Genomic DNA, 144,179 nt, shown 5'->3' on the forward strand with positions numbered 1-144,179 from the left:
ACTCCAGCGCCCCTCTCTCTCCCCGGCAGCGACGACAAACACGTGGACACCCTCCAGCGACGCAGCTGCTCCTCCCTTCTTCCGCTTGGTAGGTAAACAGACCTGGTTAAACACTGTTCATATGGGACCCTGCTGCCTCAAATGCTGTCTCCTGTTCCTTACCAGCAGGTTAATGAGCGCCACGTCGCTGCCGCCATTTATTCTGATATCGACTGCATTTTTTTATTTATTTTTTGCCAAGGAAAGATCCCCTGCCCTGCTCGGAAGGAGGCTTTTAAATGAAGAGAAATAAGTACTTCCTTCTAGCACTGGGTAAGTAATTACATGTAATCAAAATATCCACGGGTATGCTGCCGGTCTATAGTGTCCAACGGGCACAATATTTCGGCGATCAAACATGTCGCCATCATCAGGTGAACTGACGGACTGAGCTCCTGTGAACGTGCCGGCACGGAGATCCGTACGCTATGGCTCCTCAGAGGGAACTGGGTTTGGTCGCGGCGGCGGCCGATTTAAATACCCTCCGCCCGCGGCGCGCTCCCTCCGCCGTCCGCGCCCCGCGCCACGGTCGCGCGGTGGAACAGATTGCGACGGCGTCTGAGATGACGTCGGTGTGATGGCTCTGTCCGCCGTGGTCGTCACAACTATACGTCTGCTCGATTTACTCTTGATTAACCCGATCGCTGGTTCCCAAGCCTTGCTAAGATTATAGCCACAGTCCCGGTTTATGAGGTCGTCATTGGTGCGAATTTCGATGGCCTCTCTAACAACGCTCTCCCAGTATCTCGACGTCTGTACCAGAATCCTCGTGCGGTCATACTCCATATGATACTGGGACAGCGTTGTTAGAGAGGCCATCGAAATTCGCACCAATGACGACCTCATAAACCGGGACTGTGGCTATAATCTTAGCAAGGCTTGGGAACCAGCGATCGGGTTAATCAAGAGTAAATCGAGCAGACGTATAGTTGTGACGACCACGGCGGACAGAGCCATCACACCGACGTCATCTCAGACGCCGTCGCAATCTGTTCCACCGCGCGACCGTGGCGCGGGGCGCGGGGCGCGGACGGCGGAGGGAGCGCGCCGCGGGCGGAGGGTATTTAAATCGGCCGCCGCCGCGACCAAACCCAGTTCCCTCTGAGCAGCCATAGCGTACGGATCTCCGTGCCGGCACGTTCACAGGAGCTCAGTCCGTCAGTTCACCTGATGATGGCGACATGTTTGATCGCCGAAATATTGTGCCCGTTGGACACTATAGACCGGCAGCATACCCGTGGATATTTTGATTATCAAATACGCCGGGAGAAACTCAAGAATCACAGTAATTACATGTGGCTAACATTTTTTAATATTACTCTCTGCAACGTCAAAGGCTATTATCTACAGATTCCTATTTGGAATGTGGTAACAGGGGGGTATTCTGCTGTTCTTTATCAGCATTTAACGGACGTCTTTTAGTCTACTCTGCCGATGACTGCATTTTATCTGTAAATGGAAGATGCCCTACTCGAACACTCTTTTTGAGAAGTAGGGAACGTGAGTACTTCTTACTTTCATTTTATAACAAATAACATCTGGTTAACGTTTTAAACATTACATTCTGCTGCCTCAAATGTTTTCTACAGAGCCCCACATGAATTGTAGTAATAGCACTGTTCTTTTCCAGCAGGTTATGAATGTGTTCTGGCTGGCACCATTTCCTCTGTCAACAACTGTGTTTTATTTGTAAAGTGGAGATGCCCTGCCCAAAAGCACGCTATGAAACGTACAGAAATCAGTACCTCCTCCTTTCATTTGGTCAGTGATTACATCTGGTTTAGACTTTCAATACTACATTCCACATATTGAAAATGTTACAGTTCTCTTGACGATAATGGAAGAGAAAAACGTTGTTATTTTGTGTCGCGTCACCAAGACCTCAGTGAGTGTCCCTGCAGTTTCTCTGCTTCAGTCTGTCATCAACTGAAGGCCGCGGCAGGCGCCTCTTGCCGACACACTGTGGTGACGTCACAACACCACCGCCCACACACGCTGGCCCCGTAGTCGAGTGAGCCTGGCCTTGCTGCCTCTCACCGGAACAACAAGTCAACACTCTGAAGTCTGGAAACAAACAAACTGAAAGGCATTTACTAAAAAATATCTTAATACACAACTAAATTAAATTACTATTTTTTTACAAATAATTTGTATACGTAATTGGCTTTTGTGTGAAATGGTTCAAAGCATTCTGGCATGCACAGCGCAACATCACACCCTGGACAACAGTATGTTGTTTCTTTCCTTTCCCACACTCCAGTTTATTTTTTAGCTTTGCCACCAGACACTTTACACCAGGCTGTTCCAACCGAGCTCCAGGGAGCCGAAGCGCTCCGGAGCGCTCACGGCGGCAGCTCGGAGCCCGCGTGGAGGGGGAAAGCGAACCCACTGCCCCCTGGCCGCATGCAGCCGCAACTGACGCAATAATCCGTGTTCAATGACAGCTATGATTAGCCGCGGGAGCCCTGTACCTCTATTGGAGGATACCTTTCTATTCATTGAGAGGGATGGTCGTCCGCAGTGTCTTGTATGTCATAAAGTAATTAATTCTGCGAAGAGGTACAATATACAACGACATTATACACGTTTTCACGCAGCGCACTACGATCAGGTAGAAGGCGTTGCACGCAGAGAACTGGTGGCCAGGCTTAAGAACGACATACCAGGGGACGTTAAGTTTAAAAACGGTTTCGTAATACGGAGGGTATCAAAACATGCAACATAGTTCGTGATCTGTAATGCGTTTATGATTTTCAGGTGAATGAGAGCGGAGAAAACACTACTGAATCTGCAATTCGAGCAAGCTACAGGGTCGCTCACATCATTGCGACAAGTGGCAAGCCATTTTCTGTGGGACCACTCGTAAAATAGTGCATGGTAGCCGTTGCAGAATGTTTGTTTCCAATGGAGGTGCAGGCAATTGGAGGGGTTTGCCTGTCGAAGCAACCAATGTCTCGTCGAATCCTGGACATGGCAGCGGATTTAGAGACACAGCTCAGGAAAAAGGCGGAGAGCTTTGTTGCATTTTCGCTAGCGCTTGACGAAAGCACCGACATATCGGACTGTGCTCAGCTTGCAGTCTTTGTGCGTGGTGTCGACATGGAGCTGCAAGTAACTGAAGAACTCTTGGATGTGGTAGCACTCGATTGCACCGCAACAGGACGTGACATTTTTGAAGCTGTTTGTGAATCAGTGGACAATATGAATTTGCCGTGGGATAAGCTCCCTTCTGTAGCGACAGACGGTGCACCACAAACGATCGGGCGACACCAAGGTTTTGCTTCTCGTTTGAAAAATAAGCTCAGGGATGAATTCGGAAAGACATTTTGACTCTTCATTGTTTTATTCACCAAGAGGCACTGTGTGCTGAAACAGTAGAGCTAAGTGGCGTAATGAAAGATGTCGTGAAGTGTGTGAATTCTGTGCGGCGTCACGGTATGAATCATCGCCAAGTCAAAGGATTCCTGAAAGATATGGAAGCGGAGTATGGGGCTATACCTTACCACAGTACAGTTCGTTGGCCGAGTCGGGGAAAAGTTCTTGATGTTTTCTTTGCCATTCGTGGGAAAATATCCCTTTTTCTCGAAATGAAATGGGAAGAAATGCGTTGTCTGAAAGATATAAAATCGATATCAGACCTGGCGTTCATAGCTGACATAACTATGCATCTGAATAATTTAAATCTGTCACTGCAGGGCAAAGGGCAGCTAATCGTTGACATGCACGACCAGATCAAAGCGTTCATGGAGAAGATACGTTTATTTGAGAGGCAGATGAGTAATGGAAATTTAACGTTCTTCAATCGTCTTGCTTCTTTAAAACTACCTGAAGGCACTACTTCCGGCGATTACCAAGCAAAGTTAAAGCAGCTCATCACGTCGTTTGAAACACGATTCCGAGACCTCACTAGTTTCGAAATGGAACTTAAGGTGTTCAGCACTCCTTTTTCAGTTTCCCCCGATGACTTGTCACCGTCACTTCAATTGGAGATTATTGATTTGCAAAATTCAACTTTGTTGAAAGAGAGGTACTAGAATACGTTGGATTTGTCACGATGGTAGTGTTCATTACAGCAAAAAAGTTTCCCAAGCTTGCTACAGTCAGGAACCACGCGACCGCTACGGTCGCAGATTCGAATCCTGCCACGGGCATGGATGTGTGTGATGTCCTTAGGTTAGTTATGTTTAAGTAGTTCTAAGTTCTAGGGGACTGATGACCTCTGAAGTTAAGTCCCATAGTGTTCAGAGCCATTTGAACCATTTCCCAAGCTTCATAACAATGCCGCTCAGATCATGTGCATATTTGGATCTACGTATTGTTGCGAGCAGCTTTTCTCAGCAATGAAAAGAGTAAAAAGTAAGGAACGATCGTTTCTTCAGGATGCAACAATGAAGGCCATCTAATGAAAAGAAAATGTCAAGCTACAGAGGCCCAATAAATTCAGTATGCAATTTCTTGTAAAACAGTTGTTTCTTATTTATTTCCTGAACATCGTATTTCCTGATGTAGCACGTCACCACGTCTTAGCATCTGAGAGTATGCGGTTGTCGATCTTCTAAGACGCAGCTGGCACGTCAAAACGCTCGCCTTGCCGCCTGCCTCAGCCAGCCGTGCCGACGAGCTGGAACAGCCTGCTTTACACCATCTCCACGGCCTCGCTTTGCTGTCAGTTGGAGGAAATTTTCTTCCAAAATGTCGCCCAGTTAGTCTGTCGCCTGCAGTCGAAGGCTTCGCCCCTTCTTGTTCCTTTCCAGCCACCGTGGCCAGTGTTTCTCCAGTTAACACACATGAGTTTATCTGGAGGACGTGGTTGCCTGTGTAGCATTTTATACATAATGTAACTGTTTACCATTCCCCAAATGAAAATTCTGTAGATAAGTAAGTCGTATGTAGGACTTGCCAACATGTTTTGTGTTATTTACAGTCTGATATGTCACGTGAACGAATTATTTTTTTGAGTGATGTAGTGGCAATTACTAATTATTCTTACAACTTTCAAATAATTCAAAATGAAATTCACGCTTTACGTCAATCCTGTAGCAGACATTTGTAAATAATTTCCGACCACCGGGTTTTGCAAGGTTCAGCCGCCACTCACTCGCGTTACGGAAGAAACGTCTGCGGTTAACCCACGATTTGTACCGAGCAATGAAATGTATATTCACCGATGTTATGTGGAGGTGGTTACAATTTAATTTCCATTATCCTCTGCCAATTATTTTGGGACGAGGTAGACCTTTTACTTTCTCACTTACAGTGTCACGGTCAGAGAAGCTGACAGGGGCTGCGTCGTAATCCTGCACACTTACTCACAGCCCGCTGTGGTGTGGAGTCTGTCAGGCCTCGAAGCCGACACTGGCGAGGCGTGCGTGCAGTGAGTGCGTGTGGCGGCGCGCCGCTCAGCTGCGGCTTCCGTGTCCAGACCTGCAGTCAGATTTTGCAGGGCGCCACAGAAGGGTGTCGCGCCTTTTGAGTCGATGGCTGAAAAATCTTTCCCTTAGAGCTCTCTTGTTTGATGCGGAGGGAGTGCAGAGGTTTAGAGAGGTGACCACATTCGCAACGTCTGTCACAATTCCTTCTACCGGCTCTTCTTCTACATCCTTTAGTTACTGTGTTCGTGAAGAGTTACTCACCGCAAAAGGCGCAAAATCTGCATTACGAAACTCTGCACTTGGCCGGTGGCCACCCGAGCGAGAAGCAGAAGGCGTACTTCTGCGCATGCGCGGGCGTACCGAATCCCTCTGCTGACTCTTTGATGCTGGCACCATTTCTGCCTCCAGACGGCTGTCGCGTTGGACCTGCACCATACGTTTTTGACAGTTCCGTCACTATCTTAATAATAACTGGTTACAGAACAGAGGAGCGTTCCGTTCGGACAGCAAATTTCATTACAATCAATGTTCATGTCCACTGTAACGTACAGTGACTGTCACAATGTATCTGTGAAAATATATCATTTTAGATGTTTCAAACAGATAAATGAAGTCTAAACATAAATATTAACAATATTCAGGGCCAACATTTTAATCAGAGTCATTTGTTTTGCAGACAAATGACATATACAAATTACACTGAAATCGGCCTGCTCTCTCGCAGGCGAATTGTTTGACGTACTGACTAGCCTCTAATTCGCATCGTGTAACGTGTGCTTCACATATACATATTTACCAAAAGATGTGGGAAATCCTGATTAAAAAAAATAGTCCGATCGTGCATGTGTAACGTCAGTCCCGGATGGCGCATAAATATTTAAGCGGAATGTCTCAGCGACAGAACATGCAATTGCACGTCTGCTGGGATAAAGTTGGACGTTTTCAGGTGTAAACCCATCCCTTAAAAGAACTGCGGTTGCGCTGTTCATTTCTGCATCGGTAGTAATGGCAGCTTGAAAGCCGGCTGATGTCCCTACAGCTGCCGTTGAGACTTGCTGCAAAAATAATACATCAAACGTGACATCTTGTATTAAATCATCTAGCGCACTAATTGTAACAGAGGTTGTTATCGAAGTAATGTTTAGTGTTAGTACATCGTGGGCTGCCATTAGATAGATGTAGCGTGCTCTGACATAACTGCGAAATTGCTGCGAGAGCGGGAGAAAATATCTTTGTAATACCGGGACATTAAATGGCAACCGGACGCTGGTGTCTGCGATCATCACCGACTTTGAAATTGTTGAGTACAACTGTAGCTGTAATCGCTAAACAGTATTACACATTTGATGTGGAAAGTGATCGTCCTGACTTAGTTTGGGCCCCCCTGTCGTGTGGCCGGTCTTTTCTCCGCCTCCGTGGTCGCAACGCCCCTACCGCCTGCTCCCGCCCCGCCGCTGCTTCTGCGCATGCGCGGCCCTCTGCCGGATTCGCTGCCCGCATTCTGCGTCGCGCCCCCACCTGCGAGTTTCCCTCGGCGACTGCGCGGGCAGTCTGACGCCACTTGTTGCTGTTTGCACGTGAATAAAAGTGTTCCAAGCGTTTTTGCCTAAGAGACAAGACAGAATGTTTACACAGGCTTTCGTTACATAGAGAATAATGCAACATGTTACAGATATGTCGCTCTTTCCAGAAACAACTGTTTCTTTGGCTTCATTTTTATCGATGAAATTCGTATCTCGGAAATTCCTTTGTTATCTCGTGATCTGGCGTGCGGAGACGCGCACTGAAATGAAAACCAGCGCCGTAGACTCATGTCTGTCAAACCAGGACTGAGACGCATTTGGTCGGTACGCACCTGTCTGAAGCGTATTTGACAATGCTCTTCCACTGCTTCCCGCGCTGTTGGTGCTGCAGAGGAAAGGAAAGCTGAAGCCTGTTTCTCGTCGCTCTTGCTAAGCACAATAATATTCCCTACTTATTTTCTATTTCTCTTTACGGTCGTATTCAGTGACACTGTAACGCTCTTGTCATAGCCGATTCCCCGTTCTACCCTAACAGATTCGAAAAGTTCGGGTCTATTTGTCACTTGCAAGCCTAAGATGCTGTCTTCACGACTCGTTTCTCAGATTAATGGCCTGAGGTAGTTTTTGAGTGAAGCACTTGGATCAGTTTCTCACGATTCCCTGGCCCTGCCGTCAGTCTCGGCCACCTATGTCGCCCACTGCAGAGGTGGCAGGTTAAAGGTTCCACCTAAAACTGTAACATGGCGAGGAAATGCACGCCAGATGTTCTCCTGGTTTCTTACTTTCCATTCAGAGCTCTTAATAGACGAGTAGTCCAAAGATATTTCCTGCATAGCGACTGCAACGGCAAAAGGTCGGAACAGCTGTGGTACTCAAACTGTCCTCCGCCACACACCACAATGTATCTATGAAATTATCATTTGAGACTTTGCAAATCCCAAAGTTATTTCAGAAAGGCGTTATCTTGTGAATTTTGGAGCAGTTTTGACACAATGCGGGATGCATTACATTTTATCTTCATTTGCACAATAGACACGACAGCAGATCTGGTGCAGTTATTGTTTACAAGTTTCAAGATAAGGATTTACAGTATTCAGGACCAATATTTTAAATTGAGTTATCTGTTTTGCAGACAAATGGTATGTATAAATTACATTGAAAACGATCTCCTCTCTCGCAGGCGAATTCTTCGATGTACCGGCTAGCCTGGATTTCGCATCGTGTAGCGTGTGCTTCGCATACTTCCGTACAAAATTTAATTTTCACACTTTTCTGTCGCACTTGACTGATATTTCCGTATTTCGTTATCAAAATAAATTTTAGCCATTTCTCAGATACCAACCACACACTTGGAAGCACTAGTTTAAATAAATGCGAACACGTTTCAAAATATATGACGTCCGTTTCGACAGCGGATGTCTGCCGTGAGTGCTATTGTGTTTGACGATGCGAAGAACACAGGTGGAGTTCTGGGCTGTTTTCCGTCTGCTGACGCGTGCCGTACCGTTCCAAAGTGCCGTAATAGCAGAGTGCAACAGGTGAATGGCGTTAGGCGCGATCCGAATTTTGGGGAGTCACCGTTTTTTTAGGACGCTCTAGCGCGGTCACCACTCGTCGTCAGAAAATCACCGCTGATTGCTGCATGTTGTAGAAGAGTTTGTCCAATTTAATTTTGTGTTGGGGTTTCAACTTTGAGAAACACGTAGTCTTTGTGAAATAAATGAAAATCTGAGGAAAGTGGGAAAATTTTGAGGCTTTCGTTGTGAAGCCTACATACTACAGGGCAGGAAGCACGACATTTGGATTTAGGAGCCCAAAACATAAGATTGTGGAATCGCTGAGAAAAGATCTGCCGCAGTTTCTTACCAATTGGTATTTTTTGGTCATTGCACGCAGGGTGGCTCTGGATAGTTACTGCTAGATATTTTACGGTAGGTGACTTACTGTTTCCAGCAATTTGTGATCAGCAGTGTAATTGTACAGTAGTGGATTTCTTTTCCTGTGTATGCACAGTATATTACATTTATTTATGTTGAGGATCAACTGGCAGAGCCTGAAGTATTCATGAATGCCGTGGAGGTCACTCACCAAGTCAATACTGTCTCCTGGCGCCGCTGCTTCCTCACAGAGAATGTTGAGGAGCTTCCGTGTGTAACGCCGCCACATGAGGGCCACAGAAGCTCTTGTTCAGAATGCAGTCTGCCACTTTGGTCACACATGCACGCATGGGTATGCCAAGTCTAATTGTATCACAGCAGACAGGGGAATGAATGTTCGAAGTGTGGTCTGCTTCCAAAGCGTGTACAGAGACGCAAAAGTGTACTTTGGGAAACTGCCGAATAATTCCAGTGATGGCTGCATGTCTCACGCGATTGAGTATAATTCCTTGAGAGATGGTAGTTTGTTCTGTAAGAGCAGCAAGGGAGGTGTTTAGGAGTCTAACAATTTTAGGTGGTTCTTCAATTCTCTTTATTTGAAGGTGAGCTGGCAAGACAGCTGCAGATGGTGTGAGCATGATGTGGTGTGAGCACTGCTACAAATGTGACATTGCAATTAAGCACGAAAACTACTTGTGCGGTACATGCACAGAAGTGAATTCAGTGTGAAATGTGAAGATACATTCTAAGTGAACAGCTTATATGGCAGTAATCTGAGTATGGTGCAATTCTCAGTGATGTGATGTAGCACCATAGACACTGCTAGCAAACAGTTTGCAGTAATTAGGTAATGTAGCGGACTGGTGGGAAGAAGTGACGTTACTGCAGCTGGGCGATGTGTTACACAACAACCGGTATTCTCGCATTTGTGTCTTGGAAGAGATTGGGTGTTTACATTTCGAAATACAGGCGGTTGTGAGAGACGTCTGCTGTATTCTTGTAAGCTGTTTGAATACTGTATATGGGACGAGAAACACAAGACAGAGAGGGAGAGAGAAGTGGAGTTTATGAATGATGGAGTATTTTGCAATTGTTGCTGAGCTTTTGCGGACATTGCTTCTGAAATGTTTTACAGAGTGAATTCTGGAAAGGAAGGTTTGTCACGTTGGTTTACAGATATCTCCTGTTGTTGCAGTAGTTGTGGTGTTACTGGAGTAATTGTGTGGACTGCAAAAGGTAGAAATGAATAGAGAAAGCGATCTTTTTTTCAATTTTTTATTTTAATATCCTGTACAATGAAGTACATGTCATTTCCTCTAGTGGCACGTATTAACGCCGTGTTAGCATCTCGACGAGCTGCTGATGGTGTCGCCGCCTGGCGTAGTCCAGGGGGGTGTTCCCACTATTACTCCTCACCGCCCTGTCGGCTCCGGCCTGCAGCAACGCAGCCGCCGCTTCTGCGTGGCCATACTGTGCCGCCAAGTGCAGCGGCGTCCACCCCCCCAGATCCCTGGCGTTGGGGTCGGACGCCGCAGAGAGCAGCAGCCGCACCACAGCCGCGTCGCCTCTCCCTGCAGCGCAGTGCAGGGCGGTCCGCCCGCCCCCGCCCCTCGCCCCCACGTCCGCCCCAGCCGCCAGCAACGCCCGCACCTCCTCCACCGCCCCCTCCTCAGCCGCCTTTCTCAGCCTCCTGCCTCGCTCCTCCTCAGAAAGGCTCCTGCACAAAACATCGACACACTTACTCTATACTATCGAGACACACACACCAAACGAAACATACTGTAACAGCCACAAAACTGCCAACAATTCGGAATACACTTCTTCCGAGCGACAAATCACAAATCTAGAAATCTCGCTTCTGCGATACGGGTTAACTAGCGTATTACAGACAGATGCACAGCACGAGCCCATAATAAAAAAACTTCAGCCATCTGCCATTAAAAATAGGTGCACTCCATCTTTTAACATATTCATTTGGCACATTTCCTCATAATTCACTCGACAGATCCGCCTCCTTTCACCTCGGCATGCAGTTGCTGCCCAATCCTTCATCTAAATTCAAACACACCCCAAAACTACCTTCTCTGGGTACCAATTCCTTCAGTCACTTAGGAAGAAAACAATATAAACTAAACCCATCTGCAAGTACTGAAATACAATTTCCTCACCAGACAGCTAAGTGATTCAGACTAGTAACATGGAAATTCCTGACATACCGACAAAAGATATAAGAGTCACTGCTTCGTACACAATAAGTCGGTCGACATATTTCAAATACAACAAGGGCACCAGGTCGACTCTCCCTGACAGACACACACACACACACTACCCGCTGCATAATAATCGTCACATGTGCTCATATAATCATGCATGCAACAAGAGACACATCCGCTGGAACATTCATTTCCATCTACTTACAAACTTTGCAACCCACCATATGGTCTGTGGCAGGCGGCATCCTGCACAACTACTATACTCAGTCATGTTAACTTTGTGTAACTTTTTGCAATTTTTGAAAAATCTGGACACAAACCAAGTTACACACCGCTACAGGCAGCGTAACACTTTACATTTATAGTTAAAAAGGTCTTCGGAACTGTAAACGTACACCAACTATGTTGCTCTCGAGTAAAATTTCTGTTTCCGTACTAGTAGAAACACTTAAACCGTAACTTTAGACCAGTCTCAAAAATGTACTGTATTTCCTGTGTCTAATGCTATGCATAAATCAGATCATGCCAGAAAGAAATCAGCTGTTTGTAAGAAACAGAAACACACAGTGTTAATTGATTATTGCATGTTCAGTTACAAATATCAAAATACTTGTATAGATCTGTCATCGCTGAACTTTAACCGATGTCGCGGGAACCTCTCGCCACAGCTGATGCAACTTAAAGGCTAATCCCAAGCGAGAGAGCCAGTAAGAAGCTCCAAAGACAATTGAAATACCAACTAGAAACTACAGACGTAATAAAACTGCTGCATTCAGTACAAAATAATCAATGTAGGTGGAGCAGCAACCATATGAAACAATAGTAGTAACTGGTACACATAAAAAGTTATCCTAACCGACTGCAGTCATTTCCTCTTTCCGTTCTGCTCGCAAATTCAGCGAGGCAGAAACGACTGCCTGTATGCCTCTGTATGAGCGACAATGCCTCTCACCCTATCTTCACACGCCTTGTCTCAAGTGTACATTGCCACAACTAGAACTGTTCTGCAGTCAGCCTCTAAAGACGTTTCTCTAAATTTTCTCAACAATTCCTCGAAAAGAATTTCGCCTCCCCTCCAGTGATTCCGATTCGAGTTCCTGAAGCTTCTGCGCAATACCTCTGCGTCACTAGAAACTGCCGGCAGCAAATCTAGCAGCCCAGCTCTCAGTCCTACAGCTGTCTTCCTTTAATTCTACCTGTTGCCGATACCAAACACTCGAGCAGTACTCGAGAATAGGTCGCACCAGCGGCCTACATGCAGCCTCATCTACAGGCAAACCACACTTTCCTAAAATTCTCCCAACAAACTAAAGTCGACCTCCCGCCTTCCCTACCACAGTCCTCTCACGCTCGTTCCATTTCGTATCACTTTGCGAACTCTCGCTCAGACATTTAAGCGACGCCTCTGTGTCTAGCGGAACACCTCTACTGCTGTTTTGTTTTTCCTACTCACCTGCATCAACTTGCGTTTTTCTACATTTACAGCTGGCTGCCATTCGTCACACCAACTAGAAATTTTGTCCAACTCGCCTTGTGTCCTCCTACACTCACTCAACGACGACATCTTACTGTACACTAGGGGACAGTCAGCAAATAGCTGCAGATACCTGTCCACCAGACCATTTATGTATACAGACAGTAACAGCGGTCCCACCACCCTTTTCTGGAGAACTCCTGCCTCTGGCGAACACTCGCCACTGAGGACAACATACTGGGTTCTGTCACTTAAGAACTGAGGTCCACTCACATACATGGGAACCTATTCCACACGTTTCTATCTCCTTCAACAGTCGACAGTAATCCACCGTCTGAAATACTCTGTGGACATGTACGAATATGTTATTCAGAGGTGATCGATAAGCGCACCACATCACAGGAAAATCTGCACAATGCAAAGAATTCCGATCTTTGATGTAAAAATGGCTCCGTCACCTGTATTGCAATCACGGATTGTATTAAAGAGTCGGCAGAGAAAGAACTGGGGGCTAATGTTGCCCGTCTCAAAAAGAAAGGATTGTAGTTTACACACAAGTCAGCCTTGCCGCTATTGGACCCATCAGAAAGGCGACCGAAAATAAACCACACGGTTTGCCAGAACCGCCAAGAAAGTGCACTACGAAATTTGGAGTATAAATCCATCATTGCAAGCAGCTTCTCAAAAAAGGTAATTTGATCAACCATAGGGACTCTTGTATGGCTAAAAACTAGTGCTGACATTACACAAATTAGTTGTTGCCGTAAAAACAAAAAAATTATTTTCCTTGGAAGAAAGCTGTTTAGCGTAAGACACTGCATGAAATGCGATTTACTTGCAACAGACCTCTAAGTAAAGGAAAGGTCTCTCTCGAGAGAAGTCATTACTGACTGGCGATGCAAATACTTGATACAAGTCAGGAAATTAACAGAACTCTTTTCTATCGACGACATTGGGTGGTGAACCAACGACATTCCTCTTAGAAGACGGTGACAGGGTGGTGACAGTGGCACCAAAATGGACAATATGATAGTGCAAGCAACAGCGGTGAATATTGAAACCAATACTTGGTTTATTTATTGGTCTACATCAATGTCGTCTTCACCAAGATATTTCCCATTACATATTATACATTTATTCCAGTGGTTCTTCCAATGCTTAAAACGATTCTGGAACAATCCTTACAGTAGCGTTTAGTTCTCTCAGAGGTGCAGTTTGAATCTCATCTCATATGTAAAAGACAGCTCTTTAAGGTTTGTCTTTATTTTTGAGAACAAAATGTCACACATGGAGCAAACGTGGGGCCAAGGACATCACTACAGTATTGTTTCTAGCCAAACATGCACAAGCACGCAACGAAGTGTGAGCAGGTGCGTTATCGCAGTGCAGAAGCAATGAACTGTTCCGCCACAAAGCGGGACACCTTTCCGCGTTGCTTCAAGCCATCGGGGTTGAGCTGGTGAGAAGATCTGCCTACTTGGGACAAGGAGTCGTGGTGCACTGTACTGTTAAAACCGAAGATTACTGTCAGACACGTAACATTCACATTTCACTGGTCTCGGCCATCTGTCACCGAGACGATTGAGTTTTAGTTTACGCATCGTGTGGTTTAACTCTCAGTTCGTCTTCTATTATGAACTTCTCGTCATCCTCATCTTCTTCTAAAGGTTTATACCAGTCGTAAACACCTATTTCACTCGTAGTATACTCACCAAAAGCAGTATATAATATTTCTAAAACCACGATGCATTTTAATCCGTTCTCATAGCAAATTTTAATACAAATGCGGTAATCCGTTTTTACAGTAAACAAATAGTCGCTGATACTCTTAAAATACCAGTATCCTTTCTAACACCTGACAACACACTAAGTAACCGATACGCATAACGTTGTACACACAATGACAAAAAGGAAGTAGGAATCTGAGTAATAAAACGCGTGAAATGACGAGTTTCCCGTATAGCAATGATTGCGTTTCAATCCACGCTATGAAGGGGAACTTTTACCTCTTAGAGGAAACACAATGGAAGAACAAGTCTTCAATTTTCCAGTATAATTACACCACATTTTGTTTATAATCGCTTCGGAATATATCCATCCATTTTGGAGGAAATTGTAGACGAAGATGCATTCAGATGAGCAGGCATTCGATTCTGACGTATATTTGTAATAGATGTACCAACCCTGGCTTTTGATTTCTGTTCCTGTGTTGATGTAATTTACTCCACAATGTTGTGCTTCGGGAGATGGCTATCGTCTGCTGTCTCGCAGTGGTGCCAACTCATTTACCCAAAAATGACCGCTGCCCGGATGGGCCTGCACAGTGCGTCGCCACCGATTTGAGGCGCGCGCCGCGGAATCGCCGGCACGGCATTTCGGAACCGAGGCGTATAGGAAAAGCAGGCAGGCCATTCCGGCCCCAAGCGAGTAAAAAAACTCGCAGACGCCCTCGCGCGCCTTGACGTCACGGAGAGGAGGCTGCAGCGCCGAGCATTCAGTTTTGAGACAGCCACGAGCAAGACTCGCTGTTAAGTGTGCCGTGGCACATTGCATTAACAGTGCTCGGACGACGACGGACGTTACTTATCACGTGTTTCCCAAGGATGGGCACTTGCGACGTGAATGGATGGTTCGATGCAAACGCAAGGACAAAGTGAATGTGGAAACTGCACGTGTGTGGTCAGGTCACTATCGGCCAGAAGATTATGAACGGGATTTGAGAAATGAGCTTCTAGGGTTACCTTCAAGGAAGAAGTTATCACCAGCAGCAATCCCCTGCATAAATATTCCGAACTGGCGTGGACAAGAAATTGTGGAAAGCGGTGATGCAAACGAAAGGGTAAGACGTCTGCACATACGTAACACCTTCAATAATTGCAACTGAAAAATTACCGTAATACAAACGAAATCACATAAATGGAATGCTTTTTGACGCATTACTATATTGCTTTACGGGAGTGAATGACTCGCTATATTGCACAGGCAATAAATAATGTTGCTCAAGTGTATTTGCTTTTCCTCCTGGATATAATAGCTACATTTGTCTTAGAAATAGCCGTTTTTTTTAAGTATTCTCGATATGTTGACTATTTTAAAGCTAGTATATAGTTCAAATGACAAAATCAGCATATTTCACGTAATTTGTTTACATTTACTTCTGTAACAATAGCTGATGCTGACCAGTTGACTTCGCAGCGTAGTGGTGTGGTTTCTGACTCCCATCTTGGAGGTTAAGGGTTCGTATACCTGTATTTCCTATTACATTGTATTTTTACATTTTATCAAACTAGGCTATTGTAGCCGCTTATGCCGGTGATATTTAATCGCTTTTATCAATTGATCAGATTTTTAGTGAAAAATTAATGCAATTGCATAGTACTTGGTCAAAAATTTTAGGAAAGTAGGGCTTCTCAGTAAATAATTTTAGCAATAACAAAATTAAAATTAAATTCATTCCTTAGGGATCCGGAAGTCGTGCACAACGCTGTGGAGCAAGAAGTTTGCAAAAGCGAGCTTTGACGGCTTTAGAAACTGTGTCACCGAAAAAAAAGAAAAAGTCGACCGAAGCACATGTACAGATTGCGTTCATGCACCCACTGAACTAGTGAATAAGAATTTGGAAATTAAGGAACTGAGGGCCGAGATTGAATGCACAGAAAGAAGCGGCACCAAAAAATGTGATGCAGCCTTACGAAGTAAAACGAAAGATCTCCAACGTGTTCTTTCGCTGAAGCGGGTAGAGTAGTCATCTGACGTGAAAGAAATAGTAAAATTGCACAAAAGTGTAAATAGTGTATTGTCAAAGTGTTTTACACCGGCGCAAATAAGATGTCTACTAAACGAAAATGAAAGGGTAAAGTGGATTTCAGAGGACATAGCCCATGCATTAACTTTAAGAGCTGTGTCACCTAAAGCATACACTTATTTGCGAAAGCGAAAAATTCCTTTGCCGTGCAGGGCAACCCTTCAGAAATGGACACAAGGAATTTAAATGCAGACTTGGTATTCTTGAAGATATCCTGTGTATTGAAAGCCAAGTCACACACTTTTACTACTCGAGAGAGACTAGCTGTTCTGACATTTCACGGAATCAATGTTGATGGCCGCACATGTTACGATTCGTCTGAAGACGTAGTAGTCGGACCACATTCCAATGTACAAGTTTGCACGATACGTGGCTTGTGCAAGCAGTGGAAACAACCAGTTTACTATGACTTCGACACTGTGATGATCAGTAATTTGCTTCAGAGCATCATTAAGGCAGTTGAGGAATCAGGAATCGATGTTGTTGCTGTGACGTGTGAGATGGGCGGAAAAAATATAAAAGTTTGGAAGGAACTGTCTGTCGATACAGAGAGAACTTATTTCGTAAATCAAGCAGACGACACCACGAATGTACGGGTTTTCTTCGATGTACCACACCTGTTAAAGTTATTACGGAACCGTTTCTTGGATACAGGCGTTACGCTACCCGATGGGTCCAAAATATCTAAGGCAGCTATACAGGAACTTATAAAGCATCAGAAGAGTGACTTAACGATAACACACCACATTACTGAAGCGCACTTAAGCGTAACTCGACAAGCAAGGCACAATGTACAGATGGCAGCGCGACTATTTTCATGACAAACAGCTCAGGCTTTGAATTATATTCTCCATAAAGACGTTGAAAGTAATTTTATTGAACTCGTTAACGACATCTTTGATGCCTTGAACTCTAGAGTTCCAAAATATGAATGCTCATCCTTGTGTAGTGGGTTTGGAATTAATCTCTCAATTTGAGAAAATACTTTGAACAGATTCTTAGATATCTGTCCAGCAATGCGCGTTGGTGACAAAGAAAGAATGTTGCCTTTCCAAAACGGTTTTATAACTACAATGAAATCTCTCTCTTTGGTCTTTTCGAAAGTATAAGAAGTGTGTAAGTTAGCTATTTAAGTAAGGAACAGGGTAAGTCTCCTTATACTGACAGGTAATGCAAGTGATATTTCTCTCTCTGGGAACACGCCAGTTAATAAAGAATTAAACACGGAGTCTTCCCAGTGTGACGTCGACCCGGATCCTGCATCCCCAAGTTTCATTACCAGTGAGCTCTGTGTGTATGTTGTTGAAGAAGAGCTGCTACAAGGAATCCCAGAAACTGTGAATGTGGAAGAAAATTAACTGACAGATGTGGTAGCAATGGGGGACGACTCTGTAATGTGAGATGTTCTTCCAGATGCGGTACAATACAGTACAGGCTATATTGCATTTAAGTGCCACAACATTGATAAATCACTGGGCTTTCCAGGAGCAAAAAGTGAAGGAGATCATGCTGCAGACTGGATATCAATTACATCTCGTGGTGGTCTTTACACTCCAACGCCAGCATGGGAAAACAACAGTGTTGCTGTTTGAAGATGAATTTGCTGCTTTTCACGGAAATGGACTGTGTAAACAAAAAAATGTAAAGTCTCTGTGCTCTATTACAAAACAAAAGTTTCCTGAGGTCCATGAACCAGTTATTACTCTTTATGTAAAAACGAGAACATTTGTAACGATTAGGCATCTCAATCAAGAAGCAAAGTTGGAAGCAATGAAGAAATGTGCCGCAAAGAGGAAGTAGTTATGGATTGCATCGTCGTCTGGTAAACGGCAGTAGAAACAGACTACATTCATATTTGCTTCTTCATCAAATGAGCGAGTTATTTTCCAACTTAATAATCATTTATTTACTGTTAATGTGTACAAAACCTGTCATGCCCCTTGTTTTGACTTGTACAGATGCGTATTGAACGAAAGCGAAAGTAAAATGAACGAGTAACATGGCACCGAGTCTGTGCTGCGGCGCACTTGCCGTGTAAGGATACGGCTGCGCCGCGCCAGGGTCCTCGTCGTGACGTCACGGCGCTCCACCCAATAGCAAGCGTTTTCGCCTGAGTGCCCCCCGTGCCCCCCCCCCCCCCCCATGTTTCGGAACATCCCGTAGAAGCACCTCGTGACGTGGCCGGGTAGGCAGGACGGGCACTCTCTAGCTCGCTCGCTCGCTCGCTCACGAGGTTTCAGACACACGGTACTCCGCTGTAAACAAAACACGGCCAGGCTAGGCTACGCCACTGTACCAGACCCCTCCACTGTTTACTTGTCTGCACTGCAGAACTACCAAGCAACTGTGTCGTCTATATGCAGGTCAGTTCTGGTACAATTTACGTTGCATGCAGACGTGTACACTAATGAGGTGAATTTACACTGCTGCTTTTATATGGCGAATGTCAAAGAAATTCTGTCGAAACAGGAATGTCTGTCCTTTCCGTCGTCGTTCATCGCGCCGGACCCTTGCACGCATTATTAGGTCAGCAGTGCGAAGAGGCAGCTTCGACGTCTCCCAGAGGACGAGGGCGAAGGCTGCAGCCGACAGGGCACTGGAGGAAGCCGCTCTGGCTGCGACGCCTATCCATTGGCACAGTGGCACCAGACGTACAGCCGAGGAATGAGGGGTCAGCAGACTAGAGTCACTCCCACCTCGCATTTACATTGATGCCACCCTTACCATCTGACACTCCACAGGGAACTCCTGAGGACGTGATTTTGAACGTGGCTTAAAATTTTGTCTTTCTGCGCTGCAGTGCATGGCAGACGATTCTGAAAATCGCTTCATCAGGTAGAATACTAACGGTCTTGAATTAACCAATGTATGATTTGGCACGATGCGAAATTACATTGTGGGACCTCACTTCTTCCACGGGGTGATTAAATGGAAATACGTATGCACATATTCTTACTAACATCCAGCCTGTCCTTCTGGAGGTAGTTCTGTGGACAAGCGACAGTGTATGTGGATCGAACACGGCCGCCGCCCAGACCCTCCCCTGCTCCAAAGTGACCAATGAATGGAAAGTTTCCCGGCTGTTGGATGGGACGGAATGCTGCAGTACAAAGGCCAGCCAGGTACTCTGATCTGACTCAACTCTATTTCCTTCTACGGGGAGCACTGAAAGATAGAGTCTGTCATGAACCCCAGGTATGTCAGATGATGCGCGCCACACCACACAACGACGTATCATACAATGTAGCTTGTCCAGTTCATCTCGCTCTCTCAAACACCCATTCCAAATGTGCCTAGCAGTCGATGGTGTGCAATTTGACTATATTCTTAATTAAAATGTAACAACACACTTCACTAAGGAAAGTATTTAGTTTGTGGATGACAAGCCATCAGTTATTTTGAATAAATGTTTAGCTTATTTAAAATCTACTCCATCTACGTACAATTTCGAGTAGTTTCTAATTTCTAACTGACAGCAGGTCTTTTGCGTTGTACAACCACCCGGGTGCTTCCAGGCAGAGACAGGCTGAGCTGACAGTAGGTCATGGGATAGCGATATCTACACATACAGATGGCAGCAGTATTGCGTACGCAAGGTATAATAGGGCAGCGTGTTGGCGGCACTGTCACCTGTACTGAGGTGACTCCTGGCAAAGGGTTTCCGACGTCTTGATGGGCGCACGACGGGTTTTAACTGACGTCGATTGCGGAATGATAGAGCTTGTTTATGACTTGATATTTTTAAAATGTACAGTATCCGATGTATCTAAATTTAATAAAATGCCGTTATCTGCTCCCCATGTATCGAGGAAAGTATGGATATATCAGCGCAAAATCATCAACGTGCCTGCGTGTAAAAATATGGGCTGCACGTTTGAAGTACGCTGCCGGTTTCAGAGCTGTACGTTGGAGTATTGATTTATTATTCGATACTCTGTACATCAACAAGCTATCCCCCTCAGAGCAAGAACTGAAAGGGAAACGACGGATGTTCACGCCTCTCGACAACCACTGTGCTAGCTACACTGAAAGGTATCTCGTGGGTCCATCGTCCGGTATCGTCACGTATCCGATTTGTCCGCAACACTTCACGTCGACTTCCCTGTTTATTCATTTCAGCAAACGCCAGCGACCCTGCAGCTGTAGCGGCAAAACTGCGAGGCGAATCTGAAAGTTTGCCGTTTCTGTTGGCAGCGCTGGGCGCCGATTACGACAGCAGTTCCCTCAGTCCACTGCAGTGACCAGTCTTGTCGTTTAGATTTTTGTTCATTTTCAACGTCTGTTTTTCAAAAATGTCGATGTGAAGAAAGAGCACACTAGTTTCGATAAAAATTGTGTAACGCAACTGGTGTCCTGTTTCTTCTCATTTGAAATCGTCTTATTCCATTCAAACTGCCCCTCCCACGGGGCCATGGGTGTCACATATACTTGCCTCACGTAGTCAAAATTAAACACTGGATCTGATGAAAGTTCAAAAAGCGATAACACTCCTTGACACAGTGAAACTAAAATTATGCCTCAGTACAAATTAAAAAAAGCAACTTCAATATTTTCCGAAAACTATGACAAAATCTAAATTAGAGAGACTGTCTTTGGGAGAAGACGTATTTCTAGTGATGCAGTATGTTGTCTGAATAATACACTACTGGCCATTAAAATTGCTAAACCACGAAGATGAAGTGCTACAGACGCGAAATCTTACCGACAGGAAGAAGATGCTGTGACATCCAAATGATTAGCTTTTCAGACCATTCACACAAGATTGGCGCCGGTGGAGACACCTACAACGTGCTGACATGAGGAAAGTTTCCAACCGATTTCTCATACACAAACAGCGGCTGACTGGCGTTGCCTGGTGAAACGTTGTGGTGCCCCGTATAAGGAGGAGAAATGCGTACCATCACGTTTTCAACTTTGATAAAGGTCGGATTGCAGCCTATCGCGATTGCGTTTTATCGTATCGTGACATTGCTACTCGCGTTGGTCGAGATCCAATGTGTGTTACCGGAATGTGGAATCGGTGGGTTCAAGAGGGTGATACAGAACGACGTGCTGGATCCCAACGGCCTCGTAGCACTAACAGTCGAGATCACAGGCATCTTATCCACATGGCCGTAACGGATCGTGCAGCCACGTCTCGATCCTTGCGTCAACAGATGGGGACGTTTGCAAGACAACGACCATCTGCACGAACAGTTCGACGTCGTTTCCAACAGCACGGACTATCAGCTCTGAGACATGGCTGCTGTTACCCTTGACGCTGCATCACAAAATGGCTCTGAGCACTATGCGACTTAACTTCTGAGGTCATCAGTTGCCTAGAACTTACAACTAAGTATACCTAACTACCGTAAGGACATCACACACATCCATGCCCAAGGCACGATTCGAACCTGCGACCGTAGCAGTCACGCTGTTCCGGGCTGAAGTGCCTAGAACCGCACGGCCACCACGGCCGGCGTGTTTGCATCCCAAACATTTCCCCACTTCCTACCTTTTCAAGTCTTGCATCTCATCCTGGCGTTCAATTTTTTTTCTGCTTTGTTTCACGTTCTCTACGGAGTATACTGATTTTTGATATCACCAAGTGCTGCATAATTAATACTATTATCCTGGATACTAAGTATACAATTCGACACTATCGATGATGTTTTCGGTGTGCATGTAGCACATGTACGTGTGTATCATCTTATATTGAGCGTTTTTAAAATTTTTTTACTTGTAGGTATGTACTTCCTGCGCCAAATTACGCGCTATTACTCGCATGATATGTATGCAAGAAAATTGAAAAATTTCTGTTTGTTGCCTGCTCCTGATATAATTTCAGCACTAATTCTCTGTGTCTTCCATGACTGCCAGTCGAAATGGGTGTGCTTCTGTTGCCTGCCTGAGGTGCAGGAGAGTTTTAAATGTTCAGTGGATTCTGAAGTCTATATCTTGGTCAATCAAAGGAGGAAGTACTTGAATCTCTATACAGGAGGGAATCAACATCTACATCTACATGGTTACTCTGCAATTCACACTGAAGTGCCTGGCAGAGGGTTCAATGAACCATTTTCATACTACTTCTCAACCATTCCACTGGCGAATGGCGCGTGGGAGAAAGAAACACCTCAATCTTTCCATTGGAGCTCTGATTTCTCTTATTTTATTATGATGATTATTTCACCCTACATAGGTGCATGTCAACAAAATATTTTCCATCGGAAGAGAAAGCTGGCAATTGAAATTTCGTAAACAGATCTCGCTGCAAAGAAAACGCCTTTGTTTCATTGACTGCCACACCAACTCGCGTATCATATCAGTGACACTCTCACCCATATTGCGCGATAACACGATACGAACTGCCCTTCTTTGCACTTTTTCGCTGTCCTCCGCCAATCGTACCTGGCAAGGATCCCACACCGCGCAGCAATATTCCAGCAGAGGACGTACAAGTCTAATGTAGGCTCTCTTTGGTAGGTTTGTCGCATCTTCCAAGTTTCTGCCAACAAAGCGCAGTCTTTGTTTCGCCTTTCCCACAACATTATCTATGTGGTCATTCCAATTTAAGTTGCTCGTAATTGTAATCCCTAGGTATTTAGTCGAATTGACAGCCCTTAGATTTGTGCGATTTATCGTATATCCAAAATTTAGCGGATTTCTCTTAGTACGCATGTCGATGACCTCGCACTTTTCTTTGTTTGGCGCCAACTGACACTTCCCGCATCATACAGAAATTCTCTCCAGATCATATTGTAATTGGAATTGATCGTCTGATGATTTCACTAGACGGTAAATTACAGCATCATCTGCAAACAATCTAAGGGGACAGCTCAGATTATCACCTAGACCCTTTATGTAATTCAGGAACAGCAGAGGGCCTATGACAGTACCTTGCGGAACGCCGTATATGACTTCTATTCTACTCGATGATTTGCCGTCTATCAGTATGAACTGTGACATCTCTGCGAGGAAATCAAGAATCCAGTCACACAACAGAGACGATACTTCATACGTATCAAATTTGATTAATACTGGATGTATACGTGGACAAGGAAAAAAATTGCCGGATTTTTCCCGGATTTCCCGCGTGAAAACACTTTTTCCGTCTTAAGTGACAGTATATTTTCCGTCGGAAGTGCAAGAAATTATCAATCCTTTGAATGGTTATGGTTTTGGACATGGGCTTGGATTTCCCGGCACTTTAGAAAACGAAACTCAGGGAAAAAGACACGTTTGGGAAATATCTTTGATGTGCAGCAACATGTACGTTGCGTATTTTCGTATTACGACAGCACACATTGGAATTCCACCAAACACCGCATGTTACTTTCCGAATCACTGAAATCGAGATTGCGATGCGCTTTTGTGAGCCAGTCACAGCTCATGTCACGTGATCTCGCCAGCTCATGACAGCAAGTATTCAGAGCATAGGACGCGTGATGTAGTCAGCCAATAGCAACATCCCTGCTAAGCAGCGGTAACACACAAGTTAAGGGCTTACATTAATATACATAGTGTTGCTACAAGAAAAGCAAAGCTTCCACATATAATATTGGTCACAAAGGTTAATAAGCTGCAAGAGAAGCTAATCTTTCGATATAATGTTGATTTTTTGCGCGTGTTACACTTTAAGATACATCACACAAATGTGGCAGTAAAATTTTTAATGATGACATAAATGTCTGATCTCCAGGGTTTGAAATTCTTCTAAATGGCTTGTCATCAAAGAGTTGATTTTTGAATGGAGTCAAACACACTGTGATTTAAGAATTCCATGGTACACCCTCGCGCATAGTCCAACTTACGTTAAAGGATATTTACTTTGAAAGTAACGCTTTTCAAACCAGCATCCGCAATATTTTTCCACGACCTGCTGGAAACAGGCTCGTTCCAGTAGCTGCCGGAGAGCGCCAGGTAAAAGGCGCCCGCGCTTGAGCAGCTATCATTACGTAGGAAGCCAGTATGTACGTACACGTATAACATTAAAAGATCTTACATTACGTTGTAAAAGCAGTAAGACGTCCCAGGGTACTCCAAGAGATCAGAATTTCGTGAACCATACTAAAATGTGCACATTTAAACTGCAACTTAAAGCGCATATTCGTGTGTCCAGATTCAGATGTAAATTTTCTTGGAGTACCAGTACTGCATAATCTCATGTTTGGTTCATTATTATGGCATAATGCCGTACGTGCTAGAAGATGAAAACTTGCACTTGAAATGCAGCGAACAGTTGAAACTAGCCAGTACTGTGGAATTAAAAATTTCGTTTCAAATACATTGGATGCCTCTGCGGAAAAGATCAATAAAACCCAAATTTCTTTAGCAAACAGACAAAAATAACTTCATTGTTCTGCAAGGCGATTGGTGCTTGACTGTCAGAAAGGTGGAAACAAAATAAAATCTGAAACTAATAACGTATATCAGCCTTCGGTGATTATGTGAATGTATTTTAATTCACTTTATACCTCCCGGCCAAAGATATCCGTTTTGATTTCATTTGACGCGAGAGTAAACGAAGGAGAAACAGCAAAGCCACTGAACGTCAACACGGGTCACGTGGAGACTGCCCACTGTAGCTCGGACTTCTCTGCGCATCAGCCTCGCATCTACGATATTTGCGAACCGGGTCAATACTAAAAAAAACGAATTTTCAAAATTACCCTATGTGCATCTTGTAAAACACATCATTCTGAAAAATTTGAAACAAAAACATACGTGTTAGAGAAAATATAAGACATGTTAATTGGCCGTAAGTGTGCCAAAGTGCAGTGCCACGCCTCTTCGTACAGCGTTCTCCTATCGCACGTCACTGTATTTCACTCTGTGGAATTGAAACGTGTATATTTTGTAAGCGATGACATCAAACTATATTCAGGACTGTGGAAACAGAAATGTCCTGTGCTGCCTCTCCTGCTCCCAGTCAGCCAGTTTGATAGCCTGCCCCTCTTTATTTTTTTAAAAACACTCGCCATTAATAGCGGATGGGATTATTTGTAATCGGGAGAACAAGATCTCTTCAGAAAATTTGGACTCTTTATTGCCTAATAGCTAATAACTTCCTGTTTTGTGTGACAAAAGTAAAGTATAGGATGCATAAAACCAATATAGACAAGAGACAAGCAAGAAAGTACACATTTCAATACTTACCTCCTAGCATTTTTTCTCTCTAATCTTGCTACAGCTTTAAATGGCGTGCTTTTGCTTTCTGCACAAGAATCTATTACCTCACAAAAGTTGGTCAAACTTTTTGCTGCATGAAAATTCGAAATTTCGTTATCTAATACTGAAAAAGCTATTAATACAAATAATACCCAAGACTGGTGTGGTTTCTGGATCTGATTACATCTATTTTGTCGATGTATGCTAAATAAAACAAAACAGGCCTTTCTAATATTGTAGCAAATTTTATAACACACACACACACACACCCCCCAAATTAGCGAGACTGTATTGGCACACATAGTCATTTTTAATACACGATAGAATATAATTCACTAAGTACATATATCAAATGCCTATTAAGCCTACAACAAGCAAAAAGCTTTATGTTAGGAAATAGTTTCACATTTCATTCATACGCACCAGTTTCTCAAGCATGAGATCGGAAAGTAGTATTGCGAAATTCTTATATAAATTTGGTATAGTCTCGTCCTTCCATAATTTGTGTGATGTCCCCGTTTATCCTGCTTCCTCGTTCTAACAATCTTGTCCTCACCAATTCTGTGGACATTCCTACCACTGTCAAAATTTGTTCGACGATTAACTTCAGTAACCCTGCCAGAATCACCGGTTTAGTTACCCCGCGATTGTTCTGCCATTAGGCGTTGTTACAAATTCGTACAAAACGTTTTCTGCGTTACTTCCGAATCACAACTTAAGCGGCTGCTAGCCGGGGACTGTACAACTGGACCTTACTAGTGTAGCAATCTGGGCAGAAAGTTTGTCAAAATTTCATTTTCTTGGATACAACGAGAAGATAATACGTAATCTTACCCACTTGTTATTCCTGCAGTCGTTTATTTCCATTCTGGTAGGCTGAATCTATGGATTTCGCTACGAATTATAAGAAAGCTGAACATTCGAAAACCCAATCAGACAGCGACTGGCATTTATCCGTTCGGCTTTACTCCGCTCGGCTCGTACGGCCCCATCCCCTTTTGTCTGCAGAAAGATTATTTTCTAGATGCGATTAGGATTCTCCTGACAGAGACATCACGTACACTACGCACGCATTCAAAAATCAACTTACGATTCATTCAGAAATAAACTTAAAATGTGTTCAGAAACCAACAAGGATGCGTTTCAAAATCATATGAATGATTGATAGATCAACGTGCGCTGGATGCTAGGCGCTTTGTGAAATAAGTTTTTCCTTGAGAATATGAATTTGGCGCCCCCTTTTCCCGGTACCATCTAGCTGCTTGCTGTGACTGCTTGCACAGCGGAGAGCCACATTCCTGTAGCCAGAAGCGGGAGAATATGCTTCTCAAACGCGACTCAACTGCGCATGCGCATGAGCTCGCTCTTAACTGCTAACACGAATGTAATGTCAACAGTTGTGACTTCACGGTCATCGGAGGGAATTTGTTGTTATGAAGTATTGCACAGTCTTCCTAAAGCCTTCGACACGTTTTGCTGTTGGCAGACGCTTGCATGAGGACTCTGTGTCGTCGTCATATATGGCGCATTTCTTTTGCATTTTAAGTTATTTTGGTTTTTGCTCTAGTTAAGTTTCATTGTTGCAGTATTATTCTGCAGTTGTGGGGTACAGTAATATCATTTGTTAGAGTAACGGTTCTTGCCAGTCAAAATTACAAAAATTTAACTGAAAACTAAAACAATGGAAAATTCCCAGAATTCTAAAAAATTCCCGGGTTTTTCCTGGTTTTCTCCCGGATGAAAAAGTTCCCGGGTTTTTCCTAGATCTCCCGGTTGTCCCGGGTCGTATACACCCTGTAGAAGATGAAAATGTGCCCTTGAAATGCAGTGAACAGTTGAAACTAGCCAATAGTGTGGATTTTAACACTTTGTTTCAAACAAACTGGGTGCCTCACAGCGGAAAGATCAATAAAAGCCGAATTACTTCAGCAAAGCGACAAAAGTAACTTCATTGTTCTGCAAGATAATTAATGCTTGACTGTCAGATAGGTGGAAATTGTATTAAAATCTGGAACTAATGACATATTTTAATCTTCCGTAATTGGGTGAATGTATTTTAATTCACTTGATAGACATGACAGCAGTGAACAAAGAGGAAACAGCAATGTCACTAAATGTGAACACATATCACCCCTCCCCCCCCCCCCCCCCACTACAAGTCAACTTCGAGGAAATTTAAGACGTGTTATTTGGTCTTAAATGTGCCGAAGTGCAGCGGATATTAAAATGTCCTTTGTTTTTGAAACAAAATAACCTCGCAATTAATACTGGATGGAATTATTTGTAACCGGAAGAAGAACTCTTCAGAAAATTTGGATTCTTTATTGCCTAATAGCTAATGACTTTTTGTTCTGTGTGACATAAAATGAAATACAGGATACATAAAACCAGGTAAGACATGAGACAAGCAAGACAGTACATATTTCTTCAATCCTTGCGTTCTTTTCTCACTAATCTTGCTCTAGCTTTACATGCCGTGCTTTCCTTTCTGCGAAAGAATCTGTTACCTCATCAAAATTCGTCAAATGTTTTGCTACATGAAAAATCGATATGTCGTTGTCTAATACTCAAAAAGCTTTTAATACAAATAGTACCAAAGACTGGTGTTGTTTCTCGATCTCATTACGTCTATTTTCACTGTTTGCAGGACGAAAGGAAATAGGCCTTTCTAATATTGCAGCAGCTGTAACACACCAAACAAGCGAGATTGTTTTGGTAATAATGGTCGTTTTTATAATACTGCAGAATATAATTCGCCAAGTACCAATATGAAATGCCGGTATGGCCTACTACAAGCAAGAGGCTTTATGTTAGGAAATAGTTTCATGTTTCATTCATAAGCTCCCGTTTCTTAAGCATGAGATCGAAAAGTAGAAAAGTAGTAGTACGAAATTTTTGTATAAATTTGGAACCGCTCCGTTTCTTCTTCTTCCTCGTTCTAACAAAATCTTCTCATCCCTAATTCTGTAACTATTCCTATCATTGTCATAGCTCATTCTCCAGTTAACTCTACTAACTCTGCCAGAATCACCGGTTTAGTAATTATCCAGCGATTATTCTCCGGTTAGGCGTTACTACGTGTTCGTACAACGCGTTTTCCGCGCTACTCCCAGAATGGAACTTGAGCGGCTGCTAACCAGGAAATGTACAACTTGCCCTCTCTAGTGAAGCGACATGGTCAAAAACTTTCTGTCAAACTTTCATTTTCTTTGATACAGCGACAAGATAATACGTTAATATTTCGTATCTGTTATTGCTGTTGGTCGTTCATTTCTACTCTGGTAGTCTGAATCTATCGACGTAGCTATACGCTAATCATCTGCATACCAGTCAGCTCACTGTAGCCCCATCCCCTTTTGTCTGCAGGAAAGTTCATCCACGAAACTACTTCTATTCTTGGCGTGTCTGACAAGGTGGTACAATGCAGCAGTCTCATCTTCAGTGACTGACTCTGCTTTGGATTTCATTTCAAGTCCCTCCAGTTTCTTACGTTTCAGACTTGATAATTTTGCTTTTATTTGCTTGATGTCCTTTAATCTTGTAGGAATTGCATCTGTCTGATCGTAGAGTTCCCTTAGCACGCTGTAGTAGAATTCTACAGTCTGTTTCCTTTCTCTGGACATATCTATACTGAAAGATATTAAAACTTTCCTTAGCTTCGGTTTCGCTCGTTGGGTCCACCATTCTATCACACTTGGAAAGTTGTTCAGTGAATGGAGACATTTCCCAAGCTCTGGTTAGGGCATCTTCTAAGTCTTCTACTGATAATAACGAAATATTTAGATTCCACTGGCTTCTTACTCTTCTGGTAGGTTGTGGTGTTAAATTTACGCAGGTCAACAACGCACTGTGATCGGAAAAACTAAAACAGTTTCTGTTTTCAGTACTTTAATCTGCTAAATTTTCCGATACGTAAATTCTGTCAATTCTTCTACATGAATTCGCAACAATATGAGTAAAGTTCACGATTGTTGGTTATTTTATTTCCCACGCATCTTTTAAATCAACAACGAGACGTCTCAAGTCAGTTGCGTAATTGAAGTTGGGGATTTGATCCTTTCGACTCAATACACAATTAAAATTTCCCCCTATTAAGTTGGAGGGGGTTTTTCCTCAGTAAAGAAATTACGCTTTCATTAACCCTTTCAGACTTGGTGGTCACAATTGTGTACATAAAGTTTGTTCACTAATATTTCGCTGACAAGAAATTTCTGGTGCATCAAAACTGACTGTGCACATTTGTGTAGGTTTATTTTAGCCATGCTCCAGCATCTGCTGCTCTCTTGTGAGCAGTCAGAGAACTACATAGTAAAATATACTCTCTGGTGTTGTCTCTCTGTGGGAAGCCATTACTCGTTGACTATTGCTGTAATAGTCACATTGTGGGTTTTGTCAATGAATTTTTTGTGTGGTTTCCTTCTTTCGGAAACATTGGACTTTCTTTCATTGGAATTTTCAGCAATTTCATTCAGTTCATATTTGTGTTATGTATCAGGTAAATTTAATGTACACATTTGTGTACAACAGGTCCTTAATGATGTAAAATAGGAAACATAACCTAAAATTTGTCTCAGATATATTTGCATGGTGATGGTAGTTATGTGTGGTATTTTTTTTCAGTAATTTCAGTACCAGCAGCAAGGAGGAGAATAACTGACCAGTACACATTATTTTACTTTATATTTCTGCCTTTTGACTTACAAATATGGGTAATGAATATCTTTCTGTGGAGAAAGATTGGGACTTGTTTATGGACATAATTGAAAATGGTGAAGTTTCTGACATTAGTTTGAGTGGAGATGAGGATGACAGTGTACCACTTATTGAGAGGCAAATTCCTCGAATAGTGAAACGTGTTGGAGCAGATAAAGTGGGCGTGAATGATGTGTGTAGAAACACCACATCTGAAGATGAAGATGACGGAGATGTGATGGATGCTGAAACGAACTTTTTATGCAATGAAAACAACCCATAATTGAATAACCTGTGTGACAACATGGTGACACCTAAAGAATCCATAAAATGGAAACGCAAGCCTCTAAGTACCATTGCAGAAACACACAAAGCTCCAAATTTTGAAGAATCTGTCTTGTGTTCTCCAATACAATACTTCAAAAGGTATATACCAGATGATTTGTTCACTAGCATGGCAGCACATACTAATATTTATGCATTACGACAAGGCAAATCCTCATTCAAGCAGACAACTCAAGAACTGGAGGTGCTATTTGGTTTGCATATACAGACTGCCGCTTTGAAATTTCCCACATTACGAATGTATTGGGATACAAGCCTGAAGGTAAATGTGTTTTGGGAAAACATGTCACGAGAACAAATTTACACTTGAACAATCTGGAGAAGCCACCTGAAAATAAAGATAAATTTTACAAAGTCAGGCCAGTTTACACAGACATTCGAAAACGCTACAGTGAACTTCCTATAGAAGAGAATGTTTGCGTGGACGAAGGAATTATTCCTTTCACTGGGAAGTTTTCTGCAAAGCAGTATGTCAAGGGGAAACCAAGTCCATGGGGAATCAGAGTCTGCATCATTTCCTTTTGTATCAAGGTGCTACAACTGAACTAAATACCACATGCTGTAAAAAATTTGGATTAGGTCCTGCTGTTGTTTTAGGATTTTCTGTTCCACTCTCAAAAGGTAAAGGTCATAAATTATACTTTGACAACTTCTTTTCATCTTATCTGTTTCAAGTTCTGAAATCTCAAGGCAGCGATGCAGCATGTACTGTCTGTCAAAACAGATTTGGAAAGAACTTGCCTTTTTCACATGATAAAACAATAATCAAACAAACCACAGGTTACTGTGAAGAAATCACTAGTGCTGATGACATTACCATGTGTAAGTGGTTAGAAAATAGGCCAGTTGTATTATGTTCAATCTTTGTTGGTAAAGGCTCAGTGGATGAAGTCGAGCGTTGGGACAAAAAGCACCATAAATATCTTAAAGTAGAAGGACCTGAAATAGTGAGAAGATATAATCATGCAATGGGTGGTGTGGATCTATTTAATCAATTGATAACCTACTACAGAGTTTTCATCAGATCTTGAAAATGGCCTTTGCACATGATTTTTCATGCTGTTGACTTTGCCATTGTGAAAAATTGGTTGGAATACAGACGAGATGCACACAACCTGTCTATCCCAAAGAAGAAGCAAATGGAGGTTCTTTCCTTTCGTATCAGGGTAGCAGATGTATTGATACTGTGCCAAAAGAAAGTGACTGGAAAGAAGAGAGGGCGTCCGTATGATGGACTGGCTTCAGACACGAGTCATACCAAGAAAAAAGAGGAGAATTACGACCAGGTACAGAAGGTACAGAGATACAGTTTGAGTTCATTGACCATTTGTCTTTACATGATGTAGGAACTCCAAGTCATTGCAAATTTACAAAATGTACAGGGCGTTCAAGAATTCAGTGCAGAAAATGTAAAGTATATTTGTGTCTCCAAAAGGACATTGTTTTTCGTAGTTTCATACTAAACCTTAAAATCAAGTGTTGACCATGGTTGTTTAAACAAGAATGTAATATGGAATTATTTTTATTGTTTCCTCTGTTTCAAAGTGAAATAAAGTGTGGCATAATTGATCCGTACTGTTAACCTCCTCAATGTATGAAGGAGACTCACCGGAATGTAAAATTGATGTCAGACTTTTTTTTACAAGTAAATAAAAAATCAGGTCTGAAAGGGTTAAAGAATGTGGCTCTTGCAGCTTTATTACTGCTGCCAGAAGGAGCATATAAATTGACTACAGTGACTCCTGCTACGTTTACTCCAATACCTCACCCCAATTCTAATTTATCAACGTTATGTACGGGGATGCCCTCTCTAACTAAAATGGCCGTGCAACACTCGTTTCAGTGGAAATACTGTAAAAATCGACGTAATTGGAGAAATTTAATTGCGCGAATACCACTTCCTGTAGGAGAGAAATATCCGTCGCTGACCCATACAGAAACTGTTTCAGAGCAGCTATTTTAACATCCGACTGTATCCTATTAATGTTTAAAGTGGTAATCGTATATGACTAACATAGGGGAGTGACCTTTTTTCCCCGCTAGTCTATCATTTGATGCCACTCCATGCCGGATACTTCCTGAGAATCTGACTGGAGACCACCATCCCGGTTTGCTTTAGAACCTTTCTTTTTACTTTTCTTGCGATTTGCATTGAGTCTGGCCTTCACCGAATGTCTGCTCCGCCCACCCCCTGAGCAGTTTTCCACTGAGGGCGGTGTCGGTGGATCTGAGGGGCAGTCGTGTGCCACCATCTCGTCTCGTCTGCCAAAGGCGGCGCAGACGCAGTTTGCAAACGTTCTTCCAACGCCCCGTCCTTTCTATGATCACTTTCGTTTGCTGTTTGTGTGTTATTGCTGTAAAACTCCGCTTCTTCGTCTTGGGATTTGGGCTGTGACGTCGCCTGTTGTTGACAATCACTCGCTACCTCGTCACGTTTGGTTTCAGTTGCATCTGCGAGTGAATCCGTCTGCGTTGGTTGACGTACGGGTACTGCAGCACGGGGCTGTGGCGTCACCGAGACGAGCGCATTGCCATCTACTGGCACGTCCAGCGTTACAGAATGGGGCTGTAGTGTCACTTTGACCTGTTCGGGTGATGGTGGCGGATTCGATTTGTTTACTGATGCACTTGACTCAAGAGTTTGAATCTATGCTGACAATATTGTCTGAAACAGTAGTTCCCAGTACTGTTTTCTGAATGTCACCTACAGCTTTCAGCGACAGGCTGATATCTTCTTCATCTGTGCTACTGCCGCTACAAGTTCGACGTCTCTTGTTAGTGGCTATACTACTTTTTCCAGCCGGATTGTCTACAGTGTCTTTCCTGAGTAAAGGTGGAAATGCTTCAAGAGTATTTTGTGGCCCGTCGTCCACATTTCCCGTAATGCTGGAAACTTCACCACCCGTCATTGATTTTCGGTCACAAGATCAGCCAATTGTAAATTATTCTGCAATACAAACACTTTTTTTGGACAGTTTTGCCAGAGATGCCCACTTTCATATGTGAGAAGTCAAAGTCTGTCCATTGTATATAACGTGCGCTTTGTAGCCACAAACCAAAATATGAGATGGAATGTTCTGTTTGACATGCATATCGACAGAACAAATCTATGCTGGCTTGACCATCGTTCATTACAAATTTGCCTGATGTCACCATATTTAGATAATACGTCTTTTAAGTAGCAGTTTTCTACCTCAGGGGGCAAATTAAATTCTCTGACTTGTTTATAATCAACATCAGCATTTGAAATGGTAATTCTCTACTCACCAAATTATCGCGATGGCGGAATTCAGCTATTCCTTCAAATTCCTGCAAAATCCGTTCCAGCGCCAACGAGAAAAGCAGCTTCACAAAAAAGCAGTATTGCTCCAAGTTATAATAAGCAGTGTGCATCTGATCTGAAGTAACGCCAATAACGTCAACGATCCAGTCATGAGATTACGGGCTGCTTTGCCAAATCCAAATCTTGGGGTACGCTTTCTGGGAAACATGGCTGCCATGTCAGCAGTTAACAGCTCGCGAAAACAAGGAAACTAAAATGCTGCATCACCAGATCAATTTTACACAACACTGTAACGCAGAGACAGAACGTAAAGTCATAAAACCCAAACAGAAACGCCACAGCGCGCACGGTCAGGACGGCCGCAAAAGCCGCTATTCTGGTCCCATACAAACGAAACTTTTGTGTAATTGCTTGTCGAAAGGCTATGAACGATAATGGACACCACCCAAAGTACAACTGTCCGTAATACAAATATATTTTTAAATTACACTCCTGGAAATGGAAAAAAGAACACATTGACACCGGTGTGTCAGACCCACCATACTTGCTCCGGACACTGCGAGAGGGCTGTACAAGCAATGATCACACGCACGGCACAGCGGACACACCAGGAACCGTGGTGTTAGCCGTCAAATGGCGCTAGCTGCGCAGCATTTGTGCACCGCCGCCGTCAGTGTCAGCCAGTTTGCCGTGGCATACGGAGCTCCATCGCAGTCTTTAACACTGGTAGCATGCCGCGACAGCGTGGACGTGAACCGTATGTGCAGTTGACTGACTTTGAGCGAGGGCGTATAGTGGGCATGCGGGAGGCCGGGTGGACGTACCGCCGAATTGCCCAACACGTGGGGCGTGAGGTCTCCACAGTACATCGATGTTGTCGCCAGTGGTCGGCGGAAGGTGCACGCGTCCGTCGACCTGAGACCGGACCGCAGCGACACCGGATGCACGCCAAGACCGTAGGATCCTACGCAGTGCCGTAGGGGACCGCACCGCCACTTCCCAGCAAATTAGGGACACTGTTGCTCCTGGGGTATCGGCGAGGACCATTCGCAACCGTCTCTATGAAGCTGGGCTACAGTCCCGCACACCGTTAGGCCGTCTTCCGCTCACGCCCCAACATCGTGCAGCCCGCCTCCAGTGGTGTCGCGACAGGCGTGAATGGAGGGACGAATGGAGACGTGTCGTCTTCAGCGATGAGAGTCGCTTCTGCCTTGGTGCCAATGATGGTCATATGCGTGTTTGGCGCCGTGCAGGTGAGCGCCACAATCAGGACTGCATACGACCGAGGCACAAAGGGCCAACACCCGGCATCATGGTGTGGGGAGCGATCTCCTACACTGGCCGTACACCACTGGTGATCGTCGAGGGGACACTGAATAGTGCACGGTACATCCAAACCGTCATCGAACCCATCGTTCTACCATTCCTAGACCGGCAAGGGAACTTGCTGTTCCAACAGGACAATGCACGTCCGCATGTATCCCGTGCCACCCAACGTGCTCTAGAAGGTGTACATCAACTACCCTGGCCAGCAAGATCTCCGGATCTGTCCCCCATTGAGCATGTTTGGGACTGTATGAAGCATCGTCTCACGTGGTCTTCACGTCCAGCACGAACGCTGGTCCAACTGAGGCGCCAGGTGGAAATGGCATGGCAAGCCGTTCCACAGGACTACATCCAGCATCTCTACGATCGTCTCCATGGGAGAATAGCAGCCTGCATTGCTGCGAAAGGTGGATATACAGTGTACTAGTGCCGACATTGTGCATGCTCTGTTGCCTGTGTCTATGTGCCTGTGGTTCTGTCAGTGTGATCATGTGATGTATCTGACCCCAGGAATGTGTCAATAAAGTTTCCCCTTCCTGGGACAATGAATTCGCGGTGTTCTTATTTCAATTTCCAGGAGTGTATTTAGCAGTGCGAACCAAACTGCGATCTCTGTTTACGTTGCTACGCAGAGATACGATCTACGGTACAGGGGTTCACTGATGTCGCTTTGAGTACTAAAAACTCAACGGAACTGCCCATTGCTCTGCTTCTTTCGATGCGTTTTATTTACATTTGACTTTTTTTCCTGGAAGGGTAATCGGAAGTTTGCGTCAATGACAGAGTTACTGCGACAATCTTATCTTTACGGATACAGACTAACATTGAATTTATTTGCGTTATTGCAGTGCCTGTGGAATTCCGAATTACGGTGCAAAGTTCCTGTGCACCTCCGAAGGAACAGGCAAAGCGGCGACTACAGGTGCTATGAAATACGAGAAACGCTTCCGCAGTCGCGAATACGGACAACCGTCAGATGTACAGTGGAATGACGACAGTGAAAGTTTGTGTCGGACCGGGACTCGAAGCCGTGTTTCCCGCTTATCGCGACCGGTCGCAATATCGTATTTATTCGCAGACAGGTAAAATGTCTCACCTGTACAGATGTACGAGTACACGCTGTAGCCGCCGTAGTGCCTGTTCCATTGGAGACGCATATGCAGCGGAACTTCGCACTGTGATTCGGAATAACACGGGCTCTGCAATGTCGTATTCAGTATATTGTACAACAAGTACGTTTAGATGAAACTTACACCAGTTGTCTTAGTAACGTTACTGGAACCTGAATAACCGTTACTAATCTGTACAAATATAAAAATACCAGTTACTGCTATTATATACGCGTGCCCTAATTGCTTTGTACATTAGCATTTCCAACGACAGAGTCCAATGTTAATTACACTAATGGGAAACGTGTAATTTTTTCTGGAATGAACAATTTTGTGAAGATCACATTAACAGCTATAAATTGTTTGCAGGCACGTATTTGAGATGGGCAGTGTTACGTAGAAATTGTCCCCACAAATCAAAATCTTTGAGTGGAACTGTGTCAAACAGAAGAAAAAATTGTATTTGGTAATGCAAGCTGCCAGTCCTACCTCTTACATTATGTTCGAACTTCGCCCTACGCACTGCTGTGAGTATGTGCTAACTTTACGAGTTTTTTGGTCCTTGCGGGAGAGTTTAAAATTCCAACTTTCCTCGGCGCTAGCGGCAACAATCATTCGCTGAGGTAGCGACAAAGGTCTGTGGGCTGCATTACACGGGGAATTAACGGAAATGTCAACTCGGCTTCTGCATTACTACCACGTGAATTTGTGATTAATGGCTGAATGTGCTCACAATCAGTAATGTGTCACTATTCAAGTATGGTGCTGGTTTCGTGATTTTGTAGATAGTGTGCTGGCATTCTAGTGACATGGGGGAATGAAATGAAATGATCATTTGGCATTGTGGGGCGAGAGGCCCCACGCGTGGGAGTTCGGCCGCCGTATTGCAAATCCTTTTCAGTTGACGCCAATGATGATGACATGATGATGGACACACAACATCGTCTCGAGGCAGAGAAAATCCCTGGCCTCGCCGAAAAATCAAACCCGGGACTCCGAGCGCGGGAGCCGAGAACACTACGGCAAGACCACGAGCTGCTGACGCTTGGCGGAATATAGGCGGACGCCCGGGTTGGCGGTCATTCAGTGATAATGCATAATGTACCTAAGAAATGAATAATTTAAGCAGTGCTGGTGGAGCGAGGTTTGCCATCCAACAACATTATAAAGGGCGCGGGAAAAAAAGTCTAAGTGTAGGGTGGATGGACAGCATGAAACATAAGAATTTGAGTATAGCAACTGCGGGATCGCAACAGCTTATTTTCGGCGCTACCGGAGCATAATCGAAAACTGTCACGTGGACCTCTTTACTCAAAATGAAAGGTAATTCCCAGAAAATGTATACATAAACACAGTCTTTGGACTAACCAGCTTTCACGATGAGAACAAGATAAACTGAAAGCATCACGTTCACATGTATCGTACTTAGGACTTCTTCAGAAATGAAAACAGTCACACGACCATGTGTCATGTATTAAAAAGGTCAAAGTGGAAATGAGTGTGCAGAGATGTGGAAGTGCTGATCATGTGCGCACATGTGCGACAGCAAACGACAGTGACATCTGTTATTAGACATGTGTCCTAAATGAACGGCGGCGGCTCCACTTCCCTGTTTACGTGGTACAAGCAAGACCGCAACACACCCAGTCCCGTTTACCCCTGGTGTCCGAAACCTTGACAGAGAAGTACTGAGAAATGGCAGGTACTGTGAAAAAGCAAAGGACTCACCTCAGGGTGAGTGGCGGACTGCAACGCATTCGCGTCGCTCGAGGCGGAGGGCCAATGTGGAGGCTGGCCAGCTGGCCTCGCCCGTTTGTCCTTTCAGTGGGCAGGTGGCCGCTCCTTCAGCAGGGCCCGAGCAGGCACACGGGGGCAAAGGCTTGCTGGTTATTGGGAGCTCCAACGTTAGGCGGGTGAAGGAGCCCCTTAGGGGAGTAGCGTACAAGGCTGGAAAGAATTCCAACGTGCACTCTGTCTGTCTGCCGGGGAGCATCACCCGAGATGTGGAGGCGGCCTTGCCTGCGGCTAACGAGTGTACGGGGTGCAGTCGTCTGCAAGTAGTTGCTCACTTCAGCACCAATGACGCCTGTCGCTCGGGTTCCGAGACGATCCTCAGTTCGTACGGGCGGCTGGCGGATTTGGTGAAGACCGCTGGCCTCGCGCGCGGGGTGCAAGCAGAGCTCTCTATTTGCAGCATCGTTCCCAGAGTAGATCGGGGTCCTTTGGTTTGGAGCCGAGTGGAGGGTCTCAACCAGAGACTTCGTCCGCTCTGTGACGGTCTCGGCTGCAGATTTCTAGACTTGCGCTACTGGGTGGGAAATTGTGGGACGCCCCTAGATAGGTCAGGGGTACACTACACAAAGGAAGCGGCTACTCGGGTAGCAGAGTACTTGTGGCATGCACATGGGTTTTTTTTAGGCTAGGCAGTAGTGCGAGGTGTCCTGATGAACACTCACCAGTCGACGTGCAGGCAGAGAAATCAGGACGCGCTCAGTGTAAAGACACTTCAGCTATCAAGATATTAGCAGTAAATTTCCAGTGTGTTCGGAATAAAGTTTACTGCCCACCAGGAAGCGTGTGGCGTGCAAATTATTCTCGGAACTGAGACCTGGCTGAACCCTGAGATAGGAAGTTCTGAAATATTTAGTGAGGGTTGGAACGTGTATCAGACAGACAGATAAGACACCGTAGGAGGTGGTGGTGTCTTCATTGCAGTTGACAAAAATATTGTGTCTACTGAGGTCGAAGTAGAGTGTGATTGTGAAGTTATCTGGACACGTGTAACAGGGCTAGGGAAAATAAAGTTAATTGTGGGCTGTTATTACTGGCCACCAGGTTCCACCGTCACAGTTCTACAATCATTCGAAGGGAGTCTACATTCTGTATCGCAGAAGTACCCGGATCATGCAATATTAGTCGGAGGCGACTTCAACCTACGTAGAATAGATTGGGATGTCTGTGGATTCGTTACAGATGGCACAGACAAGCCGTCGTGTGAATTACTTTTGAACACATTATCCGAAAACTGTCTTGAGCAGCTACATCGACAGCCAATGCGTAATGGAAATATTTTAGATCTGGTAGCCACGAACAGACCAGACCTTATCTATGGTGTCAGTGTTGAGACAGGGATTAGTGATCATGATGTTGTCATTACGACTATGGTTACGAAAGTTAAAAACTCGGTGAAGAAGGCTAGCAGAGTATTCTTACTAGAAAGAGCAGATAAGCAGTTGTTAGCATCCCACTTAGTAAATGAATCAACTTCATTGACTTCTGGTGTGATGGACGTGGAAGTATTACGGGCAAATTTTAAACACATTATAAAACACGCATTGGACAAGTATGTGCCAAAAATGTTGGTTACGGACGGAAAAGACCCACCGTGGTTTAACAGCGCAATTTGGAGAATCAGGACAGGCAAAAGTTAGTAGAGATTCATGCTGCTGTAAAAAGAGTGGTGCGCGAAGCATTCAACCACTACCACCGTCATACCTTAGCAAAAGATCTTGCTAAAAACCCAAGGAAATTCTGGTCTTATGTAAAATCGGTAAGTGAGTCGTAGGCTTCCATCCAGTTACTCACTGATCAGTCTGGCCTGACAACTGAAGACAGCAAAACGAAAGCTGAAATTTTAAATTTAGCATTTGAGAAATCTTTCACGCAAGATAATCGTACAAACATACCACCGTTTGAGCCTCATACAGATTCCCATATGGAGGGCATAGTGATAGACATCCCTGGGGTTGTGAAGCAGCTGAATGGGTTGAAAATAAATAAATTGCCAGGTCCTGATGGGATTCCAATTCGGTTCTACAGAGAGTACTCTACTTCATTGGCTCCTTACTTAGCTTGCTTTTATCGCAAATCTCTTGCCCAACAAAGTCCCGGGCGACTGGAAAAAAGCGCAGGTGTCGCCCGTATATAAAAAGGGTAGGACAGATCCTCAAAATTGTAGACCAATATCCTGACCGTCAGTTTATTGCAGGATTCATGAACATATTCTCAGTTCGAATATAATGAAATTCCTTGAGACAGAGAAGTTGCTCTCCATGAATCAGCATGGCTTTAGAAAGCACCGCTCCTGCAAAATGGAACTTGTGCTTTTTTCACATGAAATCTTGCGAACCATGGATGAAGGGTATCAGACGGATGCCATATTCCTTGACTTTGGGAAAGCGTTTGTCTCGGTGCCCCACTGCAGACTCCTAACTAAGGTATGAGGATATGGGATTGGTTCCCAAGTATGTGAGTGGCTTGAAGACTTCTTAAATAATAGAACCCAGTACGTTGCCCTCAATGGTGAGTGTTCATCGGAGGCGAGGGTATCATCTGGAGTGCCCCAGGGAAGTGTGGTGGGTCCACTGTTTTCTGTCTACATAAATGATCTTTTGGATAGGGTAGATAGCAATGTGCGGCTGTTTGCTGATGATGCTGTGGCGTACGGGAAAGTGTCGTCGTTGAGTGACTGTAGGAGGATACAAGATGACTTGGACAGGATTTGTGATTGGTGTAAAGAATGGCAGCTAACTCTAAATATAGATGAATGTAAATTAATGCAGATGAATAGGAAAAAGAATCCTGTAATGTTTGAATACTCCATTAGTAACGTAGCGCTTGAGATAGTCACGTCGATTAAATATTTTGGGGGTAACATTGCAGAGTGATATGAAGTGGGACAAGCATGTAATGGCAGTTGTGGGGAAGGCGGATGGTCGTCTATGGTTGATTGGTAGAATTTTGGGAAGATGTGGTTCATCTGTAAAGTAGACCACTTATAGAACGCTGGTGCGACCTATTCTCGAGTACTGCTCGAGCGTTTGGGATCCCTAACAGGTTGGATTGAGGGAGGACATAGAAGCAATTCAGAGGCGAGCTGCTAGATTTGTTACTGGTAGGTTTGATCATCACGCGAGTGTTACGGAAATGCTTCAGGAACACGGATGGGAGTCTCTAGAGGAAAGGAGGCCTTCTTTTCGTGAATCGCTACTGAGGAAATTTAGAGAACCAGCATTTGAGACTGACTGCAGTACAATTTTACTGCCGCCAACTTATATTTCGCGGAAAGACCACAAAGATAAGAGAGATTAGGGCTCGTACAGAGGCATATAGGCAGTCATTTTTCCCTCGTTCTGTTTGGGAGTGGAACAGGGAGAGCAGATGCTAGTTGTGGTACAAGGTACCCTCCGCCACGCACCGTATGGTAGATTGCGGAGTGTGTATGTAGATGTAGATGTAGATCTATGTTCTCAGTTGTTTAAAAATGACTGGGTACTGCAATTCTTTTTTGTAGTCATTGGTGAAAACTCAAGTGTTTGCTGTGCCACCGAATAATAGGCAGCCAGCGTAAGTTTTCAATTGAAAGACACTACAATACGTATCACAAAGACGAGTGTAGTGTACTCAACAGTGTCCCACAAACGTTAGCAGGTTTCAAGAAATCAGTCTATCCAAACAAACAGTGACAAGACGTATCAGTGCTATGGCCGGCGATCTGCACAGGCAGCTAGTAAATAAGGCAAAAGACTTTGTTGCTTTCTCTGTTGCGCTCGATGAAGCAACAGATCTTACAGATACAGCCCAAGTTGTGATATACATACGAGGTGTCGATAACGCACTTTGTGAAAGAGGACGTTTTGGACTTAGTATCTTTGAAAGGGACTACTACAGGTGCGGACTTACTCCAAGCTGTCAAGCAAGCTATTGATGGTGTCGCTATGGATTGGAATCGGTGAGTCTCAGTGACCACACATGGAGCCAAAAGCTAGGGCGCACAAGTGAGACGTATGGAATTCACTGCATTCTGCATCGAGAGGCGCTTTGTGCAAAATCAGTAACGTTAGCAAACGTCATGCAAATTGTTGGGCATACTGTAAACTACCTGAAGACACATGGGCATAAGCATCACCAGTTTTGACGGTTCTTGGAGGAATTAGGAGCAGAGTACGGCAACATAGCTTACTATACTGAAGTACGCTGGATCAGTTGAGGTAAAATGCTGAAAATATTTTTTGATTTACGTTTGGTCATAGTAACATTCTTACATGAGAAGGGAAAAGTGAACCTACGTTGGAAGACCCTTGTTGGATATCAGACCTTGCACTTCTTGTGGACATTACGTCTCACATGAACAGCCTGAACGTCAGTTTGCAAGGTGAAAATAATTTAATTTCTGACATGTTGGAAAAAGTAAATGCCTTTGAAAGGAAGCTTGCACTTTGGGAGCGCCAGCTAATGACAGAAAACACTGCACATTTCCCGACTCTTGGACTGGTACATTTCAAGAATACATATCAATAATTGTAAAAATTAAGGAACAATTTCGAGCACAATTTGCAGATGATACGAGTTTGCCTCCTGCCATTCGCCTCTTTGCCCGACCGTTCTCGTCGTCAGTTGAAGATGCTCCGAATGTTCTACAGATGGAACTGATCGACCTACACTGCAATACAAGACTAAAGGACAAGTTCCTTGCAGTGCGAAGTTCAAAAGAATTCTATGAAAATTTTTCACAACAAGAATTTCCACGCCTGCACAAAGATACCGCTAGACTTATGTCCATGTTCGGGTTGACATATGTCTGTGAAAGATTTTTCTGGGTGATGAATAAATCAAGGTCTCTATAAAGCATAAGTGATGAAAATCTTCACAACTGCTTACGTTCGTAAACGAGCTGATCTTTTATGCCAGATATTAACTATGTCATTCCTCATGACCAGTGATAAACGTGTTTGGATTTATTCCTTTCATAATTAAAAATTGTTTACTAACTGTGCATAATTGCATCATTCTGCTCCATCGTACATTATCAGAAAAATTGCTCATTAAACCGATTGTTCGAATGTATACTTACATTTAGGGTTTTTTTAATGTGTGAAGGGCTACGCTCAGCTGAAGTCGATAAACAATAACCTTCATCTAATTGTCGGTTATTATGCAGATTTTAGACAGAACTGGTAATAGTATTGAAATAACAGGTGATTGAGACGTCTGCGGTTGTCACTCTGTTCAGAGGTCAGTGAGACAGAAATTATGTGGGTGTAACTGAGGGCACCGAGAATTAGTTGTAGGAAACCTTGCATTAGTTTAATGTTATTTGAAATCATGAATAAGGTTCGCTGGAAGTCACTAACTGCTCTCTTTCTTAAATACTAGATCAAAAATGTTACGCGTGTTTGCGAGCCGTCAGTCAAGCTGCCTTAATAAAAACCCACGGTTGTTAACTGTATTACTTTTCTTACTGGGTTAAACTGGTAACATAAAAGTAGACGTCTCAATGAGTAGATTGTGACAGTATTTTAAATGTTTTAATACACAAAATACCTTCCCATGGTTGGCTTGCAAGCTGTGGAAAGAGCACTAGAATGCGCTGGTACAGAGTACCCCAGCAAGTGGATAAAGCGACATCTGTGCATAGAAACGTGCACTACATGAATGCTGACGGCTGCGGCATGCACGCTGTGACCCGGAAGTTGCACGTGTGCAGGAGCACCGCACGCGTGCAGAATTTCTGGCCAGCCCTGAGGAAGCAGAATTTATTACTATCTTAGAAAGCGACAGTAGATCATTTTCGGTTAACGCGGACTGGCTCAAAATTTTGGATACTGTATTGCAACTCTGGATCATGATCCATTCTTTGTGGAACTTTATTCGGAACCTTTTTCTAAGAAACAGGCCGTGCAGAATGAAACAGATAAGATTATGGAATGAGGAGTGATATAACACAGTAACAGCGAATATATCAGTCCACTTATCATTGTCAACAAGGATGGAGGAGTACATGTGGCCATTGTTGTGCTAACTCTAGACAAAGTAAAAAGAGAGGTGCACAGGCCTGAAAATCTGGACAAAATGTGGCAAAATTTTCATAATGAGGTATTTAACCAGCTTCGACATGACTGCTGGCTATAGGCAAATCCCATTAAGTCTAGAATCACATGAATATAAAGCAATCCTGTTTACCGGGAAATGGTATCGATACAAAGTAGTTCCATTTGGACTGAATACCTCTCTGGCAGTGTTTATTAGAGCTCTGGACTTTGTGTTAGGGGAGGAGTTGAGTTCCAGGTTAACTATTTATGTACATGATTTATTTATCTCCAATGAAAACTGGCAAAAAAGCTCCAAACTGTTGCTCTTCAAGCAGGAGGCATCACTTTAAAATTATAGCAATGTAAACGTGTAAAATTAGAAATTAAATTCTTGAGCCATATAATTACTACTACCGGCATTAATAAGGACCTGGAGAAAGCTACGTGCCTTAGAAAAATTTCCCACACCAAAAAATAGGAAACAGTTGTAAGCCTTTTTAGGTTGGTTTGGTGTGGATTTTACAGAAAATTTGTGAAGGAGAAACCCTTCAACAATCCACACTTGAACAATCTATAAAAAGATTTAGTGCTTTTGTTTGGACAGATGAGTCGGCAGGATTGTGAATCTTTAAAGATTAAACTTTGACATGATAATGTCTTACATCACCCAGTACTGTCAGAGACTTTCAATATGAATACTGACAGTAGCACCTATGGGATTGGTATTGAAATTTTCCAGGAGATAAAAGGTACAGGAAATTTAGCACATAGAACTATAGCTTTTGCCAGCAGGGCATTGACAGGAAACAAAAGGAACCATACCATATCAGAGGAGGTAGCCTTGGCCATATTATGGGACCTAAAGAAATTTATAGATTGGTGGGGTTTTACGGTCATCACACATTGACCACAAAGCTCAAACATTCCTTACAGGTTGTTGCCTTCTAAATGGCAGGCTCACCCAATGGCCTTTATACCTGCAACAATTTAATTATGAAATCTGCTATGTAAAGGGTACAAAAAATTATGTGGTAATGAATTGTCCCAATGGTACTGATGAAGTACCCAAGGAATGCAATGGAAATGGAACTTTCCAAATTAATTACATGAAGTTGGCAAAAATTAATTTGAACAGATTTGCAAAACCATGCGATATCATCAAAATGAGCAACCAAATTGGAAATCTGTATAAGTAAATTTTGAATTTTAAAAGTATCTTGTATAAGAGGAAAGGCTTCATTACTGAAGAATGGATGGTGTGTTGGCCTACCCAATTTGATACAGATGTCAGATTATTTTCACTAGCATTGGGCCAAAGAAGTGTCTAGATAAATTGGCTAGTGTTATAGTGATTGCCAATAGTACGAGTCGAAAGGTAACTGAACGTATTAGGTCTTGTGACACCTGCCAGATAGCTAAGGCAACCAATAGAACTAGTCAAGGCCCAATGCAGAACACATTACCTAAAGATACCATCGATTTACTGTCTGTGGACCTGTATGGACCCCTCCCCACAACTTCTGGTAATTGTAAATGTATTTTAGTGGTTTTGGAAGTATTATCTAAATTTATAAAATTGTATCTCCTGAAAAAGGTGACAGCAATGTCAGTATTCAATAGGATCATTCAGTATTTGAGAACCATTGGAAAACCCAGTGCAGTACTGCCCAATAATGGCCCCAATTTAATTACAAAACCTAGAAAGATGGAATGGAGCAGAATTGTGTAGAAACTAAATATATTTTGGCCTACCATCCAGGCAGCAACCCTGTTGAGCGGTATGCGAGGGAAATAGGATGGTTATGTAGGACCTATTGTCACCATAACCACTTAGCGTAGGGCAGATTTGTATGTGAATTTGAGAGTTTAGTGAAGACCTTGCCTCATGGGTTTACTGAGTTCACACCTGGGGAAATTCTGCTCAATACTAAGAGAAAATGTTTAAATGAGGAAAAACTAGAGTTCCCACCGTTTACAGATTTGGGATTAGCCCAGAAGAAAGAATTGGTAAAAGAAAAAACAAAGCCAAAACGAGATCTAAAAGGCACAATAGCAACCTGAAGTTTGCCATGTTCAAAATTGGAGACTATGTTCTGAAGACCCATGAATAATCAAGTGAACTTAACCACGAAATTTTTAAATTTATGTATATATAATGGGCCATTCACAGTACAAGACACACCTCACAACAATGCCTACTATTTAATCTACCCAGAGTCGAAGAAGCTCCTTGATATCCATATTGTATTGGATCTCAAACTGTATGTACCTAGGAATAAATAAATGAAGAAATCATACCAGACTAAAAATGTATATTATGCTGTAGATGAAATAATGTATCTTATGAAGCTACTATACTGTTTTTAACTGTAATTTATGTTCTTATAAAAATCTTGTTACCTATGTAAAATTGCTGTTACTATCTTAGAAGTTTCAGATTCTAAAAGCTGTTGTAAAATATGTGAAACCCTGTACTGAAAGGGCTACAAGCAAATGTTGCCAAATTGAAAAGAAATGTGGAATGCCTTAAATACAGAATGGGCAGCATAGAAGACTTGCCAAAGTGGGGCAAAAAAACTGACTGTAATAGACTGCCAAAACCCAAAATGGGCAGCCAATTGATTAATGTGATATGTAATTTGTTAATGTTGTGAAATGCAGTGCAAGATGCTATTGCAGGTAGCAAAATTATTTTATTTTCATATCTGTTAGTGTTGTATGTGTTTTGCTACAGTTTTCAAAGAGGGACTGTGTTTCAAATAAAGGCAGTAAGAAAAGAATGGTAGGTTCAGTTTAAATATGTTTGTTTATGTAAATATCAAAGAATGGACTACTATTATTAGAATCAGCATTGATATTTCCTCCTTTGTAAATTCAAAATCATGCTATAGGATGTGTTGCATGTACAATGTCAAATTGCTTGTGATATTTGTAGGGGGTATACTTTTATGTGTATACCTACATTTCTTAATGCTTACAAAATGCTACTCAATATTCTTGGCAATACAGATAAATTTTGCTTACTACTCAACTTACTGTTTCACAAAATGAGAGTCAGATGTGACAGGTGTACATAATTGAATCATGTTGCTTATGTCTTGTTTTGGTAATTACGTGTATAGAGTGTATAGTGTTTTAATGTGTTTTGCAATGTATTCTTTTCATGCTCAGCTCTGGATGAAGTGATTATTATTTTCGACTGCTTGGTACCATTAAGGTGTTATTGATGTTTGCGTAGCAGGAATCTTCAGTGAACCATGGGGCATATGTAACATCCATTTTTGACCTACTTTGTATTGATATTTCTATTTGTAGAGTTGCGTATGTAGAGTGCTGTATCTGTCATATGTAGAGTGTTTTACCTGTCACGGAAATTCTTAGACAATGTATACATATTTCAGTTATGTGAACTTTTTGAACAATGTTCAATTTACGCTTATGAATGTAAATAACTACTGGAATGATTGTTATATAATGTACTGTAAATGACTTGGTCCATTGTTAGGGAATGCAGGGTTGAATGTAAAGGGTGTGGGGAAGCCCTACAGCTACAGAAGTAGCCTGGCGGAATGGAAAAGGAGTGGTTAGCACAAGCTGAAATGTGTCCTTTGCAACGGGTAAGGAATGAGGCCTGACCAATGCTGTGGTTAACATCTCGCTAGCAGTAGCGGAACATTGTAGTTCATACTCTTGCAGTTTTGAGGCAGAGGAGCTAAGAGCGTTATTTATGGACCTCGTATGCTGCATTTGGTGATACCATGTATAATGGCACGGTTTTCGGCCCTGCAAAAATATAATTCAGAAGATCTATAACAGGGCGAGGCCAACAGTACTGCCATAACTACATCGCCGCCATGTTAACAGCCACCAGTGCCACCAGCCTTCCACCAAAATGTTTATATTTGGCACTCTGTAAATGGACCAGGTATTTGTGAAATTTGGTTGATATTAATAACAATCGTGGTGTTGCTAAACGCTCTATATTACACCTGTAATTATCCCAAATCACAAACCTTGAGAATCCTATCCTAGTGAATTTAATTCCGAGTGTGCTAATTTATTATGAAAAGACTATTAAGCAGCCGTAAAAATAGTTGTGATTGCTTTCTAATGTGTGGAGTTATTGTGTTTCAAGTTCAGTTTAATAATTTGAGAAATACACCACTTCCAGTGCATTTTTAAATCGATCTGCATTACTTTTCTTAAATACTTTGCCTTACGTAAAAGCTGTCCAAAAATAGTAAAGTTGTTAGTTAAAAGAATAATAATAATAATAATACTGATTAGAAGTGAAAAAGATTATTAATTGTTGCATTTATGCACTTTGATCAGAATTACAAAGTTTTATTACTGTTCATTCCATGAGAAGGTGTTTGAACTTGAATTTAATGGTGTTGGCATTTGCCCAGCCAACTATATTTTGAGAGGGTTAAAAGACTAATTTTCAAAGCAAATTTGTTATTCGAAGAGTTATAGTTTGTTGTGCTTCACTTAATGAATAATTATTGATGAGAATAGTCACCATTTTCCATACACACTTGTGAAGATTTGTTAATGATCATGGCTCGTCAAACCATGAGACTGAGGCAATCATGTGCTAAACTAGTTAGTTAATGAAGCAAAGCAAAGGTACCTCCACAGCCAGTGTAGTTAGATTTGCATTCTGTTTAATTGCTTCAAACTGTGCCCAATAAAGAAATATTTACTGCATTAGCTACTTTAATACAAGCTGGGTAACGTAGAGGTATAGAGACCATGTACTAGCAATGATGTTATATGGTATGATAATAATAGACCTCCTGATTTAAATCAATCACTTCATGCTCTGCCCTGTTCAGTATTGCTATTAGTATCATGTGTGTTGGTGACTGGTTCTATTAACTGCTGCATGTAGTTCATTCAAGGCAGGGCTTAACTTTTAAACTTTTAGGTGCCGCAAGGCGCCCCCTTCTACCACTCCCCCCACTGGCCACGGAGAGAGACTTGTGATAAGACTTACAATGAGAAATTCTTTCTTAAATACAGTTCTGAAATTCAGGTTTTTAAACCATACTATCTTATAATCAAAAACATAGCACCACAAGGTTCCACCATCTGCCGTACCAGTGTCACTTTGCTCCATAGTTCTGCTTCACACGTATTGGCACCAAGTCATACTCACGACATGTTTTCAAATGCTGCCAGCCACAACGTTCAAACAGTTTCTTTGTAGCTGCTCTACGAACGTGTGTTCAGTATTTATCAATAAGGCATTTAGCAGTTAATGACGATGAAGATATTCCTGCTCGATCTGGGTCTAGTACAATTCAGATTTCCCACGTCTTCATGAAACGTTAATTCCGTGAGCATTTTGTACCATAGCAGCTGATTGTTGCGTCGCATCTGAGTTGATGACAATGCAAGATAAAGTTAAAACGTTCCCCCTCCTCACCCTGAGTCTGCCGTAATCTTCCTTCTCTCCTCTCGTCTCCTCCCCACATGTTACACTGCCATGAGGAAAGACTATACGTAATGTTCTTCAGTCAGATTTTGTCATTTGAAACTTTCATGATAGTGAGTAAAAAAGAAATCAGAAGTTTTATTTATACAGGTAATAAATAAATTCCCTTCTGAATGTAAAATGTAACTAATAGTCTAAAAAATATCTAAGATTACTTTTACTATTGTAAAATAATTAAGTAGTTCCTATGTTACTAGCCAAAGAGAAAGGTCTTTACCATTTAATTAACATGAGACTATGTGTAAAAATTGAACTGAAAACCACAATTGTTCCTAGAATGAGATTTCCGCTCTGCGGCAGAGTGTGCGCTGATATGAAACTTCCTGGCAGATTAAAACTGTGTGCCAGACCGAGACTCGAACTTGGGACCTTTGCTTTCCGTGGGCAATGATAAACTCATCATAGAGATGACAGATTTGTTCATTTTCCATAAGCCCATACTGTATTAACTGAGAGAAACATATTTCATGAGTAGCTGCTGCAAACTGAATATTTATTTATTAAACCACAAACAATCAAAAGGGACCTGTTATTATAAATGTTAAAACATTTGCTGCAATCTGACCGAAAAACGTTTTACATGTAGAATACATCTTGTAGGAAAAGCAATCAATGCATTTGGCATTGGGAGAGAATTACACTCCTGGAAATGGAAAAAAGATCACATTGACACCGTTGTGTCAGACCCACCATACTTGCTCCGGACACAGCGAGAGGGCTGTACAAGCAATGATCACACGCACGGCACAGCGGACACACCAGGAACCGCGGTGTTGGCCGTCGAATGGCGCTAGCTGCGCAGCATTTGTGCACCGCCGCCGTCATTGTCGGCCAGTTTGCCGTGGCATACTAAGCTCCATCGCAGTCTTTAACACTGGTAGCATGCCGCGACAGCGTGGACGTGAACCGTATGTGCAGTTGACGGACTTCGAGCGAGGGCGTATAGTGGGCATGCGGGAGGCCGGGTGGACGTACCGCCGAATTGCTCAATACGTGGGGCGTGAGGTCTCCACAGTACATCGATGTTGTCGCCAGTGGTCGGCGGAAGGTGCACGTGCCCGTCGACCTGGGACCGGACCGCAGCGACGCACTGATGCACGCCAAGACCGTAGGATCCTATGCAGTGCCGCAGGGGACCGCACCGCCACTTCCCAGCAAATTAGGGACACTGTTGCTCCTGGGGTATCGGCGAGGACCATTCGCAACCGTCTCCATGAAGCTGGGCTACGGTCCCGCACACCGTTAGGCCGTCTTCCGCTCACGCCCCAACATCGTGCAGCCCGCCTCCAGTGGTGTCGCGACAGGCGTGAATGGAGGGACCAATGGAGACGTGTCGTCTTCAGCAATGAGAGTCGCTTCTGCCTTGGTGCCAATGATGGTCGTATGCGCGTTTGGCGCCGTGCAGGTGAGCGCCACAATCAGGACTGCATACGACCGAGGCACACAGGGCCAACACCCGGCATCATGGTGTGGGGAGCGATCTCCTACACTGGCCGTACACCACTGGTGATCGTCGAGGGGACACTGAATAGTGCACAGTACATCCAAATCGTCATCGAACCCATCGTTCTACCATTCCTAGACCGGCAAGGGAACTTGCTGTTCCAACAGGACAATGCACATCCGCATGTATCCCGTGCCACCCAACATGCTCTAGAAGGTGTAAGTCAACTACCCTGGCCAGCAAGATCTCCGGATCTGTCCCCCATTGAGCATGTTTGGGACTGGATGAAGCGTCGTCTCACGCGGTCTGCACGTCCAGCACGAATGCTGGTCCAACTGAGGTGCCAGGTGGAAATGGCACGGCAAGCCGTTCCACAGGACTACATCCAGCATCTCTACGATCGTCTCCATGGGAGAATAACAGCCTGCATTGCCGCGAAAGGTGGATATACAGTGTACTAGTGCCGACATTGTGCATGCTCTGTTGCCTGTGTCTATGTGCCTGTGGTTCTGTCAGTGTGATCATGTGATGTATCTGACCCCAGGAATGGGTCAATAAAGTTTCCCCTTCCTGGGACAATGAATTCACGGTGTTCTTATTTCAATTTCCAGGAGTGTATTACTACAATAAACATGCACTTATATTAAAATCAGCTTCACAGTGAAGTCGACCATATCAGTCAAAGTTGCACTTATAACAATCATCCATCTTTGGCGAATATTTTACAAAAATGTCAAAGCTTCTTGAGTTCCACTATAGCTCTGTTAAAATTACTTTTTCATTTCCAATAACATACTGTGTATATAAAAAAATTAGTTTGTACATTAAACCATTATTTAAAGAATTTTACTTCAGCAAGCTGCACGAAGATGTTATACTGTTTCAAGCAGCAGTTCATAACTTCAAGAATCCCACATCTCAGTAGATTTTTAGCTCGATTTGCCGTTCAACAATTAAACCTCTAATGACCAATAAACTGAATCGGTCAGATTGAGTATTGATCTGTTAACTCATTTATGATAAAATTACAAATAATTCCAAATCAAGAATATCACATTAATAATAAATTGTACCGAGCGTTAATTTTGAAATTACAGTTTTGTTCAAATGGCTCTGAGCACTATGGGACTTAACATCTGTGGTCATCAGTCCCCTAGAACTTAGAACTACTTAAACCTAACTAACCTAAGGACATCACACACATCCATGCCTGAGGCAGGATTCGAACCTGTGACCGTAGCAGTCGTGCGGTTTCGGACTGAGCGCCTAGAACCGCTAGACCACCGCGGCCAGCGACAGTTTTGTAGTTGAAATATGAATTTAATTTCCCTTCACTCATAAAATAACAAGTCCTGTCAACATGCAGTATATATCTTTGACCCAAGGGTATACAACTTTGTTTAAATATGTTCCTTTAAATTTTATTACACTTTCAACATAGCGTATTAACTTAAAATGACAAACATCTGTTATCCTGACAAAAGTCAGTGGCATATGAGCAGTCAGTTTATACAGAATATACATTGTGTATTTATTGATAAAAAGTACCTTTTTCGGATGTATTATTAACTGAACTCATAGTTTTAACTAATTCATACTCAGTGGCTCAAATAAAGGAAGAAAAAGTAAGCATTGTGAAATTATTTTAAACACAATCAATGGAGCTGGATTAAGGAAAACATTTCCATAATACAGAATTATCCTCATTATACACTTTATCACTTCGTGCTTTTGACTGTGTAGCAAGTGCAGAATGATATCCCTTCACCATCCTAGATGCCCATTTTCATATCTAGCTACAGGTGGTCCCAGAAGTCTGATGCGTGATGAACTACAAACAGTGCTGATGTAGAGTGACGATCTCAGTGGTGTCATAATTAAGTTCATTGCAGAAATGCCACGTTCACACTTGGCAATCGACACTGCAATGCTGTTTATTATTGATACAAAATTTTTGAACATTGGTGGCTGTACAAGAACAGTTGGCATTTCTCCGCTTAGTACTGGTTTCAGACCCCGTTTGTACTCCCTGAAGTCCTTCATTACTTCAGAGGGCTATTAATCTTAAATCTTTCACACATTCGAAAAATCTCATTTTCTCCGTACGTGATCGATATGTTTTTAGACTAGAATTTCAGGTGAATGGCCTTCATGTAATTCTTAACAGCATCGTAGCTTTCAGATGCATTCACTGTTGATAGCAACCTGGATGACTAATTGTGGACTACAAAGACTGAATTCACAGACAGACATACAGATAGGCAATTGTAATGTGAGAACCACTTATGGGATTTACATGTTTCTTTCTTTAACTCACAGACATATTCATTTACTATCTATTAGTATATATTTCGCTACTTTAGGTAGCACAAGAAATAAGCTGTGGCTATTATTGTAAGTCAAGTCGCAAAAAGTGGGCTGCCTTCGTGCTCTCTTACAGTACGCTACATAAACTATTAGAGAAAATCATTTAATTTTTTAATGAATTGTAGACCTCAAAAAGAACCACGAAAAGTCAGCAAGAGCATATGTTTGTCTTTCACAGTTGAGTCACACTCACACTTTGTGGGTGCTGAAACAGGTAATTTCAAAAGACAAAAATCGTCATTATTCTTCAACCTTAATCTTTTATTTAGGTACATCTTTTTGAGCTCTACAGTTTGGCACTACATAACGTGATGTAATTCTTATGGACTACGTAATGTATTTCAAGAGAGCATGCTGGCGGAAAACATTTTTACTTCATGTAGCTCATGACATTTAAATGGCTGAACAGACTTTCAAAAATATATCTAAGAACCGTCCTGATTAAACCAGCTGTCAAGTAAAAAAACGGCTTTAAAATTGGAACTTTCGTTTGAGAACTATGTTGGGGCAGACAGACAGACAGACAGACTTGTGGGTCAAACATATACATGTCCGTTCTGCATTGGGAGTTCAAATTTGCCCCCTGTGCGAGCTCTTCTCTTCTGTATAGAGTCAACCATGTTCTAACAAGGGTGCGGGCAGATAAAGACAATGGTCAAGAGTGCCGTGGACAAAGGTACGCATCGGATCGAAAGACTGCCCACTTTTAGTCATGTCTGTTCCATACGCACATTTGATTTTTAGCTGTGACATAAATTGCAACATGGAATGAAATGATTTCATGAAAGCAAATTATAAAGACATTCACATTCAAACACGGCTTACATTATTTATTTCTCATTGACACACATGAGACGTTGCCTTGCTACTACATCGCTGAGGTTGTTGGCAGTTGTAAACAAAAGGCGATATGTACCAATCACAACTTTGGAATGATACTACACTTATCTGACACACACACACACACACACACACACACACACAGTACCTCCTGCCCATCACATCACGTTGGCAACCCATTGTCATGTTCACTTGTTCTGGTGCAGCGTTAAATTATAGTTACGTTTTGATTTAATACTATTTCAAATCTCCAGTGCTGTACTGTAAAAAAGGGAAAAAAGGGAGAATTAGAAGAAAGGGAGTTTCTGGGAGGTGCCAGAACGTGTTCTGACCGAAATTAAGCCCTGATTCAAGGTACATGTTGTTGTGGGGATATGCTACTGTTCGCTATCTCATTGGCCATTTGTTTGACTTCCAAATTAGTACTACATTTATCTGCAAGGCTACGTTACTCTGTTGTAATGTGAACAGATATAAAGAAAGAGTTTTGTGTGTGTGTGTCAAGGGAAATTAGGTTAGCCTTAGCACTGCCTTCTGCTTTATTACATTGTTTGACTGGTGACTAATTTTAATACCTAACTAATATTTAATTAATAAGACTTGCTTTTGTGCTGGAGAACATCTGTTCCTCACTCAAATGTTTGGTGTTGGTTATACTCTGCTGGGGTGTTTCGGAAACGAATCCCAGTCTGTTTGTTCTCTTCCCATTAGGTTATCTCACGGTCACAACTTTCTCAAAAATTCCTGAGAGAGGTTTAATGCAATCACTGACTGCCATTTACGGTGGTCGGTGGTACCATTACAAGCACTCCCTTTGGAGGAGCCCTCCTGCACCATTCCACCACATGTGGATGGCTGACTTGCTGCAAGGCTATGCCCTGTGTTCTGTGACATTTGTGCGTTTGCTTCGGTATCTCAGCATTTTCAGCTCTTAAGGAGGGAGGCAGAGCTTTAGCTGGTAAAGACATTTCCAGCTGGAGTACATCACGACCAGACACACACTCTGGAGTCAGGTATTGAATTGTAAGGTGTATCCAGGAACTGATGTGCACTCAGATCACAATTCAGTTATGATAATGACTGAGCCAGATCGCTGGTCGATCATCAGCAATCGGCTTATCTTTGGTGCGTCCCCGGGCATGAGCATCTTTGCGTTTTCGGCTGGGGCGCGCGAGACGGCGAGAGGCAGTCGGTTTGGGGCGGCCGGTGAGACTGGCTGAGTTGTAACTCGGGCGTAAGCACATGTGTGATGTCTGTTACGCTGGGGCTGTTTGTGAATAGTGAAACTCCTGCGGCGGTTACTGGTTGCCTGGAAGGCATTTTGTATAAATTGTGCCGAGCCTCGCAGTGAGAGGGGAGTCCGGAGTTGGCCTAGATGTTTGTACAAATTGAGGTGCTTGTGTGAGAAGCACGGTGTGGAGCTGTTTGTTGCTTCATCCTTCTGGGAGCCACCGCAAGCAGATGTTTGGTCGGAATGTGTACAGTTTGTGGTGAGCATAGTGTGAACAAGTTCTCGTGGGATGTGCTCCAGGCCTGACTTTTGGCCTATGTTATTTGTGGGCGCCGACCCATTGTCTGTTACTGCTTTCGGGTGTCCTGTAAGATTTCACAGCAAAACTGAGATTTTGGGGCATTCTGTGTTTCTGGCTCAGCCTCCGCCTAGTAAGGGGAAAGATTTGGAATTCCTTAATCCTGTAGTTTAAACATATAAAAAAAAGTATTTTATTCCCGTTTGATACCAGACAGATTCAAATTTTGTTTACCTGGTTATTGGCTTAACTCGCACTTCACGCACTAAATCAGCTGATATTGAAATTTTTTTTTTATTATTGCTGTTTAATGTCAGACAGATTCAAATGTAACTTCATTTATGTATTTGAAATAAATGCGTTGGATTGACTTTAATGAATTATGTGCAATCTAAGTAAGAGATCCAGTCCTTCATTAGTGCTTAACAGTGGCGTGTGGTCCGGGTTGTGACCCCCATGCTCGGACCAGTTTGTGAACTAAATTTTAAGAGAATTGTTATGAGAATTCAGTGTGTAAATAATAGGATACTGAAGTACACAGGAATGGAATAGGAATTTTAACTTCTTTGAGGCTCTAGATGATGTGATAATAAATGGCAATCACGTGAGTATTCACATTTGTCTGTGTAATCCATGAGACAGGAGTCATAACAACAGACTGCCAGAGAAACACCATCCAGGCACTACAGCAGCAACCAAGCGCCTGTAAGTGCAGTAGCTAAACAGCTCATGAATAGAACTTATTGAAAAAATAACAACAACATGCAGAAGAATGGAAGACAAAGGTGACAATCTGTTTGAGAAAACAGAATTTGGAGTAAAGGATCGAGGGGTAGTGGAAGGGATGTTCAAGAAAAATCAAGAGATCTTTATTGGATTTGCAGATCTTTACATGACATTTGACAGCATGAAACAGTGAAAGTGCATGAAATTTTTTTAAAAGGTACATATAAGATATATGGAACAGCAGGTAACAGAATATGTACAATAATCAACAAGAATTGGTATTCTGAATTAAAGATGGTTAAAGATAAGGATGCAGGTAATCTCCACAAATGTTCAGATGAACACTGAAGAAACATTGGTGGAACTGAAGAAACTTGTAGCAATTTAATTAAAACTGAAGGTGAAAAGGATATCATTTATAAAATTCACTGGTGATATTTCTGTGTTCACTGAAAGTCAGACTGAATCACCAGAATTGGTGAATGTAATAAACAGTTGAATGAGTGCCAAATCAGGATTAATGAATGGAAGAAAGAGGAAAGTATTGGGGTGTGGCAGAAATAACATTGGTGGCAAAGTTAACAGAATTAAGGACCACACAGTAGACCACTTGTAGGGACTCTGGTACACGTGATGCTAATTTACACTGAGGGTCAAAGCACGGTTGTTGTAAGGAGTAATGTAGCATGGAATAACAGGAGATTCCTCGCAAAACAAAGTTACTAATATCACAGATAGGCCTTAATTTGTGTTAGACATACCTGAATGTATGCTTGGAGCACAGTACTGCATAAAAATTAATCATGGATTATGGAAAAACAAGAGGGGAATCTGAGAATTGTAAATGCGGTGCTATTGATGGATGTTTAAACTAGGTGAACTCGTAACAGAAGAACTATCGAACATCTCTGCAGAATAGGTGAGGATAGTGTGATATGAAGAAAACTGTGACAAGTACAAGGGTCATCAGAGTAAGTTATATTTGAAGGCATCAGGGAATAACCGCTGTGGAACTATAGGTGGTTGCTGAGGTTACAAACTGTAGGGAAAGACAGAGATAGGAATGCATGTAATTGTGGACTCTGGGAGCTCATGGCACTGCAAATCTGCTGCTCAGACAGACACACATTGTCAACATGTCTGTGGTTACCGAGACTGGCTGTTACAGCAGACTACAGTGGGGCAACCAAGGTGGTCCACACCCTGGCAAGCTGAGGCTCTGCTGGCGTTTGCTTCTGTTTGGTGATTGCCGAGTATATTTCTTGCGACTAACAGAAACTTTATAGCAAATTACTGGGTTCTTTCTCCTCTCTCATTCCTGACAAGCACCAAAAATGGTCTCATAAATGTGTGTGCATGAGTGACCTCTACTAGACCATTACAATACATCTAAAGTAATAGACATTTATCTCATCTGACAGTTTATACATTCAGTGCACTCATATTCTCCCCATCACTAAATTTTCTGGGCATGACATTGTCTGAATTATTGAAACTTCCTGGCAGATTAAAACTCTGTGCCGGACCGAGACTCGAACTCGGGACCTTCGTCTTTCGTGGGCAAGTGCTCCACCAACTGAGCTACCCAAGCACGGCTCTCATTCTGGAAACCTCCCCAAGGCTGTCGCTAGGCCGTGTCTCCGCAATATCCTTTCTTTCAGGAGTGCTAGTTCTGCAAGGTTTGCAGGAGAGCTTCTGTAAAGTTTGGAGGGTAGGAGCCAAGGTACTGGCAAAAGTAAAGCTGTGAGGACGGGGCTTGACTCGTGCCCGGGTAGCTCAGTTGGTAGAGCACTTGCCCACGCAAGGCAAAGGTCCCGAGTTCGAGTCTCGGTCTGGCAGACAGTTTTAATCTGCCAGGAAGTTTCATATCGGCGCACATTCCGCTGCAGAGTGAAAATCTGTCTGAAATATTGTTGGCATTGGTTTGCTGGTCTTTGTGAATAAGACACTGAACTGTTGACAATAACTATTTTTCCTACCAACCTATTCTTAACTAACCTCTCTCCCATGATACTATGATCTAGTCGTGGGGATACCACCTCTGATTGTATATTTTGATTTTATTCCCAGTTCACTTTGCTGGCCCTCATTAAATCTAGACTGAGCATTTACACTTTGCTTTTCAGTATTTATATCTTATCTACCATATAATGGTGTGTGTGTGTGTGTGTGTGTGTTTTGAGGGAACTCACCGCATTTGAGAGACAGTGGCCTCATCAGGTGGAGGAGTCGTGGGCCGCGCAGCAGCAGGTGTCTGGCGAGGTGCGCTGGCAGAGGTGGCGGTGGCAGTGGTGGTGGTGGCGGTTCTGGTTGTGGTTGTGGTGCTGGTGGTGGTGGTCCTCGGCTCTGTAACGACTGGTGCACTGCACATACAGAGAGGCAGGGTGTGAGCTGGCTGGGCGTGTCCTCGTGGGGATGTGCAGGTGGCTCACTGTGGCCAGCACTGCTGAGGGACCACCCACACAGGGGATAGGGCTCCAGTTAATACAAATAGCTAGGTTGGATACGCCCACATAAGGCACGCGATCTCCACACGATGTGCTTACTTCATCAATTTCTTAGCTACTGGTGCCCCCAATACTTATCTTTTCACATTAAACACCTATCATCATTCCACAACCGCAATACCAGATCGGATACGTCTAGCATCTTGGCTGTACCTTTACATAATACAAAATCTTTCTCTGTGTCATTCTCCATCTCAGCCATACGACTATGGAACGCGCTCCCCTGTGATCTGCGTCTTATCCAGAACCACTTAACATTCAAGAGAGAACTCAAGACTTACATATTAGGGACGGTATAGCCACCATTGTCATGCCCTCATCTTTTTCTTTCTCCTCTCCATCATAGCTTCGAATTTTACCATTCTATTTCTCTTCCTCTAACCTATCTACCTCTTCTGTATCTCTTTCACCCCATTCTATCGTCTTATGTCTCTGCTTGATGAGAATAACTCACAAGCTGCAAGAATATAACGAGAAAATTCCCAACTAGCAATAGGACTGACATTCATAAAAGAAAAAATATGTTTACTTTCCTATACATAGTCATTACTATTATTATTATTCTTGATTATTATAATTATTTTTTATTGTTATAATTATCATTGTACTACTTTTATAATCTCTAATTTTTTTTCTGTAACATTAATACTGTATAACATGTTATATGTCCTTAATGTTCTGTAGAAACTGAAATTTGTTGAATCTGAGTATGCCTGGTTAGGTGTAAGAGGGCCTGAAGGCCCTAATCTTGCCAGGTAAAATAAATGCATAAATAAAATAAATAAATAATGAATTACCAGTAAGCTAATAACAATCAGTCGTACCATCTGAGTTTTCCACGGCAGTCGCTCAACCCCGTCCAACAGGTAGTTCAAATCTAGGTGCAGCCAGAAGGTACATACAATGCCCAATACTTGCACAAAACATAATTACAGAATTACTGGACATGTTAGCTCAGGTGCTATCGCCATCAAAACTATCCAAACAGCCTGAATTCCACTCCACCTAAATTGTATGATGATGATGAAGTCCCATATTCCTTGACAGAGTGTAGGGGAATGACACATGCACCCACATAATGTTACTGTCTTGCAGTTCGTCTGATCTCTTTTCGATATGGACATTCCACTCTACAAAATGATTACTACAAGACCCCACTTGAAGCAACTGATTTGTAACACTGAGTCCACAATCAGACTAATATCACGATAATGTGAATATCGAAACCTGTTATAATTAGATGGCAGCTTGTAAACTCAAGTTTATTGCAATAAATGACTTTTTGGAAACTAATTTTCAACTTGAAATTAAGTGACGAAAACATTTGTATTAAGACTACCATCCAGGATTCCAATTGAGCACCTATTGTCTCTGTTAACTAAGTACGAAAGATCTTAAATATCATTTCAGCCACAGGTAAGCATGTGTGTGTGGGTGTATGTTGAAATGTTGAAATGACTTGGCATTGTGTTCGATGATTCAAACCTAGCAACTAATAGGATTGTTAACTAAGTGCAATAATACATTACATATCCAAATATAGCAAAATGAGAATCTGAACTGTCGAGAAAAAGTATTTTGTTCCTTTACTGGGATCTGAATCCACCACCTCTCATTGTTTTCTAACCACAAATACATGTTAAACATCAGCTTAGTTTAGCTGTAGCAGGATGTGCCCATATATGAACTGGAAATAACCTAACGGAACATTCTGTGTAGGTTGGGAATCTATACCCCGTGTGCTGCATGCACCATCGTTGTTGACTGCACACAAGATGATGTTGATTATCGAATTCTTTTTCGCCACTTGCTACGAGGTACATGTTTTAACTTTTCAAGCAATCATTTAAAGTTTTGTGTGACAGACTTTAAAGCGACACCAGGTGTCATAGTTGACAAGACATGCAGAGGAGATAAAAATCAAAATTGCTTTTCTCCTCTGGTTTTATGTACACGACACAATGAAAATCTTTGCAGACAACCATGAATACAATGGATGCTAATAACTATGGACATATCCATGGGAAGAATTTCTTAACACAAAAGAGCTTCATTACACCAGATGTGTACTGTTACATTCTGAGGATTCACATTAGCCTTTGATTTTACGTTTTTTGTCAGGACCAAACATTTTTGTTTTTTGAAGGTAAAGCCAAATACACTCCTGGAAATGGAAAAAAGAACACATTGACACCGGTGTGTCAGACCCACCATACTTGCTCCGGACACTGCGAGAGGGCTGTACAAGCAATGATCACACGCACGGCACAGCGGACACACCAGGAACCGCGGTGTTGGCCGTCGAATGGCGCTAGCTGCGCAGCATTTGTGCACCACCGCCGTCAGTGTCAGCCAGTTTGCCGTGGCATACGGAGCTCCATCGCAGTCTTTAACACTGGTCGCATGCCGCGACAGCGTGGATGTGAACCGTATGTGCAGTTGACGGACTTTGAGCGAGGGCGTATAGTGGGCATGCGGGAGGCCGGGTGGACGTACCGCCGTATTGCTCAACACGTGGGGCGTGAGGTCTCCACAGTACATCGATGTTGTCGCCAGTGGTCGGCGGAAGGTGCACGTGCCCGTCGACCTGGGACTGGACCGCAGCGACGCACGGATGCACGCCAAGACCGTAGGATCCTACGCAGTGCCGTAGGGGACCGCACCGCCACTTCCCAGCAAATTAGGGACACTGTTGCTCCTGGGGTATCGGCGACGACCATTCGCAACCGTCTCCATGAAGCTGGGCTACGGTCCCGCACACCGTTAGGCCGTCTTCCGCTCACGCCCCAACATCGTGCAGCCCGCCTCCAGTGGTGTCGCGACAGGCGTGAATGGAGGGACGAATGGAGACGTGTCGTCTTCAGCGATGAGAGTCGCTTCTGCCTTGGTGCCAATGATGGTCGTATGCGTGTTTGGCGCCGTGCAGGTGAGCGCCACAATCAGGACTGCATACGACTGAGGCACACAGGGCCAACACCCGGCATCATGGTGTGGGGAGCGATCTCCTACACTGGCCGTACACCACTGGTGATCGTCGAGGGGACACTGAATAGTGCACGGTACATCCAAACCGTCATCGAACCCATCGTTCTACCATTCCTAGACCGGCAAGGGAACTTGCTGTTCCAACAGGACAATGCACGTCCGCATAAATCCCGTGCCACCCAACGTGCTCTAGAAGGTGTACATCAACTACCCTGGCCAGCAAGATCTCCGGATCTGTCCCCCATTGAGCATGTTTGGGACTGGATGAAGTGTCGTCTCACGCGGTCTGCACGTCCAGCACGAACGCTGGTCAACTGAGGCGCCAGGGGGAAATGGCATGGCAAGCCGTTCCACAGGACTACATCCAGCATCTCTATGATCGTCTCCATGGGAGAATAGCAGCCTGCATTGCTGCGAAAGGTGGATATACACTGTACTAGTGCCGACATTGTGCATGCTCTGTTGCCTGTGTCTATGTGCCTGTGGTTCTGTCAGTGTGATCATGTGATGTATCTGACCCCAGGAATGTGCCAATAAAGTTTCCCCTTCCTGGGACAATGAATTCACGGTGTTCTTATTTCAATTTCCAGGAGTGTAGTTCAAATGTCCATCCAACCATCCTGTTTTAAGTTTTCCTTTATTTTCTTAAACTAAGCAATGCAAATACTGTGACCATTCCTTTGAAATGGCACTATCTATTTCCTTTCTAACATTTGAGAGCTGTAGATTCTACTTTGTCTCTAATGGTCTTGCAGTCGATGGGATGTTTGACACTTAATTACTTCTTTCTTTCTTCCTCAACATTTCCTATTGAATTAAAGTGCCGCATGATGGCTAATTGGTCACATTTCATGACATTTGGCAGTAATCGATTGAGCCATACTGGTAAACCACCACATCAAAACAAACCAACTGCAAATGAAAAAATTATTTCCTGACGTAATTTCTTTGACACACTTACCACATACACGCACAAAATAATAGAACAGAACAAACACATTTCCAGAATACAAAAGGACTCACAAGCTGAAAACTTACAAACACACACTGACAACACCACACAGAAAAGAACCAGATGGTACACCATGACCTACACACATAAGCAGAGCCAAAATAAAAAAAATACCACACCATAACACACACACACACACACACACACACACACACATACACACACACACACACACACAAATGCGTACACAAACAGATCACAGATACCTAAATAATTACACTCTAAAGTTTCGCAATAACATTCGATCTTTGGTAAAAACATTTGACAGTCGGCAACAGAAACCAAAACAATGCATTGAAACAATCTTTCAGTTCATAGTGCTGTGGAGTGTGGGAAAAAACTGCAAATTGGCATTCATAAGAAGAACAACACCAAAAATGCAATGGGAGTGTAATATGTAAGAAATTGTCCACACAACCTGTAAGTACAGTTCAAAACATTACTACTTAATAGGAAATACCAACCACCAGAACTGTTTATAATCTATAGGCACAGTGACAAAAATGTAAATTAAATAGCTAACATATGTACATATTCCAGGCCACTGATAACGCCTTGCAGAAAATAAACTCGAAACGCGTATGGCACTAAAATTGTGTTTTATTCAGTTGCTGTCAGATGGTCCATAAGTAAAAATCATCAATATACTGTGATGAACAAAATACTTCATGCAGCATTTTCGAAGGTTTAAACAACAATTCTTATGACCTTCAAGTGTACAATATTCAATAAGTCACTCCAAGAATATTTTATAGCTACAAATAAAAAAATTATCATTGATAAATATACTTATTCCAACCTGCATGAGAACACGTCAGACAAAAGTCTATGATATTATGCATGAATCTACTTGTTTCAGTTAAATTATGGGTGGTCCTTTCAGGCTACATGCATCAATGTAGTATGCTACATGAGGAAAAATGATGGACTTTCTTACGCACTTGCACGGTACATTTTTAGGCCCCCTTTTTCCACATGGAATTTATATGGAGGGATTATCTGTGCTACATAAGCTACATTTACTGAAGACAAGCCTCATCTTTGCCAAGATTGACGGTGTTAATAATAACATAAGAAATTATAATAATGAATGATCTCTTCAAAAAACTATTATAGTGGATAAACATGGCTGCTTAGTAGCTTAATACCACTTCAAAGTAAAAAATAAATTCCTTCTGAAATTATAATAAAGGGAAGCCACTTCAAGAATAACAATGGATGCATTCTCAAACAACAATCACTGCCTATGGTTGACTACCTTATATATCAAATGCATCTCTTCTTTTAGTAAAATTATAAGCCTGTATCACAATAATAAAGAGCTAGAAATTAATTAACGTTCCTTGACACAATGCCACACTACTGCAGTTATAAATGTGACAATGATCCCTGGAGAACATTCTGGAAGTTTGATTGATACTTGTCGCTGAGTTGATTTTGTACGCTCTAGCGTTGGTGTAACCTAAACTCTTACCAGATCACAGCAGCTCAGGTGGGAGAAAACACTTCCTGCAGAAATTTCTGTAGCCTACAATAATGCCAGTAGTGCAGCTGACAATTATGTGATATTATTTCAGTGATTACTAAAACAACTCTAAAGTACACATTAGGTAGCTGAGGCAACTAATGACCATTGATATGGATTAACAAGGAAAAGAATGTTTTGTAAAGGCTGTAATGAACCTCCAGGGAAACGGAACGCTCATCCAGTGAGGAGCATCCTTCGTTAACGGCAAAACAGTGGCACTGCACTGAAAGTAGTTTGGTGGTCTGTTAAAATTGCTCTAGCTTCATTTGCTTAAGCTCTGTGTTCGTCACTGATCAGCCAAACACTTAACAAGTATTAACAGACCCACTTTGCCTCCGGTGACTTCTGTTGAACAACGTAAGGTTCCACTTTCCTTCCTAATCTACAATAAAGCCGACGCTCCTTCACTACCTGCTGGAGGAGAGTCGGTGTATGTTGGGCCATGACAGAGGCAGACGTCTGGCTAGTGGAAGCTTACCATTAACCTTTCTTGCACCAGAAATTTTATTTAATTCCTGAAACAATTGTCATGTAAAGTCACGGCACACTTATTTGAACTTGCAATGTTGAAAATGTTGGTGCTGAACTGGGAATCTAACTCAGATATCTCTTTCTGCCATTTTGAACACTTTTCGGACAATACAGTTCCATCGATTTGTTGGGTCCCCAACATTCCATAGTTATCCAGGTTTCAATGAAAGGGGAAGGTCTGGTTTTAAATACTGGTTGGGTACAAAAATTTTCACTGTGTGATTTCAAGTTGTAGCATTCGCACTGCAAGTAATATGTGGAAAGCAATAATGATTTTTAGCATTTGTGCATGCAACGTCAACAATAACAATTGGTGCCCATTTTGACTATGAAACAGGCAGAGAATGTTTTATCCTATCATTTCAGATTTATAAATTTCACTCCTTGTGGCTGGTGGATAAGTATTTGATAGGTGTGTAGCCAGTGGTGATAGCATATACAGGGTGAAGAGTCCCAGTCAGCACAGAACTTTTCCTCGCATAATTCCTAGTTCAGACATGAGCATATCTCACTGGTGGTGAAATTAACCGACATTGTGTATCTATATGTGGCTAGAAAACAACATGATATATGCTGGGTTCGAAATGCAGCAGGGGAATACTTTGTTGTATAATCATTTCAGTTTCATCATCCCTCTAGCGGTGAAAAATTTTGATACATAAAATTATAACATTTTATTGTGCTTCATTCACAATCCCTGCCCAAAACAAAACTTTATGCCCCATCATATCAAGTTTGAAAAAGTGCATATGATGTTACATGTGGTTAAATTGATAGTTAAGATCTGTAGTGACCGGATTGGAGTCCTGGATCCCAGTCCATTACAAAAGCATGTAGTTTGAAGCTGAATCTTGCTTTTTGAAATGTCATTTATTGTAGTTAACTTGAGTTTACAAGCACTGAGGACCGCCATCTCTGGTAAAGGGCTTTCTGATATTTACATTACTGTGGTATTGGTTTTCATATGGACGATAATAGACAAAGCACAAGAAAGTTATGTGGCTGCGTACAAACCAGGTGGAATGCAGTTCAGGAAATTTGGCTGCTTCCGAGCATGGTAACACACACATATAAATTTGACAGGCACGACACTCGTCTGATTGTGAAACATTTCGATTGTAATTAATGTGATACTTTGATCATCAGACATCGTTCAAAACCTGTTTTAAAACTGGTCTTTGAAAGGTACAGGTAACTAAATGGTTGACAGCGTGTTTCAAATTGAACTGGAGAAGGAATTCAGTACAGCGGGTAGTAAGGCACGGTGAAACCCGTGATTTGACAACAGAAAGAGGCTGTGGTTGTGCAACAGTTATGTGTCATAACAGTATTACCACATTCATCTAAATTTCATTCATTAAATACGGTTGACAGGAATTTAAGTATTTTTCAAGTGAGCATCCTCACCTTGTAAGCACACATGAAACCATGGGGTAGTTAAAGTAAGCTGTGTCATTCCCCACATTCCCCAGTGATGGAAAAACACACACTAATGTGTGTGTGTGTGTGGGGGGGGGGGGGGGATGAGCAATGTTTGTGATTGATGATGTAAGTTGTGCTGTGAACTTGCTACTGAAATAAAATTAAGTTTGTCCTCCACATACAGTAGGTATGAATGGTAAATTCCGTGAGAATTTGATGTCTATCTAGAAGGGCTGGCATGGATACAAGGGGGGAGTAGGATGAACATGGGATAGTGAGACATCCTCCCCAAAAAATGGGAAAACACTGTATCACTTCACTGTGTGAAGTGGACACTGTATGAAGTAAAAAATAACTCTGCTTACACGTGGTTTTATACATCTTATTTTAATTATTGTTAAAATCATAGGCACCTGTGGTGTATAAAATTTGAGTGTGACACTATGTATAATTTTGAGAGGTTGGGGGGGGGGGGGTCGAGTGGAATCAGTGAAAGACAGAGGCAGTTCCAGAACCAAACATTGTGTATCTGTCTGTAACTGACACCCAATAGTGTGGGAAGTATGAGGCAGTGAACTAGGTGAGGATCACGACAAGAATCTATTATACATCATGAAGATAATTTTTAAAATGTACACAAAGATTACTGCTAGTAAAAAGATTCCCGTTAACAAAAATTTTTTCAAACATAAGAGCTTGAGTCATTTCCCACAGCGTGCATAACGAGTTTGGAATAATATAATGTTTTAAATTTTTTTCAAGAATGTAAACAATTGTAATATGTTTGTTGTTTAAACAAGGAATTTTGATGTTAATCTTTATTGAATAAAAGAGAAAGACACTGAATGATTTACAACACTGGCTCTATGTTCATTATAATTGGTTCAGGGAATGCACAGTGTCATCTCAAACACAAGATTCCTGATATGTCAAATAGCACATAAAATACTACATCATCATCATCATCATCATCATCATCATCATCATCATCATCATCATCATCATCATCATCATCATCATCATCATCTAAGACTGATTATGCCTTTCAGTGTTCAGTCTGCAGCTTGGCCCCCCTTATACAGTTCCTCCATGATCCCCTATTCAGTGCTAACATTGGTGCCTCTTCTGATGTTAAACCTATTACTTCAAAATCATTCTTAACCGAATCCAGGTACCTTCTCCTCGGTCTGCCCCAACTCCTCCTACCCTCTACTGCAGAACCCACGAGTCTCTTGGGTAACCTTGCTTCTCCCATGCGTGTAACATGACCCCACCATCTAAGCCTGTTCGCCCTGACTGCTACATCTATAGACTTCATTCCCAGTTTTTCTTTGATTTCCTCATTGTGGACACCCTCCTGCCATTGTTCCCATCTACTAGTACCTGCAATCATCCTAGCTACTTTCATATCCGTAACCTCAACCTTGTTGATAAGGTAAATTGAATCCACCCAGCTTTCGCTCCCATACAACAAAGTTGGTCGAAAGATTGAATGGTGCACAGATAACTTAGTCAACTAATACTCGCACTTTCCTTTCAACAATACCTGAGAAGATTTTACCCACAACGCTGATTAAAGAGATACCTCTGTAGTTGTTACAATCTTTTCTGTTTCCATGTTTAAAGATTGGTGTGATTACTGCTTTTGTCCAGTCTGATGGAACCTGTCCCGACTCCCAGGCCATTTCAATTATCCTGTGTAGCCATTTAAGACCTGACATTCCACTGTATTTGATGATTTCCGACTTAATTTCATCCACCCCAGCCGCTTTATTGCACTGCAATCTATTGACCATTTTCTCCACTTCCTCAAATGTGATCCTATTTCCATCATCATTCCTATCCCATTCTACCTCGAAATCTGAAACATTACTGATCGCATTTTCACCTACATTGAGCAACTCTTCAAAATATTCCCTCCATCTGCCCAAGGCATCCACAGGATTCACCAGCAGTTTTCCTGACCTGTCCAAAATACTTGTCATTTCCTTCTTACCTCCCTTTCGAAGACTGCTAATTACACTCCAGAATGGTTTTCCAGCAGCTTGACCCATAGTCTCCAACCTGTTTCCAAAGTCTTCCCAAGATTTCTTGTTGGATGCTGCAATTATCTCTTTGGCTTTGTTTCTTTCTTCAACATAACATTCTCTGTCTACCAGGGTTGTAGTATGTAGCCATTTTTGATACGCCTTCTTTTTGCTTTTACAGGTTGCCTTGACTGTATCATTCCACCAAGCTGTTTGCTTCATCCTACTTTTACACACTACTGTTCCAAGGCATTCTTTAGCCACTTCTAGTACTGTGTCCCTGTACCTCGTCCATTCCTTATCCAATGACTGTAATTGACTACATTCAACTAACTGGTACCTTTCTGAGATCACTGTTATGTACTTGTGCCCGATTTCCTTATCCTGAAGTATCTCCACTCTTATCCTCCTACATATGGACCTGACCTCCTGCACTTTTGGCTTCACAATCCCAACTTCACTGCAGATTAAATAATGATCAGTGTCATCAAAGAATCCCCTGAATACACGTGTGTCCCTCACAGCCTTCCTGAATTCCTGATCTGTTATTATATAGTCAATGACAGATCTGGTTCCCCTGCCTTCCCAAGTATACCGGTGAATGTTCTTATGTTTAAAAAAGGAGTTTGTGATTACTAAGCCCATACTGGCACAGAAATCCAAGAGTTGTTTCCCATTCCTGTTGGCCTCCATATCCTCTCCAAATTTACCCATTACCTTTTCATACCCTCCTGTTCGATTTCAATCCTGGCGTTAGAATCACCCATGAGCAGAACACTGAAATACTACATAAGTATTAAAATCTAAATGAAAAATAAATGATCATTCATCAGTGTTAGTGGCTATTAGACTTGAATGAACATATGTAACTGTAAGATGGTGCAGAAAAATGGTAACTCTGGTCGCACAGCCACTTTAAGCGTCACAGACTATCAGAGGTGGAACAGCAACAATGGATGGGATAGATAATGTCCTAAGGTGTGCCACAGGAGAATGGAGGCCTGTAGTGTTCACTGGGTGGCTATAGGAAAGCCATAGATCCACTGAAACACACACACACACACACACACACACACACACACACACACACACAGGGGTAGACACCTGTTCGTCGAATACACAGTAAGGCACGGTATTCTGTGTGTCACAAAAGGGAACGTATCCAAGCACTGCGTGAGCTTTATGTAATACTGAGTACAGAGGCGAACAAAATGAGGTGGGAAGACCCAATTTTATGGGACCAGCTGGAACTGCTGCTAGGTCTGGCCTGTGATCCTGCGAGGTGGTCTCAGGCTGCAAGAGGTGTGAGCAGTCAGCCACTGGGGCACCGATGCTTACTTCACCTGGTTTTCTGAACATCTTCCATACAAGCCCTCACAGCAGAGCATTCTTTTATATTATGTGCCTTTAGAGCAATTAACATCTTCCGTGTACTGTCAGGATTTGGAGAGAACTAAGAATTATCTTGGAATAGTTACTGGCATATGGCTTGCACGTGGAAAGAAAGTGACAGACAACTACGTAACAGCCAAAGCTGTAATACTAAGGTGTGAATAGTGATTACTCTGATAGTCTCCTTTACTACATGAAGAAAATTCCACAGGTCAACATCAGCAACATAAATTGTAGATAAGTTGCCGCCCTCCTCTAATCATTCTGCAGTACACTACCTTTCTCGAGGTGTCGGCTGTAAGTGACTTACTCGGTCATCATCTTTATGCAGTGTGGCACTATTCAAAGGTGTCTCATTGTCATCAGCCACAGAGGCAATGGACAACTGTAGAGAGTACTTTATGGGAACAGGCCTACAGCAACCAGTACAGGCTGCCGGTTGCAAACTACACCCGTCACTGCGCCTGAGCCTGTGCTGGGCAATACAGCTTTGTGTCCACAGCAGTCTGGCTCATGCTCTATTCACACAGTGAGTGTACCCTCTGTCATGACAGTTGATGCTAAAACCTAAGCAACCACTTTCTGTATACATGTAGTTTAATATAATGTCTACAAACTGGCTCTTTGATGATTTTTGTTAGCTAACATACCTGGTAATGAACACTGTTCAGTTTAGGGGATCACTGAAACTGCTACACAAAGGTAATGATAGCATTGTGAGCTATCGTGAAATGACTGTCTATGATGGTGTATTTTACAGCAGACACACATCTACGAAAATTCAGTGGGAAAAATTATACAGTTGGAAATACACACACCTAGAACCGAGAGACACGAATCAGTGGGTTGTCTCACACTTACCTGGTTTGTGGTGGTGGATCGTACAGCAACCGGCTCACTTCAATCAAGTCTTCCGGCTGCTTCCGCATCGCATCTGCCCACCCCTGAGTGGCCATCACCTCGAAGGGACAGGTCTTAATAAATTCGATGGCTGCTCGCCTGAGGTCACTGCAGGAGTGGCGGACTGCGAGGGTGGCTGCGGCCGCCGCGGTCTCCACGGTCAGCTGAGCGGCCACCTGCCGCTCACACTCCGCCTTCAGCCCCGACGCCCCGTACTTATCCGCTGCAGTCAGCAGCTGGGGGGCCATGCCGGGCAGCTGGGGGGGCCGCAGGGTGTACAGGTAGGAGACCAGCTCCCTCAGCACCGGGCCACCGATGTCGGCAATCCTCACCACGCCAGTGCAGGCCTCGAGGGTGTCGTGGGCGAACATGGCCGCGAATACGGGGCTCCTGTCCGCCAGGACGGCCCTGTGCACCACCAGCCGAGTGTCACCTGCCTCGAGTATCACCATGGCGTCGTCCCCGGCGTCCAGGAGGGCACCCAGGTTGACAGCCACCGTCTCTGTGATGTCCTTAACTGCTTCCATTGCGGACGATTCTGAAACACAGAGCAGCCGTTTCAGCATACAGGTGACTGACGATACTCCTACGAGTGACAGCCACACCTGTCTCCAGCGACAGTTGATAAATACAGGGTGAGTCACCTAACGTTACCGCTGGATATATTTCGTAAACCACATCAAGTACTGACGAATCGATTCCACAGATCGAACGTGAGGAGAGGGGCTAGTGTAATTGGTTACTACAAACCATAAAAAAATGCACAGAAGTATGTTTTTTAACATAAACCTACATTTTTTTAAAATGGAACCCCGTTAGTTTTGTTAGCACATCTGAACATATAAAGAAATACGTAATCAGTGCCGTCTGTTGCATTCTAAAATGTTCATTACATCCGGAGATATTGTAACCTAAACTTGACGCTTTAGTACCACTCCTATGCTGTTCGATCGTGTGTATCGGAGAGCACCGAATTACGTAGGGATCCAAAGGGAACGGTGATGGGCCTTAGGTACAGAAGAGATTGGAACAGCACATTACGTCCACATGCTAACAACTTTTTATTAGTCTTTTTCACTGACGCACATGTACATTACAATGAGGGGTGAGGTACACGTACACACGTGGTTTCCGTTTTCAATTACGGAGTGGAATAGAGTGTGTCCCGACATGTCAGGCCAATAGATGTTCAATGTGGTGGCCATCATTTGCTGCACACAATTGCAATCTCTCGCGTAATGAATGTCGTACACGCCGCAGTACATCTGGTGTAATGTCGCCGCAGGCTGCCACAATACGTTGTTTCATATCCTCTGGGGTTGTAGGCACATCACGGTACACATTCATCTTTAACGTACCCTACAGAAATAAGTCCAGAGGTGTAAGAACAGGACAATGGGCTGGCCAACTTATGCGTCCTCCACGTCCTATGAAACGCCCGTCGAACATCCCGTCAAGGGTCAGCCTAGCGTTAATTGCAGAATGAGCAGGTGCACCATCATGCTGATACCACATACGTCGACGCATTTCCAGTGGCACATTTTGAGGAACGTTGGCAGATCATTCTGTAGAAAAGCGATGTATGTTACTGCTATTTGGGCCCCTGCAATGAAGTGGGGACAATGTTTCAAGCGTCAACTTTAGGTTACAATATCTCCGGATGTAATTAACATTTTACAATGCAACAAACAGCACTGCATACTTCCGTGCATTTTTGTATGGTTTGTATTAAACAATTACACTAGCCCCTCTCCTCACGTTCGGTCTGTGGAATCGGTTCGTCAGTATTTGATGTGGTTTACGAAATATATCCAGCGGTAACGTTAGGTGACGCACCCTGTACAGTCCATCCTTAGTCAAAAAAAAATGGCTCTGAGCACTATGGGACTCAACATCTTAGGTCATGAGTCCCCTAGAACTTAGAACTACTTAAACTTAACTAACCTAAGGACATCACACACACCCATGCCCGAGGCAGGATTCAAACCTGCGACCATAGCAGTCCCGCGGTTCCGGACTGCAGCGCCAGAACCGCTAGACCACCGCGGCCGGCCCATCCTTAGTCGGTTCCAGCAGTATCACACCCTTTCTGTCTCACTGATGCCATTGGTGAATAACAGCAAATCTTTAATAATACCATTTTCAAGCTTTACCTTTTCTTTCAGCATATTTCATTTGGAGAACAAGCTCCAGAAGTGGCAATGACATAATTTCCATAATTTTTTCTACAGTGCAATGTTATTTGGTATGGAAATGGTTTGAAACAGACGTCTACCAAAATACTAAATAGGCTGTACAGGACTATAGTATTACTTTATTCAACGAGATGTTCTCTTTACTTCTCCTGTTATTCAAGAAAACAACACTGTTTTATGACCTGAATCTGTATTATTTGTCATTTAACAAGCAGTCATGCATGAACCCTTGCAGGAGTTGCTTCACACAGGGGATGAAGCCCGTGTGTCGGGAGACTGACTCGTGCGTTCACAGTGAAAGATCGTGAAGTGGGTTCAGCCGAGTACGTAGTTCAAATTGTCATCCATCAGAGTACAGTAGCGGACAGACACATTCAAGAAACAGTCAAGAGAATGTTTTGTGAATTGTAATGTTTATTTCTTGAAGGATTTTTCTTTTATGGTTGTACAGTTTTGTGTATGTTTTTAGTAGTGTGGATGATGCGTGAATGTGGTGTAAAGTAAATATGTAGATCACTGTTACAGTGACAAACGCCGTACGAAGTAACGTGAGAAATTTTTAATACACTGTGAATGAAGACGGGGAATTTTGTATTATAGTGTGTCAAGTAAGTTTATGGTAAAGGGAAGCTAATTTCAGTGTAAATGAAAACAGTTAATAATGTAAAGTATAAATAAAGTACCAGAATGTTAAATATTTTGGAAAAAAGTACAGTTCGAGTGTGTTGTTTATTGATTTGTTAGTCGTGAAAAAAGCGCGCAAACATAGGAGAATAATATTTTTGTATTGGCCTTAATGTAGCAATCAGAACAGAGTATTCTTCACGCATCTCTTCTCTTGCAAATGGAGAATGCTTACACCAATCTAAGAAGTCAGAGCCCAGCCTTTCAATGGTACGGTCGTGTGTAGTATGAACTCCGTAGGAAGTTATTGTTTGCCAGTTTCAGTTGTGCTACATGCCTCAAAAGTGCTTTACAGTGAAGGCAAACAAATTCATTCCTTTTTGTTTTGTTTTAGAAAGTACGGATTTTTTTAGTTGTTTTGTGTATGAGAAAAGACAAATTCAGCGTGGCATATTGAGCAGATCGGTGACCAAAAATTTTAGTATATTAGACATCGATAAACTTAATAGTGTGGCCAGCATTTTCGTTTAAGAACAATCCTTGCTTAGTAACTGTTCATATTTCAGGAAATACGTTACCATAGACTTGCTAACGTGATTGAAAGGGGTCTGCGCATGACTGTTAGGATTAGCAAGGGCTTGGCAGCTAACTTTTAATTCTAAACCTCAGAATACAGTTAAGATCCTTCCCAGACTCTCAGAATATTACGCTGTATGCTGCCTGGTGAGAGTCTCTAGGGGTCTCGGTGTTTGTTCGGCCACCATCATTGCCGGTCGGTTTCACTGCCGCGCAAACCGACAAATTCGAGTGAAACAGGAGGTCTTTCTCCTACCGGCCGAGCAACCCTCAAATGGGATCATCTCCCGGCCAATTCACTTCATTTTTAGGGTTCCAGGCTAGGCGCAAATTGAGAAGCGTATAGCGCGTGTGGCGCGTCGCAGCGCATCGCGCGTTTTCCTAACTTCAGGTTCAAATGGGAGCGCGCAAACTGCGACGCGACGCGACTGGGACGCGACGCGCGCCTGCGCCAGGTCGCGCGGCGTTGTGGTTGCGGCACAGTTTCTGGCGACGCGCGTCACGCGAGCACCGTGGGAGGCGTTGGGTGGGGGGGGGGGGTGAGGGGGGGGAGGAAGGCAGTCCTGCCGTGTGCTCACCCCGGCATGGCGCGTATGGGCAGTGGAAGTATTGCTCGTCCGAAAAATACAGCCTTATAGTATACTGAATTTTATTAACACCGAGTAGTGCTTCGTCTTTCGCCGTTCAAGCGCTCCATCTATTTACGTTACTACATAATAGTTTTCAGTTGCAAATATCTTTTGGTTTGTTTCTTCTTTTGTCAAGAACAATGGACAGTTCAGTAACTTGTGAGCCCTTAGCCACTGGGATTATCATCTTCTGCCTCCGCCATGTTTTCAGATCGTAAGAAGGGATAGACGATTCATCCTGAGGGTTGTGAATAAGGAAGTAAGGAATAATTATAAAATCACGTGATTTAGAAACGAGGCAGGAAATTAAAGTAAGGGTATCTACTTGCTGCCTGTAATGCTGACGTATCTCTATGATCTGCCGCAAGAAGTCGAAAAGGCGTTATTTCCACAGGTATGACCTCTTTCTGCTTCTGATAAAATGTCGAAGATATTAAGTACGTAGCTTTCACTGTCGTTACTTGGATATAGGTGTAATAAGAGACATTATAGTATGTACCTGTGGACATCACATTTCCACTGCAAGCTAGAAACACTCGAAAAGCAGTCAGAAATAACAATGTGTCAATTGGCTCGCCAAGATGAGAAGCAGCATTTCAATTGAAACTTCCTGGCAGATTAAAACTGTGTGCCCGACCGAGGCTCGAACTCGGGACCTTTGCCAGAGTGAAAATCTCATTCTGGAAGCATTTCAATTGTTGCATGCACATTAGCAGCATTAATAAACTAATTATACAAATGAAAAAAATGGTCGGTATTATTACGAAAGTAGGAATATCCTAAAAGAGTGTGGTGCTTAGATACATTTAATTTGTTGAAATGTACTGCTGACAAAGGGAGATCTACTTTCATGACAATGTTCTTGTAACTCCAGCTCACAAGGCACACATGGCCAGCGTCTGCATTCCTGTCGCGCTGCTGACAATCCACTGACCAGTGTGTTGCGCGACAGATCAATTCTTTCCTTTTCTCAGCAACAACTATTTCATTCGCCATCACACAGTTTGGCCAGAGCAGTAGGTGAGTAACCAGCATCCGGCAGGTGCGTGTTATTCCGCCTGAAGGAACGGTCGTCATTATTTTAACACTGCTCAGACAAGAGAAGGAATAAAATCCTTTGCTAAGTTTCCATTCCAGTCGCTCAGTGTTAGACACCAATGGGTTGCGGGCATTCGACCAAAACTCCAACAGAATTGGTAATTAATTTTTGTGTGACTTGTTAACCTTTTCTCATTCGAAGAAGCGTCACCATTTATGAGTAACGGACACACTTCTTTTGTTGACAATTTTTTATTGTACTTTGTCCAAACACAGTATAATTTGCACAAACTCATCTCACAGCAGCTACTGCGATAGAATCCTGAAACAGAGTGCCTCAGAAAACAACTGGCAATCACAGAGGTCAATAGCTTACGAAAACCTCAGTGTCGGTTTGTAGTAACATAAGAGAAGATATTTCATTTTTATTTTCATACTAGGAAAATAAAATGAGACAGAGTTGTAGCCTATTCCCGATGTTATTCAATCTGTATATTGAGCAAGCAATAAAGGAAACAAAAGAAAAGTTCGGAGTAGGTATTAAAGTCCATGGAGAAGAAATAAAAACTTTGAGGTTCGCCGATGACATTGTAATTCTGTCAGAGACAGCAAAGGACTTGGAAGAGCAGTTGAACGGAATGGACAGTGTCTTGAAAGGAGGGTATAAGACGAGGATAATGGAGTGTAGTCGAATCAAGTCGGGTGATGCTGAGGGAATTAGACTGGGAAATGAGACACTTAAGGTAGTAAAGGAGTTTTGCTATTTGGGGAGCAAAATAACTGATGATGGTCGAAGTAGAGAGGGTATAAAATGTAGACTGGCAATGGCAAGGAAAGCGTTTCTGAAGAAGAGAAATTTGTTGACATCGAGTATAGATTTCAGTGTCAGGAAGTCGTTTCTCAAAGTATTTGTATGGAGTGTAGCCATGTATGGAAGTGAAACATGGACGATAAATAGTTTAGACAAGAAGAGAATAGAAGCTTTCGAAATGTGGTGCTACAGAAGAATGCTGAAGATTAGATGGGTAGATCACGTAACTAATGAGGACGTATTGAATAGAATAGGGGAGAAGAGGAGTTTGTGGCACAACTTGACTAGAAGAAGGGATCGGTTGGTAGGACATGTTCTGAGACATCGAGGGATCAGAAATTTAGTATTGGAGGGCAGCGTGTAGAGTAAAAATCGTAGAGGGAGACCAAGAGATGCATACACTAAGCAGATTCAGAAGGATGTAGGTTGCAGTAGGTACTGGGAGATGAAGCTTGCACAGGATAGAGTAGCATGGAGAGCTGCATCAAACCAGTCTCAGGACTGAAGACAACAACAACAACAACAACAACAACAACAACTAGGAAAATCTTATTTCGCTAGCTGTCGGTAACTCAAGAAATTAGTACCAATGGAGTCAAAAAAATAAGAAGGGAAGTACAAGTACTGATATATCGCCAAAGATAAAGTTCCCTGTGTTTACGAATTAGGAAAATACTCTCCTTGTGTGCTATCATTCGCCAATCTTTCGTTTCGATGTCTCGAGCGGTTTAGGAGATACGAGAGATGTTGCGCGTATTTCATTCTCGTCTCGCGGGCGTGAGACTGGAAGTGAGCGCGCTACATAGGATCCGTTTTCTCGAGATCGGAGGCAGACAGAGACCTCCTCCCAAGTCTAAACAAAAATTCAACATGTTGGCTAAATTTCAAACGCAACAACATATGGTGTAACCAAACGCAAAATCGTAGCGACCCTTATTTTTCATTGCAGGCTTTTCGAATTTTGCGTAGCGTCTTACTATAATGTGTATATCGAAATAAGTATGACAATTAGCGACATGATGGGCACTTGGCCAGGAAGCTGCCATATAACGCTACAAGCAAGTAAAAAATTAAATATTTTTACTGAGTAGTTTCTGTAAAATCGTTTGAGAAAGATTACAGTGTGCGCGCGCTTCGTTTCTGTCAGCGGAGAGCGCCGTCAGCCGGCGCGTGCAAAACACGTGCACGCGTCTCGACACGCGTTGGACACGCGCGCCACGCGTGATTCGTGCGCGTCGCGCTGTAGCGTCTTCCTGTTACGAATGTACCGGTGTACTCTCATCTGCATAACTGTTAATTCGTTACATCGCCCTTTACCCGTAGCAATCAAATCTAAACATGAAGTACTAAAAACTAATATTGCGATGCATAGTGTAGCAGGAATGAGTTACCACCTGCACTTTACGGTGTGTGGTGGAGGGTATTTCGTGCACCGAGGCCATTCGACTCTGCGCCTCGCTGGCTTCCCGCCCACCCCCGCCAGCGAAATCGACCATCACCAGCGTGGCCGCGTGACGTCACCTCCCGCCGTTGCCGACCCTGAACTGGCGACGCGCACTTATCTGCACCCACCGCGCGGACGCCCGCTTCCTGCCGACAAACCGCAGTGCCGCAGAGCAAGCGTGTCTCCTCGACGCTTTCAGGCCTGCAGTGAAATGAGAAAATTCGAGAAACTGCAGCGTACACACGGGCCTACCGACGATGACGCCAGCCACGTACCACTCGCGAGCGGCACAGCCAAGGCGGATGGGAGCAGTCAGTGGTACCAGAGTACCCTCTGCCACACACTGCCACGCGGCTTGCCGGCACGTACATACAGACTTAGGTGTTAAAAGTTTGCTGAAAGTCCTACAGCGGCATGAGGTACAGTGCAGAGGTCTCACAAGTCACAACCAGTATAAACCCCACCCCCCGCCCGATTCTGTCAAGACTACAACTCGCACTTATACTACACGTGTAATCTATTACTTTACAAATGCACCACTGTCTCGAATATTTGACGTTATGCATGGAAGCGAGAGAAACTTTTGAGAAGGTTTGAGATAATGTTCAAACTTTGTTGCAAGTTGCCCAGTGCTGTCACTCCCAGACAATTGATGAACGTATCGTGGGTTATTTGGGCTCCACGAGATGCGATGGCAATCTCTGTATCTGTCTCGTTCAGCGTAATACTTGTCTCGCTGTAAGAGGGCTTTGAACACAAGTTTCTACCTCTTAGCGAGCAGTTTACGACAGAACTTTTAAATTTGCCGGATAAATAGTGAAATACTGAGAATAAAATTTTTGTTGCCTCCAGAACACGTTTGAGGCGCCTTAGTTTAACGCCATAGGTTCACCTACGTAACTATTTGTAAGAGGCTTGTACAGACGACGTGGGCCATTTGTAGTTTGATGTAGGCTTGTCGATATAAACGAATTTTATTTAGTCAAGACGGAGTCCGAAGTATCCTACTTACTTCACCAGAGTACTTTCAGTCACAGTTTCACTTCTAAACATGGAATAAATTTCCAGAGTGAAATTTTCGCTCTGCAGCGGAGTGTGCACTCATATTGAACTTCTTGGAAGATTAAAACTGGGTGCCCGACCGAGGATCGAACTCCCGACTTTTGCCTCTCGCGAGCAAGTGCTCTACCACCTTTTTTTTGCATTTTGTTCGTTGTTGATCGTTGTGTACGTCAGTACGTCACATGACATTCGGTCAGGTTCGTTTGTTGATCCTTGGACTCAGTTTTTTTATTGCAGAGGCCAAACAGCTCTCTGACCGAACACGCTGAGGTACCGTGCCGGCTCACCTGAGCTGCCGAAGCACAACTCAGAACACCTCCTCATAGCTGTACTTCCGCAGCAGAGAACTTGCCCGCGAAAGGCAAATGACCCGAGTTCTGGACTCTCGGACCGGCACACAGGTTTAATCTGCCAGGAAGTTGCGTGCAATAAAATTTGTTTCGCGAGAGGCCGTGTCTGAGGGAGCAAGTAATTTTCTTTCATTTCTATTCTGTCACTTAGTAGCAAGCTGACTTTATTGTACCTAAATGAGTTGTGAAATGCATGTTGCTGCCTTTTCAGATCACTACAACGAAAAAATTTGTTTTTTTTGAGATTAAACTGAGTACATACTGTCAATTATAACAGCAGTCTGTACTTTGCCGCTCTTTATACTGAACTCAACTATTAGTACCGGCATCAGTTGCAACGTTTTTGCAAACAAATCTTACACTCTTCAGACAGCACGGGGCGACTGCGCGTCGTCCCCACCTGCTGCTGCGCCCACACGCACACTCGCCCGCCCTGCCGTGGGAAAGCGACTCAGCGCCGCCACGCCGTCCCACAAGCGGCGGGGCGGGGCAGCGGCTCTCAGGTCACGTGACCCCTCCGCCGCCAGCAACGAAAGCTGCAAGCCACGACCTTGGCGCTTCGTGGCAGCGTTTCATTCCCTTTTCCGAGAAGCGAGCACACGCAACGCTTACTGCGACAGAACGCTGCCTAACGAATCAACAACTCCGTCGCTCGCTTCTCCCTACGTCATCGCCTGTATTTTCCGTAGTTATTTTGATTTCAGTCTTAACCGAAAAGCTCATTGGTCACTAGTACATAACGTAATTAATTCGCATGATCTGGCCATTCATGTTATAGCGATTCAGTTGACTGCCTGCTGCCCTGGTGTCCATGCAAGAGCTTAAAATTTTCTGTCTGCTCCTATATACTGCGCAATGTACGACGGTCTAAATGTCTATTTTGCAGCAGCGGTTTTTGCAGTAAGCGGTAGTAATTTTTAACAGTTCGTAATAAGAGGGTGTCATCTGTGCTGTGATTGGCTGAGGCAGAACACACTGAGCAGTCGCCGTTTCCGGTTTCATACTATCCGCGCTTTGGTGGCACATTTGCTCACTTTGTATTGAAACTTACGTCCAAAGCAAAAAAGGCCACCGAACACTCGATATACCCGCGCAATTTCTTACAATACAACCGCGCAAAATAACGCAATACCAAAACGTCATCCCCGTAAGCTGCAGTTACTTTAGGGTCAAATACCAAGTTTAATTTCCGCCGCTTCAGTGTAAGGCCAACACTGTGGATCACCGCACAAAACTGTTGACGTCATAGTAGTTTTGTACACTCCTGTCTGAAAAATTTCGTTCCAGAAAAGCCACGTTCATAAACTTTTGCATCAGCTGGAAACACTGTACTATTCGTCATGTAAGGAGTGGGTATTGCATACGATTAAAACTTTTCACGGTTCTATAACGTAATGCTTTGATTGAGCGACAGACAATTCATTTCCTAAGATTTCACAGAATTCTTGGCCTAACCGCGTTTGAACATTCTTTGGCGTTTTGGTACACTCCAAACCTAAATTAAGGCCTGCCATGAAATTGTCTATCACGTGTGGTTCTTTAATCGCAGGTGCGATATTGAATTTCAGCCCTTTGGACAGTAACAGGGTCTTAGCTGTTGGAAATATTATATAAGTTTTACTAATAACACGTTCACAGAACGTGGGTTTAAAACTTTATTATTCGGACATCCTTGTTGGTTACCTCTGATAACCCTTACACAAATTTGACGCTTTTTCGCATGACTTGCAGCGTGTTTCTTCTTTCTGTTTACCAATGAAATCATTGGCCAGTGCCCAAAAATCATCTATTCGATAATTTTAAGACTTCGAATAGTGCATCAATATTTCAAGATACAACAAGTAAGCTTTCTCGTTTAACCCATCTTTCTTTGTATACAATTCCGCAATTCTGTTATTGAGGATCTGAGCTATGAATTTCTTTTTGAAAGTAGGCGATTTGTAATATAATTTTCCTACATAATTGCGAGTACTAGCATGGCCATATCATTTATTAACAAGTGTAAACAGAATAACGTGACCCCGAAGCTTGTCAGCGGATATTCCATGCCGCAAAACACAATCTTTCTTTCCGTTGAACGGACAGCACGGCTCTTATCAGAGACCCATCTGAGAAGAAATTTGCATGTTCTAGGTCAAAATGCGAGTAGATATTTGTTTTGTAGAACATCTTCACATCCCCACCCCTGGGCGCCCCCCCCCCCCCCCCCCCACACAGAGAAAAAACGCGACGTTGTTAAGGCGATAATGAACGGAAGAATTTCGGAACACTGACTACTTCTAGCAGGGAAGAGAGGTGGTGAGCCCCACACAGCGTATCCCAGACCGACTCGTGTTCACGGTCGGTGCAACAGTGTCCGCAGTCAGTGGTTAGCGTCCCAGGTTCGATTCCCGACAGAGTCGCTAATTTCCTTCTCTCGGGGTCTGGGTGTTTGCGCCGCCCCCGTAACTTCGGCTCATCTCACCGCCGAGCAGATGGGCCAAGTCGAGTGAAACGGGACGGCTTTCCCCTACCGGCCGAGCAACCCCGGATGCAAATCTCCCGGCCAACACCGCCACCTCAGTCTGTTTCCATGGCTCCGCAGCTCAGTCGGTAGAAACTAAACTCTTGTAGGACCACTCTAGTGTGTGTGTGTGTGTGTGTGTGTGTGTGTGTGTGTGTGTGTGTGTGTGTGTGTGTCCGCGCCAGTCCACAGACAACTTTTACTATTTCTAAACAGGAACGAAAAATTTATACAATTACTGTTGTCAAATTATGCCAACATTTACACTTCTGTATGATTTATACAAGCTGAAGGAAACGTTCTTCTGCCTGAAAACTTCCTGTGGCGTACACATTTTACGCCCCAGTGTTTTCCGTATCAGCGTGAAACATCTTTCAAACGATATGAACCACACAAAATGCACCGCCATGAATGTACCTGTATACCCTCATGTGCATAACCGTAATACGTTATAGTGCTTTTTTCCAACACACTTCTCATGTATGAATCAAATCTAAACATAAGCACCACAAAATTAATGTCTTGATGGGGCGTGCAGTAAAACTAAGTAACCACCTACAGATTCAAACCTCACACGACTTTGCGGAATGTGGTGATGGGTACTTTGTTCACCGAAGCCGTTCTTCGCTGCGCCGTGACGTCAGTCTCGCTGCTGCTGCCCCCCCCCCCCCCCCCTTCGTCACGCTGTGTTTCTCACTGCAGCCGGTTTCCACCAGCCTCGCCGCGTGACGTCAGACGCAGACCCTGGACTGGCGACTCGGGAGTTGTCTGCACTGCGCGGACGCCCGCTTCCGCGACACCATACCAATCCGCACAACACAGTGCTGCCCTGCCCCAGGCTTGCAGCGAAATGACGACGACGAGAACAATCGAGAAACTGCGGCCAATACAGACGCCTTACGGAGGATCACTCTACCCACGCGCCATTCGTGGGCGGAAGAGGAACCTAAATTTTTCCTGTCTGTTCCCTTGTGCTGCGCCGAGTACGATGGCCGGAACTTATTCTGTGGCGGCTGTTTTTTGCAGTAACCCTTATATATTTACGCTGGTCACTTTCAGCGGTTCCCAGTAAGTGGCTGTTGTCTGCGCTCTGATTCGTTGATGCAGAAGAGACTGACCGGTCGCCGTATTCGGTTTTACACTACCGGAGCACTGGTGCCCCATTTTGTGGCTTTGTATTGAAGAAAGAGCAAGGATAAAAATCCCTCGAAATCCCTTAGTTAAAAATACGAATTCTTACAATACAACCGCGCAAAATATCGCTATATGATATTCAAATACCAAGTTTAATTTCTGACGCTTCCAACTAAGCACAGTAAGAAACTAACTACAGTAAGGTCCGCACTGTGATGATGATGATGATGATGTTTGGTTTGTGGGGCGCTCAACTGCGTGGTTATCAGTGCCCGTACAATTACCCAATCTTTGCTCACTCCAATTTCGCCACTTTCCTGGATGATGATGAAATGATGAGGACAACACAAACACCCAGTCATCTCGAGGCAGGTGAATCGCACTGTGGATCACCACACAAAAACTGTCAAGAGTTGACGCCATCGTTTTCTTTAGTCCTGTCTGAAATATTTCGGTCGAGAAAAGTCACGTTAATAAATCTTTGTGTGACTTTATAAAAAACTGCACCGTTCATCATGTAATGAATATATTTTTAAAGCACCTACATGAAAGAGGCTACAAAGATGGTAGTAATTCTCTTTTAGCCAATTTAGAGACTAACCGTCCATAGATATATTTTTCATGTTTTACGTCCATCTAGGTGGTAACGATTATTTGCATATTTTTATGTAAATAAGTAAAAAAGAGGAAATAATTTGTACACGCGGTAAGTATAAAGAAATACGCGATACTAATTTCTGTAGGAGAAAAAGAAAGAGAAACAGCCGTTTGAAACTCATAGATAAGGAGACAAAAATCCCTGACTTGCCGGTCGTCTTGTTTCCTTGGAGTTGGCAAAATTTACACGACAGAAGAAAGAAGGCATGAAGGTCGGGGACATATTTTGATAAACAGTAAGCAGAACGATATTTCCCATCAGCAGATTTGCCCAAGTATTAAGCATTTTAATCGTCAATAAACGAGAGACGGAATTATTCGTGAGTGGTAACGAAAATTCATTGTATCAGCTGTGCAACTCAAGAGACAAGCAAAGCTCCTGCAGTGCTTTATAGAGGACGTTACTTCACCTACTGTGGCATTTCGTAACTTGTAATCGCAGTTTTACGTACGGAAAGGAACGACGCTTCAATGATACTATAAATGAACTAAGGGTAGGTAGGGCGTGAATTACAAGTTAATGAACAGCAACACTGACAGCTCACCATACACTAGGTATTTACGCGTTAGAAAGCACTTATGTATAAATTTCTCAGCATTATTTTGAAAGAAGAATGAAGCCATTGATGCAGTGGTTTCCGTACTTGGCTCTCCACATAACGAACTTCTACATCCAATTTTAGAATTGAAACACTTACACTCGACGTATTAACGATACCTGCGTCTTTGTATACGTCAGTTACACACGGAACTGCATCGGTTACATGTACGTACATAATTAAATTGTGTCCCACAGAGGAGTAATATGGGTTCAGTAGAAGTAGGCATATGCTCATCATTTACGTACATTATCTTTCATTGCTTACGGAAAGATTCCCGACACTAAGGTACACAGTGTATGTACTGGGATTAAAGTCAGCACGTGAAGTGTAACCAAGCGCGTTCAGAAAGTACCAGATTCTGTGAATTAAAATCAGGGGCAGCAGTGATTAATTGTAAGGGCACAGAAGTACTTTGATGGTTAATATTTCGCGGGTGTTCCTGGAGGCACATTATGTGTACAGATATTATGTACGTTATTGAAATAATTCTTAAATGCAATATTGTCAACCAGACTGACTAAGAATTTAAAGACTTCTTGGCCTTGTGTAAAATGAGCAAGGGGATCGAGACCATGAGTTGGGCTGCTCAGTACCGTACTGGTGCAGAAACTAAAGACGACGGGTAAAAGGCGAGACAGAGGGCTACCATGAACGATTCACTCGTTTCCAGAATTCGAATTTTTCCGCAGTATTAAGTGTACGAATATGATTGCATGCCATTACGAATTCAGCGCGTTGCCAAAATGCCGACAAGGCAAGACTTTTCATGTGCTGGAACATGCGAGGTATTTGACCAAATGTGGCAGCTGCAAAAAACCGTGTAAGGGGTGGGGGGGCTGAACAAGATTTCTATACGCAGTCCACACAAGTCAATAGCAGCCAAAAGCCACGAACTCTGAACACGGTAGCAAAGTGTGTGGAAGACAGTGCGTCGGCGTTTACACTCCAAACCGTACCGTCTGGATCCCTTACAACAATTAAAAGCGGACTGTGACGGCCGGCGCCTTCAGATTTACGCCACATTGCAGGGATCAATTGAGGATGGACATTCCGCCCCCACGCTGATATTCAGCGACAAAGCAACTAACACTTTTCTGAAAAAGTTTATCTCCGCAATGTGAGCGAGTGGAGTACTGAAAAACCTCACGTGATTTCGGCGCATGTCGTCGCCAGTCACTTTAGCAGACCTGTTGCACCTAACTGTTCTGCGAATAAACACAGTCCTCGGTTCGGCTTCCCCAAAACATTTTCTTTGTGTTCTTTCCAATTTAAGTTGTTCGTAATGGTAATTTCAGTCCGTTCTCTATTTGGCCTCACACTTTTCATTACCTAGGAGCAGTTGCCACTTTTCACTAACAAGTTATCGTCTCCAAATCATTCTGCACTTTGTTTCAATGTTCTGCTGACCTTACCAGACGGTAAATGACAGCATCATTTGTCTACTATCTAAAATGGTTGCTCGGATTGTCTCCTAAAGCATTTACGTAGATCAGTAAGAGCAGAGGGCCTTCAAACTTGCTCGGAGCACGATAGATGTCTCTTCTGTTTTACTGTACGACTTTCTGTCAATTAATACGAACTGCGACCTTTCTGAGAGGAAACCACGAATCCAGTCGCACAAGTGAGAAGCTATCGCTTGACCGTAAAGAGCCTTCTCGACATTTATAAATATCGAATCAATTTGAGATCTTCTGCCGACAATGCTCATTACCTCGTGTGAATAAAGAACTAGTTGTGAGTAACAACTAAATCATGGAGTAGCATTTCACATCCAAATCACGATTTTGGTGCTCCGTGTTCTACAATCAATGTTTCAGTAACCTGTCAGTGTTTTCAAATGTTATAATGCTTTAGAAATGGATTGAAAGACGATCATTCCAGACATTTAAATTTTGTTTGCGAAGAGACTTTTTGACGAAGGCACCTCAGACCAAAACGGATCAGCAACTATCCTTTTAGTCAGAAGAAAAAGTCTCAAACTTTTGCAGGTTTTAGTTCGAACTGCTGGTAACAGAATGACGACTTTAAGCATGAACTAATCTGAAATTACCCTTTGCCAAGTATTCCTTATTTTGTGAAACGATGAGATCTTCAGAAGAACAATACGAGAAGTCGTAAAATTTGACTACAATTCTGATGGGGCGATTATCTTTTTCTTGAGCGAGATGGTTGAAAAAGGTTGAAATTTACGGATTAAATACCACGCTTCATTTTCCATTGAAAGCACTGTGAATCCGTAGTCGAGGTCACTGGTGCCTTCCATCTAGCAGTGTGGTCTCCGAAAAGAAAGCTCCGAAGTGGTTCGCATCTCCACAGAAAAACCGATCGCGCAGATTTGGTATTTTGTACAGAAACGAATATTCATTTAAATGGCTCCTATATTTAAGTTATAATGTTTATAATTCTGCTACAGCCCCGATTCTCTTAATGTTTATTTTCGAAAATCTAGCGATTAAAATAGGGTTTCATTGCGCTGTGGCTGTCTCAAATGAACTTGAAATATTAGCAGAAGGCCACTCGATCACTTATTACACAAAATAGAGGCCATACTGGATGTTACCGAGAACTCGCGTCAGAGGTATGTATGCACGACGATGTTCAGAGCCATTTTGTTTCTTTTCAGACCACTCGGCCAATGGGCTTGCGAAAATTTGAAAGGGCGCGAAACACAGGAACGTAACCGTGAGACGCAGTACAAAAAACAGACAAAAAAACACAGTGGACGAGAGAGAGCGCGGTCTGCACTCGTCCGGAGAGTGGGGGCTGCCGCTGTCTGCCGTGCTCACGTGTCGGCTGGCCGGCCGCCTGCACAGGTGTGGACCTGACCTGCCCCCACACCAGGGGCAAGCGGTGCCCAGCACTGAACCTGCCGATTCCAACTGTGCGTCACCAAAACGGACATAGGACACTCTCCGAAAGCTAACATGCGTGAAATACGTGCCACACAAAAATTGTTACTGTAGCATTCCATTTCTTTGGCTCCGCTGAGTGACAACCATACCGTAACCTGAGAACCTGTACCAGAACTCTGGCCAAGCAACGGATCACTTTTCCACCACAACACACTTTACAGAAAATAATATAGCAGCCACGCGTTCTGCTGCATCCGTGAGTGTGTGTGACGTCACGCAGCACACCATTACGCCACGGGTCAATGTCGACGGCCGCTATCAGCAGCTGCGAGCTGCTCCAGTTTAGGCAGCCGCCTGTACTGGAAATACGGGTACTTGCAGAGCCTTGATGCTTTAAGAAAAGTGAAACACACGACGGAAGTCTGAGAAAACTGCAGATTTTTTCACAGATTGAACTACTGAATGGTTTATGACCACATGGGCCACCATGGCGACAGCGAAATTTTCACGAACCGTTTTTTTTTTCTCCGTCTGAGACATTCAAGTACCGAGTGCTCGTAACTAAAATGCAGCTACTGACCGAAGTCCACTGTGGTCTGTGAGTATGGTAAGGCAGCGAAACACTGTAGACATGCTAATGCGTTAACGCGAAACCAGTTGGCGCCGGAGGAAATCAATTCCAATGTTGGTTAGCAGGTGCGAATCTGTCACTGTGCAACACCTCGCGGGAGTCTCCGGTGCTGATACTGAACAAGTTCTGCAAGTGGCGGTTAACAATATCGACATTCTGCCTCTCGCACTTGTTTGTCCCTTCCTGTGCACGTTCCGTTCCCAATCCATTACATATGGGAACATTTCTTCCAGTGTAAATCGGTTCCGCAAGGCCGCATTAGCATACCAAGTTTCGCTGCCATACAGCAGTCACAGCCGACGATGGGCCTCTGCGAGTGGCTGAACTTCAGATTACAAGCACACAGTGGTACAGCGAATGACGGACATTTGCCACACTTGCCCCTTCGCCAGGTAGCTTGACTAGCGATCCCTCAGGTTAGGGACGCAATTCCTCGTACTACTTCTGTCCGCTTTCGAACCGCCGTCTTCACGTCTTACTCGATGTAACCAGTACATAAGCGACCTCCTCCATCGACATCTTGGGGAAATACAGAGCTTCTTCTCCGAAATCGAAACATTTATACCTTCTGGGAAACGAAAGCAATACCGACGATTATGTCAGTATGTAATCACTTGTGCCAAGTATAAATACAGATCCCTCTGTCTGTACGGTAGCTTCCTTTCATGCTTACTTATTGAGATAGAAACAGTCCATCGCCAAGAGAACAACAAGAACGGAAAGATGTAAAAGAGTGCGAATGTACGCTAATCATTTCTTTTTGATCGCTGCATTTGTGCCTACTTTAATTACTAAAACTGCATGCCCAAAAGACAATAAGGAAAGAAGAAATGGGTATGTGAACGTTTGAAAAGAAGAACAACATACTCCATATTAATTTACTCTCTCAAATCCGATATCTCTTGCGGCGAAACATTAGTTAATGAAGTGTAGCGGGACAATGTTCAAAACATGACTGAAAATACGCTACTAAATAGAGATAAGAACTTCTATGATTGACATGTCATCCAAAGTCTACGTACATTTTTTAAAATGTTAGAGATAAGGAACTGTGGTAATAGAGAATGCTATGCTTGTAACGTACGTTGTTCTTCATTGTTTAGCTCTGGTATTTACAGAGTCACAGAGAAAACATCCTAGGTTTTGGAGGGAAAAACCGTAATTGTAATGATCTACACTAGAACAGAAACAAGAGGCACAACGTAAGGAAAAATAATGTAATGCCTGTTCCAACTGACAAGTGACATTGAAGCAGATAGTGCCTGTCACTTAGGGTGGGCAGCGGTTATATTCGACAACCTGAATAAATTAATAACTGGCTCCTTTTACCGACCCCCGGTCTCATATGAAACAGTTGCTGGACAGTTCAAAGAGAACTTGAGCGTCATCACAAATAGGTACGCTACTCATACAATTATAGTTGGCAGCGACTTCAATCTACCTTCCATATGTTGTCAAAAGTTCATTTTCAGACCCTATACAAAACAACTTCTGTAATTGTTCTAAATAGTCTCTTTAAATTATTTTGAACAATTAGTTCACGAGACCATTCATATTGGGCATGGTTACGAAAACACACTTTACCTCTTAGCCACAAATAATCCCGAGCATCACGACGGATACAGAGATTAGTGGACACAGTCGTAGCGAGGATCAATCCCGTAAAAAAGAAATTCACCAAAACTAAACGCGAAATATATCTATTTATAAAAGCTGCTAAAAATTCGGTAGACTTCTTTCTAAGAGACACTCCCCACTCCTTCCAAACTATGTAAGTGAGGACCATATGAGGCTTAAAGTTCAAAGAAATGTTATCAACAGCACTCGAGAGATTCGTACCAAATAAATTAGTAAGAGACTGAACTGATACCCCACGGTACACAAAACACGACAGAAAGCTGCCGCCGGAGCACCGAAAAAGGCAAGTATAATTTAGACGAACGCAAAATCTCCGAGATTGGCGAAGTTTTACTGAGGCTCGAGATTTGGTGCGAATTTCAATGCCAGATGCATTTAATAAGTTTCCACAAGGAAAGTATCTCTAGAAATGTGGCGCAAATCCAAAGAGATTCTGGTCCTGTGTTAAGTAAACCAGCGGAAAGGTTCAGCAAGTGGCTTTACTACGCGGCGGGTGATGAGGAGGGGGAGGGGGAGACAAGGGACCCAACCCTTCGGAGCAGCTAAAATCGTGGCAAATGTCCGCACACCGGTACAGCACGGTTCCTCCTGCACGCAGGTTACTCTCAGCCACGTGTCAGGGCGACACCTCGCCACCGTCTCCGCGTTGAGTCACGTTTACTGCCGGCCCAAGTATCATGTGAGACACCACAGTGTGAAATTTTATGCAGCTATTACATTTTACTGGTGGACAGAACACCTAATGAACTGAAAGCACCCGGAAACACTGTGCACATTCCCAAGTCACGAGTGACCTCACTCCCTTATTACTGGATATCTGTGTGTGACCTAAAGAGCCGATTCCACACACTCGCGATTAAGTGGAGGCCTTCTTAGGGAACTGTTTTGGCTGCCGCTACTGTTCATCCGTTAACGCCACAGTTTTCTACAATTCGGCAAATCTTATCTCGCTACACACGACACGTTTTGAACAGGTGTTGCATATTTTGTGATAGGCGAGTATAAATACGAAAGCCACCACACACAGTTCCACGTCACGAAAGTGAAGGTCATTTACAGCAGTGATTCCGGGTTGCTTTTTATACATAAAATTCGTGCAACTTTTATCAAATCATCGTGTCCCTCACGTGTGACGACAGTCACTTTTCCGTGACGCCACGCGTTCTTTGCTGCCATTGGATAAGGGGAGGACACTGAACAGTCGTCGTGTTGATCTACCTGTTTCCGAAGATAAAATTGTCAATTTTATGGTTTTGGTATTCAAATTTGCGTTTTACGACGATGTGCATTTTTGAACTCTTCGAGACGGGTCGTCTTCAGTACTTTGTCACGCCGAAGTGTCTGTAAATGCGACGTCAGTGGCCACCCACGATTCCGAAACTGTGACTTACCATCAATAACGGGTAAGGCTTCTGTAACAGTATCTGGCTAAACGAAATAATGCTTACTGTAGGTTTCTGTCAAACATAATTAGCAAATGCCCCCACAAATGTTATAATTTTGACGTGATTCAGCCCTCTGACGGAAACTAACAACAAATCTACCTCGATTCTCGCAATTGTTGCACTGGAAATGGCACAAATTAAATCTAGATTCTGCCAGTCAAATAAAGAAGCTGGTAAGTGACGGCGTCAGAATCACCGACATTCATTCCTCCCTCACATAATATACGACTGAAGCGCAGGCCGCACAGAACACGGCGCGTCTCACAGATGGCTGACGCGTTGCTTTGTCGACACACCGGGCTCTCTCATCAGGCAAATAGTAACACGAGAACAGCCAAACAAAGCGATGCAGCGTTGTAGAGTGCTAAAAAAAATTTCATCAGCAAATCACAAACGAGGAGACGTGACAGAGTGATGAAAAATACGAAACGTTTATTTCGTGAAGCACAAACATTACGATAAATTCTCAAGAATTCGCCAACTACTACGCAGATGGTCGCGTGTTTGTAATGAGGGTGTTGGGGAAAGCTGCAGATTGCTCGTTGACCACAACCTTAATTCCAGAACATTGTGAAAATACGGAAATGAACGCGAGTGCTGCGTCTCATCGCCACAAGCGTGTCGGCGTGACGCCGCGAGTTGTGATTCGCGAATGGATTTCAGGATCCGCAACGCCCGCGCACGAAACAGCTTCCAACGTCTGATTACTTTGCAGATGAGTAACATGTGACGTCAAGCATGTAAGCGAGAAAGTTTACAAACGGTTTGAAATTGTTCTTAATGTGTGTTCGAAAGCAAGTGCTCATTCCGAAATACTGGGTAAACACAGTCTGCTTAATTTGCGCTCCTTTTTAAAGAAAAGCCCGTTTATCGCGCGTCTAAATTTTTGACACGTCTTGTCTACTGATGTGTGGGCCGTACGACGATGTAATTTTTGCAGATACCCTACGGGGTGTGGGGATACTGTCTGCAAACTGCGTCGCGAATAGCTAGGTACTGACAAACTACAACGATACGTCTGATGCCTAAGTTGACTCGATGAACGACAACGTGGCCGGGGGAGGGGGGGGGTAGCGGAAAGATCTCTCCAGTTTTTGTAGTCTTGCGTGCAGTTTCTTGGAAGTCGGTAACTGCCCTCATTCTGAAATACTGTCTGAATAACGTCCGCGTATTTCAGCGCCCTTAGTCACGTTACCTCGCGACGCGCAATGTTTCCAACTGCGGTACTTCTCTTACTGTGTGACAACCGCAATTTAAGATTATACCTCTGAATGAGTACATCTTGACAACATTTTAGATGTCTGAATTCGGCCACATTACACGAAACATTAAAAAATAAATTTCTGGCACGCCTGCAAGCCGCTACACGCCTTGTCGCACTAAAACTCGCTTACTGCGAAGTTCTTCGTTTGATGGTTTTCGTAAACTTGCGTCCTACGAACATAATCAAGAACGCGAGGTTTTCATTTTGAATGCCTGTTGTACGTGAATTCCGTGGAAATCTACACTGGCACATTGAAACACTAGCCGACTGAATGTGGCGTTATTTTCCATTCGTTCCACGTTATTCTCGCTCAAGTTTTCATAGACTGCAGCAAGGCCATAAGTAACGACCAATACTGACCGCTCAAGATGGTAATTTAACACACTGTTAGCCACCCCCTTTGTTCGTAGCGGTCGTAATTTTTCAAAGTAAGACAAAGTATTAGACAGGAGCAGTAAGTGAGTTACGCGACAAAAACCACACAAAAGCGTGCAGAACATCCGCCGCTCCCATAAGTTCCTGCCTTACCTTTCTGAGGTATTCCCGTGGAGACACAAGATACACGAGCTCTGTCTGGGCAGGCAGGACAACGTGGCACGCTGCTTCCCTCCAGGCTGCTGCGTCACAACTGGGCCGCACAGACACCCGGCTGCCCCCTCCCCCCCCCCCCCAACGCTGACGTCACGGGGCGGCGTTGCCAGCTCGCGCGGCAGGCGAGGGAACGGCTGCAGCAGTGCCAGCGGGGCGTCTACGTCTGTGTCGGCACTGCCGGACCGCCTGCGTCCCATCCACGCCACAGTCAGTTACCTCGAACCGCGCTATACAGCTGGCAACACACACCCCCTTCGCCTGGCGCCCCAAAAACCGGATTTCGTCAACCGATTTCCCAGTACCGCTTTTGGTGAACGCAAAGTTGGAACAAAGACGCTGTATTTCGGTCACGGGATGAGGAGAGGTGTGAACACAACATCTTCCGTCATCGTGCTGAGTGCCAGTGACTTACGCGCGTGCTTCGCGATTCGTATCGATCATTTGCTACTCCAGAAATGACGGACGAGTGTGACAAGTTTTCGTTAAAGAACGTTACAGGGATATCAATGCTGAGGTCATCGGTGCCTGGGCTCACGTACCACTTACTCTAACTTAAAATAAGTTACACTGAGCACGACACACATTTACCCTCAACGTGTGGACCAACTGAAATCATTCTGTGATTTTGTTGATACTGGATACGGAAAAGTTCTAGGTAGTATTAAAACTAGATGGTTGTCATTGTTGCCAGGAGTTACGAAAGTTATTGAATCTTTGAAATCTTGTTTTCTATCTCAGAATAGGTGTCCCACGTGCTGAAACAAATTTTCGAAAACCAACAGCCACTTCTTTGGCTTCATTTCACACAATGCCCATTGAAAATGTTTTTAAACTCAATCCAAAAGTTGGAAATAACCACGGTTTCAGCTTGCTTCAAGAAATAATCAATACCATTTTAATTAACTTGGAAAAGGAAGGTACTTTCACTCTGTCAAAATACGAGCCTTTTACAAATTCTAAGACACTTCAACACTTTTGTGACTTGTTTGGAAAAGTAGATTTCTCCACTTCAACCTCTGAAATCATTTCATTGGAGAACACAAAAAAAAAAAAGAAAAAAAATTACTGTTTCTTGGGCTGAACTTTTAAATTTTCTGATAATTCTTAAGACAGTAGACTCATGTGCAACATTTCAGACGAGAAGGATGCGTGAACAACATTGTATCCCAGAAACTTGAGGAATTGGAAAAAGCTAATTTGGAATCAGTTAAGAGACTGTGTGATATATTCCACACACTTAAAAGTACAGGTACTTCATGTAAAAATATAGACACGCTTGTGATTTTTGCTCCTGCTGTACTATACACAAATATTATTGTGGAAAGAATATTTTCAACTGTGAAGTCCCTTTGGAGGGTGGAATGTGTAGTGCTAGAACCAGTTCATTCCCCACAGGTGTTGTGTGTCTCATATTAGAGGCCAAAAACGAACATAAAATTCTTTGTCACGTACAGAGTAGAGGTGTTCTTATTCGGTAACTGTACTGTCTAATTATTGGATTTATAGTGAATTCTTGCAACGGGTCTTTGTCCTCAGAAGTTGACTGTCTAAAGTAGTTGCTCTCTGTCCCAGTGTACTTCAAAGCAGAATAAGCAAGCATTTTTCAAAACTATATAATGTATGGATGGTCAGTGTCTGCATCAAGTAAATCCTACCCCATATTTAGCAGATTGGGTTCCGCATTTGGAGGTTGCATTCGAGAGACACGTACCATATGTCGAACTTTAAGCACCATTTAATATTTTCGTGTGTTTTAATTCAGACATAAACGTCGAGTGGCTCTTTACATACCACCTCACAGGACCACTCTGCTTCCTAGTCAAGATCCCTCAAATCATTCAGTTCTTATCTTCCCTTAATAGCGATCAATCAATAAAATTGTAATATGTTGTCTTGTGTATTCAGTACGAGGATATTTCATTCCTTAGCTCATACAACAGTCTGACAGGTGGTGGTTTACTCGGCTATTTTTCCAGTATATGAACGAATTTCAGCCACAATCTAAGTTTGTGTGTCTGGTGCGTGCTCAATGAAACGAAAATAACCTCTGTTTGCCTGGTGGCTGTTGGTATTTGAAGTCGTGAACAGGTTTCATTCGGAACACCGACTTGGCCATTAAATCTGAATTTTGCGGAGAACAGGTAGCCTTCATAATGGCGAGACCCTTTTGCACAGGATTTCGGTCACCCCAGGGATCTTATGTTGATGCTGTGACATTGTTAGGGTGTACTAATATGTAAATTGTATTTTCTACAGATCTCACACAATTTCTTCATTGTGGCTGATTAGCGTTGTTGCTTGCTTTATGAAACAGTGTCGTCTTTGATGTCTGTTTTGAATTTTGTGTGAAGTGTGCTTATGGTAGTTTGGGAGCTTTTCAATGTAATCCTTTTGATTGGGGAGTTTTTTAAATGTAATTAATGCTCGTGTGACGATGATTTTGCGCTGGGAATTGCGCGTGAAGCTCATTTTCATTCTACTAGGTTTCTTGTGATGAATACTCTTGTTTAGGCAGTGTGGTGAACTCAGTAAAAATTTAGCATGTTATTTAAGTGACTGTTTCAGGTAGTGTTTTTTCTGTATAAAATTTTCATTTGCGTTATTCGAAAATAATTACGTGTAGTCGCTCCAAAAGCAGTACGAGGAGAAAAGAAAAAAGGTGGTGAGGAGTCGGTAGACGAAATGCCCAAAAAAAGACTGCGAAGGTACAGAGACGTGTGGGAGATAGATTCTCCCCACTTTTAGCCACGAAAATGTGCAAAATGAAACAGTAGGTTCCTCCGATGCGAGACAAATGAGTGAGGCGGACTTCAGTGGTGCAGCGGAGATGTTTAGATTTAAAAGATGTGCACAGCCTGTTCCACTCACAGCTAGCAGTGTTTGGGGTCGAGTGCACAATTTACTAAGTGTGAGTGCGGGCGAGGCTGAAGCAACGATAAGTGAACAGAGTGCAGCAGTGCATGTAGCTCTGAGCAGAACATGACTGGCCAATTTGGCCACGCTGATGAAAAGAATGAGCACACAGCGAAGAGTTAGAGGCAGACTGCAGACTTGCTGGCGTCAAAGGAGGAGCTGAACTGAGATTTAGTTGCCGAATATGGCACCTTAACGACTACAGTAGAATCACTGAGCTCAGAAATTGATGATGATATGGAAGAACTTAGCAATCAAAATCAAGGACGACACTGAGCAATTTGAAGAAGCTAAGGTCATCGGTCTCTAGACTTACACACTACTTAAACTAATGTAACCTAAATTATGCTAAGAACAACACACACACACACACACACGCCCACACACACGCCCGTGGGGGGACTCGAACCTCCGGCGGGTGGGGCCGCGCAATCCGTGACACGGCGCCTCAAACCTCGCGGCACTTGAAGAGACAGGAAACAGGTTAAGTGGGATAGAAGGAGGACAGGAAGGAGTGAGCGGGAAAGGCTGGTTGCCAGGAGGCTAGAGCAGGAGCATGGGGGATGTGACTGATTGTGATCATAGGGAATTCTTTAACCTACTAAAACGAATGCCCATGTTCACTGGCAACATACAGGGTGGCGCACGAAATGTGTTACCATTTTGTTTTTGAATATGAACTTTACTGTCAATACGATCTGACAGGAACATGTACTACAATGAAAAGCCGCCCATGGAGATTTGTTCTAACTCAGCGCATACTCAAAATGGCCACCATTTCGTTTCCGATCTTCCTTCAAACGAATACTGAAGTTAGTGATTACCCTACGGCACATGTCGTCCGTAATTTCACTGCAAGCTTGAAGTCTTCTGAACTCCATTAAATCTTGTGAACGTTTCGGGGAAATTTTTTCCTTTAGGAACCCCCAAAGAAAAGAGTCACATGGATTGAGGTCTGGACTATTGGAGTTTTTACACGAGCATTTCGACATGCGGATCATTTCAATCAGGTTTCCAGCTCGCTTCAATCACGGACAAAATTGGCTCCCCAATGGCGGACATATTGACCATGTGCTCAGAACAAATCTCCATGGACGGTTCCTCATTGTAGTATATGTTCCTTTCAGACTGTATTGACACAGTTTATATTCAAAAACAAAAATGGTAAAACATTTCGTGCGCCACCCTGTATGTAAGCCAAGTACGGACATTATCGAGACACTTGGGAGCGAACAAACAGCAGGAGTTTTGGAACTGGAAAGTACAGTTAAGGAAACGCTCGATGTTGCAGAGATACAGTACATGCACAGAAGCCTTAGGAAATCATAACAAATACCTACAGGCAGTCCACTTAAACTGGAATCTTTAACATTTTATTGGAATGCACAGTATTTGCGAGCTGAAATGAGAAACATTACGTAATTTTGAAAGAGAAAAATGGGAGCTCAACTTGGAATCGACCGAAGTACAACTAGGAACAACTGTGGATGAATAGGCCGGCTCGAGAAAGTGCAGAAGAAATCTGCAGCAGAAACCCTGCGTCTGTGATGTAACGAAAACTAAGATGCACTGCGATGAAAAAAGAAAAGAAAATGAGAACGAGAATTGCCCGAAACTACGGAAGACGCTGTGATAATACGATGCTAAACAGCACCTTCTACATTTGCATCTACACCTACATGCTCTGCAAACGACCGTGGCAGAGAGTGCGTCCCACAGTACCAGTTGTCAGGGTTTCTTCCTGTTCCAGTGACGTATGGAGCGCGGGAAGAATGACTGAATGCCTTTGTACGCTTAGTACTTATTGTAATCTTATCCTCACGATCCCTATGTGAGCGGTACGTAGAGGGTTGTAAGTATATTCCTAGCATTACCATCTAAAGGCGGTTCTTGAAACTCTGTTAATAGACTTCCTCGGGATAGTTTGGGTGTGTCTTTAAAGAGTCTGGAAGTTCAGTTCCTTGCGTACTTCGGTTACACTCCCACGGATCAAACAAATCAATGACAATTCGTGCTGCCCTTCTCTGTATACGTTCAGTATCCCTTGTTAGTCTTACTTGGTGCGGGTCCCACATACTTTAGCAACATTCTAGAACCGGTGGTACGAGTGGTTTGTAAGCAAAGTCCTTTGTAGGCTGACTGATCTCCGCCAGTATTCTTCCAGTAAACGCAAGTCTGTCACCTGCTTTACCCACAACTAAGCGTATGTCGTCATTCCATTTCATACCAGGTACTTTTTATGTGTCGGCCGATTCCAACAGTGACTCGTTGATATTTTAGTCATAGAATACCATTTTTTTCGTTTTGTGGAGGCACAGTCTTACATTTATGAACATTTAAATCAAGTTGCCGTTTTTCCACCGCTTTGAATTCTTATCAAGATCTGACTGAATATTTATGCAGCTTCTTGCAGACAATACATTACAGATAACTGGATCATCTGAAAAACTCTGAGGTTACTATTATTATTAATACACTACTGGCCATTAAATTTGCTACACCACGAAGATGACGTGCTACAGATGCGAAATTTAACCAACAGGAAGATGCTGTGATATGCAAACAATTAGCTTTTCAGAGCATTCACACGAGGTTGGCGCCGGTGGCGACACCTACAACGTGCTGACATGAGGAAAGTTTCCAACCGATTTCTCATACACAAAAAGCAGTTGACCGGCGTTGCCTGGTGAAACGTTGTTCTGATGCCTCGTGTAAGGAGGAGAAATGCGTACCATCACGTTTCCGACTTTGATAAGGGTCGGATTGTAGCCTGTCGCGATTGCGGTTTATCGTATCGCAACATTGCTCCTCGCGTTGGTCGAGATCCAAGGACTGTTAGCAGGAAATGGAATCGGTGGGTTCAGGAGGGTAATACGCAACGCCGTGCTGGATCCCAACGGCCTCGTATCACTAGCAGTCGAGATGACAGGCATCTTATCCGCATGGCTGTAACGGGTCGTGCAGCCACGTCTCGATCCCTCAGTCAACAGATGGGGACGTTTGCAAGACGTCAACCATCTGCACGAACAGTTCGACGACGTTTGCAGCAGCACGAACTATCAGCTCGAAGACCGTGGCTGCGGTTACCCTTGACGCTGCATCACAGACAGAAGCGCCTGCGATGGTGTACTCAACGACGAATCTGGATGCACAAATGGCAAAACATTTTTTCGGATGAATCCAGGTTGTGTTTACAGCATCAGTGTTTGGCGACATAGCGGTGAATGCACATTGGAAGCGTGTATTCGTCATCGCCATACTGTCGTATCACCCGGTGTGATGGTATGGGGTGCCATCGGTTACACGTCTGTCACCCCGTGTTCGCATTGACGGCACTTTGAACAGTGGACGTTACATTTCAGATGTGTTATGACCCGTGGCTCTACCCTTCATTCGATCCCTGTGAAACCCTACATTTCAGCATGATACTGCACGACCGCATGTTGCAGGTCCTGTACGGGCCTTTCTGCATACAGAAAATGTTCGACTGCTGCACTGGCCAGCACATTCTCCAGATCTGTCACCAATTGAGAAGGTCTGGTGAATGGTGGCCGAGGAACTGGCTCGTCACAATACGCCAGTCACTACTCTTGATGAACTGTGGTATCGTGTTGAAGCTGCATGGGCAGCTGTACCTGTACACGCCATCCAAGCTCTGTTTGACTCAATGCCCAGGCGTATCAAGGCCGTTATTACGGCCAGTGGTGGTTGTTCTGGGTACTGATTTCTCAGAATCTGTGCACCGAAATTGCGTGAAAATATAAGCACATAGCAGTTCTAGTATAATATATTTGTCCAATGAATAACCGTTTATCATCTGCATTTCTTATTGGTGTAGCAATTTTAATGGCCAGAAGTGTATTTCGTCATCCGTGGAGTGTGATCTTGCAGCTGTTTTAAGGGCAACCTACAGTTCACAGGAGTTTCTGCAAACGTGACGTTATTTTGACGCCATAAGTTTTGCATTCATGTGGACCGGGCTGTGGATAAGGTAGAGATTATAATGTTGGCAAGAATTAGCTCCGAAACTTACTGAAAAAGTTGTGCCAACTGCATTTGCTAATACGCCTTCATCAACACCAAAAGTGAGACCAATAACTGATTTACAAGCAAAAAGAATCTTAAGCCAGCCTGCACAGATTCCAATATTCTGCTCATTCAAGTTGTTCAAGAAAATAAAGTTTTTAAATCATCTGAAAACTGATGTGTGGAGTTGGTCCGTAGTCAGAAAAAAAGGGGGACAGCCATTCTAACAAGTGAGGTAAACCATCAGCTCACTTACCTTGTGTCCAGTAAGTAAAGCCGTTTCTAAACAACACAGCTAGCATCTCTCGAAAACACGTCACTATCTGTAGCATTTGGTGTAATAAAATCAAGAAAAGGGTAATGTAAGTGGTTGAAGAGGTACTTTAATGGAAGATTTTTGTCTCGCAAAGAAGTGGCCTAGAAAAACTAGCCGGTAAATTGTATTTTGTACACTTCACATATGGCTACATTTTATGTATAGCTGAGACTACGCCACCTTTTTATTCTGTTGCAAATGTGTCAGTCAGTTCTATGCTTTTTATTTTGAATGGTAATTAGCTTTGCCAGATCAACGTGTGAATATTTATTCGCATTTCCGAGTTTCACACTTAATATGTAGATTTGTAAATCATTGACAATGACAACGCAGACCTGATACGCACACGCCCGGAGAGAGAGGGGAATGATTCAAATGGCTCTGAGCACTACGGGACTTAACTGCTGAGGTCATCAGTTCCCTATAACTTAGAACTACTTAAACCCAACTAACCTAAGGACATCACAGACACACATGCCCGAGGCAGGATTCGAACCTGCGACCACAGCGGTCACGTGGTTCCAGACTGAAGCGCCTAGAACCGCACGGCAGAGTAAGGGAACTCAACGCTTACAACCGCTGCCTCACAATCAACCGCTGGAAGATCAGCCCCCGCACCGTAAACTGAATGTAATGAAGGCCTTAGCAGCCGATACGTCCTTATATGACGTCTAATTGTAACACATCCGAAAGAAAGTGACGTTTTTTATAAATCTTCCATGTACCGTTGCCTTGAAACGGTGTGGTTTCATAATACGGAATTTAGGACCTCATATCCAGTAGCAGCCATGACAAATGACTACTTTTTTATGCATAAATAATTATAACAGTCACGTGCAAATGTCGTCAACTCACGGAGTAACAGTGTGATGAGTTTCTTTTTTTAACCATTCTTGGCCGCCCGCATCAAGCCTCATCTTCCGCCATTTCGTTTGTCTCCACAGGAACACAGCCGACCAAGCGAGCAGAACCGTTGTTCCAGCTCCAAGTACTGGAGACGCTGTCCAATGCTCCGTACTGCATGCCTGGACTGCACACTTGCGAACGGCGTTTCACTTTTCCAATACCTGTGTACCCTAAAATGTATCACAGAGTTTCGTGGTGTGCAATTTAATAAATAATGACTCCGAAATGCACCACTTACGCTTCTCGGAAACTGAATATAACCTGGTGTCTACTAAGACTGCTGTTTCCCACCAAACACAAAACGATACAACTGAAGCCATGAGAAATGTTACTGACGTCTAACTTTAAATGACGGGAAAATTCTCCGTACAACTTCGTATGCATTACGTAGCTAAAAATGAAATTTCCATCCCGATGACAAATTTATTTCTGTTTGTTCATTTTCATACTGGTGAGTGAACCATCATTTGAATTCTGGGTTCCATACAACACTTTACAGGCTTGCATCAGAAGATCACATCATCAGAGACACCTAAAGAGTGAATAGTAAAGATATTGTTTTCCGACGCAGACTGCATGCACATTTAACAGCACATGACGATTCTTGCTGCACGAATTTCGTGAAAGGAAATACGGACCGGTACTCTACGAGATGTGTCCACACTAGGAACAAGAAAATACCGCACCTGTTGCTACCGCTGCCCATCTTCTTTGACCGACGACGAAGGTGCCGGATAAGCCACTAAGAAAACGCAGTATGCGTAAAATACGTGTAGTAACAAAGACTTTTTAATTCGTTTCCATCACAACACATTCATACCGTTCGCAGATCACGAAGTCTCCCGTTTCAGTCGCAGCTGCAGAAACGTGTCAGCACACCCTGCCTTCCAAGCAACAACGTGGGAGGGAAACAAACGTCAGTGTTGTGTTCTGCCTCTGCACAGGGAGTAGAGAGAGTCCCGTGAAATCACGACACAGGTCAAAGCCAGTGTGTGGCATCGCTAGGACACTCGGTGGGGAGTCTTGTTTTACGGTACGTGGTTGTGCCCTAACAGTTTAAGATTTTAATTTGGAAGGCATGATATATACGGCAAAGTGCGTTGAATGTATTGCAAATCTGGACATCGGAATATACTCCGTTCATCACAATAAACTTCATGTAAACATTACACTATGTACTCTTCCGCGTTTGCTGGAACCTCTTTGGATTTAGTTTCAGGAGGAGCGGAAACCAAGCGGTCACTAGTGCAATCAAGTACGATGATGAGGGTTCGTTTTATGCTGTGCCTATCGACTTGTGCTGTAATACGGGGCAACAGCTTTACCGGCGCATTTAGCTCTGACAGCGCTGGCCGGGCAAGTGGTCCAGCTAACGTGCACTGCTGTGAGCAGTGGCGGTTCAGACGTAGAGACGAGCAGAGGACAACGCAGTTGTGGATGTGAATTTTTAAACAGAAGGAAATAATACATGGTAAAACTCGGGTGATTTTCTCCTCAGGTGACCGGACGGAAAATTTAACATGTCATCGATATTAGCGAACATAGTATTGTAATTAAAAGCAGGAGTTATGAAAATTCGTTACTAGCGTGGCTAATTTTTCTACATGAGCTGTGTGTGGCGTAAAAGCGCACTGTAGTAGCGCAATGTAATAAAATACTTAAGCCACTGAAGGTATCGAAGTCAGCTGTCTGGTAATCTCTGAACTCCTACCGCATCGGCCACCGCTGAATACATTTCAGTGCAGCTACGTTGATAACTAGTCTATTAGAGACAGAACCCCAAGCCACAAAAATGTCCACATTTCCTCCTCCTCCTCCTCCTCTTTCTTGACGTGCTGTTCTGCAGTTCGCCATCGTTTGGCAGAGACGTGTCACAAACGTTCGTGCATTAGTGGCAGTAAGTTTGGTAGGTTCATGTCTATTTCTTGTAACAAATCGCTTAACTTGGCTCCATACCAGTTCTATCGGGTTCAGACTGCAGTGTTAAGATCACAACTCTAAAAATGCTCCATTTGTACAGCGTGCTCGACGCCGTGAAAATTGTCTTCCACGTTTCTGCGACATTTGTTACTCTCGCTCATGTGAGCATATTCAAACAGAGTACTTGACTTTTTAATTTTTCTCCAAAAGATTAAACTGCGTAATGTTTTAACTTCAACAATCTTTTATGAAGTATTTTTTATAAAATATCGGCAATTAGGAATGTGTACTCGCAATGAAAACCAGAATTTTGCGTGTGATTTGTAATTATAAATTAGGAGATGTGCATTTTCCTTAAAATGATTGTGGCATATGAGTTAATTTCCATATATTTGATTAATCCCATATTTAAATGATTTAAGTGTTCAAACCGAACAAAAAATTATGCACCACATGGAGCGTAGAACCACCGCCTGACGGCACACACGATGGTCAGTCTACGACCCTGTCGATCACGCCATGCATATAAGCAACACCTCCCTTATTTATAATACATAGACGTATTCGAGAAAAGTAAAAAGTTGATTTTGCCTGTAATCTTGTGGAGAACATTAACAACTTGTTTCTCGAAATTAACGGTGTTCCGGAAATTGCGTTTCACTACGGAGCACAAAGTGTCATCCATTTTCGCGATACGTATGAACGGCGAGACCATCAGAGCACAAGCACCGGTTAGAGAGTGTGACTGTACACAATTTTTAAGATAAAAGTTACATAGGTAAAGTACGATTAACATACAAGTTAATGGCTGTTAATTTGTCAGAATGACAAAGGTTCTTTCACACTGACATAGTAATAAGGTATCGAACACTTACGTTGGACCTACTTCCAAGAGTGGAACACCACCAGTGTACGAGAGCTACGGCTGCTGACCAATCATCGCGCTTGTGTTTGTTTACATCTGGTTTCTTCTAATGATGAAGTATATGCTACACACGAATCCATAGCCCCACCCTTTATTTCGAAATTAGAATGATTAATACCTTCAGCTAATGACAGGCGTTGATATACATCACGGGGACAAGTGGAAATGTGTGCCCCGACCGGGACTCGAACACGGGATCTCCTGCTTACACGACAGACACTATCCATCTGAGCCACCGAGGGCACAGAGGATAGAGCGACTGCAGGGACTATTTCGCGCACGCCTCCCGCGAGACCCACATTCTCACCTTGTATGTCCACACACTACGTTCGTAGTGTCCCACCCTCAACACACTCACTACTCGTCGATTTCTTACCGAATCCAGTGAGAGTTCAGGGAATGTGTGTGCATCAGCACAGAAGGTCAAGGCCGGTATTATTTCGCGTTCACGTTTATTCTCTTATCCGTCTCTAAACCATACCATCTTTTTCCAAACCAACCTAGACCTCTTTCTTTGCTACAGAGCACTTAAAGCTTGTTCCCAACAAATAAGTAGGATTCTCAGCCACATATGTAGTAGCTCAATGCAACAGGGAATTTTTCCAGATGGACAAATCCGCTATTGTTAAACCACTGCATAAAAAGGAAGATAGGTCTGATGCTAATAACTACCACCCAATTTCACTTCTGACAGCTTTAACCAAAATTCTTGAAAAGTAATGTATTTATGAGTAGCATCACGTATTTGTAAAAATGAAGTACTAACAAAATGTCAATTTGGTTTTCAGAAAGGGTTTCCAAGAGAAAATGCTATAGGCCTATATATGCTTTCACTGAACAAATATTAAAAGCATTGAATAACCAAACATCACCCATTGGGATATTTTGTCACCTCTCAAAGGCTTTTGATTGTGTAAATCATGAAATTCTTCTAGATAAGCTGAAGTATTGTGGTATGAGTGGGACAGTGCACAAATGGTTCGACTCATATTTAACTGGAAGAATGCAGAAGGCTGAAGTTAGCAGTACAGAATATGTATTAATGACTTGCCACTCTATATTCATGAAGATGCAAAGCTAGTTCTTTTTGCTATTGATACAAGTAATCACACATGACAAGCAAGAATCAGCTGCAGAAATTGTAAATAGGCTAGTTTATTTCAGAAAATTATTAACTGGGTCTCTGCAAATGGAATCACTAAACTTTGAGAACAGCTTATACAATTCTGTACAGTAAATGGTATAACACCGTTGATAAATATAAATTATGAGGAAAAGTCTGTTGCTAAGGCACAATACTCAATTTCTGGTTGTCTGCATTGACAAGAAATTGAATTGGAAGAAACACACACAATCTGCTGAAATGGTTATATTCAGCTACTTGTGCTATTATGGTTATTGAAAATTTTGTTGATAAACATATTGGTAAACTAGCCTACTATGCCTCTTTTCATTCACTTCTTACATGTTGCATCACATTTTGGAGAATTAGTCGTTAAGAGAGAAAGTATCCATTGCACAAAAGCGTGTAATTAGAATAACGGATGGAGCCCACCCAAGATCACCTTGCGGACATTTATTTAAGGAACTCTGGATATTCACAGTACATATATTCACTTACGAAATTTGTCATTAATTACCCACGTCAAAAAATAACAATGAAGTGCATAGCTACAACACTAGAAGAAACGATGACCTTCACTAGTCTGGATCGAATCTCACTTTGGCACAGAAAGAGGTGAATTATGCTGCCACAAAACTCTTTGGTTATCTGCCAAATAGCATTAAAAGTCTGACATAACCAACCATCATGTAAAGACAGATTAACAACATTTCTAAATGACAACTACTCAATAGATGAATTTTTAGATATGAAGTACTAACTATAAAAAATAATTATTTTGTGTAAAGTAAACTTACGTCATTACGAAATGTCGTATTCATGACCTATCGAATAAGGATTAACGTATGTATGTATACAGACCAGTTTGTCTGCACAGCCAGTATTTTGCAGAGGTGAGGAAGAAGCTATTGTATCAGCCCCTCTTCCCGGAAGTTTGTCTACAACCATCTCCATTGCTATTTTTCATTTACTTGCACAAAAGACGAAGAAATTACTCTTAACGTATTAATGTCAAGATATCTGCTTGCTCTGATATAAACTATGTATAGCTTGCTCTACGTAACAGCAACACGCTTTATACTGTAGGTAACTACAGCTGTAACAAAGCGTTCTTAAAACCGCAACAGTTGAATAATTATTTACCCTAATGCAGTATTACTCAGCAGCTCCCGTTTGGTTTAACAAGACTGTGTGTGAATCTTCCGTTGCTCCCAACGTATTTGTTGATGAAACAGTCCACAGGTGAACTGCCTGTTCGTAGTGTCCAATGGACACACCATGAACCGGAAGTACACCTGTGGGCTGTTCGATCTGAGTTCTGCACTAAGATTTGTAACTGATACACTGTATTTTGATATCGTTCTGAGCAACGACAAAGACTTATCAGGAAAGATTCTGAGGATGGCTGGTTTTACTGTAAAAGTGTTTCAAGATTAGTCCTTTACGTGGGGCACTCTTCATTCAGATACTCCCTTATTAGAAAAGCGGCTCCTTTTTTGGTATTTGTGGCCAGTCAGTGTCTGGAGATACACTATTAACGGAAGTGAAAACTACGGGCATTTTGACAACATTTGTAGCAAGAAGATCAATTTTGGGTCAATGTAAGAATTCATTAATTTCTGCACTTACACAACAGTAAAGACGAAATGGAGGATAACCTTATCTACCTTACTGACTACACAACAAACAGACTTGCACCGAAAACATTACTCTAGAAAAGTGACAAATATCGAAATTAAATGGAAAAGCGTTCTGTACTAGAACACATTTGCGTGACGTAACGTGCTGATGTTTGCTAATATGGGACTGGGTGGAAGAAGCTAGCAGATTAGTTGTGCTAAATTCGGCTGACTACTTCGAATATATCTGATTTAAGGCACCAGTACGGAACTGTCAAAACGCGTCTCGCTTGATTTGATTTCGAGCCACAAAACAATAGGAGCAGGCTGTCCCAGGTCTACGCAGTATCCTGGCGGAAAGTAATTGCTTAATACATGAGTGGTCCAAGTTCTGTCATTGGACAGTATGTACTTGCAGAAGCAATGTTCCACCATTCCGTTCTGTTATTCCTAACAAGCAGAATAGCCCTTTTCACGCATCAAATGTGTACGAATACAATCCCATATTTCAACAACAAAGAAAAAAAAAATTCAACAAAATGGCGCGAATAAGAAGAAATCTTGTCGAAGCCTATGATTTTCACTCCTGCCTGAAGTCTGTAAAACAGAATTAATAGGAATGTCGGTAGGACTTTAAAATACCAGGATTTGTAATACGAAATTCGCTAGTATTCTGAGTGTGTAATAACCGAAAGTGGTTTGCTTTATACGCGATAGTCTCCATAGTGAACGTAAATGAAACCTTACAGCTACCATGACTTTGCAAAAACAAACCAAAAGAAAATACTTCAACACTACAGAAACGCATGAAAACAGTCGTCCTTACCTTATTAAAGATGTGGGTGTAACAGAAGATATTCTCGGCGCAGCAGCAGCAGCAGCAGCAGCAGCACGAAACCCCAACGCAGAACGTCACACTGGACACGACTCGCTCCACAAATGCGACAGACGCCTGGGCTGTGGCACGCAGTCAGTGCTGCCAACGGCTGCGAGGCCGGCAGGTACCAACTGCAGTCTGCTACGGGGCCTCACACAGCGGGCAGCGCTTCCAGGGACCCCGCGCAGAACATGCGAATGTAATACGAAGACTGTCGTCCTAATTTTGTTATTGCGGACAAGCTGAAAATAATAAAGTAACATGTTTGTGAAACTACTTTTAGTGTAATGTAATCCAATTCTACGCTCACTGTGACACTGCTGTGGCCTCTGGAGTACCTCTCAGAAAATTATGCCCGCACCGGAGTCGAGGGAACCAGGGTTTTTGTGATACCGACGCGCTACAGTACTGTTTATTGTCAACACATGGCTATTGCCCATGCGTATATTCGGTTCATTGCTTCGCAGCCCCTGTCCGCGCCCTTTCTACTCACTGTTGTGTCTAACAATCAAGCGTCACAGAAAGTACATTAGCGTCAGGTTCTAAAAAGTATTACACTCACCATCAGGTACCTAGTTCAACGTATTACGGTCTTAAAGGGAAGCAGCGACGTGCCCCATCAAGAAAATAATGGTAGTTTTCTTGGTTTGATCGAATTGACAGCAGAATTTGACCCCGTTTTGCATGAACATTATAGGTGGTAAAGACCCAAGAAAATCATGACCATTGTCTTGGAAAAAAAACATTCAAAACGAACTCATGAATTTGGTTGCCAACAAAGTAAAAAACACCATTGTTAATTGTGTAAACGAAAGGAAATATGTTTCTGACGTGCTTGATTGTACTCCTGATACATGCCACAAGGAACAAATGACATTGATTGTTAGGTCTATAATTTATCAGAAGACGCAGCGACTGTAGAAGAACTCTTCCTCGACTTCCTGAGCGTCACTTTAACAACAGGAGAAAGTTTGACTGAAACTGTTTTGTCGAAATTAGGACTCAATATTCATCACTGCAGAGGTCAAAGTTATCGAATATGAAAGGTGATCGAACTGGTGTTCAAGCCAGAATATTAAGGTGCAAACCAAGAGCATTTTATATGCCATGTGCCAGTCACAGTCTTGTGTTATCAGATGCGGCGAAATCTACTGCAAAAGCAGTCACATTTTCTGGTGTAATTTAAAGAATATACGAGGGCTATTCACAAAGTACATTACGTTTTGGAATTAAAAACAAATAAAGTATTGGAAATTTTTTAAATTATATACAGATGAAAGCCACACTTAAATATTACTTTTCTAAATAGTTGCCATTTAAATTAGGGCACTTATCGTAGCGATGGAGGAGCTTGGTAATCTCTTCATCGTAAAATTCGGCCGACTGCGCCTTCAACCACGTGGTTAATCAGTAACCCGGTAGAAATACGATTTTTGTGGATTTCCTGGAAAGAGGCACTACAATAAACTCCCAAAGGTATTGCCAAACTCTGCACAACCTCAGAAGAGCAATACAGAACAAGCGCAGGGGAAAGTTGGGCTCAAAGATCTTGCCGATTCACGACAACGCCCGGGCCCACACGGCAAATGCCACTCGTGAAGTTCTCGAATCTTTTAAGTGGGAGTTGTTTCCTCATACGCCGTACAGTCCCGACCTGGCACCGAGCGACTTCCACTTATTCCCAGCAATGAAGAAGTGGTTGGCTGTGCAGCGTTTTGATGACGATGCACAGCTTCAAGAAGAGGTAACCACGTGGTTGAAGGCGCAGGCGGCCGAATTTTACGACGAAGGAATCTCCGAGCTCGTCCATCGCTACGATAAGTGCCTTAATTTAAATGGCAACTATGTAGAAAAGTAGTATTGAAGTGTGGCTTTCATCTGTATATAATAAAAAAAATTCCAATACTTTATTTATTTTTAACTCCAAAACGTAATGTACTTTGTGGATAGCCCTCGTACATTATTTTCAGTGCATTCACTCAGAGATGGGAAATCTTATTGCGCAGGGCGCCAACTTTAACAGCGACGAATCTTTCAGATTCAAAGTAGGGTGTAGAGTGTCAAAGCTGTTAAAGCGCCAGACGAGAGAAGTCAGAGGCGCCCTTCTTGAGGTGAGCGACAGCGCTGTTGAAGCGAAAACAAAGAGCGGAGCTCACTCGCTTGCTGTGAACAATTTGAAAAGCTTCGAGTTTATTGTAGGCGTTGTCGTATAGTATGGTCTTCTCTTTGCCATTAGCGCAACAAGCAAGGCAGTTCAAGCAGCAAACGTTGACATGAAAGTGGCAAGTAAATACCTGGAAAGTCTAGTTACGTTTATTGAGAATTTCCGCGAAGGAGTTTTTGTTAATGTACAGTTAACAGCGAAAGAGATACCTGAAAGTTTACAGACTTCATCAAAATTTGGAGAAACGAGAGCTGGCAAGAAGGTGAAGCAATTTCGTTATGAAGGTGAGGACATGGTTTGCATAGCTCAACCTTCAGAGGAGAAACATAGAATCAATTTTCTCTACTGTGTCTTTGAGACAGTGTTAAAAAGTTTGAAAGAGAGGTTTAGTCAAATGGCTAAGTATTCCGGAGTACTCGTCTTTTTGTTTTCTCTAGACAGTTTAAAATACATACAGGACGAAGAATTGAAAACACTGTCTAAAAAACTTGAGAAAGAGCTAAGTGTAAACATAAATTGTGAAAGTTCGAAAGACATTGTTGCTTCAGCTCTCTTGACAGAAATTAATGTGCTCAGAGAAATGGCGCCCGATGACGTGAAAACTCCTACACTAATACTGAAATACTCGAATGATGCTGCAAACCCGTTTCCCGGCATTTACATTGCCCACAAAATTTAGCCAGCTGTGCCTGAACTGTCGCCTCCGCTGAAACAAGTTCTCCAGGTTCAGAGCTCGTCAAGAATTATTTCCGAAGTAGCATGTCGGCCATGTTGTCAATAGAACACGGCGTGGTTCCAAAACTGAGTTCGGAAGATATCATTCATGAATTTGCTCTTCAAAAAGCGAGGAAAAGATGTTCTGTGTATACCCTTTGTGTTTATAACCCACAACTCACTCAAATTCTTGTGAGACACGGAGCAGAGTCGAGTGACGAAACAAAATTTGTGAACCTTACCTGATTTTGAATTTCATTGAATTGGAAGGATTCCCGTAGCAGTCCTATTTTTAACATTATTAGTAATAACCATAACCATTAAGATTCCTTCGCCGATTAACGACTTTCGTATAACGACAGTAGGTCTCTTGCGGTAACAGTCTGCTCATGCACTGGTACTGCGCTAATGTCGGAAGTTAGAATTCTTTTGAACGTCACGGAGATATGTGAGCTTTGTTGGCGGAGGGACTGAGAGGTTGGGGGGGGAGGGTGTGGGACAGCCCCGCGCAGAACTTGGGCACACGCCCCCACGCCTGCTGAGCCCTGCTCACCCACTGCTGGCTCTGGAATTTCCTGTAAGCAGGCTTTCACACTAACACTACTTTGTCTATTCGCAGTACCCTTCTTTGTACGCGTTCAATATTCCCTGTTAGTTCTCTTTGTAATGGGTCCCACACACCCGAGCGATAGTCTAGGATGGACCACACGAGTGTTCCGTAAGGTGTCTCCCTTGTAGACTCACCGCATTCATCCAGTGTCTCGTCCACTCTGCCACCTAGTTTACCTACAACTGAGACTATGTGAAGACATGGGAGTGGCACACTGAGGTGATATAGAATATCTCAGTGTGCGACACCCATGTCTTTGTATGAGTTGACTGATTCCAAAAGTGACTCATTAATATTAGAACAACCTTACAATGCGACGTTTTTTCGTGTTTTTAAGAGCACAATTTCGTACGTACCTTCTCTGCAAAACAGACTGAAGTGGATGCCAGAGTGTTCGTCGAACCACTTTCACACGATTATACATTTCAGCCCACTTAAAGCAATATGTCAGATCCTGCTTTACTTTGAAATCATGTGAAGATATGAATAAAAAAATTGTACAGCTTCTTTCAGACACTCCTTCATTATAGAGAATGTATTATCTGCACGAACTGTGGCCTGACTCTTAACATTGCCTCCAAGGTCAGTAGCATACGACGTGGACAGCATTGCATGCAACACACGTCCCTGAGGCGTGTCTCAAGCTACTCCCACACCTGTTGGTAAGTCTCCTTCCGAGATACCATGCTGCGTCCTCCAGATACCTAGACAGATGGACAAGCAGATGGACAGAGACGGGGAAAGTTGGGGGAGGGAGGGAGAGAGGCAGAGCTGGAGACAGAAGCGCCTCATCCGCGTGCAGGGGGCGGCCCCCGCCTCTGCCCCCCTCGTGGTGAATGTCGCCGCAGTCTGACACACACACTGCCGACACTCCTTCCCGCTCTCTATACACCCCTGACGGCAGCGCTCCAAGCGGACACTAAGCTATAGTTCTGAATGCGATATACGAGGAATGCGAATAGCATCATTTATATTCATTTGTAACACAGTTTTTCAACAGGGAACGTCTGTAATGCTGAAAAAATCTGCAGTAATTAAAACATTACACCTCATTTTTTTTTTTTTTTTTTTTTAATTTCCTTAGGACCGTGGGAGGTATGAAGTGGTACATTTCGGGACGTTTTACTTACGATTCTCTTGAAAGTAACATATATTTAATGAAGGATGTCGTTTTCTTACAAGGGAATCAAAAAGGCTAGTAAACAGCGGAAGACTTGACCTTCAGCAGAAAGACGTCGTATATTTATTCGACGACGTGAAGCTTTGTTCACAACACCTCCAGTCGGATCAATGAACGCGAGACATGGGAAACTTCTATGGAATGCAGTATCTGCGTTACGTAAGGTACCAAATAAGCCAACACAACTGTTGATGAAATGAAAAACACACAAATGTGGTAATAAGACATCAAAAACAATGAAACTTTTTCCAACACGGATCACATCAATTCCACAATTGTTGCTACATCTCTGCCAAAAACGGCAAGAATCTTACAACAGATTCGCTCTTGAAGCAAAAACAATTACTCTGAAAGAAATATTCGTTTATTAGAACATCGATAGAAGTGTAAGAATCTGTGAATCATTACGCTGCATACAAAATTGTTACGTGTCAAAGAGACTGTCCATCATGACAGGAACAGAGAGCAAACGAGATACATGTTTCTCATGCTTCAAATATGTGTTTACGTTCTCTTCCTTTAAGAGGAGCAAGCTGCAGTTACACAAATTATTGCTTCACGAGTAAATTGTAGGTTACGTCACAGAATCACTTCGGTCGGCGCTTTGTCGCGAGATTTTCAAACTGGGCGACTGTTATTAGAAAATAGTTTCCAGCTTTCCACAATAACGATCTTTTTATACAAATAAATATAATTCGTATTCGTTTCGATATTCTGGAGTATAATATTGGTGGAATCAGTGTATGTGCAGCTTTGTCGAACAAATTTATTACAAATTAGATTTTGTATGATACTGTTCAAAGCATCGTGTTCCACAAACCCCAACTTCGCACTCTACACAAAACACACGTGCTTTTCTTCTCGCTTTTTTCCGATTGGCAACACACACGGCATTTTCGCGTCGGCGCCTGCTTTTACGCGAAAGACTGTGTGTGTTATTCTGGAAGATGTCGTCCCACCAGACGTGTCGGCACTGACACGTGACAAGGTTCCATGCTGTGAGCATCAACTGGCATCGATACTGTCTCTTTCTGTGAGGTTCATTTGAAACTCAAGTCTTCGGAATTTTACCACCAAGTCGGTTGTACAACAGGTATGGATTCAGAGCTGCTACGTCCATGAAATGGCGAAATCACTGCATATATACACTCCTGAAAATTGAAATAAGAACACCGTGAATTCATTGTCCCAGGAAGGGGAAACTTTATTGACACATTCCTGGGGTCAGATACATCACATGATCACACTGACAGAACCACAGGCACATAGACACAGGCAACAGAGCATGCACAATGTCGGCTCTAGTACAGTGTATATCCACCTTTCGCAGCAATGCAGGCTGCTATTCTCCCATGGAGACGATCGTAGAGATGCTGGATGTAGTCCTGTGGAACGGCTTGTCATGCCATTTCCACCTGGCGCCTCAGTTGGACCAGCGTTCGTGCTGGACGTGCAGACCGCGTGAGACGACGCTTCATCCAGTCCCAAACATGCTCAATGGGGGACAGATCCAAAGATCTTGCTGGCCAGGGTAGTTGACTTACACCTTCTAGAGCACGTTGGGTGGCACGGGATACATGCGGACGTGCATTGTCCTGTTGGAACAGCAAGTTCCCTTGCCGGTCTAGGAATGGTAGAACGATGGGTTCGATGACGGTTTGGATGTACCGTGCACTATTCAGTGTCCCCTCGACGATCACCAGTGGTGTACGGCCAGTGTAGGAGATCGCTCCCCACACCATGATGCCGGGTGTTGGCCCTGTGTGCCTCGGTCGTATGCAGTCCTGATTGTGGCGCTCACCTGCACGGAGCCAAACACGCATACGACCATCATTGGCACCAAGGCAGAAGCGACTCTCATCGCGAGAAGACGACACGTCTCCATTCGTCCCTCCATTCACGCCTGTCGCGACACCACTGGAGGCGGGCTGCACGATGTTGGGGCGTGAGCGGAAGACGGCCTAACGGTGTGCGGGACCGTAGCCCAGCTTCATGGAGACGGTTGCGAATGGTCCTCGCCTATACCCCAGGAGCAACAGTGTCCCTAATTTGCTGGGAAGTGGCGGTGCGGTCCCCTACGGCACTGCGTAGGATCCTACGGTCTTGGCGTGCATCGGTGCGTCGCTGCGGTCCGGTCCCAGGTCGACGGGCACGTGCACCTTCCGCACACCACTGGCGACAACATCGATGTACTGTGGAGACCTCACGCCCCACGTGTTGAGCAATTCGGCGGTACGTCCACCCGGCCTCCCGCATGCCCACTATACGCCCTCGCTCAAAGTCCGTCAACTGCACATACGGTTCACGTCCACGCTGTCGCGGCATGCTACCAGTGTTAAAGACTGCGATGGAGCTCCGTATGCCACGGCAAACTGGCTGACACTGACGGCGGCGGTGCACAAATGCTGCGCAGTTAGCGCCATTCGACGGCCAACACCGCGGTTCCTGGTGTGTCCGCTGTGCCGTGCGTGTGATCATTGCTTGTACAGCCCTCTAGCAGTGTCCGGAGCAAGTATGGTGGGTCTGACACACTGGTGTCAATGTGTTCTTTTTTCCATTTCCAGGAGTGTATTTTCGAAGACGTTTCCTCGTGGCCGAATAACGGTCCTATATTTGTCAGCTAAATCAGCGCCAGCCGTTCTGTTCCTGCACTCCAGTACCACTCCAGGTTTCCACGGTACTTTTATCTCCTCAGTCTGCCGCAGTTCGCCACTGTAAACACAGGGAAGCGTGTACACGTCTCTGCTGTCTCGCCACCGTGTTATTCTGGAAAATGTCGTCCCACCAGACGTGTTGGCACTGACACCTGCCAAGGTTCCATGCTGTGAGCATCAACTGGCATCGATACTGTCTCTTTCTGTGAGGTTCATTTGAAACTCAAGTCTTCGGAATTTTACCACCAAGTCGGTTGTACAACAGGTATGGATTCAGAGCTGCTACGTCCATGAAATGGCGAAATCTCTGCATATATATTTTCGAAGACGTTTCCTCGTGGCCGAATAACGGTCCTATATTTGTCAGCTAAATCAGCGCCAGCCGTTCTGTTCCTGCACTCCAGTACCACTCCAGGTTTCCACGGTACTTTTATCTCCTCAGTCTGCCGCAGTTCGCCACTGTAAACACAGGGAAGCGTGTACACGTCTCTGCTGTCTCGCCACCGTGTTATTCTGGAAAATGTCGTCCCACCAGACGTGTTGGCACTGACACCTGCCAAGGTTCCATGCTGTGAGCATCAACTGGCATCGATACTGTCTCTTTCTGTGAGGTTCATTTGAAACTCAAGTCTTCGGAATTTTACCACCAAGTCGGTTGTACAACAGGTATGGATTCAGAGCTGCTACGTCCATGAAATGGCGAAATCTCTGCATATATATTTTCGAAGACGTTTCCTCGTGGCCGAATAACGGTCCTATATTTGTCAGCTAAATCAGCGCCAGCCGTTCTGTTCCTGCACTCCAGTACCACTCCAGGTTTCCACGGTACTTTTATCTCCTCAGTCTGCCGCAGTTCGCCACTGTAAACACAGGGAAGCGTGTACACGTCTCTGCTGTCTCGCCACCGTGTTATTCTGGAAAATGTCGTCCCACCAGACGTGTTGGCACTGACACCTGCCAAGGTTCCATGCTGTGAGCATCAACTGGCATCGATACTGTCTCTTTCTGTGAGGTTCATTTGAAACTCAAGTCTTCGGAATTTTACCACCAAGTCGGTTGTACAACAGGTATGGATTCAGAGCTGCTACGTCCATGAAATGGCGAAATCTCTGCATATATATTTTCGAAGACGTTTCCTCGTGGCCGAATAACGGTCCTATATTTGTCAGCTAAATCAGCGCCAGCCGTTCTGTTCCTGCACTCCAGTACCACTCCAGGTTTCCACGGTACTTTTATCTCCTCAGTCTGCCGCAGTTCGCCACTGTAAACACAGGGAAGCGTGTACACGTCTCTGCTGTCTCGCCACCGTGTTATTCTGGAAAATGTCGTCCCACCAGACGTGTTGGCACTGACACCTGCCAAGGTTCCATGCTGTGAGCATCAACTGGCATCGATACTGTCTCTTTCTGTGAGGTTCATTTGAAACTCAAGTCTTCGGAATTTTACCACCAAGTCGGTTGTACAACAGGTATGGATTCAGAGCTGCTACGTCCATGAAATGGCGAAATCACTGCATATATATTTTCGAAGACGTTTCCTCGTGGCCGAATAACGGTCCTATATTTGTCAGCTAAATCAGCGCCAGCCGTTCTGTTCCTGCACTCCAGTATCACTCCAGTTTTCCACGGTACTTTTATCTTCTCAGTCTGCCGCAGCTCGCCACTGTAAACACAGGGAAGCGTGTACACGTCTCTGCTGTCTCGCCACCGTGTTATTCTGGAAAGTGTCGTCCCACCAGACGTGTCGGCACTGACACCTGCCAAGGTTCCATGCTGTGAGCATCAACTGGCATCGATACTGTCTCTTTCTGTGAGGTTCATTTGAAACTCAAGTCTTCGGAATTTTACCACCAAGTCGGTTGTACAACAGGTATGGATTCAGAGCTGCTACGTCCATGAAATGGCGAAATCACTGCATATATATTTTCGAAGACGTTCCCTCGTGGCCGAATAACGGTCCTATATTTGTCAGCTAAATCAGCGCCAGCCGTTCTGTTCCTGCACTCCAGTACCACTCCAGGTTTCCACGGTACTTTTATCTCCTCAGTCTGCCGCAGTTCGCCACTGTAAACACAGGGAAGCGTGTACACGTCTCTGCTGTCTCGCCACCGTGTTATTCTGGAAAATGTCGTCCCACCAGACGTGTTGGCACTGACACCTGCCAAGGTTCCATGCTGTGAGCATCAACTGGCATCGATACTGTCTCTTTCTGTGAGGTTCATTTGAAACTCAAGTCTTCGGAATTTTACCACCAAGTCGGTTGTACAACAGGTATGGATTCAGAGCTGCTACGTCCATGAAATGGCGAAATCTCTGCATATATATTTTCGAAGACGTTTCCTCGTGGCCGAATAACGGTCCTATATTTGTCAGCTAAATCAGCGCCAGCCGTTCTGTTCCTGCACTCCAGTATCACTCCAGTTTTCCACGGTACTTTTATCTTCTCAGTCTGCCGCAGCTCGCCACTGTAAACACAGGGAAGCGTGTACACGTCTCTGCTGTCTCGCCACCGTGTTATTCTGGAAAGTGTCGTCCCACCAGACGTGTCGGCACTGACACCTGCCAAGGTTCCATGCTGTGAGCATCAACTGGCATCGATACTGTCTCTTTCTGTGAGGTTCATTTGAAACTCAAGTCTTCGGAATTTTACCACCAAGTCGGTTGTACAACAGGTATGGATTCAGAGCTGCTACGTCCATGAAATGGCGAAATCACTGCATATATATTTTCGAAGACGTTTCCTCGTGGCCGAATAACGGTCCTATATTTGTCAGCTAAATCAGCGCCAGCCGTTCTGTTCCTGCACTCCAGTACCACTCCAGGTTTCCACGGTACTTTTATCTCCTCAGTCTGCCGCAGTTCGCCACTGTAAACACAGGGAAGCGTGTACACGTCTCTGCTGTCTCGCCACCGTGTTATTCTGGAAAGTGTCGTCCCACCAGACGTGTCGGCACTGACACCTGCCAAGGTTCCATGCTGTGAGCATCAACTGGCATCGATACTGTCTCTTTCTGTGAGGTTCATTTGAAACTCAAGTCTTCGGAATTTTACCACCAAGTCGGTTGTACAACAGGTATGGATTCAGAGCTGCTACGTCCATGAAATGGCGAAATCTCTGCATATATATTTTCGAAGACGTTTCCTCGTGGCCGAATAACGGTCCTATATTTGTCAGCTAAATCAGCGCCAGCCGTTCTGTTCCTGCACTCCAGTATCACTCCAGTTTTCCACGGTACTTTTATCTCCTCAGTCTGCCGCAGTTCGCCACTGTAAACACAGGGAAGCGTGTACACGTCTCTGCTGTCTCGCCACCGTGTTATTCTGGAAAGTGTCGTCCCACCAGACGTGTTGGCACTGACACCTGCCAAGGTTCCATGCTGTGAGCATCAACTGGCATCGATACTGTCTCTTTCTGTGAGGTTCATTTGAAACTCAAGTCTTCGGAATTTTACCACCAAGTCGGTTGTACAACAGGTATGGATTCAGAGCTGCTACGTCCATGAAATGGCGAAATCTCTGCATATATATTTTCGAAGACGTTTCCTCGTGGCCGAATAACGGTCCTATATTTGTCAGCTAAATCAGCGCCAGCCGTTCTGTTCCTGCACTCCAGTACCACTCCAGGTTTCCACGGTACTTTTATCTCCTCAGTCTGCCGCAGTTCGCCACTGTAAACACAGGGAAGCGTGTACACGTCTCTGCTGTCTCGCCACCGTGTTATTCTGGAAAATGTCGTCCCACCAGACGTGTTGGCACTGACACCTGCCAAGGTTCCATGCTGTGAGCATCAACTGGCATCGATACTGTCTCTTTCTGTGAGGTTCATTTGAAACTCAAGTCTTCGGAATTTTACCACCAAGTCGGTTGTACAACAGGTATGGATTCAGAGCTGCTACGTCCATGAAATGGCGAAATCACTGCATATATATTTTCGAAGACGTTTCCTCGTGGCCGAATAACGGTCCTATATTTGTCAGCTAAATCAGCGCCAGCCGTTCTGTTCCTGCACTCCAGTATCACTCCAGTTTTCCACGGTACTTTTATCTCCTCAGTCTGCCGCAGTTCGCCACTGTAAACACAGGGAAGCGTGTACACGTCTCTGCTGTCTCGCCACCGTGTTATTCTGGAAAGTGTCGTCCCACCAGACGTGTCGGCACTGACACCTGCCAAGGTTCCATGCTGTGAGCATCAACTGGCATCGATACTGTCTCTTTCTGTGAGGTTCATTTGAAACTCAAGTCTTCGGAATTTTACCACCAAGTCGGTTGTACAACAGGTATGAATTCAGAGCTGCTACGTCCATGAAATGGCGAAATCTCTGCATATATATTTTCGAAGACGTTTCCTCGTGGCCGAATAACGGTCCTATATTTGTCAGCTAAATCAGCGCCAGCCGTTCTGTTCCTGCACTCCAGTATCACTCCAGTTTTCCACGGTACTTTTATCTCCTCAGTCTGCCGCAGTTCGCCACTGTAAACACAGGGAAGCGTGTACACGTCTCTGCTGTCTCGCCACCGTGTTATTCTGGAAAGTGTCGTCCCACCAGACGTGTCGGCACTGACACCTGCCAAGGTTCCATGCTGTGAGCATCAACTGGCATCGATACTGTCTCTTTCTGTGAGGTTCATTTGAAACTCAAGTCTTCGGAATTTTACCACCAAGTCGGTTGTACAACAGGTATGGATTCAGAGCTGCTACGTCCATGAAATGGCGAAATCTCTGCATATATATTTTCGAAGACGTTTCCTCGTGGCCGAATAACGGTCCTATATTTGTCAGCTAAATCAGCGCCAGCCGTTCTGTTCCTGCACTCCAGTACCACTCCAGGTTTCCACGGTACTTTTATCTCCTCAGTCTGCCGCAGTTCGCCACTGTAAACACAGGGAAGCGTGTACACGTCTCTGCTGTCTCGCCACCGTGTTATTCTGGAAAATGTCGTCCCACCAGACGTGTTGGCACTGACACCTGCCAAGGTTCCATGCTGTGAGCATCAACTGGCATCGATACTGTCTCTTTCTGTGAGGTTCATTTGAAACTCAAGTCTTCGGAATTTTACCACCAAGTCGGTTGTACAACAGGTATGGATTCAGAGCTGCTACGTCCATGAAATGGCGAAATCACTGCATATATATTTTCGAAGACGTTTCCTCGTGGCCGAATAACGGTCCTATATTTGTCAGCTAAATCAGCGCCAGCCGTTCTGTTCCTGCACTCCAGTATCACTCCAGTTTTCCACGGTACTTTTATCTTCTCAGTCTGCCGCAGCTCGCCACTGTAAACACAGGGAAGCGTGTACACGTCTCTGCTGTCTCGCCACCGTGTTATTCTGGAAAGTGTCGTCCCACCAGACGTGTCGGCACTGACACCTGCCAAGGTTCCATGCTGTGAGCATCAACTGGCATCGATACTGTCTCTTTCTGTGAGGTTCATTTGAAACTCAAGTCTTCGGAATTTTACCACCAAGTCGGTTGTACAACAGGTATGGATTCAGAGCTGCTACGTCCATGAAATGGCGAAATCACTGCATATATATTTTCGAAGACGTTTCCTCGTGGCCGAATAACGGTCCTATATTTGTCAGCTAAATCAGCGCCAGCCGTTCTGTTCCTGCACTCCAGTACCACTCCAGGTTTCCACGGTACTTTTATCTCCTCAGTCTGCCGCAGTTCGCCACTGTAAACACAGGGAAGCGTGTACACGTCTCTGCTGTCTCGCCACCGTGTTATTCTGGAAAGTGTCGTCCCACCAGACGTGTCGGCACTGACACCTGCCAAGGTTCCATGCTGTGAGCATCAACTGGCATCGATACTGTCTCTTTCTGTGAGGTTCATTTGAAACTCAAGTCTTCGGAATTTTACCACCAAGTCGGTTGTACAACAGGTATGGATTCAGAGCTGCTACGTCCATGAAATGGCGAAATCTCTGCATATATATTTTCGAAGACGTTTCCTCGTGGCCGAATAACGGTCCTATATTTGTCAGCTAAATCAGCGCCAGCCGTTCTGTTCCTGCACTCCAGTATCACTCCAGTTTTCCACGGTACTTTTATCTCCTCAGTCTGCCGCAGTTCGCCACTGTAAACACAGGGAAGCGTGTACACGTCTCTGCTGTCTCGCCACCGTGTTATTCTGGAAAGTGTCGTCCCACCAGACGTGTTGGCACTGACACCTGCCAAGGTTCCATGCTGTGAGCATCAACTGGCATCGATACTGTCTCTTTCTGTGAGGTTCATTTGAAACTCAAGTCTTCGGAATTTTACCACCAAGTCGGTTGTACAACAGGTATGGATTCAGAGCTGCTACGTCCATGAAATGGCGAAATCTCTGCATATATATTTTCGAAGACGTTTCCTCGTGGCCGAATAACGGTCCTATATTTGTCAGCTAAATCAGCGCCAGCCGTTCTGTTCCTGCACTCCAGTACCACTCCAGGTTTCCACGGTACTTTTATCTCCTCAGTCTGCCGCAGTTCGCCACTGTAAACACAGGGAAGCGTGTACACGTCTCTGCTGTCTCGCCACCGTGTTATTCTGGAAAATGTCGTCCCACCAGACGTGTTGGCACTGACACCTGCCAAGGTTCCATGCTGTGAGCATCAACTGGCATCGATACTGTCTCTTTCTGTGAGGTTCATTTGAAACTCAAGTCTTCGGAATTTTACCACCAAGTCGGTTGTACAACAGGTATGGATTCAGAGCTGCTACGTCCATGAAATGGCGAAATCACTGCATATATATTTTCGAAGACGTTTCCTCGTGGCCGAATAACGGTCCTATATTTGTCAGCTAAATCAGCGCCAGCCGTTCTGTTCCTGCACTCCAGTATCACTCCAGTTTTCCACGGTACTTTTATCTCCTCAGTCTGCCGCAGTTCGCCACTGTAAACACAGGGAAGCGTGTACACGTCTCTGCTGTCTCGCCACCGTGTTATTCTGGAAAGTGTCGTCCCACCAGACGTGTCGGCACTGACACCTGCCAAGGTTCCATGCTGTGAGCATCAACTGGCATCGATACTGTCTCTTTCTGTGAGGTTCATTTGAAACTCAAGTCTTCGGAATTTTACCACCAAGTCGGTTGTACAACAGGTATGAATTCAGAGCTGCTACGTCCATGAAATGGCGAAATCTCTGCATATATATTTTCGAAGACGTTTCCTCGTGGCCGAATAACGGTCCTATATTTGTCAGCTAAATCAGCGCCAGCCGTTCTGTTCCTGCACTCCAGTATCACTCCAGTTTTCCACGGTACTTTTATCTCCTCAGTCTGCCGCAGTTCGCCACTGTAAACACAGGGAAGCGTGTACACGTCTCTGCTGTCTCGCCACCGTGTTATTCTGGAAAGTGTCGTCCCACCAGACGTGTCGGCACTGACACCTGCCAAGGTTCCATGCTGTGAGCATCAACTGGCATCGATACTGTCTCTTTCTGTGAGGTTCATTTGAAACTCAAGTCTTCGGAATTTTACCACCAAGTCGGTTGTACAACAGGTATGGATTCAGAGCTGCTACGTCCATGAAATGGCGAAATCTCTGCATATATATTTTCGAAGACGTTTCCTCGTGGCCGAATAACGGTCCTATATTTGTCAGCTAAATCAGCGCCAGCCGTTCTGTTCCTGCACTCCAGTACCACTCCAGGTTTCCACGGTACTTTTATCTCCTCAGTCTGCCGCAGTTCGCCACTGTAAACACAGGGAAGCGTGTACACGTCTCTGCTGTCTCGCCACCGTGTTATTCTGGAAAATGTCGTCCCACCAGACGTGTTGGCACTGACACCTGCCAAGGTTCCATGCTGTGAGCATCAACTGGCATCGATACTGTCTCTTTCTGTGAGGTTCATTTGAAACTCAAGTCTTCGGAATTTTACCACCAAGTCGGTTGTACAACAGGTATGGATTCAGAGCTGCTACGTCCATGAAATGGCGAAATCACTGCATATATATTTTCGAAGACGTTTCCTCGTGGCCGAATAACGGTCCTATATTTGTCAGCTAAATCAGCGCCAGCCGTTCTGTTCCTGCACTCCAGTATCACTCCAGTTTTCCACGGTACTTTTATCTTCTCAGTCTGCCGCAGCTCGCCACTGTAAACACAGGGAAGCGTGTACACGTCTCTGCTGTCTCGCCACCGTGTTATTCTGGAAAGTGTCGTCCCACCAGACGTGTCGGCACTGACACCTGCCAAGGTTCCATGCTGTGAGCATCAACTGGCATCGATACTGTCTCTTTCTGTGAGGTTCATTTGAAACTCAAGTCTTCGGAATTTTACCACCAAGTCGGTTGTACAACAGGTATGGATTCAGAGCTGCTACGTCCATGAAATGGCGAAATCACTGCATATATATTTTCGAAGACGTTTCCTCGTGGCCGAATAACGGTCCTATATTTGTCAGCTAAATCAGCGCCAGCCGTTCTGTTCCTGCACTCCAGTACCACTCCAGGTTTGCACGGTACTTTTATCTCCTCAGTCTGCCGCAGTTCGCCACTGTAAACACAGGGAAGCGTGTACACGTCTCTGCTGTCTCGCCACCGTGTTATTCTGGAAAGTGTCGTCCCACCAGACGTGTCGGCACTGACACCTGCCAAGGTTCCATGCTGTGAGCATCAACTGGCATCGATACTGTCTCTTTCTGTGAGGTTCATTTGAAACTCAAGTCTTCGGAATTTTACCACCAAGTCGGTTGTACAACAGGTATGGATTCAGAGCTGCTACGTCCATGAAATGGCGAAATCTCTGCATATATATTTTCGAAGACGTTTCCTCGTGGCCGAATAACGGTCCTATATTTGTCAGCTAAATCAGCGCCAGCCGTTCTGTTCCTGCACTCCAGTATCACTCCAGTTTTCCACGGTACTTTTATCTCCTCAGTCTGCCGCAGTTCGCCACTGTAAACACAGGGAAGCGTGTACACGTCTCTGCTGTCTCGCCACCGTGTTATTCTGGAAAGTGTCGTCCCACCAGACGTGTTGGCACTGACACCTGCCAAGGTTCCATGCTGTGAGCATCAACTGGCATCGATACTGTCTCTTTCTGTGAGGTTCATTTGAAACTCAAGTCTTCGGAATTTTACCACCAAGTCGGTTGTACAACAGGTATGGATTCAGAGCTGCTACGTCCATGAAATGGCGAAATCTCTGCATATATATTTTCGAAGACGTTTCCTCGTGGCCGAATAACGGTCCTATATTTGTCAGCTAAATCAGCGCCAGCCGTTCTGTTCCTGCACTCCAGTACCACTCCAGGTTTCCACGGTACTTTTATCTCCTCAGTCTGCCGCAGTTCGCCACTGTAAACACAGGGAAGCGTGTACACGTCTCTGCTGTCTCGCCACCGTGTTATTCTGGAAAATGTCGTCCCACCAGACGTGTTGGCACTGACACCTGCCAAGGTTCCATGCTGTGAGCATCAACTGGCATCGATACTGTCTCTTTCTGTGAGGTTCATTTGAAACTCAAGTCTTCGGAATTTTACCACCAAGTCGGTTGTACAACAGGTATGGATTCAGAGCTGCTACGTCCATGAAATGGCGAAATCACTGCATATATATTTTCGAAGACGTTTCCTCGTGGCCGAATAACGGTCCTATATTTGTCAGCTAAATCAGCGCCAGCCGTTCTGTTCCTGCACTCCAGTATCACTCCAGTTTTCCACGGTACTTTTATCTCCTCAGTCTGCCGCAGTTCGCCACTGTAAACACAGGGAAGCGTGTACACGTCTCTGCTGTCTCGCCACCGTGTTATTCTGGAAAGTGTCGTCCCACCAGACGTGTCGGCACTGACACCTGCCAAGGTTCCATGCTGTGAGCATCAACTGGCATCGATACTGTCTCTTTCTGTGAGGTTCATTTGAAACTCAAGTCTTCGGAATTTTACCACCAAGTCGGTTGTACAACAGGTATGGATTCAGAGCTGCTACGTCCATGAAATGGCGAAATCTCTGCATATATATTTTCGAAGACGTTTCCTCGTGGCCGAATAACGGTCCTATATTTGTCAGCTAAATCAGCGCCAGCCGTTCTGTTCCTGCACTCCAGTATCACTCCAGTTTTCCACGGTACTTTTATCTCCTCAGTCTGCCGCAGTTCGCCACTGTAAACACAGGGAAGCGTGTACACGTCTCTGCTGTCTCGCCACCGTGTTATTCTGGAAAGTGTCGTCCCACCAGACGTGTCGGCACTGACACCTGCCAAGGTTCCATGCTGTGAGCATCAACTGGCATCGATACTGTCTCTTTCTGTGAGGTTCATTTGAAACTCAAGTCTTCGGAATTTTACCACCAAGTCGGTTGTACAACAGGTATGGATTCAGAGCTGCTACGTCCATGAAATGGCGAAATCTCTGCATATATATTTTCGAAGACGTTTCCTCGTGGCCGAATAACGGTCCTAAATTTGTCAGCTAAATCAGCGCCAGCCGTTCTGTTCCTGCACTCCAGTACCACTCCAGGTTTCCACGGTACTTTTATCTCCTCAGTCTGCCGCAGTTCGCCACTGTAAACACAGGGAAGCGTGTACACGTCTCTGCTGTCTCGCCACCGTGTTATTCTGGAAAATGTCGTCCCACCAGACGTGTTGGCACTGACACCTGCCAAGGTTCCATGCTGTGAGCATCAACTGGCATCGATACTGTCTCTTTCTGTGAGGTTCATTTGAAACTCAAGTCTTCGGAATTTTACCACCAAGTCGGTTGTACAACAGGTATGGATTCAGAGCTGCTACGTCCATGAAATGGCGAAATCACTGCATATATATTTTCGAAGACGTTTCCTCGTGGCCGAATAACGGTCCTATATTTGTCAGCTAAATCAGCGCCAGCCGTTCTGTTCCTGCACTCCAGTACCACTCCAGGTTTCCACGGTACTTTTATCTCCTCAGTCTGCCGCAGTTCGCCACTGTAAACACAGGGAAGCGTGTACACGTCTCTGCTGTCTCGCCACCGTGTTATTCTGGAAAGTGTCGTCCCACCAGACGTGTCGGCACTGACACCTGCCAAGGTTCCATGCTGTGAGCATCAACTGGCATCGATACTGTCTCTTTCTGTGAGGTTCATTTGAAACTCAAGTCTTCGGAATTTTACCACCAAGTCGGTTGTACAACAGGTATGGATTCAGAGCTGCTACGTCCATGAAATGGCGAAATCTCTGCATATATATTTTCGAAGACGTTTCCTCGTGGCCGAATAACGGTCCTATATTTGTCAGCTAAATCAGCGCCAGCCGTTCTGTTCCTGCACTCCAGTATCACTCCAGTTTTCCACGGTACTTTTATCTCCTCAGTCTGCCGCAGTTCGCCACTGTAAACACAGGGAAGCGTGTACACGTCTCTGCTGTCTCGCCACCGTGTTATTCTGGAAAGTGTCGTCCCACCAGACGTGTCGGCACTGACACCTGCCAAGGTTCCATGCTGTGAGCATCAACTGGCATCGATACTGTCTCTTTCTGTGAGGTTCATTTGAAACTCAAGTCTTCGGAATTTTACCACCAAGTCGGTTGTACAACAGGTATGGATTCAGAGCTGCTACGTCCATGAAATGGCGAAATCTCTGCATATATATTTTCGAAGACGTTTCCTCGTGGCCGAATAACGGTCCTATATTTGTCAGCTAAATCAGCGCCAGCCGTTCTGTTCCTGCACTCCAGTACCACTCCAGGTTTCCACGGTACTTTTATCTCCTCAGTCTGCCGCAGTTCGCCACTGTAAACACAGGGAAGCGTGTACACGTCTCTGCTGTCTCGCCACCGTGTTATTCTGGAAAATGTCGTCCCACCAGACGTGTTGGCACTGACACCTGCCAAGGTTCCATGCTGTGAGCATCAACTGGCATCGATACTGTCTCTTTCTGTGAGGTTCATTTGAAACTCAAGTCTTCGGAATTTTACCACCAAGTCGGTTGTACAACAGGTATGGATTCAGAGCTGCTACGTCCATGAAATGGCGAAATCACTGCATATATATTTTCGAAGACGTTTCCTCGTGGCCGAATAACGGTCCTATATTTGTCAGCTAAATCAGCGCCAGCCGTTCTGTTCCTGCACTCCAGTATCACTCCAGTTTTCCACGGTACTTTTATCTTCTCAGTCTGCCGCAGCTCGCCACTGTAAACACAGGGAAGCGTGTACACGTCTCTGCTGTCTCGCCACCGTGTTATTCTGGAAAGTGTCGTCCCACCAGACGTGTCGGCACTGACACCTGCCAAGGTTCCATGCTGTGAGCATCAACTGGCATCGATACTGTCTCTTTCTGTGAGGTTCATTTGAAACTCAAGTCTTCGGAATTTTACCACCAAGTCGGTTGTACAACAGGTATGGATTCAGAGCTGCTACGTCCATGAAATGGCGAAATCTCTGCATATATATTTTCGAAGACGTTTCCTCGTGGCCGAATAACGGTCCTATATTTGTCAGCTAAATCAGCGCCAGCCGTTCTGTTCCTGCACTCCAGTATCACTCCAGTTTTCCACGGTACTTTTATCTCCTCAGTCTGCCGCAGTTCGCCACTGTAAACACAGGGAAGCGTGTACACGTCTCTGCTGTCTCGCCACCGTGTTATTCTGGAAAGTGTCGTCCCACCAGACGTGTCGGCACTGACACCTGCCAAGGTTCCATGCTGTGAGCATCAACTGGCATCGATACTGTCTCTTTCTGTGAGGTTCATTTGAAACTCAAGTCTTCGGAATTTTACCACCAAGTCGGTTGTACAACAGGTATGGATTCAGAGCTGCTACGTCCATGAAATGGCGAAATCACTGCATATATATTTTCGAAGACGTTTCCTCGTGGCCGAATAACGGTCCTATATTTGTCAGCTAAATCAGCGCCAGCCGTTCTGTTCCTGCACTCCAGTACCACTCCAGGTTTCCACGGTACTTTTATCTCCTCAGTCTGCCGCAGTTCGCCACTGTAAACACAGGGAAGCGTGTACACGTCTCTGCTGTCTCGCCACCGTGTTATTCTGGAAAATGTCGTCCCACCAGACGTGTTGGCACTGACACCTGCCAAGGTTCCATGCTGTGAGCATCAACTGGCATCGATACTGTCTCTTTCTGTGAGGTTCATTTGAAACTCAAGTCTTCGGAATTTTACCACCAAGTCGGTTGTACAACAGGTATGGATTCAGAGCTGCTACGTCCATGAAATGGCGAAATCTCTGCATATATATTTTCGAAGACGTTTCCTCGTGGCCGAATAACGGTCCTATATTTGTCAGCTAAATCAGCGCCAGCCGTTCTGTTCCTGCACTCCAGTATCACTCCAGTTTTCCACGGTACTTTTATCTTCTCAGTCTGCCGCAGCTCGCCACTGTAAACACAGGGAAGCGTGTACACGTCTCTGCTGTCTCGCCACCGTGTTATTCTGGAAATTGTCGTCCCACCAGACGTGTCGGCACTGACACCTGCCAAGGTTCCATGCTGTGAGCATCAACTGGCATCGATACTGTCTCTTTCTGTGAGGTTCATTTGAAACTCAAGTCTTCGGAATTTTACCACCAAGTCGGTTGTACAACAGGTATGGATTCAGAGCTGCTACGTCCATGAAATGGCGAAATCACTGCATATATATTTTCGAAGACGTTCCCTCGTGGCCGAATAACGGTCCTATATTTGTCAGCTAAATCAGCGCCAGCCGTTCTGTTCCTGCACTCCAGTACCACTCCAGGTTTCCACGGTACTTTTATCTCCTCAGTCTGCCGCAGCTCGCCACTGTAAACACAGGGAAGCGTGTACACGTCTCTGCTGTCTCGCCACCGTGTTATTCTGGAAAATGTCGTCCCACCAGACGTGTCGGCACTGACACCTGCCAAGGTTCCATGCTGTGAGCATCAACTGGCATCGATACTGTCTCTTTCTGTGAGGTTCATTTGAAACTCAAGTCTTCGGAATTTTACCACCAAGTCGGTTGTACAACAGGTATGGATTCAGAGCTGCTACGTCCATGAAATGGCGAAATCACTGCATATATATTTTCGAAGACGTTTCCTCGTGGCCGAATAACGGTCCTATATTTGTCAGCTAAATCAGCGCCAGCCGTTCTGTTCCTGCACTCCAGTATCACTCCAGGTTTCCACGGTACTTTTATCTTCTCAGTCTGCCGCAGCTCGCCACTGTAAACACAGGGAAGCGTGTAAACGTCTCTGCTGTCTCGCCACCGTGTTATTCTGGAAAATGTCGTCCCACCAGACGTGTTGGCACTGACACCTGCCAAGGTTCCATGCTGTGAGCATCAACTGGCATCGATACTGTCTCTTTCTGTGAGGTTCATTTGAAACTCAAGTCTTCGGAATTTTACCACCAAGTCGGTTGTACAACAGGTATGGATTCAGAGCTGCTACGTCCATGAAATGGCGAAATCACTGCATATATATTTTCGAAGACGTTTCCTCGTGGCCGAATAACGGTCCTATATTTGTCAGCTAAATCAGCGCCAGCCGTTCTGTTCCTGCACTCCAGTACCACTCCAGGTTTCCACGGTACTTTTATCTCCTCAGTCTGCCGCAGTTCGCCACTGTAAACACAGGGAAGCGTGTACACGTCTCTGCTGTCTCGCCACCGTGTTATTCTGGAAAGTGTCGTCCCACCAGACGTGTCGGCACTGACACCTGCCAAGGTTCCATGCTGTGAGCATCAACTGGCATCGATACTGTCTCTTTCTGTGAGGTTCATTTGAAACTCAAGTCTTCGGAATTTTACCACCAAGTCGGTTGTACAACAGGTATGGATTCAGAGCTGCTACGTCCATGAAATGGCGAAATCTCTGCATATATATTTTCGAAGACGTTTCCTCGTGGCCGAATAACGGTCCTATATTTGTCAGCTAAATCAGCGCCAGCCGTTCTGTTCCTGCACTCCAGTATCACTCCAGTTTTCCACGGTACTTTTATCTCCTCAGTCTGCCGCAGTTCGCCACTGTAAACACAGGGAAGCGTGTACACGTCTCTGCTGTCTCGCCACCGTGTTATTCTGGAAAGTGTCGTCCCACCAGACGTGTTGGCACTGACACCTGCCAAGGTTCCATGCTGTGAGCATCAACTGGCATCGATACTGTCTCTTTCTGTGAGGTTCATTTGAAACTCAAGTCTTCGGAATTTTACCACCAAGTCGGTTGTACAACAGGTATGGATTCAGAGCTGCTACGTCCATGAAATGGCGAAATCTCTGCATATATATTTTCGAAGACGTTTCCTCGTGGCCGAATAACGGTCCTATATTTGTCAGCTAAATCAGCGCCAGCCGTTCTGTTCCTGCACTCCAGTACCACTCCAGGTTTCCACGGTACTTTTATCTCCTCAGTCTGCCGCAGTTCGCCACTGTAAACACAGGGAAGCGTGTACACGTCTCTGCTGTCTCGCCACCGTGTTATTCTGGAAAATGTCGTCCCACCAGACGTGTTGGCACTGACACCTGCCAAGGTTCCATGCTGTGAGCATCAACTGGCATCGATACTGTCTCTTTCTGTGAGGTTCATTTGAAACTCAAGTCTTCGGAATTTTACCACCAAGTCGGTTGTACAACAGGTATGGATTCAGAGCTGCTACGTCCATGAAATGGCGAAATCACTGCATATATATTTTCGAAGACGTTTCCTCGTGGCCGAATAACGGTCCTATATTTGTCAGCTAAATCAGCGCCAGCCGTTCTGTTCCTGCACTCCAGTATCACTCCAGTTTTCCACGGTACTTTTATCTCCTCAGTCTGCCGCAGTTCGCCACTGTAAACACAGGGAAGCGTGTACACGTCTCTGCTGTCTCGCCACCGTGTTATTCTGGAAAGTGTCGTCCCACCAGACGTGTCGGCACTGACACCTGCCAAGGTTCCATGCTGTGAGCATCAACTGGCATCGATACTGTCTCTTTCTGTGAGGTTCATTTGAAACTCAAGTCTTCGGAATTTTACCACCAAGTCGGTTGTACAACAGGTATGGATTCAGAGCTGCTACGTCCATGAAATGGCGAAATCTCTGCATATATATTTTCGAAGACGTTTCCTCGTGGCCGAATAACGGTCCTATATTTGTCAGCTAAATCAGCGCCAGCCGTTCTGTTCCTGCACTCCAGTATCACTCCAGTTTTCCACGGTACTTTTATCTCCTCAGTCTGCCGCAGTTCGCCACTGTAAACACAGGGAAGCGTGTACACGTCTCTGCTGTCTCGCCACCGTGTTATTCTGGAAAGTGTCGTCCCACCAGACGTGTCGGCACTGACACCTGCCAAGGTTCCATGCTGTGAGCATCAACTGGCATCGATACTGTCTCTTTCTGTGAGGTTCATTTGAAACTCAAGTCTTCGGAATTTTACCACCAAGTCGGTTGTACAACAGGTATGGATTCAGAGCTGCTACGTCCATGAAATGGCGAAATCTCTGCATATATATTTTCGAAGACGTTTCCTCGTGGCCGAATAACGGTCCTATATTTGTCAGCTAAATCAGCGCCAGCCGTTCTGTTCCTGCACTCCAGTACCACTCCAGGTTTCCACGGTACTTTTATCTCCTCAGTCTGCCGCAGTTCGCCACTGTAAACACAGGGAAGCGTGTACACGTCTCTGCTGTCTCGCCACCGTGTTATTCTGGAAAGTGTCGTCCCACCAGACGTGTCGGCACTGACACCTGCCAAGGTTCCATGCTGTGAGCATCAACTGGCATCGATACTGTCTCTTTCTGTGAGGTTCATTTGAAACTCAAGTCTTCGGAATTTTACCACCAAGTCGGTTGTACAACAGGTATGGATTCAGAGCTGCTACGTCCATGAAATGGCGAAATCTCTGCATATATATTTTCGAAGACGTTTCCTCGTGGCCGAATAACGGTCCTATATTTGTCAGCTAAATCAGCGCCAGCCGTTCTGTTCCTGCACTCCAGTATCACTCCAGTTTTCCATGGTACTTTTATCTCCTCAGTCTGCCGCAGTTCGCCACTGTAAACACAGGGAAGCGTGTACACGTCTCTGCTGTCTCGCCACCGTGTTATTCTGGAAAGTGTCGTCCCACCAGACGTGTCGGCACTGACACCTGCCAAGGTTCCATGCTGTGAGCATCAACTGGCATCGATACTGTCTCTTTCTGTGAGGTTCATTTGAAACTCAAGTCTTCGGAATTTTACCACCAAGTCGGTTGTACAACAGGTATGGATTCAGAGCTGCTACGTCCATGAAATGGCGAAATCTCTGCATATATATTTTCGAAGACGTTTCCTCGTGGCCGAATAACGGTCCTATATTTGTCAGCTAAATCAGCGCCAGCCGTTCTGTTCCTGCACTCCAGTACCACTCCAGGTTTCCACGGTACTTTTATCTCCTCAGTCTGCCGCAGTTCGCCACTGTAAACACAGGGAAGCGTGTACACGTCTCTGCTGTCTCGCCACCGTGTTATTCTGGAAAATGTCGTCCCACCAGACGTGTTGGCACTGACACCTGCCAAGGTTCCATGCTGTGAGCATCAACTGGCATCGATACTGTCTCTTTCTGTGAGGTTCATTTGAAACTCAAGTCTTCGGAATTTTACCACCAAGTCGGTTGTACAACAGGTATGGATTCAGAGCTGCTACGTCCATGAAATGGCGAAATCACTGCATATATATTTTCGAAGACGTTTCCTCGTGGCCGAATAACGGTCCTATATTTGTCAGCTAAATCAGCGCCAGCCGTTCTGTTCCTGCACTCCAGTATCACTCCAGTTTTCCACGGTACTTTTATCTTCTCAGTCTGCCGCAGCTCGCCACTGTAAACACAGGGAAGCGTGTACACGTCTCTGCTGTCTCGCCACCGTGTTATTCTGGAAAGTGTCGTCCCACCAGACGTGTCGGCACTGACACCTGCCAAGGTTCCATGCTGTGAGCATCAACTGGCATCGATACTGTCTCTTTCTGTGAGGTTCATTTGAAACTCAAGTCTTCGGAATTTTACCACCAAGTCGGTTGTACAACAGGTATGGATTCAGAGCTGCTACGTCCATGAAATGGCGAAATCTCTGCATATATATTTTCGAAGACGTTTCCTCGTGGCCGAATAACGGTCCTATATTTGTCAGCTAAATCAGCGCCAGCCGTTCTGTTCCTGCACTCCAGTATCACTCCAGTTTTCCACGGTACTTTTATCTCCTCAGTCTGCCGCAGTTCGCCACTGTAAACACAGGGAAGCGTGTACACGTCTCTGCTGTCTCGCCACCGTGTTATTCTGGAAAGTGTCGTCCCACCAGACGTGTCGGCACTGACACCTGCCAAGGTTCCATGCTGTGAGCATCAACTGGCATCGATACTGTCTCTTTCTGTGAGGTTCATTTGAAACTCAAGTCTTCGGAATTTTACCACCAAGTCGGTTGTACAACAGGTATGGATTCAGAGCTGCTACGTCCATGAAATGGCGAAATCACTGCATATATATTTTCGAAGACGTTTCCTCGTGGCCGAATAACGGTCCTATATTTGTCAGCTAAATCAGCGCCAGCCGTTCTGTTCCTGCACTCCAGTACCACTCCAGGTTTCCACGGTACTTTTATCTCCTCAGTCTGCCGCAGTTCGCCACTGTAAACACAGGGAAGCGTGTACACGTCTCTGCTGTCTCGCCACCGTGTTATTCTGGAAAATGTCGTCCCACCAGACGTGTTGGCACTGACACCTGCCAAGGTTCCATGCTGTGAGCATCAACTGGCATCGATACTGTCTCTTTCTGTGAGGTTCATTTGAAACTCAAGTCTTCGGAATTTTACCACCAAGTCGGTTGTACAACAGGTATGGATTCAGAGCTGCTACGTCCATGAAATGGCGAAATCTCTGCATATATATTTTCGAAGACGTTTCCTCGTGGCCGAATAACGGTCCTATATTTGTCAGCTAAATCAGCGCCAGCCGTTCTGTTCCTGCACTCCAGTATCACTCCAGTTTTCCACGGTACTTTTATCTTCTCAGTCTGCCGCAGCTCGCCACTGTAAACACAGGGAAGCGTGTACACGTCTCTGCTGTCTCGCCACCGTGTTATTCTGGAAAGTGTCGTCCCACCAGACGTGTCGGCACTGACACCTGCCAAGGTTCCATGCTGTGAGCATCAACTGGCATCGATACTGTCTCTTTCTGTGAGGTTCATTTGAAACTCAAGTCTTCGGAATTTTACCACCAAGTCGGTTGTACAACAGGTATGGATTCAGAGCTGCTACGTCCATGAAATGGCGAAATCACTGCATATATATTTTCGAAGACGTTCCCTCGTGGCCGAATAACGGTCCTATATTTGTCAGCTAAATCAGCGCCAGCCGTTCTGTTCCTGCACTCCAGTACCACTCCAGGTTTCCACGGTACTTTTATCTCCTCAGTCTGCCGCAGCTCGCCACTGTAAACACAGGGAAGCGTGTACACGTCTCTGCTGTCTCGCCACCGTGTTATTCTGGAAAATGTCGTCCCACCAGACGTGTCGGCACTGACACCTGCCAAGGTTCCATGCTGTGAGCATCAACTGGCATCGATACTGTCTCTTTCTGTGAGGTTCATTTGAAACTCAAGTCTTCGGAATTTTACCACCAAGTCGGTTGTACAACAGGTATGGATTCAGAGCTGCTACGTCCATGAAATGGCGAAATCACTGCATATATATTTTCGAAGACGTTTCCTCGTGGCCGAATAACGGTCCTATATTTGTCAGCTAAATCAGCGCCAGCCGTTCTGTTCCTGCACTCCAGTATCACTCCAGGTTTCCACGGTACTTTTATCTTCTCAGTCTGCCGCAGCTCGCCACTGTAAACACAGGGAAGCGTGTAAACGTCTCTGCTGTCTCGCCACCGTGTTATTCTGGAAAATGTCGTCCCACCAGACGTGTTGGCACAGACACCTGCCAAGGTTCCATGCTGTGAGCATCAACTGGCATCGATACTGTCTCTTTCTGTGAGGTTCATTTGAAACTCAAGTCTTCGGAATTTTACCACCAAGTCGGTTGTACAACAGGTATGGATTCAGAGCTGCTACGTCCATGAAATGGCGAAATCTCTGCATATATATTTTCGAAGACGTTTCCTCGTGGCCGAATAACGGTCCTATATTTGTCAGCTAAATCAGCGCCAGCCGTTCTGTTCCTGCACTCCAGTACCACTCCAGGTTTCCACGGTACTTTTATCTCCTCAGTCTGCCGCAGTTCGCCACTGTAAACACAGGGAAGCGTGTACACGTCTCTGCTGTCTCGCCACCGTGTTATTCTGGAAAATGTCGTCCCACCAGACGTGTTGGCACTGACACCTGCCAAGGTTCCATGCTGTGAGCATCAACTGGCATCGATACTGTCTCTTTCTGTGAGGTTCATTTGAAACTCAAGTCTTCGGAATTTTACCACCAAGTCGGTTGTACAACAGGTATGGATTCAGAGCTGCTACGTCCATGAAATGGCGAAATCTCTGCATATATATTTTCGAAGACGTTTCCTCGTGGCCGAATAACGGTCCTATATTTGTCAGCTAAATCAGCGCCAGCCGTTCTGTTCCTGCACTCCAGTATCACTCCAGTTTTCCACGGTACTTTTATCTTCTCAGTCTGCCGCAGCTCGCCACTGTAAACACAGGGAAGCGTGTACACGTCTCTGCTGTCTCGCCACCGTGTTATTCTGGAAAGTGTCGTCCCACCAGACGTGTCGGCACTGACACCTGCCAAGGTTCCATGCTGTGAGCATCAACTGGCATCGATACTGTCTCTTTCTGTGAGGTTCATTTGAAACTCAAGTCTTCGGAATTTTACCACCAAGTCGGTTGTACAACAGGTATGGATTCAGAGCTGCTACGTCCATGAAATGGCGAAATCACTGCATATATATTTTCGAAGACGTTCCCTCGTGGCCGAATAACGGTCCTATATTTGTCAGCTAAATCAGCGCCAGCCGTTCTGTTCCTGCACTCCAGTACCACTCCAGGTTTCCACGGTACTTTTATCTCCTCAGTCTGCCGCAGCTCGCCACTGTAAACACAGGGAAGCGTGTACACGTCTCTGCTGTCTCGCCACCGTGTTATTCTGGAAAATGTCGTCCCACCAGACGTGTTGGCACTGACACCTGCCAAGGTTCCATGCTGTGAGCATCAACTGGCATCGATACTGTCTCTTTCTGTGAGGTTCATTTGAAACTCAAGTCTTCGGAATTTTACCACCAAGTCGGTTGTACAACAGGTATGGATTCAGAGCTGCTACGTCCATGAAATGGCGAAATCTCTGCATATATATTTTCGAAGACGTTTCCTCGTGGCCGAATAACGGTCCTATATTTGTCAGCTAAATCAGCGCCAGCCGTTCTGTTCCTGCACTCCAGTACCACTCCAGGTTTCCACGGTACTTTTATCTCCTCAGTCTGCCGCAGCTCGCCACTGTAAACACAGGGAAGCGTGTACACGTCTCTGCTGTCTCGCCACCGTGTTATTCTGGAAAATGTCGTCCCACCAGACGTGTCGGCACTGACACCTGCCAAGGCTCCATGCTGTGAGCATCAACTGGCATCGATACTGTCTCTTTCTGTGAGGTTCATTTGAAACTCAAGTCTTCGGAATTTTACCACCGAGTCGGTTGTACAACAGCTATGGATTCAGAGCTGCTACGTCCATGAAATGGCGAAATCACTGCATATATATTTTCGAAGACGTTCCCTCGTGGCCGAATAACGGTCCTATATTTGTCAGCTAAATCAGCGCCAGCCGTTCTGTTCCTGCACTCCAGTACCACTCCAGGTTTCCACGGTACTTTTATCTCCTCAGTCTGCCGCAGCTCGCCACTGTAAACACAGGGAAGCGTGTACACGTCTCTGCTGTCTCGCCACCGTGTTATTCTGGAAAATGTCGTCCCACCAGACGTGTCGGCACTGACACCTGCCAAGGTTCCATGCTGTGAGCATCAACTGGCATCGATACTGTCTCTTTCTGTGAGGTTCATTTGAAACTCAAGTCTTCGGAATTTTACCACCAAGTCGGTTGTACAACAGGTATGGATTCAGAGCTGCTACGTCCATGAAATGGCGAAATCACTGCATATATATTTTCGAAGACGTTCCCTCGTGGCCGAATAACGGTCCTATATTTGTCAGCTAAATCAGCGCCAGCCGTTCTGTTCCTGCACTCCAGTACCACTCCAGGTTTCCACGGTACTTTTATCTCCTCAGTCTGCCGCAGCTCGCCACTGTAAACACAGGGAAGCGTGTACACGTCTCTGCTGTCTCGCAACCGTGTTATTCTGGAAAATGTCGTCCCACCAGACGTGTCGGCACTGACACCTGCCAAGGTTCCATGCTGTGAGCATCAACTGGCATCGATACTGTCTCTTTCTGTGAGGTTCATTTGAAACTCAAGTCTTCGGAATTTTACCACCAAGTCGGTTGTACAACAGCTATGGATTCAGAGCTGCTACGTCCATGAAATGGCGAAATCACTGCATATATATTTTCGAAGACGTTTCCTCGTGGCCGAATAACGGTCCTATATTTGTCAGCTAAATCAGCGCCAGCCGTTCTGTTCCTGCACTCCAGTATCACTCCAGGTTTCCACGGTACTTTTATCTTCTCAGTCTGCCGCAGCTCGCCACTGTAAACACAGGGAAGCGTGTACACGTCTCTGCTGTCTCGCCACCGTGTTATTCTGGAAAATGTCGTCCCACCAGACGTGTTGGCACTGACACCTGCCAAGGTTCCATGCTGTGAGCATCAACTGGCATCGATACTGTCTCTTTCTGTGAGGTTCATTTGAAACTCAAGTCTTCGGAATTTTACCACCAAGTCGGTTGTACAACAGGTATGGATTCAGAGCTGCTACGTCCATGAAATGGCGAAATCACTGCATATATATTTTCGAAGACGTTCCCTCGTGGCCGAATAACGGTCCTATATTTGTCAGCTAAATCAGCGCCAGCCGTTCTGTTCCTGCACTCCAGTATCACTCCAGGTTTCCACGGTACTTTTATCTTCTCAGTCTGCCGCAGCTCGCCACTGTAAACACAGGGAAGCGTGTACATGTCTCTGCTGTCTCGCCACCGTGTTATTCTGGAAAATGTCGTCCCACCAGACGTGTCGGCACTGACACCTGCCAAGGTTCCATGCTGTGAGCATCAACTGGCATCGATACTGTCTCTTTCTGTGAGGTTCATTTGAAACTCAAGTCTTCGGAATTTTACCACCAAGTCGGTTGTACAACAGGTATGGATTCAGAGCTGCTACGTCCATGAAATGGCGAAATCACTGCATATATATTTTCGAAGACGTTCCCTCGTGGCCGAATAACGGTCCTATATTTGTCAGCTAAATCAGCGCCAGCCGTTCTGTTCCTGCACTCCAGTACCACTCCAGGTTTCCACGGTACTTTTATCTCCTCAGTCTGCCGCAGCTCGCCACTGTAAACACAGGGAAGCGTGTACACGTCGCTGCTGTCTCGCCACCACACTGCCATCAACTTCCCTCTGTAAGAGGTCTTACATTTACCTCTCTCGAGTTTTGCCTCCTTCAGAGCTGTTGGCATTTCTTTCCAGTTAATACTAACAGTTCCAATGCAGCCACTGCTTTTAGAAACGAGAAAATGAAACCGCTGATGAATAATATAGAACCTCTCGGTAAACAAAGTATACCCATTTTAAAACATCCGTGAAGCAAAGGCTTTAGACGCTAGAGGATATTCACTATATTGTGGCTTAAAAACAATGTCTTTTCCACTGTAAGTTACAAAGTGTCACAAAGAACCGCTACCCGCTCTACACAAGCGAAACTATTTAATTTCAAAGCGAGATTGATAGACGTCCCGCCCTTTCCACATTAGCGATTTATGATGGCATAACTCATGTCCGGGAGTAAAAAGCCTCCTCAAATGTTTTCTATAGATGATCAATGGCAGGTCTGTATCCAAACAGTTCAGCGGGAATACCAGTGTCATTTTGAATAAACACTCTTGTCATTAAAATGAAGGAACCTCAAATAGTACATTTCAAAATTCAGTCTTTAAATAATCCCTGAGAGGAATAATATAGCGAATAATGATTACAATTCCCCAACACTTTTTTCTACCCATTTTCTAACACACGATCACTGTTTTAATTTGTCCAGCGTGTGCGTTTATGAAATGTTCAGCACATTTGTTCGTCTTGCTCGCCATCTTTGTACCAAGCTGTCATAAAAAAGTTTTGCTATTAAATGATTGTGCAGGATCTCCAAACAAATTTTTACATCTAGATTTCCTGTCGAACGGAATTTACTTCTACCTACACTGCAATTAGCGGACCACGAAATTACCGAACCGGAACCATTGTAATCAGTTATCACTTCTTGTCTGACGTCCCCTTCACATCTTGACGTTTCTGAGTCATTGTCATTGAGTATCATCATCGCTGTCTTCACCACTATTCGACACTCCCTACCGTTTATTTATTTATTTTTTCACTCATCACTCTTCTGACGGGTTTGATGCCAACCTCTCCACCTCAGAGTAGCGCAGGCAGCCCAGGTCCTCAACTGTCTGCTGGCTGTACTCCAGTCTCTGTTTTCCTCTGCAGTTTCTACCCTCTACAGCTCCCTCTAGTACTGTGTGAGTTATTCCGTCAAGTCTTTACAGCTGTCCTACCATCCAGTCGTTTCTTGTTGTCATTGTTTTCTTCATATATTCCTTTCCTCGCCGACTCTGCTGAGAACCTCCTCATTCCTTACCTTATCAGTCCACCTAATTATCAACATTCTTCTGTAGCACCACGTCTTACATGCTTCTATTCTCTTCTGTTCTGGGTTTCAGACAGTCCGTGTCTCACGGTCATATAAAACTGTGCTCCAAACGTAAACCCTAAGAAATTTCTTCCTCAAATTAAGGCCTATTTTTCATACTAGTAGACAAGCCAACATATCTTTTTCTCAACACATACTAATTGTACGGGGGTAAATGAGGTATCGTTAGAAAGTTTTTTAACCGGCTTCTGTCATTGCATATTAGTATTGCACTAAAATTTTGCTACTTGCGGAAAATTTAGCTTAAAGGAGACTTTCAACTGTCACACGCAAAAGGGTATCGCGGATGGTGAGCTTCATACCTATATTCTACGAAGCTATTAAACAGGAATAAGAGTCTCCCTCTTTATACCACCTCGTTACAAAAATAATTTTATTTGTTGTAAAGCACTTATTAACTGGACAGTCTATATACAGCACTGTCACAGATAATGTCTGTGGCCACTGCAGTTATCCGCTATATCTGCCATTGTACAAGTTGACTTTCCTAATCGAGTACACCTTCTGAAACGACAGACATATCTGCCATTGCCACCTTCAATTCTGATTTACCTAGCCACCATGATCTAACGTGCTCACTGTAACTGAAAATGCCTCTCGAGTGGAAGTTCAAGGTTACATGGATGCACTGACAGTCCCTGACCTCTGCCACTCGTACAAACCGGGACAAACAGTCCGAATGCAAAACACATTTCTGGAAACATGAACGTATCATACATAATCCACGATTATTATTTCACGTCGTTCGGTTAGTTTTTAAAAATGTTTCCTCTTGTTCCCACAACTACCCTTACACCAATGACTAAACTTATTCGAAATTCTGACATTATTTAAAACTGTACCATCGAGCGTGTTTCGCACGGGTCCCGTGGTTATGTTGTGTATTCCATCGTCTTTGACATGGATAAGTAGGGGATTTTCCAGTCGATTCTGGATAAGTTTCCCAAGCTTTAGGGGACCTTTATAGTAATTCCAAAGTGCTTGAGATTTTAACATGGCTGCATCATATAGTTTTTGTACGAGTTACTTTCAGGTATCGTCTTAGTCACAAACATATAAATGGCGTACATCTAATCGATCGTTAGGAAAACGGGATTACAAGTTCCAAACTCACAAATTTCCATCGCTTTATTTTCTGCATCGACAATCGAATCGCACAGCCTTTGTTGCCAAAGAGTTTTCGTTGTGGTTTGCTTCCTCCTCTGCGAAGTAGTGCTGTGATTTCTTACACATTCCATCCACGTATCAAATCAGCATGAAAGTTGCCCTAATGAGAATAGAGAAGAAATTTAACATTACTAGGTGCTCGTACGAAGTTTGGCGCCCGCTCTCCGACGTGTCCGAAAAGTCCATACCAGGAAACTGCGTTACAAAATGGCACGCATTGTGTATGTTAATAATCTATGAAAACCGTGTCCCAATTACGACAAGCACAGTTGCTAAGCTAAAACTAGTGTGTACTAATAAAATGTTTAATATGTCTTCAATACACTGACTTTACATAGGAAAGCGTCTCACGTTGAATTGCCAGAACAATAATTATAAAAGGTGGCAATGTTATTTACGCACTATCTTTTAAATAGATATGATGGTATCTGATACTCAAGAAACGTACTGATGCTAAAATGCTTTAAATTCTTGCTATCATTTAATCTTTAAAATTTAATAATTCTCTTCCTGTTAATATTTAATTAATTAACTTACGTCGTTCAGATTTCGTAACGCTGACGGCCTTAAAATTTAAAAGTGGTTCAGTCCCTGTTTTGTTTTCTTTCAATTGTTGCGAGCCACCGATGGTGCAATATTGTTCGCTTTCAAGTCTACACATTTATAAAAATCAGGTCCAGGAAACACTTTTCTGATCAGGGTTGCGATTCAGACGGTATTCGCGTAATTGTACTGATTAAGAGTTATCGTTTCTGAAAGATGCAGGTTCGATCAAAGCTGTGTGCACTTTTGCGCGTATAATGAAAATATTCCTAACACGTCGCGTAACAAAAAGTAACATGCGAATCACAACCGTGGTCAAACGAAGAAAATATATGATGACATAAATGTTCTTCGCTGTTATTCAGGACAGGTTTAGATTAAACACCGCAATTTTCAGTATTTAGAAATCACAGTACGATACGCTTTAGAGATATTTGTTTTGAATAACTTGTATTCACCTTTTGTTATACAATATGGTCATTGTCCGCAGGATTATCTCTGTCTCTCTCCTTTTTATAGCCTTTATACATTCACATTACATACATCGATTAAGTAACTTTTCTTTCTCTACCGACCAGTACGAGAACAAAATCCGCCCAGACAAAATGTCTTACATAGAATTAGTTCTCACTTAACAATCATATATAGTTTCGTAGTACAAGCAATGCTAGTTTATTCCGTGCAATAGAAAGGCTTTGATTCACTGAGCACAAAAATTGAAATAATAAAATTATAATCACATTTTTAATATCGTCAATTCTTCTTTATTTTATGAAAATGAGGTTTGACATCGTCGTAATATTATTTTTCATCGTTGTAGCACTATAACGCACTCTGAATATTTCTGTGAATGACGCATACTACTTCTCTTTCGTTCCGACCGACGCTTCGAAGTAAATATCGAAACTGCTTTGGAGTTTATCCACGTACGGTTCCAGAGGCTACATGTAGCAGCTTTCAGTCTAATCAGGATTGGTGACAAATGAAGCTGTGTTGTCTTCTGGTCTTAAGAAACTGACAGCACCTCTTTGTTCCGACAGACTATGCTTAACCGTTCCTACACGTGGACCACAACGTCACAAGCGTTTTGCTCAGGTTGTGCCGCAGGTGTATATTGAGACCAGAAAGGAAAAAAATGATGAAATCATTATATATGAGTTCCTCTCTTTCACTTCTGTGCCTGTTATTCAGTTCTCGCCGTATGCGATGCTTTATTTGGGAAGTAAGGAGCGTCTCTAGTTAGTTTCGGTAGCAAACTTTTGCCCACAGCTGAAACTCAGTTTCCAAACCACATCTGCCATGAAATGAGGTCGCCTTTACTAGTGAGGCGAGAGTTTCCCAACTCTGGGTAAATCTGTTTTTTTTTTTTTTTACTTTCATTGCCTAGGGGAATTCACTGAAAGACCGTACTGTTGTCTCCCTTAACCCATAGAAAAGACGACAAGAAATATTACGGTCTTCCGATTAAACTACAGTTCAGAAAAGCCTTCACTTCATCATCGTAATCGCGTTTCTTTCTCGTTCACCGCTCTATACCTCTTCGCTATGAGATAAACGGACAATTAAAATGACGCGGTGTTCATAAACTGCCACGAAACCTGCTGTGGGCCGACAATTCCGTCACAACTGGGAACGGAGTTGCTCGCGACGGCATTCTTGCGTCAGACGCTGTCGGTGCTCTTGACGAGTTAAACTTGAGTAGCGGTTCGGGATTATTTTATGAAGTCCCATCGCTCTTCTTTTGGTGACCGTATCATTGTCGCCGTGCTGCCAGGGAAGATGTCGATGTCTGCGACGCTGTTTCCCCACGTCGGGGCGTCAATGATTCGACGAATTACTCTGGAGTACAGCCGCTGTCCAGGTGGAAACTACAGTTGCGAAATCTGATCTGTGCGGCCTCTCTGATGACAGAAGACGTAAAGCCTTTGTATGAAATAAAAAAGTCTGTTTACCTCGGTTTTGCGTCGATAACAGTACTGTGAATATAGCTGGCAAAACACACGTGCGAATTATTACACATAGTTAAGCCGAACATATTTCTCCATCCCCTGCGGCCTACAGAGCTTTGCCACTGATGGCAGTTCGACTCTCTCGCGAGTGACGGCTGTTATCTGGCCTTTCTTGAAATCCACCCACAGCAGGATGTCGCGTCGCCCGCCATTCACGAGATGCGTGTCCGTTCCAACACGTGAATCACACGCCTAGTCGATGGCCAGCTGCACCATTTTAATGCATCCCGACAGTGCTGTTTCGCAGTCCGCACATTCATGGCCGGCCTTCTGTCACAGCTGCCTCCAGCTGACGGTATCCTAAACTTCTGAGGAGGAGGAGGAGGTTGTGTGAGAAAATCTTCCAGAAAACACGTACTGAAATCGTCAAAAAACACCGTCAAAACATTTTTATCCGGGTCAGTTAATGCATGAGATTCTGTTTTATTTTGCTCACCCGGATCACACGCTTTGTGTGGTAATACTTGTTACGTATTTACGCCTCAAGGTTATGAAGACTTGTAACGGCTAGAAAGATTCGTCTTGAGTCACGGTCAAGTCTTAATCATATACGCATTATCAGCGTCTATATTGTCAACAGACATCGATTGTGAACATGTATAAAAAATTGTCGACAATGTCACCTCCTTTGTGCCGATGCGGAATTTAAACGCGGTGTGTATCGACAGATTCCATTCGTAACTGGAAACAGATTAAAATATATCTATCCAGAACCTTTACACACTGCACCTCTGAGGACAAAGGACACGTTCAAGTCAAACAGTAATTCACTGACAAGGCGGAAGAAAATTAAAACAAGAAACTTGTGTCATCCATATTCTTCTGTCCTGTTGCTGGGCAGAGCAGGTCGCGAGAACCAATACAGCAAGAGCTTTGTTCACGGTGCCTGAATGCGTTATACGCTGCACGTCGACCTGTGCAAAATTTTGGACACAAACCGTGTTCCGTACTGTAAGTGGCGTGAATAAAAGGACGCTATGTGCAAGAAGCATGAAGCGCCCTTCGAATGTATCCTGATAGCTAAAAGAGCCACGCGCACTTTGAATAAGAAAA

General features: G+C 44.1%; 1 protein-coding gene and 1 non-coding gene across 3 annotated transcripts; one reads left to right on the top strand and one right to left on the bottom strand.

Annotated features, from left to right (window-relative positions):
- Window positions 1–10,115: 10,115 nt before the first annotated feature.
- On the bottom strand, window positions 10,116–107,415 carry LOC126108492 (serine/threonine-protein phosphatase 6 regulatory ankyrin repeat subunit C-like). Of its 2 annotated transcripts, none has more exons than XM_049913748.1 (4): window positions 107,347–107,415; window positions 70,688–71,264; window positions 58,615–58,785; window positions 10,116–10,528 (listed from the first exon to the last, which is right to left on the bottom strand). In XM_049913748.1, the coding sequence occupies exons 2-4, from the start codon at window positions 71,251–71,253 to the stop codon at window positions 10,141–10,143; spliced, it is 1,125 nt and encodes a 374-aa protein (XP_049769705.1). In that variant the 5' UTR covers window positions 71,254–71,264; window positions 107,347–107,415; the 3' UTR covers window positions 10,116–10,140. The 2 variants fall into 2 exon arrangements, with proteins under 2 accessions (XP_049769705.1, XP_049769706.1); XM_049913749.1 differs by lacking the exon at window positions 107,347–107,415 and adding an exon at window positions 92,710–92,831.
- On the top strand, window positions 58,187–58,261 carry Trnaa-cgc (transfer RNA alanine (anticodon CGC)). The gene has a single exon. It is a non-coding gene; the product is annotated as a tRNA-Ala (tRNA).
- Window positions 107,416–144,179: the final 36,764 nt, after the last annotated feature.

This window comes from Schistocerca cancellata, chromosome 11, assembly GCF_023864275.1.
Source record: "Schistocerca cancellata isolate TAMUIC-IGC-003103 chromosome 11, iqSchCanc2.1, whole genome shotgun sequence".
In the NCBI taxonomy this organism is placed as follows: domain Eukaryota; kingdom Metazoa; phylum Arthropoda; class Insecta; order Orthoptera; family Acrididae; genus Schistocerca; species Schistocerca cancellata.

Coding starts and splice junctions, on each gene's coding strand:
- LOC126108492 (XM_049913748.1), bottom strand. CDS start 71,253: ATGGAAGCAGTTAAGGACATCACAGAGACGGTGGCTGTCAACCTGGGT. Junction 58,786..70,687: donor GATCCACCACCACAAACCAG/GTAAGTGTGAGA, acceptor CTGTATGTGCAG/TGCACCAGTCGTTACAGAGC. Junction 10,529..58,614: donor GCCACTGTCTCTCAAATGCG/GTGAGTTCCCTC, acceptor TGTTTTGTGCAG/GAGCCTTTCTGAGGAGGAGC.